This window comes from Pyrus communis, chromosome 17, assembly GCF_041283825.1.
Source record: "Pyrus communis isolate YQ-2024b chromosome 17, ASM4128382v1, whole genome shotgun sequence".
NCBI lineage: Eukaryota > Viridiplantae > Streptophyta > Magnoliopsida > Rosales > Rosaceae > Pyrus > Pyrus communis.
Window position 1 is genome coordinate 5426272 of NC_142581.1, and position 121945 is coordinate 5548216.

The 121945-nt window shown below is 36.8% G+C and overlaps 9 protein-coding genes and 2 long non-coding RNA genes across 13 annotated transcripts; 5 read left to right on the forward strand and 6 right to left on the reverse strand.

Moving 5' to 3' along the window:
• Window positions 1–8100: 8100 nt before the first annotated feature.
• On the reverse strand, window positions 8101–8989 carry LOC137707903 (photosystem II repair protein PSB27-H1, chloroplastic). Its single transcript, XM_068446846.2, has one exon. The coding sequence runs from the start codon at window positions 8900–8902 to the stop codon at window positions 8375–8377; it is 528 nt and encodes a 175-aa protein (XP_068302947.1). The 5' UTR covers window positions 8903–8989; the 3' UTR covers window positions 8101–8374.
• A 6948-nt stretch (window positions 8990–15937) lies between these two features.
• LOC137707581 (putative protein phosphatase 2C 52) lies at window positions 15938–20715 on the forward strand. Of its 3 annotated transcripts, none has more exons than XM_088688935.1 (6): window positions 15938–16243; window positions 17763–18268; window positions 18361–18696; window positions 18774–18891; window positions 18987–19210; window positions 20000–20715. In XM_088688935.1, exons 2-6 carry the CDS (start codon window positions 18008–18010, stop codon window positions 20459–20461), a joined length of 1401 nt encoding a protein of 466 aa, XP_088545061.1. In that variant the 5' UTR covers window positions 15938–16243; window positions 17763–18007; the 3' UTR covers window positions 20462–20715. The 3 variants fall into 3 exon arrangements, with proteins under 3 accessions (XP_088545061.1, XP_088545063.1, XP_068302581.2); XM_088688937.1 differs by having other exon boundaries at window positions 15944–16243; window positions 17929–18268; XM_068446480.2 differs by lacking the exon at window positions 15938–16243 and adding an exon at window positions 16883–17064.
• Window positions 20716–22578: 1863 nt separating this feature from the next.
• Window positions 22579–23306, forward strand: LOC137709206 (cell wall protein precursor). The gene has a single exon (XM_068448310.2). The coding sequence runs from the start codon at window positions 22668–22670 to the stop codon at window positions 23052–23054; it is 387 nt and encodes a 128-aa protein (XP_068304411.2). The 5' UTR covers window positions 22579–22667; the 3' UTR covers window positions 23055–23306.
• Window positions 23307–26434: 3128 nt separating this feature from the next.
• On the reverse strand, window positions 26435–29815 carry LOC137707834 (uncharacterized). Its single transcript, XM_068446758.2, has 7 exons — window positions 29050–29815; window positions 28392–28532; window positions 28187–28300; window positions 27927–28100; window positions 27258–27373; window positions 27026–27110; window positions 26435–26920 (listed from the first exon to the last, which is right to left on the reverse strand). Exons 1-7 carry the CDS (start codon window positions 29470–29472, stop codon window positions 26915–26917), a joined length of 1059 nt encoding a protein of 352 aa, XP_068302859.2. The 5' UTR covers window positions 29473–29815; the 3' UTR covers window positions 26435–26914.
• Window positions 29816–30835: 1020 nt separating this feature from the next.
• Window positions 30836–32250, reverse strand: LOC137749176 (uncharacterized). The gene is made up of 4 exons (XR_015958321.1): window positions 31902–32250; window positions 31699–31778; window positions 31466–31547; window positions 30836–31171 (listed from the first exon to the last, which is right to left on the reverse strand). It is a non-coding gene; the product is annotated as an uncharacterized LOC137749176 (long non-coding RNA).
• A 941-nt stretch (window positions 32251–33191) lies between these two features.
• LOC148689314 (uncharacterized) lies at window positions 33192–33708 on the reverse strand. The gene is made up of 2 exons (XR_015958336.1): window positions 33582–33708; window positions 33192–33422 (listed from the first exon to the last, which is right to left on the reverse strand). It is a non-coding gene; the product is annotated as an uncharacterized LOC148689314 (long non-coding RNA).
• A 4953-nt stretch (window positions 33709–38661) lies between these two features.
• Window positions 38662–49840, forward strand: LOC137709205 (uncharacterized). The gene is made up of 4 exons (XM_088689451.1): window positions 38662–39178; window positions 39382–39514; window positions 40120–40688; window positions 49761–49840. The coding sequence occupies exons 1-4, from the start codon at window positions 38662–38664 to the stop codon at window positions 49838–49840; spliced, it is 1299 nt and encodes a 432-aa protein (XP_088545577.1).
• Window positions 49841–60378: 10538 nt separating this feature from the next.
• LOC137749352 (S-linalool synthase-like) lies at window positions 60379–65828 on the reverse strand. Its single transcript, XM_088689870.1, has 12 exons — window positions 65523–65828; window positions 65199–65397; window positions 64639–64874; window positions 63588–63711; window positions 63383–63501; window positions 62928–63160; window positions 62691–62806; window positions 62508–62606; window positions 62169–62384; window positions 61889–62018; window positions 61544–61789; window positions 60379–61232 (listed from the first exon to the last, which is right to left on the reverse strand). Exons 1-12 carry the CDS (start codon window positions 65803–65805, stop codon window positions 60696–60698), a joined length of 2538 nt encoding a protein of 845 aa, XP_088545996.1. The 5' UTR covers window positions 65806–65828; the 3' UTR covers window positions 60379–60695.
• Window positions 65829–90462: 24634 nt separating this feature from the next.
• LOC137749349 (S-linalool synthase-like) lies at window positions 90463–96495 on the reverse strand. Its single transcript, XM_088689452.1, has 12 exons — window positions 96117–96495; window positions 95643–95841; window positions 94957–95192; window positions 93369–93492; window positions 93120–93238; window positions 92760–92965; window positions 92570–92685; window positions 92387–92485; window positions 92048–92263; window positions 91731–91860; window positions 91386–91631; window positions 90463–91091 (listed from the first exon to the last, which is right to left on the reverse strand). Exons 1-12 carry the CDS (start codon window positions 96433–96435, stop codon window positions 90567–90569), a joined length of 2535 nt encoding a protein of 844 aa, XP_088545578.1. The 5' UTR covers window positions 96436–96495; the 3' UTR covers window positions 90463–90566.
• A 12524-nt stretch (window positions 96496–109019) lies between these two features.
• LOC137708641 (uncharacterized) lies at window positions 109020–111192 on the forward strand. The gene has a single exon (XM_068447761.2). It carries the CDS (start codon window positions 109077–109079, stop codon window positions 111036–111038), a length of 1962 nt encoding a protein of 653 aa, XP_068303862.2. The 5' UTR covers window positions 109020–109076; the 3' UTR covers window positions 111039–111192.
• A 6430-nt stretch (window positions 111193–117622) lies between these two features.
• On the forward strand, window positions 117623–120869 carry LOC137749193 (indole-3-acetic acid-amido synthetase GH3.10-like). Its single transcript, XM_068489309.2, has 4 exons — window positions 117623–118055; window positions 118301–118402; window positions 118611–119431; window positions 120137–120869. The coding sequence occupies exons 1-4, from the start codon at window positions 117748–117750 to the stop codon at window positions 120673–120675; spliced, it is 1770 nt and encodes a 589-aa protein (XP_068345410.1). The 5' UTR covers window positions 117623–117747; the 3' UTR covers window positions 120676–120869.
• The last annotated feature ends 1076 nt before the right edge of the window (window positions 120870–121945 follow it).

Here is a 121945-nt window from a genome sequence, read left to right on the forward strand (position 1 = left end):
ATCATTCTTGCCTTAAAAGGTTTACCCTCTGAGTATAACACCTTCAGGACAGTGATTAGAGGGCGTGAAAATGTGATTTCTTAAAGATTTTATAGCCCAGTTACTTGCTAAAGAGGCTACAATTGAGAATAATCAGCTTTCTGGTTCCTTTATCACTGCCGTGCTTGCTAAAGGAAATAAGTCAAAGGGCAAAGGTCTTATGCTTGAAGAAGGCTCTTCTCAAAGTAATGGATCATCTCATAATTCCTACGATCCATTTCATGGTAATTCTTCTAATCAAGGGACTTCTTTGGGCTCGTATAATACTAATGGTCCTCATTACAGCTCTGGAGGTTTCAGGGGTTTCAACAACTATAGAGGACGAGCTCAGGGAAGAAACAATTATAGTCTTAATTTTTGATTCTCTGGAAATAATAATCCTGGAATTCTTGGACCTGCTAGACCTCATCTGTCTACTTGCTCAGAACATGGAAATAATGTACGTACCTATCAGAAATGTAACAAAATGGGTCATCATGCTTCTTATTGCTTCCAGAGGCATTCTTTTACAACTGTGACATCTTCCTCTCTACAATGTCAAATTTGTTGGAAATTTGGTCATTCGACATTACAATGCTATCACAGGGCAAACTTTTCCTATCAAGGAAGATCATCATTGTCTACCTTAATTGCTATGCATGCCAATTATCAGCCTTCTGCACATCAAGAACAATTTTGGGTGGTTGACATGGGGGCTACCTCTCATATGACCTTTGATTTAAGCAATCTCAACATGGCTACTCCATTCACTGGTGCTGATACTATAACTACTACCAGTGGTTCAGGTTTGCCAATATCTCATACTAGCAATTCAATCTTACGTGTTCCTAAATATGCATTCTAGTTAAAAGCCATATTGCATGTTCCTCAAATCTCTCAGCATTTGCTATCAGTTTATAAGTTATGCAAAGACAATAAATGTCGATTTATTTGTGATGAATTTTGTTTCTGGATTCAAGATAGGATCACAGGGACAATACTCATCCAGGGACTGTGTAGAGATGGCTTGTACCCGATTCCATTTCACATACCTCAGTATATACTTACTCAAGCATATAATACATCTCATTCACTTGAACAACACCAAAATTGCTTTCTTGGTCATCAAATAAACACAAGCTTATAGCACAACAGATTGGGGCATCCGTCCAATGCTCTGGTTTCAATAATGTTAAATCAGTCGTAAATACCATTCTCTATTGATCAATCTAAGCATGTTTGTATTTCTTGTTTAGAAGGCAAATGTACTAAGCTTTTCTTTACTTTACCTGCAAATAAGTCAATTAAGCCCTTTGAGGTTTTGCATAGTGATGTGTGGGGATCATCATCTATTGTATTAGTTGAGCGATACAAGTTTTATGTTACTTTCATTGATGAATGTACCAGGTTACCTGGATATTTCCTTTAAGAAATAAAAGTGAGGTATTTCAAGTATTTATGCACTTTCATGCTTTTCTGTCAAACCAGTTTTCTACAACTGTTAAAACTTTTCAAAGTCATGGTGGTGGTGAATATTGTAGTACTCAATTTCAACAGTTTTTACTAGACAAAGGCATTGTTCATCAAAATTCATGTCCTAATACACCTGAAAGAAAGCACAGACACATTGTTGAAATTGCATTAACACTATGCACAATTACCTCCTTAGTTCTGGTTTCATGCATGTGCAACTTCTGTCTATTTGATTAATAGAATGCCTTGTTCTACATTGTCTATGAAATCTCCACACACTTGTCTCTTTGATAAACCTCTTGTTTTGACACATTTAAAAGTCTTTGGATGTAGCTGTTATCCACTGTTAAAGCCTTATAATACCAATAAACTTCAAACCAAAATTTCTCGACATGTTGTTTTTGATGAGACTACATTTCCTTACAAACTCTTACTTGTTAAACCTTTGCAGTGTTCTATTTTTGTATTTTTCACACCACCATCTATTGCACCACTAGTCACAAGTCAAAATGTTGTTGTTTCTCATGTCACATCTTCATCTCATGCATCTTTACCATTAACTCAACCAACTAGAGCTTCAGAGTTTTTTCATGAACCAACTAGTGCCTCTGAGTCCTTGACCGCCCCAATTCGAGCTTTAGAGTTATCTTCATCAACCCTCCATATCCCATAACCTATATCTAGTGCTTCAGAGTCTTTGAGTTCACTACACCCTACTATATCTGATTCATTAACATCTACACAGTCTCTAGTCCCTGTGGATCCTGATTTTCAACCAGAAGATCTCACGATTGTTCTTCCCGTGCCTTCTGTGAGCTTACATCCAATGCAAACTCGGTCTAAAAGTGGCATTATCAAAAAGAAAGCTTTTATAGCTTCTGTGTCCAATGTTGAGAGTTCAGTTGCAGAACTTTCATCATTTAAAGCTGCTAGTAAGATTGCAGAATGGCAAATAGCTATTCAAGATGAAATTGGTGCCTTACATACTCAACGTACTTGGGATTTAGTTCCTCTTCCATCTGGAAAGAACTTGGTTGGTTGCAAATAGGTTTATAGAATCAAGAAACATCCAGATAGATCTATAGCTAGGTATAAGGCTCGGCTAGTTGCTAAAGGGTATAATCAAGAGGGGGCATTGACTATAGTGAAACATTCAGTCCTGTTGTGAAGCTACTATTAGACTTATTTTAGCACTTGCAGCTCAATTCAATTGGTCTTTAAGGCAACTGGATGTTAAGAATGCCTTCTTAAATGGTGATTTGGCTGAGGAGGTCTACATGTCACAACCACCTGGGTTTGCTAGTTCTCAACATCCTTCTGATTTTGTCTGTAAGTTAAATAAATCCTTGTATGGTCTTAAATAGGCTCCAAGAGCCTGGAAGGAAAAGTTCACTAGCTTTCTACCAAGACTGGGGTTTCAGGCATCACTTGTAGATCCTTTTTTGTTTGTTAAACACACCTCTCGTGGCATTGTAGTCTTGTTACTTTATGTTGATGACATAATTCTCACTGGGAGTAGTTCGTCAGATATTGTTACAATAATCATGGAGTTAACCAAGGCCTTTGATATGAAGGATTTAGGTCAGTTAAACTATTTTCTGGGGTTGCAGATTTCATATCATTCATATGGCTTATTTGTTTCTCAGCAGAAGTACATTTGAGATTTGCTAGCTAAAGTGGACATGAGTAACTCAAAACCCTGTGATACACATTGCCTTCTATATCACAGGCTCTTAAAGGATGATGGTGATCCATATCATAGTCCAGATCAATATCAAAGTATTGTTGGTGCCTTGCAGTATTTGACCTTTACCAGGCCTGATATTGCCTTTGCAACCAATCAATGTTGTCAGTTCATGCATCGGCCTATGCATTCACATGTTGTAACTGTCAAGAGGATTCTCAAGTATCTCAGTGGTACAATTCATTATGGTATTACTTTTCAACCTGGAAAACCATCTCTGCAAGCTTATAATGATGCAGATTGGGCAGACGATCCCAATGATCGAATGTCAACATCTGGATACATTGTGTACTATGGTTCTAGACTTCTAGTCCTATTTCTTGGGCTTCCAAGAAGCAACATACAGTCTCCAGATCCTTCATAGAAGCTGAATATCGAGCATTGGCTATAGCAACTACAGAATTATCATGGATCCGACAATTATTATATGAACTTCTTGTGCCTTTTTATGATCCTCCATTACTGTTGTGTGACAATATTAGTGCCATAGCTTTGTCCTCCAATCTGGTGTTCCACTCTTGAGTCAATCACATTGAGATAGACTATCATTTTGTAAGAGAATGGGTGATTAGAGGTGATTTAGCCGTGCAACATGTATCTTCCAAGGAGCAGTTTGCTAATGTTCTAACTAAAGGCTTGTTTATTTCACTATTCCAAGAACATTGTTCCAATCTCATGCTTGGTTCGAACAAGTATGAGATTGAAGGGGGATGTAAGGATGACAAAGATCAAGCCTTGAGCACGGGTTAAGATACTACCATGTGTCAATAGATTAGGCAGTATGGTTGTTAAAGTTAGTTAAGATTGTTGAGAAATAGATTGCTTAAGGAGTAAGTAATGTAACAAGTATAAAAGGAGATGATACGCTTGTATTAAAGCAAGGAAAAGAAATATATCAAAGAATTCTCTCTCTTTCTCTCTTTTTGTATCTCTTTCACTCTCAGCTTTCTTCTTCTCTCTTAATTACACAGTCGCCATTGATGACCTTGATGCTGTGTTCACTACACTTCTCACATTATCCACCTCAGGTGCCACAAATATAATTTTTAATAGATGTGGCTGTTCACTAAAGATGTCATTTAAGATGGTATAAAATTATGGTGAAAAATAAATGGTAATGTAGCATTATATATAATAACTGTTGGATTAGCATCCAAAAGTTTAGCACATGGTATAAGCAATTAAGAGATATATACTATGGAGAGATAGAAGATGGATATAATTAGCTATACCAAGGGAGCTTAGATATGTGTTTTTCATTTATTTTTTTTTCCGTACATCGATATTTTTATATTAGAGAGGGAGAGTTCAGCTAAGCCACACAATGGTCAGCCTAATTTGGTATCGAATTCAACATCCATGAAATTCGAATATAAGACCTCTCACTTATAAGCGAAAATGAATACCACCAAACCGTAGTACTGAGTAACTTCAATTTTGTTGTTATCTTGTTCTTTTTCAAGTTGTACTCTCACTCTTCAAGAATATGCTTTTCATTCAAGGTTGATGCCCGCATAATATTTTATAAGCATGCCTTTTCAATACCAGTAAAAAAATATCAAATTTGTCCCCGCAATCGAAGGCGATTTTGAAGTCTTCTGTATTCACGGGGAAGAAGATGGGAAATGAAATTGAATTGGTCATATTTGTGCCTTAATTGACTCCACCACCTCTAATTAATTCATATGTCTATCTTAAAATGGCCTTAATTAATTCACTTGTTTATCATTGACTTCTCCGAAACATGTATATGCCTTCAAACAACCCCTTCTTTTCAAATCTTGATTTACTAGCTGGCTAATAGCCTTAAATGGTCTAATTTCGCCCCTTATGCTCATTAACTAAGCCCAAATGTTTAGTACCTAAAGATCAAAAGAGGTTATATATGCGTTAAGCAACACCAAGTGATGTCGTGCTAATTTGGTGCCTACAGAATATTATACATGGTTCAACAGTGTCTAAGTGGCAATGAGCATTTTTTTTTTTTAACAAACGATATTATCTACACTAAATGAGTGGGGAATTGGGCTAACCCTCACAATGGACTAGTAATAATATGGTTCATACTTGCATTTGGTGATAAGCGAACCTAAGACCTCTCACCTGCAAGTAAAGAGTAATATCACTATACCGTAATATTAAGTGGCAACGAGCACAATTTTAAACTTGCAGGGTTTCTAGCAGTAGACTAGTATTGCCTATTTTTCTCTTCTTCTTATGCTTAACCTCTGAACTGCATATAAGAAATTAAATATCAGATACGCCAACTTTAATAGTCAAATGAGTGAGTGTAGAAAAAAAAAAAAAAAAAATTGGCGCCCGTAATCTTGAATCTTTACTAACGTGCGTAGCCAAATGATACCGTTAAGATATATATGCAATCTGTGTGAAGCTAAATGCAGGCGGCGTCAAGATTCCACAAAAAACTATAAACAAGTCTATATATGAAGAAGTCAATGAAGGTTATCTCATTTAAATTCTCTATCTTCACGTACAACATGGATCTGGTCCAGAATTAGGTCTTCCTAAACATCATCATGCTGCTCCTTTTAGTTACGTGAAGTTAAAGGAAGCTACAGTTCCAACCTAATTATTAGGAAAAAAAAAAAGGCCACGCAACTCTAAAGATTCATAGTTTCATACACATTACAGATAGTCAAGGGCTAAACTCATTCACTTGCATAAGATGAATGGGAATTCTCGCGAAAAAATGCCCACAGAATAATGTATTTTTCGGATTGTTTTCGAAAGCTTGTGGATAAGCTATTGAATTAAAATTGGACCCCGTCAATTGTGAAATGTTTAACGGTTGCCAACCATGCTGCTAATTAGTTGAGACTACATCTTCTGCATGGCCGTACGATTTGAGGGTAAGCAAATTGTTAACAAGGATAGACCCTATGTACAAAGACTAGAAGGTAAGCAAAATGTTAACAAGGAGAGACCACCGAGAAGGTAAGCAAAAGGTAAGCAAAATAAAATATATTTTTTATTTTTTATTTTTTTTATTTTTATGTACCCAAAGTTGTAAGACTTATGTGAGTTTAATGAATATTAACTGGTTACTTGGACGATAAGCAGCCTCTTTTAGAGATTCACTTTCGGTGAAATTGTGAGGTAATCTTGATATGATTATGATATGGAGTCTTAATACTATGCAACAAGAGGAGACCTAATTAAGGAAGACTTCTATTAGTTATCATGACAAGAAATCTAATTGACATCCTAGAGTTATGGAAAACCCTAACTACTCCCATAGGCGGATTAGTAGGAAACCCTAGCTATATATATTAGGTTTGTTTCTGCGTTCACTGCACCGCTTCCATATTGAAGCAAAAAACCCTATTCATTTGCGTGAACATTCTTGGTGGTGAGTGGAGAAGACATCCTTCTCAAACCCTAGCACCATGTCTTCGATTACAGGTTAATGTCAATTTTATATACATGCACATTGACATATTCATTTAGCTGTGATCTTAGAACATTTTGTGTTGTTTTAATTGCACATCCAACAAAATTTGCCTCTAGCTTTTTGTTTTTGCAAATTTCCGCCATCTTACGAAAATGCACCTGCAAAATAATCAACACCTTTGATCAAATACCTAAACCTCACGTGTCCACGATGAATCTTCGATGCCTAAGTTATCTGAAAAGAGTAAGTGTAAGAGGGCTTTTAGGGATAACAAAAGCTTACCGAAATTTGGTAGAGATGGAGGTATTCCTATAGGCCAAGGTTTATGGAAAAATATTCTCAAGATATTAAATAGGCAATAATATGTTGAGATAATGGAGTAAATATCTCTAATTGATTTAAATAGGAATTACTTACTTGAATGAAGTCAATCTTCAATTGAGAATGTATTAAATATAGGATTTCGATAATTAATGCTTATCTTTAATGCTTTGGCTCTTCCTTGCCAAGGGCATGTGAGCTGTGTGGGCAGTCTTATTCAGCTGCTTGGACCTTCACGGGTGATGAGCTAACACAAGTGCTAAGCTGAGTATCTGAGAAGTCTGCCCATTTAATGAGGGTAATCTTGTCTTTCTTGAGCAAAAATCCACATGTTGTTTTTAGGATTTTTAGGATGATTTTAGGCTCCACATTGGCCTCCTTGGAAAATTTAGCAAAGATCTTGGCACATAATGAAGCATGTTGTTCACTCTTTTTTTCGTTGAACCAAAGGAAAGAAACGACATGTTCTTACAGTCACTTGATTGTCGAACAAGAAGGAAATATATACCCAATTAAATTGCATTTTGGGCTTTTGTTCAGAAGGTGGTGAAGATTGTTTGATCGAAATATATTTAGCAATAAGGCCTATTATTGGGCCTTATAGGATCGGGCCTGGATTTTTCGGATTAGAACTATGGCAATCCAAGGGTTTCGGAATTAAAAATTTTCTTGTAATTTCGTTCTGACAAGCTTTTGGAAATTTACACGAAATTTCCAGACAAAGGAGAATCAAACTTGAGACCTAGAAATAAATGTTTTTAACCAATTGAACTATAAGTTCTTTGAAAAATGATTTAAAATTGTGTGTATCCTAACAATTTGAAAAGTCAAAAAGCCTACTCAAAATTGAAAACTCATACCGAAGGTCTGAAAAAAAAAGGATCATCATATACACCAGTTATCACATGATGGATCTATGCGTCTTTGATCAAAAATACATTCCAACTTTTATCCAAATTTTTGTATTGCAGTACACAATGTGGGAACATAAAACAGAACGATCGAAAATATATGCAACCTCTTCATTGAACCTTCCCCATGGGTATATGGTACAAACGTAGTAATGAATTTTAGCTACCAAGAAAGTTAAATAAACTTCTAACATATAATATATCACGTAGCAATGGTTCAATACCGCACAATAATTTCGTCATATTCAATTTCTAGTTAAAGTAATAAGCATGTTGTAGAGATGTTAATATATCATGGAGGGTTTTGATGATAGTAAAAACCCTGCCAGTAATCTCACTCTGTAACCTCAAGATTAACAAACAAAATGTAAACAATAAAACAGTTCAAGATACTAATTTTAGTAATAATACAAAAAGAAAAAGAAAATTAAAATTTTCTCACTCTCTCATCTCTCCATTGAATACTGATCAGTTACCAGTAATCTCCTTATAAATTTATCTGCCCCTCAACAATGCCTTCTCTGCAGTTTCCACCTCTTCCAAAATCCTCGCCTTTCTCTTTGCCGGAAGCGGAGCAGTCGGTCCAAAACTGACATAATGCCCTGAAACCGCATTGATTGCGGAGTAAATGTCTCTAAAAGAAACCCTACTGAGCAGAGTCTTCTCCCTCCTGTACTTGGCCACCCATGAGTTTGATGTTTCTCTGAGCTCCGCCACCGCAGAAGCCACATTGGGGTCGTTCCTGTCCATGTTAATGGTGGTTTTGACCTTGTTTATCACCTCCTCTGTTTCTTTTACGTACTCCTCGTCCGAAGCGGCAAATGCAGCTGGTGTTAGCGGGAAGAGCCATGCTGGCGAGGACAGAGTTGCTGCAGCTGCTGCCGCCACGAGCGATAAGAATTCGCGGCGTCGAGCTTGTGGGATTGTGGGGGTGGCGGTGGCGGTGGCGGTGGATTTGGTGGACTTGATTGGTGGAAGAGATTTGAGTTTAGAGGTGGGAGTTAGGAGTGTTGGTGAGGCCATGGTTGGGGGTGGAGGGAGAGAGAGAATGTGTTTGTAGGAGTAACCAGTAATTGGGTTTGTGCCACGTGTGCTTATCAGTTATCACCTTATCTTATTTATTTGGTATTTCGGATGAGAGGTGAACCAATGAGGCATTGGATAGAGATCTGCTGGGGGGTGTGTGTTGTTAATTAGGTTCACGCTACTTGAAGTTGCAAGGCCTTGACTGTTCTAAAACAACAAAATTAGAGGGTAGAAAGTTGTGTAAGTGAAACTAAAATTGGAGTTTGAAAGCAACTAGCAATAGGGTCTTATGATATTTCGGAAAGTCTTAAGTTCGACTTGTATGAATCATGAGTTTGATAACTAATTAGAATTGATTCATCGTTTATCCAAATATTGTGCCTCTTTGGAATAGATATCAATGTTTCAAAAGACAAACCTTGTAATTCGACAAAAAAAAAAAAAAAAAAAAAGCCTTGTAATATGATAGATAAAATGAAGTCTACTCTTGGAGATGATATAATGGAGAAAAACTTACATGTACCTAGGATTATATTGTCATGCTGATGGTATTTGAATCAAGCATGCACGGTCATCTTCACTCACTTTCTATATAATGCATGATCAACTTGAAATATCAAATCTCAAATACAGAGAATTTTCTCCAATGTGTGGAAACAATTCCCTAAATCCTTTGAGTCTATAAAAACATGGGCCTAAATGATTCGGGCTTTAAAAACATTGAGCTGTAGATTTTGGACTGAGACCAAATGCTCCAAATCTGAATGGTCTTGTTTGGGTTGGTGTTCTGCAAACTTTGTTCATACTCAACTCAAAATCATCCCCTAAATCCCTCAATCCCAGACTCCAAAGAAGCTTTTAGCACATGCATTATAATCTTTGCACATAAAACTTCATTGCCTTTGCTTTACATCCCTTGTTTTGTTCCCCAAATTCTTCACTTCACTCTTAGTGCTTGCCAAATTTTACTTTTCAACTTTGTTTACCAGGACCATATTTGCTCAACCTCGGTTTTGGCTCCGATTTTGTTCTCTGCTTTGCACATATGAACCCCACTCGGCTGCTATCTTTATATTATTTTACAGTATAATTTGGATCCAAAAAGGTAATGTGGTACAAACTTCTTACTCCATAAAGAAGCCAAGGTTAACATTTGTGTTCTCTTTTCATCATTTTACCTTGCACCCGTACATTTAAAAATGAAACTGTCCTCAGCTTTTTTGACTTATAATGATCAGTCAGCGGCACTTAGTCTTCACTTAATAGAAGATATTTCGGATTTGACTCACATATACAGATAATAAGACAAATTTACAATGAGTCCGATAGTAAATTATTGTCCACTGTAGTTTATTGTTGGTGAGTTAACAGCTTATTATAAATGTTGGGAAAAAGAAAAAAAAACAGCTTATTATAAATGTATCTTTGTAAGTAATATTCTATCATTTCTTAAAAAAGAAAACCCGTTTTTACTGAATATACAAAGTGAACTTCAAGGCTGTTGCATATAACATACATTTGGGCATCACTGCAAATAAATAATTGGGCAGCCTTTCCTGGAAAATAAGCTAAAATACAAAATAAAATTGAAAAGGAATCCGAGGGCCAGGTTATGAGTCTTATGAATGTATTGAACAATGGTAATTACCGATTAGAACACTAGATGAGAATAATCACACCTTGCATGATCGTCCCATATGGTTATGATCAGTAATCATGATCAAATAATCATTTGTAATTATTAAATTAATTATATGTGGACTAACATAACAAAGTTGAGATAATTAAGGGCCTACACTTTAAGAAAATTTGTTGTAAAGTAAAGCCACCACTTTAAAAGTTTGTGGAAAGGATACATTGGTTCTTCTGAATTTTGATAGACTGAGAAACAAGGAACAAGAACATAAGGTTTCAATTTCAATTTGGGTTAGCGCTTGGATTTTTCAAATAAACAAGTATATCAAAAAGCTAAAGGAGGCATAAAAAGTTGGAGCATACCCAAAACTGTTTGTCCACATTTTTCAAAATATGGAAAGAGCTAGAGGAAGAATAAGCATTTTTTATGCCATGACACGTACATCGGTACTGTACTCGTAAACTTAAAATATCTTATTTATAAGCAAGAGAAATTTTACTAGACTAAATTGATAAGTTACTGAAAGGATTTAAACCTAAAATAGCGCACAAAATGGCAGATTGTGTTCTTTAAACATCAAAATTATGATTCCAAATTCCTCATTCAAATTTTCACCTTATTTATTTTGGTGTCATACTTGATCAATAGTTCCATATCGATCATGTATTATGCAAACAATTATACAAGAAATGCACACTCCTGCGGTTGTTTTTTATCTTTTATTTTATAAAAATAAATGCAAAAGCATGTTGGTTGGTCAATGTCTTCGGGTTATATAATATCAGAAAAGAAAAAGCTTTCAGATTTGCAGACAGGATCTTTCATTTTTCAGAAGAAAAAGAGGTGGGGTTTGAATTAGTCCCATGTGAATGTAACGTGTTCGTTCTTAGTAGGGCCACATGTTTTAGTTTATCCCGAAGCAATGGAATGACTAATACTCACTACATCAAAAAAATAGAAGATGTAAATTCATTGGAAAATAAAAAAAATACGTACGGCGGATGAAATGATTGTTGCGCTAGGCTATTTACAACCCCGGTGTATTTTGAATGCTTGATAGCACTGGTGAACCGGCATGCATAGGTTCGAATTCTTTTATTCCGTAGTATGAACGCCGGATCGGATTTGTCGAGCTCACAAGTTTATCTACACAAATGATTATGATAAGGTTTTTTTTTTTGGGTCAATCTAGAGTGTACATGATATAGTGGTTTAAGTATAATCATCATTAGTGAATTTTAATAATGAATTAATTACAATAATTGCATTAGGGATTAATTATAGGAGAATTATATCCTTTTATAGTTGAGGAGAGTCGTACACTTTCGTCGGCAGTCGATGTGAGATTTTAGGAGTTTTATTATGACGTTGACAAATGTAGCATTGTGATTGGTTTCCTAGTTGGAGAGAAACTCTTGTGTTTCGACAGAAGTGCCTCAACGCGAATCCTTCAGTGGGTCTCTAAAGGTATGAAGTTGGCCAGTGCTCGATAGTTTCGAGATTGTTAAAGTATGGTACAAACAAAATAGGATTGTATATATTTTAGTATGATGCATTTGCAATTATTTTTGTAAAGAAATTGAAAAGGAATATGTAAAAGGCCTATTCCTTTTGAGCTGGGTTACCATTTAATATCGATCATTTCCGGTTCCACAAGATCTGGTTTTAGATTAGTTCCAGCCTTGCTATTCACAGCGAAGGGGAACACAATTTAATTGGGTCACAGACTCGTAAACCTAACCAATGCTGGCTTTGCAACTTGCAAGCATGTATACAACTAAAAGAGTTGTGGTTATAGATTCAAGTTTGAATTGTGGCTGGGGTTGCACTGGATCAAATGGATAACATGTGAAAAAGCGCAAGGAGAAGAGAAATTCTTAGATAGGATTGTACAAGGAAACTATCTCACACTGAGACTATTGGGTCTAATGAAGAAATACAAGAGCAATCATCATACTGAGAAAGTTGTTTTATGCGACGGAGTGAACTTGCTTGTCACGGAAGTATATTCATCTATTTTTTAGTCTCTTCTCGCTCTTATGAGACAAAAGAACACGTGATGAGAGACAAAAGGAACAAGGGGATATATTTGCGTTCCAAGACAATTTTTTATTTTATTTTATTTCGTATGCGACAGCCTTAACAAAGAATTTTTCTAAGTAATTTTGGAGCCAATGAATGATGAACATGTTTAATTGACAACCAAATTGCTCTAATTCATGTCCATCCAAACCTCACTATTAAATAATGACAATGATCAATGATATTTATGTAATGTACCATCATTTTAAAAAAAATTATGCTAATCGTGTCTTCAACATCATATTGAGACAACTACATAAGGAGTTTAAGTAATAGACAAGTTTGGCAAAAGCCTAATCTTATGCCATGATTTGGATTTTTACGAAGAAATCTTAAATCCCCACTTATATAAGTTTTAAGTAGGGTCGTTTCCATATTTGCCAAAATTGTTCATTGCCAACCTTACCTTGGTGGTTAGCTTAATTAGTCCCATCTCCTTTCCCTTTCTCTTTCCCTCTCTCCCATTAATCATCATATTTGCTACCTATCCATAGCGGAGCGAGTAGGGTTTGTGCCCTATGCGTCTAGAGCCGGACTCAACCACCTCATACAATACAACTAGTTACAAACATGCCGTATTAGGCTCGACATTTAAATCATAACAATTTAAACTTGATCTTTGTAACAAAATAAAGTGAGAGGAAGGAAAAAAGGAAAGGGAGGGTGGACCGGAAAAGCTTAGCACGGACGGAGGTGAGTGCGTGTGTGGGGTTTGTAGTAGATGGGGAGAACTGAAGGACAAAGTGAGGGAGGAAGAAGGGAGTAGGATACCCTCCCTTTTTTTTTTCCTTTTTTTTTCCTTCATTTCTATTTAAACGGTTACGATTAAATCACGTTAATATTTTATATTAATTTTTTTAATGAAAAAAAGAAAAATAAAACAAAAAATATAAGAAGAGAAGATAGAAATGGATAAAAAAAAGAAAAAGGAGGAGATGGAGAATCCTAGTTGGAAGAAGAGTTGGGCAAGTTGGCTACTTTTGTTTAAGTTATTACTTTCAAGGGTGAGACATTCGGCCACGTCTTGTGTCCCGAGTTTGTGTCAGTTTGGCGTGTGCTTTTACGTCTTTTCAACTTCGAACATCAAGAATCAGTTTCAGGTTTCAAGCCTTCACACTCTCTTCACTCCAGAATAATGGCGCATAAAAAATATATGTATTCAATTTCTTGTGATATTTTCGTGTTTTTTCTGCTGTTGGTAAACATGCTTATGAATTTGGTTGATAAAAATTAGCGTAATGCTAGAAAGAAATTTTAAAAATTAAATGACATAAAAATTAATGATTAAATTATTATTTAAACGTTGATAAACGTGCTTATTTCTATTGACGATACATCATTTAGTTTATTAATTTTATTAACAAATTTAGTCTCTTAACATTAAAGATTAACCAAGAACAGGTCATGAAAACAATGCAATACGACATAATTTTCAAGACAAATCCGAACACAAAGCGGATATGTATGATATAGAAAATCAAGGACAACCAACAAAAGATAAATTTTTGATTTAGCCACCAAAATAACACTTACTGCTGCTGCAGATCAACCACAAATTGACATAACATAACAAAAACACCCTTAAAACAACTTACATGTGGTGAATACAAAATTTAAATAGTTAGACTAAAATTTCCAATCGAAATCTAATTCAAGAGACACTAAGCTGAGAAAAATAAGCCGTACATAAGTACCCTGATATGTTACCAGCATGTAGTTTTTATCATTTACATTTTGATTAACCATGTAACTACTTTTGACTTATTAGAGTTTAATCTAAAAACAATGTTTCTTCTCCAATGGTTTAGCTTAAAATGTTAAAGATTATTTAAGTTTATGTTAGTTTTTCTTTTCAGTAATTTTTATAAAATAAAATTTATGTAGATTAACCTAATTTATTTTTATGAACATTTTAACTTAAAAATATTTAGATTCTAATAAGTAATGTAAAATCACCAAACCTACCCCCAAATAATTTTTTAACTGTTTTAGCCATTTAATTTATTTTTGGACCGTTACATTTGATTTTATTGATCTCAGCCATTGAATTTGATTAATTTATAAACTAAAATAAAAAAGTAAGTTTGAATATGGACTGTTGGGTGTGTTAGCGTACTGAGAAGCCCCGCTCCGGCCCATCTTTGACAAGGAAAGAAAGAAATAATCTCAATTTTACGACACGATGGCTGTTCTCCACTAACCACAAGGATACAAGGACTCTATATTTCATCTTCGGTGCTATTGCTGGAGTGATGGGCACATGCTTCTCAGTACTGATTTGTATGGAATTAGCACGACCCGGCGATCAAATTCTTGGTGGTGATCATCAACTTTATAATGTTTTAATAACGGCTCACGCTTTTTTAATGATCTTTTTTATGGTTATGCCAGCGATGATAGTCGGATATGGTAATAGGTCTTTTCCTCATTCTGATTTTGTTTTTCGTATCACGGATAGGTTTCAATTTGGCACGTCCACGCTCAGTGATAGGCCAAAAAATAGGTTTGGCCGGTTTATTGAGCTAAATCTGCCCAAACTTGCTTTAGGCCCTATAGTTAGAGATGATTTTGATGAGTTTATAACCTAAATTTTAGATTTTAACTCAATTATTAGAGTCGGTCTTACAAGCATAAAAATTCGACGATCATTATTTCAATGTATTTAGCCTTTTAGTTTGGATGAAGATCCTCTTTGGATCCTCTTTGTGGATATCTGGAAGATCAATCAATCGTGTTCGTTCATCGTATATAGTGCGGTTAATTTTCGTTAGATACTATGTTTAATTTTAAATAGCTTATGATCGTATGATATATGATGAATGTACATAATTTTGATTTTCCGAATTCCAGAAAAAGGATTTGGCTAGGATCCTAAGAGCATTTCCAAAGGAGATGTCAAAAGATAAATGTCAAATGTTAATTTGATAATTGATGTGGCAATGTCAGATTTTCTCTTTTTCCAACCGATATTTTATTTGTTATAAATGATATTTGTAGGATCCATTTTAAAAAGAAATCAATTAAAATACATTTTTCAAGATCTATAATTGGTGCATTAATAAGAGCCACATACTAAAATAATTTTAAAAAATTTGACATCACCTTTTCTCATATGTCAAATTTGGCATATAAAAACTCATATGTCATTCTACGTAGGATTGACATATCGATTGAAGCTCATTTCTACCTTCAAATTTGATTACATGAAATTCTACGTAGGATTAAACTATCTCCTAATCCTTTTTAGTGTTCGGTAGAATGAAGGAAAAAAAAAAAAAAAAAGAAAGAAAGGAAGAAAGAAATGAAAAGAAAAAGGGGATAAGGATGACTTGACGCGCCATGAGGAAAGTGTATTAAACAGTGGCAGTTGCATCATGAGAATCTGAGATTGATTTCAATCATCGTTTCAGCCGGGGGTGCACGGCTACTCCATAGTAACCTCTCTCTCTCTCTCTCTATCTCTTCCCTTTCGGTTCGGCGCTGCTTTTGCAATCAATGCACCACCCTCCAGACTCCACCATATAAATATTCAACTCTCTCCCCACCTCTTCTGTTCTGTTCTGGTTTTCTTCACTCTGATCCCAAAGCTCTAATCTAGGCTAGGAAATTTCAACAAAAAGGTAAAAAACTCACTACCCTTTTCTCAATTTTTCTCGAACAATCCAATTTTATTTCTAATTCTCAAATGTTTGTTTGTTTAAACCATTTGCTTTCCATTATCTGTGATCAATATTGCTCATCTCTGTTTGCTTTGAGTCGAAATTATGGGTGATTTAGAGCAATAATCGCTGACTAATCAAAGATCTGCATGTACAACTTCTCTGTCTATCTGCACTCTAATCCATATACTTATCTTTTTGGGGTTTTGATCTCTATTGGTATTGGGTAAGAGAGAGAGAGAGAGAGAGAGAGAGAGAGAGAGATAAGCATCTCAAATTTCATTTTTTTGGTGCTTTGCTTTGTAAAGACTGAAACTTTTACTGCATTCTCATAGAAAACTAAACATTCCATTTGATTTTGATGGTTGTTTGTGATATTGGGTTTTTCTGCTTTGTTTGCCCTTATGAACGATCATGTAATATTTGAGTGATCTCTTATGCTCAAAAGTTTACGGATTTTCTTTGATATTTTCTTAGGAACCAAACAAGGATTAACCCTGTGTATGCTTTGTTTGTTTGCTTTCATTCTTTGTATGATAAATAGTTATACCTAAATGATTATGTTATTTGACAAAAGAGCATTCCTCTCGTCGTTTTCCTGCTTTTTCAAAATTTGCTTTATCTCTCTCGGATTTCTCTCTGGTGGTAAAATAACAGTTCGTAACTTTGTACCAATTTCAATATTGCCTTTACCTCTCTCTCTCTCTCCCCCTCTCTCCTCCTCCGAAGTAGTCCGTTGACCGGACCCTGTGCTTTGTTGTTTGGTTGCTGTGAAAGTGGAGGTAGATTTAACATGTACTAAAAAATTCCAAGTTGTCAAGAATATTTCTTTCTGGTTTCCTTAATTGGTATCCACTTTAAGTCAGAAAATCTTGATTGTTTCTTAATGTTCGAGTAACCTAGTAACAGTTGGGTTTCTCTGAGTTTGTTTGTTGGTATACATAATTGGGCAAGATTTTCAATAGTCACACTGTTCTTCTGGTTTTTGCATCTCAATGTAGTTCTGTTTTATTAAGAATCTTTTAAGTGACATGTTTATTTTTCTTGTGTTATTGAATTTTGATGAGTCTGAATCTCATAGTTGGCAGAATACAGGGTAAATTTGGTGTTTTTATGGTGGCATTTCTCGGTTTTGTGTACCCGATTTTCTGTTTTTTGGTGTCTCGATTAGCTTCTATTTGTTTTAGCGACATTCTAATCTAAGTTATATAAAATCGACGGGTCTTTGGCTTCTATTTTATATAAATCAATTTGCTCAAAATCCTACCACTTGGTTATTATCAGTGCGATTCCTCATGAAGGGCAATAGGATCTGGACGGCCTTTTTAAGTATTTCTGTTCCTTGAAACATGGAACTGTGTTTTTTTAATACATCTTGTTTGTTTTGTTTAGTTCTTTACAAGCAGAAGCAGCCATTTTTGCATTATGTGTTGCCAGAGATTAAAAAAGTAATTAACTAATGTCTTCTTGTTCTCTTCAGCTAGTTTTATTATCGATTCACGTTACATCCACGGACTGCATTGACCAAGATAAAATGACCTCATTTTTCTATATGGGCTTGTAAAATGGCTGGTGGTTTGGATGTGTGGGAGTCTTTGGTATTTGGATATTCATTTGCTCGGTTGACCATTTTTGGCAAATTTCAGAATTTCATGTGCGATCTGGTTGGCTAAAGTAGGACTTATCCTTTATTAAGTCAGATGTCGTCTATGTTGAGCTGAGGAAATGGGGGGTTGTGTTTCGACTAGTAGTCAGAGTACTCGTAGCAGCAACAGCAACAGAGAGGCAGTGACACCCCCATGCTTGGGGATTCAATTTAGCGGTCGAAAGAGAACGAAGAAGACATTCTCTGACCATGCATATACTCTTCAGAATTTACACACCTTGCCCAACCGCATTTTTACCAACGGAAAGAGCCAGACTTCTTGCATATTCACACAGCAGGGCCGCAAAGGCATAAACCAAGATGCCATGCTTGTGTGGGAAGTAAGTTTCTCCTCTGCAGTGGGAATGCTAATTGAACACGTTGGTAAGATAATTTATGATTTCTGAACTCTTGATTTTATATTCTTTTGAAGGATTTCATGCCCGATGATGCGATATTCTGTGGTGTTTTTGACGGCCATGGTCCACACGGCCATCTTGTTGCTCGCAAAGTAAGGGATGCGTTGCCAATGAAACTGCTATCCTTCTTGTATTCATACCAAGGGTCCAGTAAAACGTGTTTCAAGCGGAACCTAAAGAAGTCAGATTGTGGAGATACTGAGAAGGATGGTTTGGATGAGGAAAAATTGAATTTATCATGGAGAGACGCTTTCCTTAAGTCATACAAAGCCATGGACAAGGAGCTGAGGTCTCATCCTAATTTGGACTGCTTCTGCAGTGGTAGCACTGCTGTCACTCTAGTCAAACAGGTACGGCAGCAAACACCATCTGCACTCTTAACTTTGCCTATTTCGTTTGCTTTGTTTTTGATCGCTTCACTTTTCAGGGGTCAAATCTTTTCATGGGTTATATCGGGGATTCCCGAGCAATCCTGGGATCAAAGGACAGTAATGATTCCATGGTGGCAATCCAGTTAACTGTTGACTTAAAGCCTGATCTGCCAAGTGTGAACAATATTCTAAATTTCTTGTCACTGATGCTTTGGTTGCCTTCTTGTTATTTGAACCTTACTTGGTTGATGCTTATGTAAATGTCATAGGGGAAGCTGAAAGAATTAAACGGTGTAAGGGTAGGGTGTTTGCTTTGCATGATGAGCCTGAAGTGTCTCGAGTATGGTTGCCTTTTGATGATGCCCCTGGTTTAGCTATGGCTCGAGCCTTCGGCGATTTCTGTTTAAAGGAGTATGGAGTGATCTCAATTCCTGAGTTCTCACACCGGATACTTACTGACAGAGACCAGTTCATTGTTCTTGCTTCTGACGGGGTAAAAATTTCCTCTTTGATAATATCCTATTTCGATATTCTCTATATTTTGTTTCAATATTCTCTATAGTTTATTTCGATATTCTCTATGGTTTCTTTCAATTTTTTTTTGTTCTTTTTGGTTGGATGTTTGTTGATTATTTCTACACGGCACTACTGGCTTTAATAATGCAAAGAAAGTTAAAAATTCACATAGTAAGTGTACAACGATGAGGAATATCCATTTGCGCTTGAAATGGCTTACAGGAACCGAATATGAAGTGATAGAATTACAGACAAGTCATATTTAAATCACCAAACATGATCAAGGAGTGTCGATAGTTCTTATGAGATGTAAAGATCTAGTAATAAAGTCCAAAGCATCTGGATTCGAAAAACACGAGTGACAAAAGAGTGCTTACATCTCAGCATGTTCTTGTACTGTGTTCATTATAGTTTAATGAGGAATGAAATATCTCCTGTACCTTCCACACGAGCAGGGGTTGCCGAATGTGAAATTGTTCAGACCTTTGAGGACTTATTAATGTCCTCTTTCCCTGTTTTCTCTATGGAAATTTTAATCCCTTAAAAGTTATATAAGGAACCTAAGGCAAGCCGGAGATAACATGATCGGTATTTATAAGTGATTGCTGCGCACCTGCAAGAATGCTCTGCTTATTAATGTCCTGCTTTACTTGTAATTTATAAGCTTGATTATTGATAGTGTAGCGTGGCATTAGATGTGAAATATAGTAAACCTAAAATTTCGTATTTAACTTCACTCGATGATCTTTAACTTGTATATTTATAGGTTTGGGATGTCTTAAGCAATGAAGAGGTTGTTGAGATAGTCTCCTCAGCCCCAACCCGGGCATCAGCAGCAAGGACTGTGGTTGACTCAGCTGCTCGCGAATGGAAACTCAAATACCCGACTTCAAAGATGGATGACTGTGCAGTCGTTTGCTTGTTTTTGGATGGGAAAATGGACTCGGAATCTGATTATGAGGAACAAGGCTTTTCATCCGCAACCCTTCAAAGCAATCACTCCGGCAATGCAGTTGAATCAGATGATGGCCAGAAGTCGGAGCCATCTTTGCAGAGGAATTTCACTGTCAGGTCATCTGATGAAAGTGATACTCATGGTAGACTACCGGTTGAGATTGAAGGGAATGAAGAAACAGTGGCAGCTGAAGAGAACTGGTTGGGTTTGGAAGGCGTGACACGCGTGAATTCCCTCGTTCAACTTCCTAGATTTTCCGAAGAAAGGCCTTAGAAATTGTGATTCAAATATAAACGAAACTGGCTAGCGTTTATTGTATTATGGCATCTTTTTGCCTCATTAAAATCCAAAAGATAAATCTTTCTGGGTTTCCATTTCCTCAGCATTTGTTGCAGAAGGCACAAAAAGTAAGGAAACTGTTCTCTTCAGGTAGCTGAGGCAAATATAATTCTGTGTGTCTCTAAGTTTTATGTACATTCTTTAGTCCATATCAGATGTAGATGCAGCCTATATTTTTACGTTCCACATTTCTACTGGAATTTTATGCAATACATTGCTCAGCCGAACGTCTACGTTTAAAAATGAAACCATCATATCTGACGGTTGAAACGATCCCGCAGCGTAATGTACGTACGCAAGACATTGATGCATCGTGAGATTCAGCTATTGAATTGTTCAAACCCATTGCCGCCTTGTCTGACTCCATCTACTTTTTGTTGCTCTATATCACCTAGTTTGACTCCACCTACTTTTTCGTCTAAAAAGTTGGCATGTGATTCTAAAAATTCTTTAAAAGATAGACATATTTGTTAATTTGTCCCATAAACTTGTATAGATGTGCTAATTTTTCTTTGAACTTTAATCTTAGCTGACTATCTCTGAACTTTTATAATTAGCCAATTTCCTTTTGAATTTTAATTTTAGCTAATTACCCTCCTGAACTTTTGTAAATAGCCAATTTCACCCATGCCGCTAGATTTTTTTTCGTCCAATTTTTTATCAGTTTTGGTCACACGGACAACACATGACAATTGCATAGAGGCAAAAAGAATAAAAAATTGGATGGATGAAAAATTTAAAATCTAACGCTAGGAGGGGGAAATTGGCTATTTATAAAAATTTAGGGGGTAATTGGCTAAAGTTAAAGTTCAAGGGGAAATTGGCTAATTATAAAAGTTCAGGGGTAAACGGCTAAAATTAAAGTTCCAAGGGAGAAATTGACATCTCTATATAAGTTCAGAGGATAAACCTACAAATACCTCAAAAGATATTTTGAAGTCTGAAATATCGATACACCTTATGTTTAAAGAATCATTTTAACATTGGCAACCTTTTGGACAAAAAAAGGGGTGAAGTTAGTCGTAGGTGGCAATTACAGCATCAAAATTGAGGTGACAAATTACTCAATTTTCCAATTAAGTGGCATAATTTTGCAGCAATACCTAACATATAGGTGCCGCTTGTAAAAATTCTCCCATGGCAGATAACTGATACAACAACAATAAAGGGGTAGATGGAAAATTGCAATGTGGAAAATGACCCCATTAAATACCTTGTCAGTGAAGAAAAGGAAAGACAAACCAGAAAAAAAGTATGTCTGCAAAAGATAAAGATGAAACCTTAAATGGCGGGAGTCTTTATAGTTCAAAGTCCCAGTGCTTTCAATGTTGGCAGCAGTAAAATAATTTGCAGTTTATGAACTCAAAAGCGACTGTGATATTGTAAATTAAAAAGATGAATACACAGAAAAAAGCAGCTGAAATTAATGGTAACTACTCTTTGATTCACATTCACAGAGGAATGTAGGCAGATCTGCACATCATTAATGGCCGCAGGAGTTGCTGGAACATATAGGCAGATTTTAATACGTTTAAAGTATAACTCAATCTCGGTAACTAAGAAAAAAACACCTGAAGTTTTCGAACTTTACATCAATATATATTACATTTTCAGCGGATCCGATTCACCCAATAAATTCTTTTGAATATCGGAGCGCACAGTAGCCGTTAAATTCTACAATGTATGTCATACATCGGTGTACTGTACATCAATGTAAAGTATACATTATCTTATAAGCAGGTTACATTCCCCAGTTATTCTTCCCTTGAATATCAAAGCGTACATCCAATCGTCAAATTTCACAATATATGTCATACATTGTTGTATTCTGGAATTTCGCAAGGCCGTGGTCATTTAATTTTAACCAACACTACCCAGTCCTTAAAAGTGCATAAAAATTATCGACCTAAGAAAAACCCAACTCAATGACTAATCATCACTTCTCTCTCCATGCACGTATACATTTGTATATCTCCTCTCTATCCATGGCTTCTTAACTCACCGACAAACTGTTCACCCTACTTGCCAGAAATCCTCAGCTATAAGAAGAGCCCTTCTTCTACATTCAAATCACCAAGCTAACTTCAGCAAGACCTACCCTTCTCTCTCATCTCTCCCTCCCTCTACCATTGCTCCGATAATGGCTTACAAAATCCGCCTTTCGTTCTTTGCTCTCATCTCTGTTTCCGTTATCCTCCTTGACCTAGTAGGAGGAGCAGTTGCCGGGCGAAATGTGCCAACAATCTCCAACAAAGATGACAAGAAACAACCTCAGTGGTTACTTGACCATGACGGAAGTCTTCTCATTCCTGGCATTGGGCGTGTGATGGTACCACCACTGGGACATTTTGCTCCATTCCCTGGCATGGGCAGCACCGGCAGCACTGGTGGAAGTGGAAGTGGTGGAAGCCCGAGTAGTAACAACTATGTTCCAGGCGGTGATGACACATTCGTCCCAAACCCCGGTAATGAGGTTCCAACCCCCGGGAATGGTGGCGGGAGCACTCCAGTTGCTCCATATCCCTGAATTCGTTTCCAAATGAGCTTCGAATAAGCGTGCTAGGTCACGATTCTGTATCAGTCGACTAGTTGTATGTGTGTTTTTCTTCTACCGTCATTTGTTGTTTAGTTTGAGAGAGCTAGATTCTTGAGAGAATAGCATGCTGCTTTTCTAGCTTCGAATAAAGTAGTTGAGTTAATAAATCTATGTTTTGCTATTTTTATGTTGCATTTCTGATGCGAATCAATGAATGCTGCTCAGCAGTTGTTATTCTCTTTACTCTTTAGCCATGTTTTTGTGTCTGCATGCGTGAGAGAAAGGGAAACTTAAGAGATATTTTGAATGCGATTCCTAATTCTTAACATTTTTTGATTAAAACCTTAATAATATTCAAAGTTAGATCAAGGTCCCTCGACTTTGTACCCCTCATTATATTACTATTAATATGGGAAGTGTTATTTACACTCCTATTTATATTTTTATAGTTTTGACATTAATTGTTTGATATTTTATGAAATTTATAATCCTATAAATTTAAAATCCCTCATTATAATACTATTAGAAACAGTTGCAATAAAAAAATTCAAACATTTTGATTGAATGAATGGATAAAAACTATGTAAAAATAAGAAATAATAAATGGCAAAAGAATGTATCCATAGTGTTAAAAAAAATTGGTACATTTTACAAAAAAAGTACATTTCGCATATAACAAAGTGGTACATTAATAAAGAAGAATGGGTACATTATAAACAAATTAGAGAACATATAAAAGATTAAAAATTATGAGTACAAATGAATTTTTAAAAATATAGGTGCTAAAACAAATTAATACATGGGTACAAAATAAAACTAAAAAGAAAATACTACAAATTAAAAAAAAAATGTTGCAAATTAAAAGTGGGTACTAACTAAAAATATAAATATATGATACAAAGTTTAGGCATAAAGCATAAATATACCATATGTAATTTTTCTATTATTGATTAAATATACAATGTCACGTAACGATATACATATGGGTACAAACACAAATAAAACTTTAAAAAATATGGGCACAAAAAGAAACTAATATATGGGTACAAATTAAAATTGAAAATTAAATTGGTACAAATTAAAAAATATTTGCAAATTAAAAATAGGTACAAACTAAAAATAAAAATATATGATAAAAAATTTAGCCATAAATATAAATATACTAATTGTAACATTTTTAACACTAAAGGAATATATTTAAAAATAAAAATATTTTATTATTCAAATAATTAATGATGTTATTAATACCCAAGGACCTTGATCAAAAATTCAAAATGAATAGGATTTTAATCAATGGAGTAACAAAAAGAAGGATGTGAACCTAATTTTTTCGAAATTTAATTTGCAGGCAATGATTTTCACACTCTTGTTTTCTCGTTCTAATTTATTCTCTATAACGGCCAAGAAAAAGAAGCGCAAAAGAAGATAACGTGAGTACGGATATCACTTCCCCACTATTATTCTTGTGGTGGACAAAATTTTTATGAGGTGGACCTCTAGAAGATGCAACTAGACCTACTAATTAGAAACAAATTACACCAGAAAAGAAAAAAGAATAATTCAAATCCGACATTAATTAAATTTGGTATGAAACCAATTGACAAACACCATCTAGTACTTAATACAAAGACATAATCCATCATCTTAATTCATATATGAATATTACACTTAAATACATGTGTCTGTTCCCAGAAATAGAGGCCACAAAAAGCAACTGTTTCTAAATTACATTCGATCAAAAGGGAACATGCTTTTTCTTTTTTTTTTCTCCGATTCACCCTAACACATCATGAATCCGACGATGCCAACTCCCGTGAAGTTCTTCAAGCTTAGACCTGAACCTGTCACATAATCCCCAGATATGTCACTAAACGAAACAGCTGCAAGGGCATAAACAACAGCTTAGGTACTAATCAACAATCCGAAAGTGAAACCTGCAATACTTCTAAGTTGAAATCACAGCAATGTTCATTTTATCGATTGAGTGCTACGAACTTCCAACAACATACCGAAAAATGTTCAGAAACAAAACACACACTGGTTAGATATAACCATAAACGATTTGACACGAAACGGCATTTAAATCTTCGAGTGAATTTTATCTGGAAGTTGATTAACTTTCCAAGCTGCTTGTATGTTAATCCCAGCCATGTAAATCTAAGGAACTGACAATTTCATGATTTACTTGGATTCATAACAACATGTGCACAAACTTACTATTTTTGGCATTAAACAGCCATATTTATGCCTAGAATAAATTCCACCACCAACCACATATTTTTCACATTGAACACGCCAATCATCAATCCAACAACTACCCAGATGAGAACAAATTGCAGCTCCACTGATACCAGATTTCATTTCGGTTTCCATGCATTCAAAGTCCTGTTGATTCCTCTACCAATCCATTCAATTACAATTACAACCACGGCCTTGCTTAACTAAGTTGGCTAGATCAGTGTGCTTCCCCATTTCCACCCAAGTTTGAATCCCCGTCCCCCTAGTTTATACTGGATTAGAACAATTGCTCAAGCGACATCCAATTGCATCATGGATACATATTAAAGGCTCAACATTTATAATTAAGCTATCTATTTAGCCGCTCCTTCAATTAATTATCAGAAATTTTTATCTTTTTCTTACTCAAATCAACCAAAACGGGTCGAACCCACAACAATCAAGAATTCGCAAAGCAAACCCATTACACGAATTGCATTCAAAATACCCAAAATTGACAAAGCCCATCAGGGAAATTGAGAAGAGGGATTAGAGGATGGACCTGATTCGAAAGAATGTGGGTGTCTAGAGATAGAAAGAATCCGATGTAATCTTAAAGATGATGAAGCAGAGGAACGCGAAGAATATGGAGAGGAAGAGGTAATCGACGAAGACGAAGAACTCGGTTGAGCCGTGCTTCCTCTTCTTCTTACTCTTCGCGACGCTGGGGTTCTTGGATTCTTGGTGCAATTCTTCGACCTTCGCCATCGTTGTTTTCTGACCCGGTTCACGCGGGCGAGGATCTAAAAGGGGGTTCTGGGATCTAGGTGCAAGAGATTTTTCAGATCCGGGGTTCGATCTGTAATTTTTCAAATGTTGGGTGTGCTGCTACATGCTACTTGTTTTGAGGGAGGTGGAGGAGGTTGGTTTCGGTTAACGCTGGTTGAATCCCGCGCGCTCTGTGAAGTCTTGGGAGGTCACGTGTGCTGCATGTGATGTAAAACAAGAAATGGGCCTTTCAAAGCCACATTGGGCTACAAGGATGGTCGGTAATAACCACCTGTTCGGTAATAAACGACCGAACTATAAAAATTATTGCGGCATATATGTGAAACTGCGATTCGTAAAGAAAATGAAGCTCATTCCAAGGAAACTTTCCGAAAAAGGCAGTCATTTCAACTTCAACCTCGAAGAAAATCTAGTTGCAAAATCTCAATCTTCTTACTCATCTTTGTGGCACTATAATTACAAGTACACAATTTCTCCAAGCTGCAACATGAGTTGCAGTACCTGTTGAAATTTACAGCTACTCCAATACATATACATAGCACGAGATCGCCAGGGAGATCTGACTGAATTTGAGAACGAATATAGAACACACCTGAGGGAAAAATAATTCTTCGTGTCGTATGTGTTTGGTTAGGATAACCAATAATTGCTGGTCTCCCAAGCTAGCTCATGCTGCTTCCTAGTATATGGGGGGTCTGCACATCCAATGGATGACAATCTCCCCTTTCAACGAGTATGTTTCTCGCACTTATAGTATCAGATTTTTGACTTCCACACCCTAATGGGGTGGAAACAGTGGCTGTGTTGGCTGTAGAAAGCCGTCTCATTACCATGCTTTTCAAAATTTAGTCCTGCCCACGGAATCACAAATTCATTATTTGACGAATTCATAATTGGACCTAAACCTGTATTGATATTCTGAAATAGGCCCTTCACTGACCGCTAACATGACGTACCTTTGAAGAATTGCTTGACGAGGAAGCAGAATCTGCTCCAGAAGATGCCTCAGATAAACTAGAATCTGCCTTCTCATTTGAATAACTACCCAAAGAAAATTTAATCAGTGAGAGAAGATATATGCTTATTGAAATTAACATGCATACAAAATAGGGCAGATTACACTTCTCAGAGTAGGGGTTTGCACACAGAAATTCTCGCCACATAAAAGAACTAAGATTGGAGGCTTACGTTGAGAGAATAGTAACCCAAATTAGCTCCACACAGTCCACCCAAAGAAGTCTTTGTTCAACAGGGATCAGGCCATAGGTAATGACATGAGCGAATGGCCAAAGCTTCCATCCCGCCTGTCATGCCAGTTGACTCACAGATATAAGTAGGTTACAACTTATAACATACCAAATAAGCCTGTATTCGCTAAAAACTCAAACCACCACAAGCATTTAGATCAAATACAGCGTTATAACAATTTCTACTTGATTTTACTTTCTAGTTCCCCTTGATCTTTGTATATACTTTTTTCAGGTATAACACTAAGCTCTGCTGGTACGATTGCATAAGTACATGTGAAAGAAGCAATTCTACTGTTGGTGACCCATTAGCTCAAATTTCATCTTTTAGCTATACTTTTGTACTTTATGACATATTTTGTTTATCTGTTATTGTGATATGAAATATTAATAAACTTTAGCAGCATATGAAGCAAAACAAGCTATGATAACTGAGTCAGAGAACTTGACTCAGATACAAGTGAACATATCCTCAAGTGTTTTTACAGAAATCCAACTCTATCTGGTAAGAAAATAATCTCGTAATCCATTCAAAACAAGCAAAAGACAATCACAAAAACAAAAACAAGACATGCAAAACTGATGAGGAAGATTTAGAAGAGTTTCTCACAGTCAGCATGGGCACAAATGTAGCCCTAAGTTCATCAAAAATCTTGGTTGGGGATTCGAAACGCAAGAACCCCAAAACCACAAAATAGATGCTGTTCCAAATCGCTGACCACACTGTTTGATCAAAGGCTATTTTGGCAGGGACAACCCACCAATCCTCCAAAGGAAAAAGAGCCTGAAAATCAGAGTCGATAATTTTAGCCATTCATAGAAACCCATCAAACAAGCTAGAAATAAGCAAATATAGACCAGAACCATCACCTCACAAAATTGGTAATAATAATGGGAAAGAGATCCATGGAAAGTAAAGCCAACAAGGCCTGATCTGAATATGCGTTTCCGGTCAAACTCCAAAAGCGGCTTCCCTTCAAAACACTTGACATACAATAGGAAACAACTTAGAAGCCACAAACACAAGTCATGATTGAGATGAACTTTATCTAATCTTATCTGAAGAGAGACTTACTTGAGCAATCCAATCTCCTAGAGTATAGACAACCCCACTTATCACCATTTTGGCAAAAACAGGATTTGCTTTGAGAGCCTGTTCATATGCAATCCAATTGTGTTCCGGTACATATCTTAGTATCTCATAAAGTGTCCATCCCTGAAAAATGTCTCGAAAATTAAGCTTTGAAATCCAAAATACAACAACTTACCGAGGCAACCACCTTATTCAATATAGAGAAGAAAAGAACTCGATTTCAATTCAGCCCATCATTCAACCATGTATAGGTTAACTTATGAAGTATTAAGGATCAACCCCGTTCCAAAAACAAAGCTGGAAACTTTAAGCAAATTACCAAATTAAGACAAATAAGAAAACCCTTTAAACATTCTGCAGCTTATTTGCATCAAAATCCATGAATTCACAGATAATAATTTCGATTCGGCTGATCATTCTACAAAAAGATGTTCCAAATCCGGCAGTGAAACTTAACTAAGTATAGATTAAAGTATTAAGGATCAACCAATTCCAGAATTAAAGCTGAAAACTTTAATCAATTAACCAACAAATTAAGGTAAACCCATCAGAAGAAACCCTTCAAAGATTCATATGAGCACATAATCCATGAACACACGTACCAATATGTACACCTATACACATGAATGAGATCACTTACATGCCAATAATCGTGGTCGATTGTGAGCAACTTAGAGACCGCAAGGGTCCCAAATCCCAGAACAATTAACGCATTAATAGCTCTGCTCGTCAGCTTATCCAAATCATCCCCCTCTCCTTTCTCCTCCGACGATGTCGAAAGAGCCTGAAATTCTCCCGACCCATTAAGCAGCAAGCCGCTATCTTGTTCCCCTGTATCCTTCTTCTTCAAGGGAACCACCTCTCTGTCCTCCGCGACCGATCCAACAGTCCAGCTTCGTTTTTTCCGGGTCGGGAAGGCCGAAAGCCGTGGTGGGTGGGGCTTGCTGGAGGTTTGGGTGCAGAAGAAGAGTGAAAGCGAGTTGGGTTTGTGAGATTGGGTGGCGAAGGAGGAGGTTGCGGGTGAAGGGAGGTTGTGAGCTGCGATCATGTTAAGGGTAGCCATTTTGTTGGGTTAATCGAGAGAGCTTTCAGAGAAATTGAGGAATTCCAATGCGATGTAAACGGCTATGTTTTTACGTGGGATTTTTTGTTGGGACTCAACTGTTTGCTTGATCGGAAAAGTAACACACGACTCTTGATTTTCGGTGGATTAGAGAAAACGATCGTGCTTGCTTTCTTTGCCATACATTGCAAATTTACACACGCTTGCTTCTACTGTTTTCCCTCTGACTCAAAATTTCTGTTGTTCTATGTTTCTGCGATAAATCTTTGAGAGTAAAATTTTATTGTTTATCGCGTCGATTGTGTTGTGTTTCATGGCATACATACATGGACATTTGAGTTTCACATGTTAAGCTCCATGCTAGTGGATATTTCTATCTAATTCAAAAGCAATTAATTTTTTTTCACCATTGTGATAAATGACCACTTACTTAAGTAAAATATTGATTACAATTTTTGTTTTTGTTTTTGTTTTTTTTAGGCATGAAATGAAGGTTCGAACTTGAAATGCAAAGTTGCATCAAAGGTAAAATAAAATGGAATGCATAAAAAGTTTCTTCTAACATTTACAAGATAAAATCTGATTACAATGTTATGCCAGGAATCCTAACAAATAATTCATTGGTATCCTAACAAGTAATTCAATGTTATGCCTTGAATCGTAATGATTTCCTCTACAGAAACTATATTTTCAATGCATTAGATGATTCGTTGTATGATGTCTATGTGATATGCAAAACAACCAATGAACTTTGGGAATCACTTGAGAAAAAATATAAAACAGGGGTTGTTGGTTCAAAGAAATTTGTCGTGGGCAAATTTTTGGACTACAAAATGGTAAATTCCAAGTCCGTTGTCTCTCAACCTGAAGATCTCCAGAAAATCATCCATAACATTCAAGTTGAAGGGATGGTGAGGAGGATGTCGATAGGATGATGAGGAGGATGTCGATGGGGAGGTCCATCAACTGCGTTGTGCCCTTGTACTGCCTCATCCTTTTGGTACTAGGCATCTCCGTAGTAGTGCGTTGACTGATCAGTCTCTTTGTTCTCTTCGGCGTCTTAGTACTAGAAGAAAAAAAGCTCATCTACCACGGTCAATGTCCATGATAGATTGCAATCTACCACGAACACTGTGCCCGTTAGTAATCTGAATGTGATAAAAAGTCTTATTTTCTACCACAGGTCTTGTTCGTTGTCAAATGCAATATAATCACAACTTGTGCCCGTCGTAGATCAAGATCTAATACCACGTGCTATGGCCATTGTGAATTACAAATTGATTACGGCCAATGCCCGTTACAAAAATTTTCTCAAAAATAAAAAATAAATAAATAAATTAGTCAATAAATAAATAAGTACATATATATAAAGATATTTATATAGAAAACTGCACATTTATTTCATAAAAGTTCACATATTCAAATATTACACTAAAGCTAATGACAAAATGAGTAGTTATAGTAAGAAATACCAAACCATTGAGTTATGCTAGAATGTACCAAAAACATGTATAGACCTTGTCTCACACTCAAACAAAACTTAAATCCTAGTTCCAAACTTGGTTGTCCAATGATATTCGTCTCCTATGCACTCATTTCTTCAAGAGGACAAACATCTCCAGCAAGCCAATGCACACTTCATAAATGTAATAGTTGATATTTGAATTGTAAACCTTCGTGAATTTGAACCACCAACCACCTATGAGATAAACAAGGGTAAATATAAAGCTTAGAAATCAAAAACTCATGTCTCAAGAACATCATATACAGAAAAGTTCAAATCCACAAAGTCATTTACACAAAAGGCAAGCAATCATGATCCAAGTGAGTACATGGTGCCTGTCGAAAATAATTGATTGCGAGAATTCAAGGTTCCTTTTTTTATTTCAAACCACTTGCCATAGATTGACTTTCTTACTAAAAGAATTTTGTGACATGAAAAATAGCAGTGAAAATGTAGAAGAGTTTTGTGACATGAAAAATAACCGTGAACCTTCAGCGTGTATTGCAAGAGCAAACCCCACTCTTCAACTGATTTAACATGGTTGTAACTGCTAACCAATCTCTAGCATCACCTGAATTATAAGGACCAATAAATCAAGGAATGTAAAATTCATGACCATTTCCACAAAACCCTCAAAAAGCACCAATAAAAAAAATCTAAAATTCATGACCATTTCCAGAATCAGACCTCAAACAATCAGTACAATAATCAAACGATCTTACCTCAAAATGCTTTTCAAGTCCTCCTTGGTTAAGATTCATCTCGAAAAGCTTCAGGCCTTACATCTAAACCAAACACGGGACTATCTCAAACAAAATCAGAACGCAAAGTACAATCAAAATCCTTAAAATCAGTTACCCAACCCTAAATCTAATAATTTTAAGAAATACTATAGCACCAATCGAGAGAGGAATTGCGATAATACCTAAAGATCGGAGAGAGATGAAAGTAAGAGCGTTTCCTCTGCTGGGGGTTCCGAAAGAGAATTACAGGGAAAACTGATGGATTTATGCATCAGCAACATGAATTAAAATGACAATCAAAAAGGGAAGGAAAAAAAAAACCTTTTTGAGGGCTTTGATTTTGACGACGGTTTCGATTTCCACCGGAAGGAGGCTGGCGGTCTATCTATTTGCAGCGAGGGAGAGGGAGAGGAGTGACAGTGGACGGAACCGCTTAATTTTAACTTTTTTACTAACTCCTCGCTCCTATTTTCCAGTAGCGTGAAATTTGAAAGATTTCAAATTTTGGGAAATTTTCGAAAATTGTCTAGTCCCTCCTTCTGATTTTATTTTTTTATTTTTTAAATAGTGTGAGTAATTGCACCACATTTAATGTCTATGGTAGATAAAAAAATGTTGTGTGATTACTAATAATATTGATCACGGTTAATACCCGTGGTGGTTTAATATTTTCATAACATGCTAATTAAGACTGTGGTAATAAATTATTTTATTATAACGGACCATTATTTGTATGTTGTAAAACACTGTTATCTACAACATTCAGACCAAGTTCGTGGTAAATGGTCACTTTTTATAACAAGCACATAATATCCGTGATAAAATTGATATGGTAAATGAACTATTTTCTTGTAGTTCGTTCTCTTGGTCTGCGGCATCTCCGTAGTCCAGTGCATCATTCTCTTGGTCCTTGATATCACAGTGGTCCTAGTACCAGCGTAATAAAACAATTAAAGATTAAATTCTTGAACTCACACGTATGGGAACTAAACTACACAATATAGAGAGAGAGAGAGAGAGAGAGAATCGTATGATCGTCAAATGCGCGGCGGGAAGAATGTGATGTGGGATTGAAAGGTTGCTTTTATATGGAGGAGGTTATGATGAGATTAACAAAGGATATCTTTTCCTACCAGGAATAAGAATTGTATTTTTTTTCTTTCCTAGACAATCAGGGTGCGTTTGTTGCATCGAATTATTTCGAATTGGACTAACTTCAAGGACTAAGCTGGACTAGTTTAGACTAGACTCAGTTGGACTGACTTAGTAAAGCGTTTGGAGTAATTCCAGATTAAGAAGAAAGATAATAAAAATAGTACTGTTCACACCACCAAGTCTGAGAAAACAAGTTTTTACTTGGGATATTGATAGATCCATAACATTTATGGGTTCCACGCCACCAAGTTTAAAACAAACAAAAATTCAGATTAATCAGCTAACCATAAAGATTGAATCTTTACTAAATTGTAAAATTGAGAAGTAAAAATCTGGGTCATATTATTTTGTTGACAATAAAATCATACAACCTTAGATATAATCATACAACAAACAAAGAGGGAAACAAATTAAAAACCTTAATCAAATAGAAAAACAGAATGAACTCGCATAAAACGCAACAACTCCAGAAGTGTAATCCGTAGGCAACTTAATGGAAGCATTGAAAATCCCATGCTGATAGAGGTCCTGAGAAACAAATCCAGACCCTGCAAATATACATAGCCACCAAAAACCAAACAAAGACAACAACTTTAAGATCAAAAGACCCATGATATGCCGCCAATTCAAAAACCCAGAAACCAAAAAATCATAACCCTTTCAAATGATTCTCAAGACAGAAACCCAAAAGGGAAACGATTACAAACCTGTTCATTCGTCTAGTGAGAGATGGACGGATTTCCCATCTCTAAGGATCATCAAATTGTCAAGAAAAATAGCAGAAAAATTGAAAACAAATGGGTAGCAATCAATTAAAAAACACACCCAATCGCACCCAATTTTTGTGATAAAAATTAAAAAATTTCAGAGACTTGGAATCCAAAAAAACAAAATCGATAAAAAAACCAATAATAATTTCAGATCTGCAAAACCAATTCGGAGAGGAACAGGATGATGATGAGTAGGGGTTCGGTGCGGTTTCGAGTGAAATCGCAACCGAAACCGAAATTTTTTGCGGTGCGATTTTGAAGCCAAAACCAAAATGAAACCAAACCGTTTGGTTCGGTTCGTTGCGATTTCAAACGGTTTCGGTTTGGTTTTTGAGAAAAAAAATGTCACAATTTGAAACCGAACCAATAAAACGAAAGAAACAAGATAAAAGACCAACCAAGAAGAATCATACAACAAAAATCCCCAAACGGGAATTCGAGATAAGTATCAGCTCTCCAACTTCAAAGAAGAAAGAAAAAAAAATCATACATCCACAGCAAATCAGACTGTTTAAAAAACTAAGTGCTCCATCCTCAGATGTTCTATAAGCAGCCAAATCAAGCAAGCTCGAGCAAATAAAAACATAACCAGAAACAATAAGATGTTCACAGAAGACAAAGAACACATCCATGTCAAACCAAATAAAAGGACTACATGGTTTCTCATTAATTTTCTTTGAGTTAAGAAAGAATTACCATTCCCCAGCAAACCAAATCATTATAACCTTAATGGAAATTGAAACAAAAACTCGAGGTATTACTATATTAAAGAACGACAAAGAAAAAAAGGCCTAAATCTGATCCAAATTATAACGTAGAAAAAAAAGCCTAAATCTGATCCAAATTGTAACGTCTAAATTCTCAGCACCCTTAGCCTTAAAACTCCTTGTTGCACTAGGATTCAACTAACTTACCCTTATTCAAACCAAACCTCTTCGTAATAGGATTCGGCCGTCCTTCACTGGACGACCCATAACAAAATTCAAGATAAATGCTACTAGGCCAAAATGACTTGATAAGCTCATATTTATATATATTTTACATCAAATTCACTTGTCTTTTCTTAGTTAGTTCCTTATATTTTTGAGTTATTTACTTTGTTTTTGTGTTTTGTAGGATTTGTCAAGCAAAGAAAAGAAAAATAGCACAAGTGGGATTTAAAGTAACAAGTTCGTCAAAACTGCTTGTGCAAATCAGCTGACTTTGGAAGCAAGTTGCGAACAACTCAGAATGAATTAGAGAATGAGCCTTATATTCTTGGAAAGCTACAGATGTCTATTTTCTGGAGCATTTTGCTAATTGTTAATATCATTTTTCTAGAAGAAGTTATGGTTGTTTAAACACTAAAAGGTTCACAAGAGATTGAGCAGTTTGTAACTGCAATGAAAGTAATAAACCCAATAAATCTAGCAGCCAAAGCTGATGTAGCCAAGAACAAGCCAGCTGACACCTATTCAAATATCAAAGGAAATGGAATTAAAGATGAGGATTAAGAGAGAGTAATTGGCATAAAGGCTACCTAAAGAGTTACAATTGTTTGACCATTTTCTCTCATTTATTATCATCACTAAATGGCTATTAGTGGGTGAGTTAAGGAGAAGAAAATGGGGCAGGAAGTTAAAAAGGGAAAAAGGTTGCAGGTTGCAGCGGCAAGAAGGAGGAATATGAGAATAATACGACAACAAAAAATATAAAAAAATTAAAAGATGCAAAGGGAACGAAATTTTTTAGAGAAAAGGAAGAAGGCAAGGTAGCAACACCATTGGGAAGGAAGGAAGGAGGAAGATACCTCATTCGATTCTTTTGGTTCTATCTTCTTAAACTCATGTCTATCTTTTGGTTTAATTTGAGAATTATGTGTAATTCAATTTTTAGTAGTTAGGGGCTGTTTTGAAGCCCAGATTATGATTCCAAGTTTGTTATGACATTTCGTTTGAATTACTTTTATGAATGGATGAAAATTGGTTCACTACTTGTTTCATTGATGAATTCCTTATGTGTTTTCTACGGATGCATACTTAGTAAGCATATCTAGGATTCTAATGTTATGAATATGTGTGTGCCTGCCCTTGTTGAATAAGGACCTACATATGTTCTAGAGTAGTACTTGTTAATTGCGATTAACATGTGAACCAATTTCTAGGATAAGTAAGACAATGCTAGTACTTATGATGCCTTGTGTTGACTCAAACTCATTTCGTTCTTAATGATTTTTACTTGTTAAATCTATGAACACGCCATTCTAGATTGCATGCTAGGAACTAAGTTAAGTTGAAAACGCCATTCTCTTAACATACTACGTAAGAAAGAGTAATAGGTTGAGTTCTAACATTGAGCCAACTTGAGCATCTTCATCCGGAAATAAAAGGAATTTGAATGGAACATAACATGTTTGCATGATTATTTGGTGGTGGATATCACGTGGGAATTCCGGTGCTCCTCAAGGGTAATTTTGTCATTTTCTGCCCAAAAATCCACGTGTTGTCTCTTGATTATTTTGGCTCCACAAATGCCCCCACACCTGTTGGGTTGCTCGCAGGAAAGACAGCAGGTGTAGAGATCTCCAACTTTGATGCAGATTCTCTCTTGGACTTGGAATTAGAATTAGATTCTTCTAGGAAAGGGAAATAAATCATCTTCAAAGCCTATTTAAGCCTACCTTAAGTAGGGGATTAAATCAACTTCGGAGGGTAATTATTTATCCCTACAAGAAAGAGAGAAAGCTAGAGGATATTTGTTCCTCCTCTTTAGCACTCTTCTTTGCTTGCCCATGCAAAAAACCGTCTTTCGTTGATTTCTTTGTCTTCTTCACGCAGCACCAATGTAAGAAAAACTTAATTCTCCTTGTCTTCTTCTTGGGAGGTGCTGCCATGGGGCAGACGTCAGGGTGGTGTGGTAGAGGCCATTGCTTGTGCTGCTCGGCTTGATTGAAGCCAAAGATTGGCTCGGTATGGGCAGAGGAAGTGGAGTGGCATGGGCAACAGTTTGGGCTGCCACGTTTGGGATGCTTGCCAAAAATGAAGAAACTGTTTAAGTTTGATTTCTCAGCTATCGTAGATGGAGCAATCAAGTATGGAGCTACCAAGATCAGAGCTACTGAAGATGAAGTGTCGGATGAGCGAATTGTTAAGTGCAAAAGTGGCTACTGCCCCCTGACCATTTACTGCCTAGTTGATATTCAGGCATTCGATCTTTTGAGCTATGTGGCATTCTCGTACTAGAGAGCTTACCCAGATGGGTGTCGAGGATTTAGTTTACCCTCTCGCACTAGAGAGCAATTAGTTTACCCTATTGCACTGGAGAGCATTTAGTTTACCCTCTCGCACTAGAGAGTAATTAATTAATCATCTCGCACTAGAGAGCGGACCCATATGGGTGTTGGGGAATTGGTTTACCCTCTCGCACTGGAGAGCAATTAGTTTATCCTCTCGCACTAGAGAGCAAACCCATATGGGTGTCGGGGAATTGGTTTACCCTATCGCATTGGAGAGCAAACCCATATGGGTGGAGAGCAAACCCATATGGGTGGAGAGCAGACCCATATGGGTGTCGGGGAATTGGTTTTACCCTCTCACACTGGAAAGCAATTAGTTTATCCTCTCGCACTAGATAGTAGACCCATATGGGTGTCGGGGAATTAGTTTACCCTCTCGCATCAGCGAGCAATTAGTTTATCCTCTCGCACTCTAGAGCAGACCCATATGGGTGTCAGGGAATTAGTTTAGCATGGAAGTTGTTGTCATGAGTGCAGCTGAGGAAAGCTGGACTGCTAGGATAATCGAAATAATCTTTAGCCTGCGAGGTCATGTTGGGCGATCTGTTTAAGACTTTGAACTGCTTGTGGACCCCGCATAAAGGTGTAAGCGCAGTGAGCTGCTCCCAGAATTATTATGCCATCATTAGGTGTTTCGTTATGTGCCTTTTTGAGGCTTGGTTGGCACAAGCCACATGGCAAGATCGGCATGGCTAGGAGCCATGGTACAAGATTGGCACAGTTATGAGCCATGGTGATAGATCAATGCAAATTTCTTCCTCCTTGTTCTTGGACAAAATTGCACCAATAAAACAAATAACACCTTAGGTCATGGCCAAGAACCTCACGCACCCACGATGAATGGGGGGGCTTTGGTTGAAGAACCTCTGATGCCAAAGTTAGAATTTAGAGAGAAAAAGTGTTTGGAAAATTTTGAGTATTTAGCAAAAGTGTAGACCTAGGCTTTTAGAGAAAATGGGGTAGTATATATAGGGCATGGGGGGAGAAGGTGGCCGACTCTTTGTGGTGTTTTTTAGTGTATTTTGTAGTTAATTGGTAGTTTAATTAGCCATTAATAGATTAATTAGGTAATAAATATATTAATTAGCTAATTAACATAATTTAAAAGGAATGTTTTGGGGGTTACCATGTGGAGAAGATGGATGAAATAGGTTTTGAATAAATACCTATTTTGGGCACTTTTGACTTGATTTGGTATGATTGTCCACTGCTTGCGCGCGGGAATTCCGGTGCTCTTCAGGGGTAATTTTGTCCTTTCCACCAAAAAATCCACGCGTTATCTCTTGATTATTTTTAGCTCCACAGGTGTATCTCTGTGTGTCTAGTGTCTTCATATAAAATTTCGTGGACTTTAGGTAAGTGTAAGTCGGTCTAATAATTATTTTTCGATGGCTGGTCAGTAGGGACAACAGCCCAATTTTTGTGACATTTTAAGTAGTTAGATAAAACAATCTTACGCGGGAAGGACCCATACTTTCATGTGCCACAATTGACAAAACTAAATGTTAATAAGGAAAATCAATAGGACATTTGTGTGCTACTTTGTGGTGTGCTTTTAATCTTATCAAACTATATGCATACTCGAAGGTCCAAGAGCATTGATCTAGTTTCCTATGATCCTGAGCTTGAACTAACACTTCGACAGCTTCAAAGAAAAATCAAGCAGAAGCATGCATCAGTTCTTTATCACCATCTTCTCTACCACATTTGAGTTCGGAAGAAAAGGAAGACCCACAAGAAGGCATGACTGATAACCACACTTTGAGGGAGTTGGCAACACCAAATATGGATCAACAACCATTGTGCATCACATATCCAAATGCAGAAGGAGGATTTGAGCTTAAGTCCGGCATGATTCACTACTTGCCTAAGTTATATGGCTTCTCAACAGAGGATGCCAACAAGCATTTCATGGAATTTCATGTGGTATGTTCGAGAATGAGACCAACAAATATGGATGAGGAGCAAGTCAAGTTGAGGGCATTTCCATTTACATTAGAAGCTAAGACAAATGAATGGCTTTACAATTTACCTCTGGGATCAATGAACACATGGAACCAGGTGAAGCAAGCATTCTTGGAGCAATATTTTCCAACCACAAAAGCTGCAAGCATAAGGAAAGACATATGTGCAATCCAACAACAACATGGAGAGCCTTTTGGAGATTACTATGAGCAGTTCACGCATTTGGTTACATCTTGTCCTAATCATCAAATTTCAAAGCATCTTCTAATACAGTACTTTTATGAAGGATTGCGTGGTACTGATTGTGTAATGTTTGATGCAGCAAGTGGATGAGCATTCATGGACAAGACAGCAACTAATGCTAAGGCATTGTTAAAGAACATTGCTAGCAACACACGACAATTTGGAGGGAGAAATGAGCTACCTTTTAAGAAAATTAATAAGGTAAGTGCTAATTCTAGTATTGAATTACAAAACTTGACTAATCTTGTGCAACAGGTTATGGTGTCTCCAAAATAGGTGTGCGGTGTATGTTCAATGATGGGACATGCCACAGACATGTGCCCTTTGTGATGAATCAAGGTGGTCTTGAGCAGGCTAATGAGTTAGGAGGGATTCAAGGGCAACAAAGGTAAAAGTATGATCCATACTCCAACGACTATAACGCGGGGTGGCGCAATCATCCACACTTAAGTGGAATAATCAAGACAATGGACAACAATCTGTTCCCAACAACTATAACCGTCCACTTGGCTTCTTTTAAGCAAGACATCATGCACAATTTCAGCCTCAATAACAACAAGCTTCTAGTAAGTCTCTTGAGGATTTAATTGCTTCCTTAGCTAACTCTACTCTATCTTATCAACAAAAAATAGACAAAGCAATTGAAAACCTTGAGCACCAAATGAGTCAGTTAGCAAGTTTAATGAGGCAACAACACCAATGAGGAAGGTTGCCTAGCCAAACTGTAGTGAATCCAAATACAGAGCAAATGAATGTTGTGACTTTAAGGAGTGGAAAAGAAGTTTTTGAGTAGCCGATGATACAAAAGAGGACAAGAAAAGATATAAATGAGCAAAGGGAGCTACAAACCAAAAATCTTGAGCAAGATGAGTCTTCAACAGAAACTGAAAAGTTTCCTAAAGGTACAGAATTGAACAAAAAAGATTCTGATAAGGTAAGTAAAGAAGTTCAAAATTCATTTTACTCATGTGTCCCTATTCCTTTTCCTCGTAGGTTTATGAAGTCTAAGAAAGAGCAAACTGATAAGGAAATCTTGGATACTTTCCAGAAAGTCCAAGTGAACTTACCTCTTTTAGATGCCATAAAACAAGTGCCTAAGTATGCAAAGTTCATTAAAGAGCTTTGTACGAACAAGAGGAGATCCAATGATCAAGAAACTATGGCATTAAGCGAGGAAGTATTAGCTGTTTTGCAAAGGAAGCTGCCACCGAAGTTGAAGGATGCTGGTAGCTTTACCATTCCATGTGTAATTGGAGAGAAAGAGTTTGGGAGATCATTGTGTGATTTGGGGGCATCCATCAATCAGATGCCATATTCAATGTATGAATCATTGAACCTTGGAGACTTGAAGGAAACAAAGGTAGTAATCCAGTTGGCAGATCGTTCAAATAGATATCCCAAAGGCCTATTGGAGGATGTGCTTGTGCAAGTGAATGAGCCCATTTTTCCTGCTGACTTTTTTGTTCTTGAGATGGAACATGACCCTATGCTTACTGCACTTCGTCTTATATTTGGAAGACCATTCCTTAGAACGGCGCGTATGAAGATTAATGTCTACGATGGTACCTTTGATAGGATTAAAAGCACACCACAAAGTAGCACACAAATGTCCTATTGATTTTCCTTATTAACACTAAGATTTGTCAATTGTAGCATATGAAAATAAGGGTTTTTCCCGCAGAAGATTGTTTTATCTAACTACTTAAAATGTCACAAAAACTTGGTTACTTTCCCTACTAACCAGTCACCGAAAAATAATTATTAGACCGACTTACACTCATCTAAAGTCTACAAAATTTTCTCTGAAGACACTAGACACAGAGAGTTACACTCACACAAATTTTTGAGATTTTTGGAGTTGATTTGCTATTTAAATTAAATCGAACAAAAACAGGACAAAAACATATTTTAAGTAATAAAAATAGTTTGTAGTTCACAAGTTAAGAAAAACGAGCTAGGGAAATTACTATCCACCACCAAATAATCATGCAAACATCTTATGTTTCTTTCAAATTCCTTTTATTTCCGGATGAAGATGCTCAAGTTGGCTCAATGTTAGAACAACCTATTACTCTTTCCTATGTAGTATGTTAAGAGAATGGCGTTTTCAACTTAAATTAGTCCCTAGCATGCAATCTAGAATGACGTGTTCATAGATTTAACAAGTAGAAATCATTAAGAACGAAAAGAGTTTAAGTCATCACAAGGCATCGTAAATACTAGCATTGTCTTACTTATCCCAGAAATTGGTTCACATGTTAAATCGCAATTAACAAGTACTACTCTAGAACACATGTAGGTCCTTATTCGACAAGGGCAGGCACACACATATTCATAGTGTTAGAATTCTAGATATGCTTACTAAGTAGGCATCCATAGAAAACATATAAAGACTTCATCAATGAGACAAGTAGTGAACCAATTTTCATCCATTCATAAAAGTAATTCAAACGAAATGTCATATCAAACTTGCAATCATATTTGGGGCTTCAAAACAACCCCTCACTTCTAAAAATTAGTTACACATAATTCTTAAATTAAACCAAAAGAAAGACATTAGTTTAAGAAGATAAAACCGAAAGAAGAGAATGCCAAGATTTCCTCCTTCCTTTCTTCCTTCCCCAACGTTGTTGCCTTGCCTTTTTTCCTTCCTTTCCGCTGCAACCTGTAGCCCTTTTTTTTTTTTTTTTTTTTTTTCGCTTGACAAATCCTACAAAACACAAAAACAAAACCGTGAGGGCGTGGTCGAGGCCTAAAGCGGACAATATCGTGTTACAGCGGAGTCGAGATTGGGATGTGACAGAATGGTATCAAAGCCACTTTGTTGTGTGGTGCGAGTGTGCCGACGAGGACGTCGGTCTCCTAAGTGGGGTGGATTGTAACATTCCACATCGACCAACGGAGAAGGGGTGATGTTCCTTATATGTACATGCCCACCTCCTATAACACGAAGCCTTTTGGGAACTCATTGGCTTCGGGTTCTATCAGAACTCCAAAGTTAAGCGAGTTTGGGTGAGAGCATTCCTAGGATGGGTGACCCACTGGGAAGTTCTCGTGTGAGTTCCCAAAAACAAAATCGTGAGGGCATGACTGGGGCCCAAAGCGGACAATCTCATGCTACGGCAGAGTCGAGACTGGGATGTGATAACTAAAGCTTGATAAAAGAACACGACAAGCCGAGGTTACGATGGGTGAAGTGAAGTGGCTGGAACTGAAAGCCACTCTTGAAACTTTCCTTCCTTCAACCCCCCAGGATTTTTATGCTGGCTTGTATGCCGATTGACTTTTGTAACTTTACTTGTACACCCTTTGAAAATCAATAAAATCTTTTATTCTTGCATTTCCCAAGTGATCAGATAATATTTCTTTAAGAATTTTCAATTGATTGGCAATTTATGAACCAAACCAATTCGATCCCTGAGGTGGTATGCCCCCTTTGCCAAGGATTTTGTGGACGACGAATGGTCCTTCCCAATTTCACGACCATTTCCCAAATCCAGGGTCTTTTATTCGCATTGGTAACACGGTTTGCCATACTAATTCCTCTTCACCAAACGTCTTTTGACTAACTCGTCGATTATAAGCTCCCTCAACAATCTTTTTTCTGCACCACTATTAAATTATAGGCATCGAGTCGAGTTTCCTCCAAGTCCTCAAACTCTTGCCTCATGGCCTGATTATATTTGGCATTGAACAAACTGCTTTGTTCGATAACTCGTAACAAGTTTATGCTTAGCTCGACTAGTAGCATGATGTCATGTCTATAAGTCAACGTATATGGGGTTGTCCCTGTTACTGATCAGAGTGAAGTTCGATATGCCCATAATGCCTCGTTTAACTTTAAATGCCACATACCAAGTTTTTCTTTTATCATTTTCTCAAGGATGCAGATTAAAACTTTATTACTTACTTCAGCATGTCTGTTTTCCTGTGGGTAATACAACGTGGACTGAACGAGCTGAATTTTTACACTCGCCGTGTATTCTCTGAACTTGTCCGTCGTGAAAATTGCGTCGTTTTCAGTTATAATCGTTTCTAGCATGCCGAATCTTGTCACAATGTTTTCATCCACAAAATTACAAACCTCTTTAAAGGTTAACTCGGAGTATAACTTTGCTTCGACCCATTTGGTAAAGTAGTGTGTCGCAACGAGTATCCATGCATGCTTTACTGACCCAGAAGATGGCGTAATTTTATCGATCACATTCATAGCCCATCTTCTAAATGGCCACAGTTTGGTGACTGAGTGAAGTAATTCGGTCGGGACTCTCTGTACGAGCCCATGGATTTGACATTGTACATAACCTCGCGCGTATTTGATATAATCTTTCAATATACTCAACCAGAAATAGCCGTGTCGACGGAGTAACCACCTTGTTTTGTGTCTGGATTGATGAGCCCCGCATATTCCTTCGTGTACCTCTGTAATAGCTTGGACGACTTCTTTTGAGCTGAGGCACAATAAGAATAAGCCGTCTTCACCTTTTCGGCGTAGCTCATTTTGATACATTACTTAATTCGTGGTATGTACCCTTGTCTTGCGGTCGTGTTCACCACTGGGATTATAAATATACTGCATAATTAAACTTCTCCAGTCGTCTGGTAATGTCTCGACCGCGCACATATCTGCAGGTTCCTCTCATTCCAACAATAAAGGTAAGGACATTACTCGTGTACGGATCACGTGGTCTTTTTGGAAAGCTTGCTGATTAACCAAGGTTGGGTGCGGACCACGCACTACTGGTATGACCCAGCCTAGTTCACCTCCCAAGAGTTGTACCCAGAGGTTATTTGAGCCAGTTCATCTACATCAGTATTTCGAGCTCATGAGATATGCTTGAATGTAATGGTTGTAAACGATTCGACTAAATAGCTGACAACCATGTGATAGGGTGCCAGAGTGCAACTCATGCAACGAAAAGTCTCATTGAGTTGGTTAATCACAAGTTCTGAATCGCCAAGGACGAATACAACGGCTACCCTCAAGTCGTAAAGGACATTAAGGCCGATAATAAGGGCCATCATATTCAGCCTAATTATTTGTATAGTCAAAATCCAATCTGAAAGAAAAATACCATCGGTAGTGATCAAGGGACTGGATGACGATTCCAACGCCAGCTGAGGTCGAGGTACTAAAGCCATCAAAATACATCATCCAATAATTATCACGTGTTTCCACAATGCCAATTTCGACGTCGTTACCCCCAAAACAGTATGAAGAGGGGTGTTGAGCTAAGAAATAGGCCAGTGCTTGTCCTTTGAAGAATTTCTGGGGTACGTATTGCAGACTGAATTTGGACAGCGCCATTGTCTATATCCCAATTCGGCCTTTTACTATCGGCTGAGTGAGCATGTAGCGAATAACATATGTCTAGGCTATAACTTACGTAACAGAAGGGAGCATGTAATGCCTAAGCTTAGACACAGCAAAGAACAAAGCTAAATAGAGTTTCTCAACTGGTGGATAATTTATCTTAATGGGGTTAAGATTTTGGCTAAGGTAAAAAATGGCTTACTCCCACCCTGTTTCGTTGTCTTGTGCAAGAAGACAGCCAATGGATTCTTCGGCCGTCGAGATATACAGCTTGGGGGGTTTGCTGCGCTGAGGTGGCACGAGGACATGTGAGGTAATGAGGGAGACCTTGATTTGCGTAAAAACATCTTGGTGTTCCTTACGTCATTTGAATTTGTCAAAATCCTTAAGTTTCAAGAGCATGGAGAAAGCTTTCATCTTCCCTGCCAAATTAGAAATGAAACGGCGGAGGAAATTGATTTTACCGAGTAATGATTGTAATTGCTTCTTGGTTGTTCGGGGTGGAGCATCAATGATTGTTCGAGCTTTATTTGCATCCACCTCGATGCCGCAGTGATGTATGAGGAAACCCAAGAAGTTGCCTGTCGATACACCAAAGACGCACTTGACAAGGTTCATTTTAAGGTTATGTCGGTGCATACGAAGGAAAGCTTGTCGAAGATCATCCAAATATGTTTGGTGGCGCTTCTATTTGACCACAACATCATCGATATATACCTCAACGATGGTGCCAATTAAGTCATGGAAAATAGTATTCATAGCACGTTGGTATGTGGCACCGGCGTTTTTAAGGTTGAACGGTGTGATGACCTATTCGTAAGTCCCGAGTGCCCCCGGGCAACGAAAAGCAATTTTGTGAACATTGGCCTCAGTAATGGAAATATAGTTATAACCAGCATAGCCATCCATGAAGGATAACATCTCGTGCTTTGCCGCTGCGTCGATTAACAAATCTGAAATTTGCATTGTATATTCGTCTTTAGGGGTTGCCAAATTTAAATTATGAAAATAGATGCAAATATGTAGAGCACCACTATTTTTTAAAACTGGGACGATATTTTCCAACCATTTGACATATCGAGTCGTCCGAATAAACCCAACCTTTAAAAGTCGAACGAGTTCATCTTTTATGTCGAGTTGTACTTCGGTTGAGAATCCTCGGAGGGGTTGGCGGAAAGGTTTACAACCAGCCTTGATGCGTAATTCGTGCTCGATGAGTGTTCGATCTAAACTAGGCATCTCATGGTAACTCCAAGCAAAACAATCTTTAAATTCTTTGAGTAATTTACAAAGCTCAGTTTTCATAGGTTAGGGTAACAATGCACTAATAAATAAAGGTTGAGGGTCATTGGCCGTTCCAACATTAATTTCTTCTAACAGATCTTTGACTGAGGGCTAACTGTCTTCGAGCTCGGTTGGGGCAGCTTGAACTTTATCAAAGGACAACATTGGATTGTTGTTCATTCGGCAAGGAACTCTATTAAGTTCACGCCAAAATTTAGTTGCTTGGAAATAGCATACCAATGGGCTAGTAGGTGCTCCATGGTAGATGAAACCATGGCTTGGCGTTTATCCTGTCTAGTATTAGACATCAGGACCATCAATTAAGTTAGCCAACCTGTGTCTCACCGAATCTTGTTGAACAGTCTCGGCACCAACTTCGATGGCTTTCTGAACTGAAATCGGAGTCGGCTGTCCTTCTTCGTTGAAACCTTACAGGGTAATGTAGCTAACATAATCATCATAATAGCGAACTTGAATCATATTCGCCTCAAACGGTTGATTGTCAACTATTTAAACCACAGTCGATTTGCCATCCCAGAAGATAAGAACGTGATGCAGTGACGAGGAGATACAGCCAATTTGATGGATCTAATCCTGACCAAGCAATGCATTATACTCGATTTTTTAATCCACTATAAAGAATTCGATCATGTGATTTCAACATGCGATTATCACCTCTAAAAGAAGCACTCCCTTAGTTTGAGATTTGTCACCATCAAAACTATTCATGGTTACCCTTGATGGAATGAGTTCATCATTGGAGCAACGTAATGCCTTCATGATAGAAATGGGCATGATGTTGACCGTTGCTCCACAACCAACAAAAATTTTAGAAATCAGGTATCATTCAATATGAGTCATAACATACAACGACTTTAAATGATGAAGATTAACTGGTGAGGAACAAGGAAACAATTCAGCAAGAGCTGCTTTAAGTTTACTTTCCCTGCTTATTTGCCCAATCTCTTCGGTGGCTATAAAATTGACTTACGTAACCTCCTCGATAACCACGTCGTCGTCCAGGAAATTTGGCTGGGATATGGTTGGCTGGAACTCGGCAGGTAAGACGTGGACCATGCTGATTTCCATGTTGTCGAGAACCGAAGGGCCCATTAGGTCGTGATCTTTATCTTCTCGATTTTCGGGTGAAGTATCTTGCTCATGGGCATTATCCGCCTGATCTTTTTCGGTCGTTGCGAGAATACGTTTTTGCGGTGCATCCACCGGATCCGTTTCGTTTTGACTATCGACCTCGGGCTCGCTCAGCGTGAGGACTTAGTGTTGCTCTTGTGAAGCTTTGGGAGTCCGATCCTAATATGCGATGCGGGCGTTTCTTATGTCCAGGTAAGCATCTAATCGCGCCACGCGTTCTTTCTCATCGACAATAAGATAGAAGAGGGCAACGGTTAAGAAAACTTCAAAATGATACCGCAAATATTGGAGGTCTTTAGAATGCTCTGTTCGGCATCGGGTCAAGTTAGCGCCAGATTAAGATCCTCTTAGCATGCTTTTGGCAGGCCATACAAGTTATTTGCCGAATGCTTCTTGTCGGTCATCTTTATTATCAATCGTTTCTTTCAGCTGCCATTTGGTAGTCGAGGTACCCGGAGCTGCTCGTCTGTGAGTTATACTGTCTATTCGTTGGTGCCGACGTTTATGTGATTTGGACAATGCAGTATACATACTGGTCAGGGAGTTATAGCTGTACCGACACTGGTTACGTGGCTCAGGTGGCTTGAAGGTGTGCTGGGTCGCTAGTGAACCTAAACTGCCAGAGTTGCACGCATAATACTCCTCATTGTAAAATAGCGCATCGAAATCAAGGCATTGTCTGGCTATAGACAGCTTGTTATCATGTACTTGAGGGCCGAGCCTATAAAAAACTTTCTGGCGTTGGCCTGCACCAAGCACTTTTTTGGATGTTACCGTAATTGTGGGCACCTGTTACGATATTTCAGCCCGCAGTGGCTTTTCCTTCTGCCTAGTTAAGATGACGTTTGATTTGCACCAACTACATATAATAATCAGCCCGTCAGTTTCTTCTACGCTTGAGTCCGACCTTGACTCGACATAAGCCGGGTTCGAAAAGTATTTGGGTGGCTCATTTGAAGATAAATCAATCTTCAATAGTGGCCGAGAGTTCCGCTTAAGGATGAATTGCATTGGGATGAACTCGGCCTTCCCTTTTCCTTTATCCCTAGGTAGATGAGCATCTACCATATTTACCGTCGTCATAGGGAAAGGATCGACATTAACATTCATTTGTTTCTCGAGAAACTTAAGTTTACCATTATCAATCCAACTTTGGGTGACGTCCCAAAATACAACACGGTTGTTTGTCGTATGCTTGTTCGAATTGTGGTATTTGCAATACATATTTCCTTTCAAATCTTTCGTCTTGGGAATATTGTACCCTGGTCGAAGCTTGACGATTTTTGCAAGTAACAACTAGTCGAAGATGGCATCGGCCTTAGTGATGTCGAAAGTGTAGACTTTTGATGTTTTGACAGCAGCTTCCTCAGGGGCCGAGCGGGTTTTGACATCTTTGGAGTTAACATGAGCCAATGCTTTGCATATGTAGGCTTTGTCAATTACTAACTTAACTGCATCTATGTTAGCATACTGGGACTCTTCCATTTAGGTCGATGCATAACTGACTGTAAGGTTTTTGTAGATTGTTTCTCGGGATGGGGACTTCGAAATCTTCTTTTCTTGGAGCAAATAATCATATTGCTTGACATGTTGAGCCAGTTCATACATATCTCAGAAGTTTGCCCCCAAGAATTTCTTTTATACTCCACATCCAAGTCGTTTAAGGCAAGCCTAACGAACTCGACTTAAGGGAGAGGTACTCGGCACTAGTTTTTGGCCGACTTAAACCTTGTAAGATATTCCATTGGCGACTCGTCAGAGGCTTGAGCCATCTTGGCTAAAGAAGATACTGACACATCCATCCCTGGTTGATAAAATTGCCCATGAAATTTCTCAATTAGCTCTTCCCAGCTTTGGATGGAGTTGGGTGAGAGGTTGATATACCATGCGAATGCTGAGACAGTTAATGAGAAATTGAATAGTCGTAGCTTATGGAAATCACTGTTGATGTCCTCACATTGAGCAGTGAATTAAGCCACGTGTTCTAATGACGACAAGGATGACTCTCCAGCTAAAAAGCTGAAGTCTGAATTTTTGAATCCCTTGGGATACCTGAATCTTTCTACAATGGCTGGATATGGGTGAATAAATTTTGGAAACTTCAGCTCATTTTTCAAGGCCGAATCAATCGTTCTCTGGACCTCGACTATATCAACAGACGTCATTTTTGCTTCTTGGTCAAATTCGTCCGATCTACTGCTTGATCCACCTCTTTTTTTCCAAGTATATCATTGTGAGCCAAGCAGACCTTTTCTCGGCCTGTATCGTTGGCAGAGGATTAATCCTTAGAAGGCTTTGCATGGATTAATCAGCGGATCCAATGTCATGAACTTTACTAACCAGAACTTCGAGCAATATATTGTGTACATCGTTATTATCGCACATGTCTTCAAGTATGTTTTTTACTTATCGGCTGAACATCTGCTCACATTGCCAAGATTGCTCTTTGAGTCGTCGTCAAATAAACGATCTAGTTGGTGGATCAGATGCCTCACCATCGTCCTTGTCACAAGCCTCCACTACTCTTTCAACAAAAATGCCTTTTGTTGTTTTGGTGGGGATTTCTACATCATTAGCTTGACCGTCGAGATTAGTTTCCTTTTCTCGGCGTGTCACACTTGTGGCTTCAAGTGTCACGGCAGCAAAAGGATTTTGTGCATGTGACAAGCCATCTTGTCCTAGGTTTTGGATTGGAAAATTAATCGTCGACTTTCCTATGACTGTTTTCTTTTTTACTAACCGTTTCTAAATGGTTATGAACTTCGTAGCTTTAGCACTAGGTCCCATTGGGCATGCCAAAATATTGACCCTAAAAACTACCAAGCCTACATAGCGCATAGGCCAAGTAACTAATAAGTTAACTACGTCATTCGATTATGTACAGGGCGTGCCAACGCGTCGGCCAAACTCGACTGGGGAGTAGAATGTGTTGATGTCTCGTTGGGTGCACTACTGACTTCTTGATCTTGCGACTACGGCTGAGGAAGGAACACGTCTCAACCTTTGGATTCTAGAGCTTGAACACAAGGCTGCTGATTTGGCGAAGTTCATAAGTCGTCGACACCAGGTTCAGTCACAGTGATTATATTCGTGAGAATATAAGCACGCCGAACTGGTATCAAACTATATGGACACAAGTACTTAGAAGAGATGTACGTCTTGATTGTAAATGTGGTTCGACTGTCAGAATGCTGAACTCTAAAAGGTACTTGTGAATATCCAATCATAAACAAAACTCGGCTTTCAATGTGTCGAGCCTAATAACTTGTAACACCTCACTTCGCCAAGAAGCCTAATGAGATGACCTCTACCAACAAGGATTGGGAAAACACTTAGATAAATAACCAGTCGGCCTCGAAGCAATGATGTCTATCCAAACTGAATGTGCTCCTCGATCGGCTGATTCTACGGCTCCAGTGCTATTTATCCAAATTGAAAATGTTGCTAGTTGCCTTCACAATGTTGTTTATCCAAACTGAAGATGCTGTTGAGAAGCTTTGTGCATAGCCATTTGTGTGTTGAATTGGAGGGGGCTTGAATGATGCACTTCCTTCTCTATTTATAGCAACGAATCCCCTCATGGCCAAGCTAGAAATGGACTAGGATTAGAACCCCTAAACCCAATCCAATCAGGTTTCAACCAATCCTAATTCCTATAGGACTTTGAACCAAGCTCTTTAACAAACCAGATTCATCCCCAAATTCTTAGCACCTTTAGACTTAAAACTCTTTGTTACACTAGGATTCAACTAACTCACCTTTATTCAAACCAAACCTCTTCGTAATAAGATTTGGCCATCCTTGATTAGACGGCCCATAACAAAATTCTAGATAAATGCTACTGGGCCGAAACGACTCTAAGCTCAGCCCAAAATAACATTTCGGGCCCAAACAGTGCTATATTAGAAATCTGTTTAATATGGATAGAACATACATGTGTTGGTGGGTCAAGATGTGGGACAAATATAAGTGTAGCATTACTCTTACGTATAATCTTTTCAATTTCATTTCAAATGCAATAGGGAGTGTATTCAATTGAAATTTTGAGAGATTTAAAAGAATTTATAAATTCATGGATTTTGATGGAGTTTAATTGATTTGTAAAAATTTTGCGTAAAATTTTGATTCAATTCTTTCGAAATCTTAGGGGGAGAGGTGAGATTGTGCATTCTTCAAATACATTATGAATCCTTTTTTATTTATTTTAATAAACGATATTATCTATAATAAGGAGAAAAATGGTGGGTTTAACCTCATAATGAGTTAGCAATAATATAATTCAAATTCTTTTTTTTAACTACAAGTGAAGAGAAATATCATTGAACCTAAATTAAGTGCGTGTGAATCTAATATTTGGAGGCGGCCGGCAAATGCGAGGTGTGAGAGTAGTGCAAAGGAGAGTCTTAATCATGTTGAAGGATAAGTCACAAAATGTGACCAGCTATTCATTATGTCTTTTGCTTGCTTCCAAAGTCTCCTATATATTTTTCGGCGTGTGTCGTGATCCATGATTCCACGTGGGCAACAAAACAACTCCACAGGATCCCATCAACAAAACAACTCCAGCCCATCCAAATCAGCAGGGCTATTCGATGGGCGGTGGGCGATGGGCGATGGGCGCCTGTACACCTAAAGCGATATGAAGGGTGACTTCAGCATGACGTTAGTCACGGAAGATGTCGTCTACACAACCACTTTCCCCTTTCTGCAAAATCCCAAAAAACCAATACTTTATAAATAAATAAAAAACCCAAATAATTACAATCACAAAACCCAATTCATTTTCATAATTTCTGCAAAAAAAATAACAAAATCGAGAAATAAAAAATCCAAGAAACAACGGAAATATCATATATCGTGTGAATGGTGGGCAAGGGATTGGCCTCCTGTGTAACTTTCCCAGAACCAGCTTGAACATTGCTTCTTCTATCGGCTCCCAGAATAAGAAAAACAACAACTTAAAAAACCCTGCAACCAAATCGAATTTTTTCTTCGATCCGTTTCCAGATCACAGGTTCTGTGATGAAGGTTGGACTGGTAAAGAGCAAGGACGGAGTAAAAGAGGGAGGACAGGGAGAGGTTTCGCAAGATGGATGAGAAAAAAGATAACGCCAAAAAATTTGTGTATGGGTCCGGGTTCTTTAACCTTTATTAATTTTCTAAGCTACATATTAATAAAATTCTGGTTATCAACCAAAATTCTAAAAAATTAATATTCTAATTCACGCATCAAAGCTCAACAAAATTAAAAGACATTAATTTAGTAATTACATACCACTCAATTTTTTTAGTTTTTTACACGAACCTCACAGCCGGATAAAAGGGAACTTTATATATTTTTTATTTTTTTACACGAACCTCACAGCCAGATAAAAGGGAACTTTATATATAGAGACAAAAACTTTTATTATATTTCAAAGAACTCCAAACATGCCAAGGAGAGACAAAAACATAAAAACAACTAAAGTACAGCCCAATAACATAAAAACAATGTTTTAAAATACTAATCATACCCCTAAGGCTTTAGAGTTGTTAATAGAACTCAACCATCACAATTCTAACAAAATCAGTATGTGTCATAATCTCAACTCATCCTCGATTATTTATGCATAATCAGTTTGTATCATTTATTACTAAAATCAATTCAACCCATCCTCAAACATTTTTGCAGAATCAGTTTAATCCATCATCAATCATTTTTTGCAGAATCAGTTCAACCTGTCTTGGACCTTTTTTGCAAAATCAGTTCAACTTGTATTCTACAATTTTTGCAAAACCAGTTCAATAAGTCATCGACCATATTTGCAGAATCAGTTTAACCTGTCTTTTACCATTTTGCAAAATTAGTTCAACTCATCCTTAACCATTTTTACAGAATCAATTCAACCCGTCATTGACCATTTTTTGCAGAATCAGTTCAACCCATTTTCGACAATTTTTGCAGAATCAGTTCAACTCATCTTCGACCATTTTTGCATAATTATTCAACCCGTCCTCGACCATAGCAAAATCTATTTATGTAGTCTCTTCCACTTTTTTTACTAGTTAAAAAAAAATGTCTCATATACTCATTTTGGTTACTCTTTCTAAGGGTATCAACTATCAAGAAACAAAGCTGGAGAGATACAGTTCAACTCGGCCTTGACCATTTTTGTAGAATCAGTTCAACCCGTCATCGATCATTTTTTTGCATAATCAGTTCAACTTGTCCTTAATCATTATTGAAAAATCATTCAACCCGTTATCGACCATTTTTGCAAAATCAGTTCAATCAATCATTGACTATTTTTGCAAAATTAGTTTCAAATAACTTGACCTTAGTAAAATCTATTTATGTGGTCTCTTCTACATATCTCATATACTCATTTTGGTTACTCTTTCTAAGGTATCAACTATCAAGAAACAAAGCTGGAGAGATATCAAAGGCCAAAAGAACTTCCAAAAGAAAAAACAGAAAAAAAAAAAAAAAAGAAAGAAAAGAAAAAAGTGATGAGAGAGAGATGGGTGGAAGAGGTGACAATTTTATTTGATAATCAATGCCCTTTACAAATAATTTAATTATATCTAATTTAAGTCTCTTTGAAATTGTTTTCTCATACATACATAGTTATATCAACTCTATGTTGCTCTCACTACTCATCGCACTCTCTTCTTTACCCAGGTGTGTATTTTTCACTCATTTGTTATTTTGAATTTGGATAACCCAATTGTTTATTTTTGCTTAATTGAAAAAATCAACTTCTTGTGTTTTGGAATTAGGGGAAGCAAAAGCTTTAACAAGTAGAAGCTTTTTGGCAAAGCTTCAAAACCGTCAAATATTTAAGAGTTTTAACGAAACATTTCTGGTAATGTTCATTTTTAAAGAAAAACCACATTTTTAAAGAAAAACCACATTTTTACTTTTTTTTTCTGGCATTATTTGCTACATCTTTATTTATCATTGTTCATTAAAACTACAGTTTTTTTTAAACTTTTGGTTAATTTTTATAATAAAAAATGGGGCATACCCACTAGGAGGCCTATCACCAACTATCTTCGTAACATTGTTTTTTTTTTTTTTTTGGGAATTAAATTCCGACACAACAAAAATGCAAAACAAATTAAGCAAAGCAACCCTAGTTGCTTTGAAGTCGTGTGGAGTATTGTGACTGAACTTTGTGGAGCTTCCCTTCACGATAAATCTTGTTCAATTATTGTAATACATTTTTTTGGGGATTAAATACCCAAACAAATGATACGTATACATGATTTTCTTTCCCTTAATTTAATTTTCTCAACTTTTATGGCTCTCCCTGCAATAAATTCGGAACCCAATTCATTGTTTGCTGTTTATTTACGATATGAAATTGAAGGGAGAGAGAAAGGGAGAAGGGAGCGAGAGAAAAGTGTGAAAAGACACCAAAGATGAAGGGTATTTTAGTAATTTAGAGTTACGGAAAAAATATATATATCAAATGATGACATCTTCTATATGTATTAATTTTTGTCTGTTTCTGAAATATTTAAAAAGTGTGGTCTCAATATAAAATTAAGTATTAAAAATATACTTATGTGTAATTTTTTATTTAACAAATAAAAAAAAAATGGAGGAGGTTTTTATCTTTAAACCCACGTCTCCCACTTTAAAATCACCCTCTTAACCGCTTCTTCAAAGTTCCATGCCCAAATTTTTTTTACAAGTTTTTTTTTATAATTATTTTTAAGAAATGATATAAATATTTTATAAAAAAAATTGAATTACACACGTATAATGTGTGCCCACATGACTAGTTACTTATTAATAGAACTCTGTTTGCCAATCAAAACTTCAAAATATTATTATTCTAATCCTCACATCAAAACTAAACAGAAATAAAAATATAGGCAACATCATAATTACATGCAACACAAATTTTGTTATTTTTTTTTATACAAACTTCACAACCAGACACCCTATTTAAAAATTAAAAAATAAAAATTAAAAATTGGGAAGTTCGTTTTTTAACCCCACATCTCCCACTTCAAATCCTCCTCTTCCTTCAAGTTCCACTGCCCAATTTTATTTTGTTTTTTAATATTTTTTTCTTAAAAAAGTGATATAAATATTTTTAGGGTTAGTGGATGCCCACATGATGATTTAAAGATACGGCGCATTGCTATTCGTCTAGGGTGTCCCAAATGATCATGCCAAAATGTAATTTCGTGCGTGGTCCCAGTGGTAGGACCGGCCACATAGTGGCTTTTAATAGGGCGCATGGTCATAGTATACAGACTACTCGGGATATGCTCAATCTTTTTTAGAATACGCTTCTTACCATATTCGTAGGAAGTTATGCATAGCAAGTCAACTCCGTTTTCTACATAGGTTTTAGTGTGGTAATTATTATCTTTAATGTCTTTGAAACTCAACAACGTTATTCCGAAACGCGGAGAATAAAGTGCCTCATCAATGATCAAAATTGTACCATTGGACAACAATATATGTGCCTTAACGTATCCTTCAATCAGGTTGGATGGGTCAGAGAGGGTTGTCAGGGTTGTCAGCTGGTTGCACTATCTGTCGGACAACTAACTTCCCACTAGTCATACCTAGAATGATAAATTAATTTGAATCGGTCACATGCATAAAAGTTCTAAAAAACAAATATCCATTCAAAATAATTTTAAGTATTCAAGGATGGAAATTAATTAAAAACTTAATATCCAAAAAACAAATCACCAACAAATAATCCAAACATAAAGGAAAATTGTTCAAAATTAACCAAAAACACAAGGGGGTTCAGCCACTAGTGGAATTTGGCCCCAATGTCTAAATTTCAACTAGAAAAATAGTTTATGTCCAAGATTCTAATCTTCGATAGGGGTGGTATCCTCCTGAAAACCAGAAACCTTCATTTTGGTACTCTTCAATTTGTCCATTTGCACAAAGTTTGATTTAAACTTCTTACGACGAGAATGATATTCAACTACAACCTTTCGGGGAGCTTGGTAAACACGGGACTAATAGTCATTTGAACCACAATGATAGCACATATTTGCATCCATGAGTTCAAGTGTTTAGCCCCTTATTCTTGAAGTTTGGGGGCTTGGGAGCGAGGTTAGAGCGCTTATGGGCTTTGTTTCCTCCCTTAGATTGGCTTTGGCTCTATTGACCTTGATGGGGTGGCTTATGGACGCTCCTACCACACCCTTTTTGACATTTTGGGTGTTTGTTTGTGCTATAATGTGCTTCAGCTAGCCGTTGGATTTGAATTTTTTTTTGCTATAAATAGGGTGGATATTGGGTTATAATTTACACAACTTTGAATTCAATCTTTTTCAATTCAAGTATGCAATAAATTCCAACTTTGGATCCTCTTCAAATTCCAACTAGAGGTCCTCATCCAATTCCAAATTGGAAGCAAAATGGGCGCAAATGAGACGAAAAGATGAGGAGTCTGATGAAGAAGTTTAAGTAAGGTGCAACAAACAAAATAGAGCAGCAGCCATGGTTGCGGCCATGGTATGTCAACCAACTAAGGAATAACCTCAATGGGATGGCTCTGTTGCTGGTCGCTCTTACAAACCACGAAACAGAGCGATGACGCATGCCAATCTGATGAACAATTACTTCAACCCTAACTCGGTGTACACAGAAGAGGATTACAAACGTCGCTTTCGGATGAGGCGTTATGTCTTCGAGCGTTTACTTTATGATGTCCAGCAGATCAATCCATACTTTCGACAGAAGCGGGACAGAGCAGGCCGCCCTGGTTTCTCACCTCATCAGAAGGTTACTGTTGCACTCCAAATGGTGGCTTATGGCTCCCCAACTGATTCAATTAATGAAACCCATTGTTTGTTTGAGTCTACATGCCTTTATACTCTTGAACAATTATGTGACACAATTGTTCAGGTTTACAAAGACGAGTACCTCTACAAGCCAAATCAAGAAGATCTGAATCGGCTCATTCGCAAAGCTGAAGACCGTGGGTATTACTTGGCAGATAACATCTACCCAAAGTGGGAGACACTTGTCCAAGCAATTCCAAACCCTAGGAATGACGCAGAAAAGTTGTTTACCTTACACCAAGAGGCATACCGGAAAGATGTTGAGAGAGCTTTCGGTATTCTACAAGCACAATAGAAGATCATCAGTGAACCGACAAGAGGGTGGAGTCGAGAAAATTTGGACTCCATCATGACATCTTGCATCATATTACACAATATGATAGTGGAGGATAAGCAAGATTGGTATATTGATGGAGAGTCCGATGACTAGCAAGAAGATTAATAGGTTAAGAAGGGCTCGTGCAAAGATATACGATGGGCCTAATTTGTCTTTCAATCCAAGAACTGGTAGTATCTTTATAAATGAGTACATGAGGCACTATAAAATGATACGTTCTCGTGCCACAAATAAGTACTTACAACAGGATCTTGTTGCACATCTTTGGGCCAAAAGAAGCATGGAGTAGGCGTTTAAGTTTTATGTTGTTAAATGTTTTTAAAAATGTTGTTTAAGTTTCATGTTGTTAAATATTTTTTTTATGTTGTATAATTTGTATGTTGGTTAATGTTATTTAATGTTGTTTCATGTTATTTAATTTAATTTCATGTTGTATAATGGCTTAGGAAGTTATAGTAAAAAATTATACTTTAAAAAAAATATATGAAACAAATTTTGTGAAATAGAAGTTATAGGAAAAAAAATATAATTAAAAAAAATATGAAACAAATTTTGTGAAATAGAAGTTGTAGGAAAAAAATATAATTTAAAAAAAATATGAAACAATTTTTGTGAAATAGAAGTTATGGGAAAAAAAATAGAATTTAAAAAAATTATGAAACAAATTTTGTAAAATAAAAGTTATAGGAAAAAAAAAGAATTTAAAAAAAATATGAAAAATAGAAGTTATAGGAAAAATTTTGTAAAGAAAAAATAATAATAAAACTGTAAAAAAAAAAAAAATTCAAATGCAACAGCTAGCTGACGTCAGCTAGCCGTTGCATTTGAATTTCCTATCGGTTATAACCGACATAGTTAATGTTTTTTCTGGCCAGCCCTTTGGCCCTTTCAGATTCCGTGGGGCCCTCTCAGATTCCACAAACCCTCCAGGCTAGCCCTTGGTTGGAGATGGTTTTCGGGCTATTTTCGGCCCTCTGGCCTTCTGGAACCTTCGGTTGGAGATGCCCTAACGGGTCCAGGGGAAAAGGTCTAGTTTTTGCGTGCCATTCACCTTTTTCCTTTCCTTCCCTCATCTTTCCTCTGATTGGGTAGCTCCCTCCCTCATTTTTTTCTCCTTTCCTTTTCATCACAGCCACAAACGTGGCATCATATCAACTCTCCAATAAATATGGAGCCTTCCAGATTAATAATTAAATTACCACTTTGCCCTTAACTTCGTTCGTTAATAACTCATTTGTTATAACTTTAAATTACAAACCGTTTGCGGCCACGCGTTCGTATCGACACGTACTATCCAAATATGTAAAAAAAAACTGGAAAATTATGGAAGGATCAAACGTCCGCGAAAATTCCGTTTAGTTCATTAAGGGTGTTTTCATCATTTTACTAAAAAAATATTAAGCGCCACAAATATAAACTCGTTGTAATTAATAATACGAAAATACGTAATTTTAAATAGTGAAATCTGGGAACGGGATTTCACATGGCCAGTGGCCCGACGTTGCCTTTTTAAGTTAAATTCGATGTCATGATTTCATATTTGATATCTATTTGATGTGGTTCGATAGTTTGAACCTAGTATTGAATATTACGCCACTTGATCGTTTTATGATTCAACTATCCGACCGTTGGATCGTCACCAAACTTTAATACATTATAGTACATAATATTTGAGGACCATAGCAACTTACAGATTGGGCATCTGACGTACGGATATTCCCGAATTGAATTTCTAAGTTTGTAAAACCAATTGTTGATAGTCACTTGAAATTGTGAATGTCGAAGATCTGACCGTCAGATTGCGATGCAATTTTAGTATGTCCTTCTATGAGCATAATGAGGACCTTAGGAAGTTACGAATCAAAAATCCGATGGGCGGTGATCGAATTACGTAGGGTTGTTGACCCCACCTTTGACCAAGAGTTGACTTTTGGTCAACATGTCTCGAATCATTTGAAATACTAAAATTAGTATTACTAACAATACTGAATGAACAACTGGTTATCGACCATAATTCATCACAAAGAAGAACATTCAACTAACAATACTGCATGAACAACTGGCTATCAACCTTAATTCATCACAGAAATCATGTAAATTGGCATCAGCCTTCAAGAATGCTTCAATAGCATACAATCTGAAATGATCTAATCAATCAAGCTGTCTAGGCATCGGCCTTGAATTCAGACAAGCTACTACTATAATCTTGAAGAAAGAAACAAGATCCGAAAAAAAATTCCCAAAATTTACAATTTACCTGAAGACTGAAGACGAGGAGAGACACCACCAAACCTCGAAGAACACCACAGCGGAAAAAAAATTCACCAGAACCCATCACGCAAGCAGAGTGGCTCTAAGATACCATATTAACAATAAGATCAATCTTGCAGAAAGAAGAAATGCAGATGATCAAAAAGAAGACAACTTGTATTTCTCAGAAAATGCAACAGTACATTACAATAAGAGAGGGAAAATCCCTTTTATACATTCTGTTTACATCCGCTTAGCTTATCCTGTAAGCTTCTAATCACGTGGCACATATTGATGTGGCACAAGTGTACATGTCATCTATATCCAATAGTAAGATATAGGTGATGACTTCTTGAATGTGTCAATGCTTAGTTTGGCAATGTATGTAGTTTCCATTTGATGACCAACTATTTGACGCACAGCATTGGAAGAATAATTGTGCTTGGCGGCTTGCAAACCCTGGCGGAAGTAGTTGGCGCGCGCTTTGGTTAATTAGGAGAATGAGTTTTCGAGTTCTTTCTGATCGAGTGAGGTTGGGTTGGTAGAAGGGTGATTCCGGGGAATCGTGGTGGATTAGCTTAATGCTCAACCCTTGTTTTTCCATGGTCACTCTAGGTAGTGATAGAGTTGATGATGGGATGTACAGAAAGAGACATGTGATTGTGTTAGCCATATGGAAATTCGAAGAAATTATATGTTGAGCAATCTTTTGCTTGTGAAACTTAGACCCTGATTAGATTACTTGTTAAATATATTGAGTGGGCGAAGGCACTTTAAGGTGCTTTATTAATAACAAAATCAGGCTTTAAGTTGCTTTATTATATATCTACCTAGAGAGCCTTCATTTAAGATGAAATCTGGTTGGTATGTAAAACAAGATTTAAAAATATGTTACAAGTTATCTTCCTAATTGATTTACTTTTAGGGAATTGTTATAGGTACTCCAATAATCTAATTGTGCACTCTAAATTAACTTTCTACATTTAAAATGAAAGATAATCTTAAGAAGAGTGCACCACTAAAATTTTAGAATACCAATAATAGTTTGCTAGGAAAAAGGGGAAGCAAGCAAAATAATATGTACAATACTCTATGGAACTCCACTCTAAAGACATTTTTTTAAATTTTTTTATATAAGAGGTACAATTCCACTCATAAACATCATTATACATCAACAAAACCATGTATATGCAGCATTTGCCAAATATAATAAGCTCCACCATAAAACTAATTGGCAACATGGAGATTGGAAGTAATCCAACTTATTTATAAGCTCATTCAAAGTCTATCCTCTCATCAATATAAGATTCACTCAATTAAGGTGACTAACTAGACTTTTTCACTCTTATCTTTTTATTCATCTGCTTTACAAAGTAAATAATTTATAATTTATTTCTGCACTAACATGACGAGTGCATGAAGCTAAAGGAAGAGTGTTACCCCAGTAGCCGGAATAGATGCAAACCTTGGAATTCCGAAATCTCGTAAAGTAGTTGGTTTTCTCAGCTTAAGTGACAAGACCTCATATCCAAAGTAAGGTTTGGCCACAAATTCTTTCCTTAAGTTCCCTTGGACTTTCACAACACAAGTAGTCAGGGATTTTCCATAGCTAGCCAAGCTTTTAGGTTTATCCTTCTTTAATATTCCTTGTGCATCCATTCTCAAAGGATCATAAATCGCTTTGTTGATGTCCGCAAGCAATTCTGTTGGGGAGTCATATGCATTTGTAGAATTGAAAAACATATGAAAGGCTTTGAGGCAGGAGAGATGGAGTTTTTTGCATGCCCTTGGCATATCATCCGCATTGATGCCATTATTCACCAGAGCCTGTTCTAGAAACTCTTTCTTCTTTTCATCCAATACCTTCTGTATAATCCCAATTGATTCTTCAGCCCCCGAATTGGGATTTCCCTTCATGTGTAGCAGAACAAGGTTTGGCTTCCCCTCCTCTTGCTCCTTCTGCAATGAAATTATTAAATTCAGTTTTCCCCATTAGTTAAGATTATACTAATTAACATGGTGACAACTAATCAAGAACGTGGTCATTATGAATTTCTCGTCCGAGGGATATTTCAGTCTAATTATCCCACCACTATGTGAAGTTTTCATTAATCTATTTACGCGTATTTTTTTTTTCAAAGCATGTTTTATTAAAGATATACTCTGGCTCCTAATATAACAATCTAGTCTTTTACTACTATTATAATAAGTACATTAATAATATTGTATGGCAGTGTGATAGTTGCAATAAAAAATATCTCTTCCTATACCTGATAGCTTTGAATTTCGTTCAAAAACCGCGTCAAAAGCATAAGTGAATTTGTAAGTGGATGACTTTGAGGGGACTTTAGGATCTCTAATTCTGGAGGTGTGTCAAGCAGAAGAGCAGCTGTAAGAACAATAGTCTGTGAAGCAATGGAGCTTGTGGCTACTTGGAGGTACTCAACAATTGACAAGGGATGCCCATTTCTGCTCCATTCTGCTTCCTTTAACCAGCTTACAAATGTTTGATGCCACTAAATTCATTTGGCAAAGAGTAAAAAGAAGAATAAGTAACACTTTTTTTTTTTTTTTTTACAATTATTTCAACTAAATTATTTTACCAAAAATCTTACTAGATCCTGAAGATAACTCTTTATGTCATATCCATTTTGTTGGAAGAATTGCCAAGAAATGTCATCAATAAAATGTTTTAGAGCCTTGAATATAGCTTTTCCATGTCCTTCTAGTCCTTTTTCCTGCCATCTGTACGATGTACACATTTAATTAGTTAAAATAATAACAAGAGTTACTTTAAATTTCTACACGTGGATTATATATTTCGGTCTTAGAACATGCATGTAAGATTCAACACATAACCCATGCACACAATAATCATACGTTAATATATTATACCTCTCTACGGCATTGGCAAGAGCTTCCAATTCATTCATCGAACCTTCCTTGTCAAAAAAATCATCAGCAACTGTAACAAGGACTGCGGCTTTCACAACTACGAGCCGTACATATGACAGTGAAGAATGTGATGCTGTTGAAGCAACTGCAAAATAACAGTACTCGGTTTTCTGTCGAGCAAACCCCATGTCAACAAGACCAGTGTCCTTTGACCACCTGCATGATTAATTTTTCACCCACAACAGAAAAAGAAAAAGGTTTTCATGGTTAAGTAATTCCAGTATTACAATTTTAAAAAATGGAAATTCTTTAGTGAAAGTGTAGAGAGTGAGTACGAACCTTTCTAACTCCTTTAATTCATTTCTGAATATGGACTGCCGTAGTGTATAGTTCTCCATAGCAAGTTGTAGCAGCATGGCATTGCTTTGACATGATAATCTGCAAGGTATTAATAAATTAAACTGCTTAATCCCAGATTTGACTGCCTTAATCTATTCAATTAATTAGAATTAATTTAATTACCTGCAGGATAAGCCTTTTCCTATCCATGGACCAACAGGCTCTTTCGTCTCAATGAACTTCCTGTGCTCCAGATGATCCAACCGAGCAAGCCATGGAATACTGATTTCATGCGTAATCTACTCAAGGGAGATACGCAACAAAATTAATTAGGAGATGATCATTAAATAACTAATTATAATGATTGAATATATTTTCTTATTGCAATTTTTATTATATTTATTCTGAATATATGTATACCTGGTCTTGCAAGCCATTCATACTAGAAGGCCCGACCAGATTCTTAGAATCTTTTATTGTTTCCTTTTCTAGTATTCTTTTAGAGAATTCCTTAACATCCTCAAGCTCACTTTCTCCTGTAAAGGTCACATCAGCCGCCCTGTATACATTATACATGGCACTCAGAAAAGTTTCATGGTGCTCTTCTATGTACACCATCATATCTTCATCATGAAGGAACCAGCAGAACTTCCCTGCAAATATTAACAAATTTTGGTATGTAAATTAATAAATAAACTGATTTTTTTATTGATAAACAATATGATATATATAAAATTATACAACGTATGCCTAGAGTGTCACAACAGAGTTACAACATCATAACGAGACTAGAAACAACCAGGTTTCAAGTCATCACAAATATTATAATCTGAAAGCATGTACATATCAGCAATTAAGCATTAATTGATCCTTACGAGGAGATACTATATAACCGTGAAGTCTGAGAAGACGAAACGCGAGTGAATCTTTATATAGTTGTAGCGGCATGGCATGCTTTTCCTTGCTCTTTGGCTCTTCGCAACTGATGTAACTTCTGTTTTTTTTTTTAAAAAAAAATTAATTAATTAACCAGATTAATCGTGTGCGTATATTGCTTAATGATGAATATTAGGTCGTCACCTGTAAACTTGTCCCAGCATACTTGTTATCTCTGCCATGAAATGCTCTGCCAGTCCCAGCCTCTCAGTCCGATTAACAAGACAAACCCTTAGAAGGTTTTCATCCATGGGGTAGATCGCAGGAACTGTACACGTATAACAGAGTTGTCTCACTCTTTGATTTCATGTGGTTAATTAGTCATTTTTTTATAGATGCTAAAATAATCTACTTTATTTGTAAATACGGAGAGGGGTATTCGAAGACTAGACTTTGGGTGCAAGGACAAATGTCTCTTAACCAACTAAGTTACAATCCACTTGCTTGGTTATCTTGTCATTTAATGATTTTTTTTTTTTTTTGGTACAATGTATATGAAAAATTCTACAATGCTACCAAGTGTACGATAATTTTAATTTTTAAATGTTAGATCTTTATTTTTATATTTTCCGTAACAGTTTAACAGTTGAAAGAATAATATAGTATACTCAGACATATCTCGTGTGTGTGTATATATAGTTAAGGGCTGGTTTAGTATTGCTCTGCTTTGAAAAAAAACTGCTTCTGCTGTGCTGTGAGAATAAGCAGCTGTGAAATAAAGCAGCAAAATGTTTGGTAAACTTTTTTGTAAAAGTGCTTTTGAAAAAAAAAACAGTATTAGAGTGTTTGGTAAACTTTTATGTAAAACAGATGTGAAAAAAAGCCGGTTTTTCAAAGCTGGGTTTTGCAGCTTATTGTTTTTGGCTTTTTTTTCATCCAAAACTGTGAAAAAAAGCTGAAGCTGAGTGTTTACCAAACACAAAAACAGCTCCCAGCTTTTTTTGATAGCAGCTTTTTTCAGAATCACCTCAGTACCAAACCAGGTCTAAGACCTTAAGACTTTAAGACCTGGTTTTCAAAGCACATCAATACCAAACCAGGTCTTAAAGTCTTATGAAATTTGTACAGGTGACGGCAGACTACGCATCGTAGACCAGCAATCACATCATAGGAAGAAAAAAACAAAACATAAACATTATTGGGAAATTTTGGGCAATGGATGGAGTTGAAATGCATGCATGTATGTCCTACGTACCCGAGAACCCGCATTTTTGGACAATAGAATTCAATTTGGACAAAAACTCCTTGCGTCCTGTCCTCATAAAAGCATATGCAATAGCTGATGGGGATTGGATTAACAGCCCATCTTCCTCACCTTGGCATAATAGTAGAGTCTCATTGAGGTTAATATCATATGATTCAGGCAAAGCTTCCAAGTATTGCATGAGTTCTAGTGAATAGTACTGTTGCTGATCACCACTTTGCACCAACCTGCCCCAACAAAATCTAGATTAAATATTTAACTACGGTCGATTTGATAAGTATTTCGACAAAAACTAGATTCAATAAGCTTGAGTACTGTGGGAGGAGGGAGAAATGCACATGTAATGCAATAGAAAGTGAAAACAAAAATTAAAAAGAAAATCTACGATAAAATTGTTTTCAGTTTTTAGTTTGTATGTTGTGTATCATTTAATGTGTATTTCTTCCATGTTCTACCGGCCATCAATCCTCTATCCTTATTCATCCCTAATTTCTTTCTTATATTTTCTCATTATTTCTAAATAAATTATAAAAACTAAAAATTATATATACCTATGCATTTGGAATATTTGTTGTCTCTTTTGGAAGACTTGTTCTACCAGCGCTGTTGAACCATGAGAAAAATGAACATGCAGTCCTTTGCTCTCTGCAAGTTCCACCATTGCTGGGAAAACAATGACAAACCACTCAAGAAAAGAATTATTTTGCTCTTCCAGTAGCTTCTCTGTGGTTGCATGGATGAATGCTAGCCCTAAACAATAAACATAAGAAAAAATTGCAACAACCAATTATTTCAAATGCATAAACGGGTATTTCCGACGGTAAATTTTTCCAGGGTTTGCGAAATTTGATCATTTACTTTTTTTTTTTACGTACCTTTCTGAATGGCATCATGGCCAACATCCCATATGGCAAGTGCAACAATGCAAGCAAGAGTTGAAGTGAGTGACTCTATGGTTGGAACATGGTCATCATCTCCCCAAAAGCCTCGTGTGGTTTGGTGTTGAAGCACCCAGTCCAAGCATCCTTTGAACAAGGGTTCATCCGATCCTCGGTGAGGATTCGGAATCATCGACAGCCACGCAATGTCGTAAGGAGAAGGAGGACCAAGAGAAACAAGATCAACATCCGGCGAAAACAATTCTTGTTTAACTTTCATTACCAGATTCTTAACCAAAATTTCTTGAGAATCCATGCGATATTGTGTTTTTAGATACTCACACACTAACAGTACTTAGGTGCACACACTTGTTTTTTGCTTTTGTTATGTCTTGCAGATCAAGCATATAATTTGTATGGTATTTATAGAGAGCTACAAGCATACGGAAACTAATTTCCCCTCCGCCTGTTCTCGGACGATGGTTCGATACAATTGCCGCAGTCATTATAGTCAATGTCAACTCATTTGGAACATAGTTCACGAATCTCAATGGGCCATCTCTTAATAGCACCACTCAATGGATACATAATCACTCTCTTAGATTTATCAATTAAAATGAACTTGATGCAATCCTTTGTTTGTTGCTTCAAAACGTGAGAGAACAGAATTGGGCATGATGAGTTATAAATTTCCAATAAAATGAGTTATCTAACATATTTTTATATATGAATTACAAGTCCTATTTTACATCTCTCTGCCAATCCAGTTCTATAACTATAGCCTAATCTCATCTAACCCAGCAAACAGGCTATTATATATTATTGACTTCTAATCCATCATTGTTAAAACCCAATTAAAAAACGGTAAGTGTCCTAAACTTTCGATAACACAATTTGAATTAGTATAACTAATTAATCCACGAACTAGCGACGACGTTGAATTTTGATGAACCTAAGATAGAGTATTACTAAATTATTAGACATATTATAACATGAGTTAATTTAAAACACGAAAAATTTTCTCAATTAAAACAAATTCTGTTCTAAATTCGTTCTCTCCTTTTTTTTTTAATTTTCTTTCAAGTTCTCAGACAAAATTTGGATAAAATTGCCGCAGTCATTAGAGTCACAGTCAACCCATTTGGAACATAGTTCACGAATCACAATAGGCATAATAGCACCACTCAATTAAAGCAAGTTCAGTTCAAAATTCTGGTTCTCTCTTTTATTTTTTTATTTTTTCTCTTTTCCCTTTCATTTCTAGTTCTTAAATTCATGACGGTTACATGTAGAAATGATATTTTTTTTTTTTTGAACAAATGATATTATGTACACTAAGGAAAAAAAAAGGGTTTAGCCTCACAATAGACTAACAATAATATAGTTCAGATTTGTCTTTCGCAAACAAGTAAAGAGGAATACCACTAAATCGTAATACTAAGTGTCGAAATGGTATCAATTTGTTCCACATTAGATTTAGAGATTCGACCAATCATGTCATTATCTTCTCCTGGCTGTCATATGTCAATTTGTGCGTGCGTGTGGTGTTTATTCAACTGACAATAATTTAGTCAGGTTACATATACAATATCCATACAGTATTAGTACCCGAGGGAGGGCCTGATACACATGTATCATGATTATTAATAAAAAGAGTTTTTATCACAAGAGGAGGAGTTGAATTGATTCCACAAAAATAGTTAAGGATGGATTGAACTGATTCTAGTAATAAATGGTACAAACTGATTCTGCATATAATTTCAAAATTGATTATGCAGAAATAATCGAGGATGGGTTGAGATTATGGCACATATTGATTTTGTTGGAATTGTGAGGGTTGAGTTGTATTCACAACCCTAAAACCTTATGGGTATGACTAGTATTTTAAAACATTGTTTCCATGTTATTGAGTTGAGCTTTAGTTGTTTTTATATTTTTGTCTCTCCTTGGCATGTTTAAAAACTAGTGAAGTTCATTGAAATATAATAAATGTTTTTGTCTCTATATATAAAACTCCATTTTTTAAATAGGATATGTTACTTTTACCTAACTATGAGGTTCGTGTAAAAAACTAAAAATTTGAGTGATATGTAATTACTAAATTGCCATGTCTTTTAATTTTGTTGAGTTTTGATGAGAGAGTTAGAATAGTAATTTCATGAATTTTTGATTGATCAATAGAGTTTTATTCATAGATAGCTTAGATTTACATTAGAAAATTAATAAAGAAAGAACCCAGACCCAGCCACAAATTTTTTGGCGTTATCTTTTTTCTCAGTCCATCTTACGAAACCTCTCCCGGACGGGGCTTGAAATTTATTCTAGTGGGGGCAATAAAAAATAACTAAGAAAACCTTATTATAGTATAGTTATACGTAATATGATATTAAACATGGTTTCAAATGATGATGTATCACAATTCCAATGTTACAAAATTTTCAAAGTAGTGAAAAGTGGCAAAGTGATGAGAAAAATATAAGTACATGATAGGCGATATAGAGTTTTTTCGATTTGAGTGACAAAACAAGAGCACTATTGCTCATATAATGTTTGATATGGAGTATAAGTAGAATGAATGTACGTTGAATTTTAAATACATATATTTTCTTTAAAGATAATCCGTGTATATTATATAATTGTAGTCTGCTACTGAACAAATGAATTACTTAAGTGTGGCATCTGCCCCCAGTGAACCTTCATTGGCTCCATCCATGCCTCTCCTCCCTCTTTCTCCGTCCTTGCTCTTTACCAGTCCAACCTTCAGCACAGAGATCACCTGTGATCTGGAATCTGATCAAAGAAAAAAATCAATTTGGTTGCAGGGTTTTTAAAGTCGGTTGTTTTTCTTATTCTGGGAGCCGATAGAAGAAGCAATGTTCAGCTGGTTTTGGGAAAGCTACGGAGGAGGCAAATCCCCTGCCCACGATTCACACGATGTATGATATTTCCGTTGTTTCTTGCATTTTTTATCTCTCGATTTTGTTTTTTTTTTTTTTTTTTTTTTGTTGCAGAAATTATGAAAATGAATTGGGTTTTGTGATTGTAATTATTTGGTTTTTTATTTATAAAGTATTGGTTTTTTGGGATTTTGCAGAAAGGGGAAAGTGGTTGTGAAGACGACATCTTACGTGACTAACGTCATGTTGAAGTCACCCATACGCGTCAGTCTGACGTCATATCGATTTGGGTGTACTGTGTACTGGCGGGTGAGAATGGCCCGATTAGGGGGTTGGACCCACCGAATAGCCCTGCTGATTTGGATGGGCTGGAGTTGTTTTGTTGGACTTCCTCCTTCAAGTAGCCCACATGGAATCATGTATCACGACACACGCCGAAAAATATATAGGAGACTTTGGAAGCAAGCAAAAGATAAAATGAATCAGACCTGTCGCTAGTCACATTTTGTGACTTTTCCTTCAACATGATTAAGACTCTCCTTTGCACTACTCTCAAACCTCGCATTTGCCGGCCGCATCCAAATATCAGATTCACACACACTTAATTTAGATTTAATAATATTTTTCTCCATCTGTAAGTGAAAAGTCTTAAGTTTATTCTCGCTATTGATCCCTTATTATGAGACTTTAACCATCTCCCTCCTCTTTAGTCTAGATAACATCATTTGCTTTAAAAAAAACATAAAATCTAGTGATATATATAACTACCGCAAGATGGTCCAATAGTTGGTGATGAGTCTTAATGCTGGTGAATTGCATGATAGTGGTCAAGGAAGACTGAAATGCTTCTGTGAGTTGAAAATCGATTGAAATTCAAAATCGAGATGGTCATTGAAATTCAAAATCGATCAATAGTCCCTGAAAATGGGTATCGTAAATCAATATGGGTCATTCTGTCATAATTTTGTGAAAATTTTTGTTATGCGCTCATGTGGCACATAACTTGGTCCTACAAATCTAATTTTATCACAAACAAATCGTCATTGAAATTGACCCACCTTATCAAGATGGTAGTTGAAATTGAAAATTGACCAATGTAGTTTCTGAAAATATGTGTCATAAATCAATATGGTCATTCCGTCACAATTTTGTAAAAAATTATGTTATGTGATGTGACACATTATTTGGGTCGCACAAGTTTAATAAAATATTGCCACGTCGATAGATGATTCAAAATAAAGAAATAATTTGAAATAATTAAAACTTAAAATAAAAGGTAATAAACAAAAACATCAAATTTTCAATCCACATAGCAATATTTAATTAGATTTGTGGGACTTAGTTATGTACTACATTAGCACATAATAGAGTTTTTGACAAATTGTGACGGAATGACCATATTGATTTGTGACACCCATTTTTGAAGACTACATTGATCAATTTTCAAAGTCAGGGACAACCTTGATGAAGTGGGTCAATTTCAAGGACTATTTGTGATAAAAACATGGCAATAGTTTATTATACTTGTGAGACCCAAATATGTGTCATGACTCATATCAGCATATAATAAAATTGTTAACAAAATTGTGATAGAATGACCACATTGATTTGTGACACCTATTTTCAGGGATTACATTAATGAATTTATAATTTCAAAGATCATCTTGATATGATGGATCAATTTCAAGAACTATTTATAATGCAATATTGTCTGTAATGAAAATCCTAATAAAAATCTACGCTGGTTTTTCGTGCTTGTTGGTCAAGCATACTGTTACAGTGTAAGTACCTCCTGATTAATTAACCTAACTTAATATGAAATTAGAGCCGTTTTGTATTTTTTTTCACAAAAATAAAATAAAAACTGATGCCCGAGGGCTAAGGGTACCTGGGCCGACATATATCGACTTTTCAACTTGGTAACGCGTTATCCACTGCGAACAAGATATAACCTGGCATGGTAGCTGGCTGGTATAGTGACCCCATATTCACAACATACGATTTTGCATGAAGGCTAACATTTGATATTATTCTTTTATCACATTTTTTATATCAGATTGGTACTATTTTTTTAATAAAAATGAGACCCACGTATATAGGTGAGTCCTATTTTTGTTACAGAGGTAATACAAATGTAGTATAAAAAATATGATAAATGTAACATTAATCTTACGTATAATCTTTTCAAACTAATTGTATTTAAACTTTATTTGATAACTATTTCGTTTTTAATTTTTATTATCCTTTTATGTCCTAGAGATGTGATAGCTAATTATAGGATAGCCAATTAAAGTAGATGTAAATATGTAGGTACGTACTTGGTGGCCATAATAGTCGAAATCGACCCAATGCACAGAAGTTTCCTCAAAACAAACACAGCTAATCTGTTTAGTACTTATCTGATATGGAAATGGTGCATGATTTATGACCACAGTTTTTATAAATATATATTGAACTAGACTGTGTGTGTGAATCTGACTACTTGGAGGCCGCCTGCAAATGCGAGGACTGAGACTAGTATAAGGGAAGAAAGCAACATTACTATGTCTAATCTTGATGTCATGCATGTCATTGGTTAATTGCAAACCTACTAATGGTACGTACGAACCGACCAAATAAGCAAGTCCTCATATTCTTAATCATGTTGAAGGAAAAGCCCCAATTATTGCCTACAAGTCTGATTCAATTTGTCTTTTGTTTGCTTCCAAAGTCTCCCAATATGTTTTTCGGTGTCTCGTGAGCATGATATCATGTGGACTAATTGAAGGAGAATTCCCAACATATACTTTTCTGTGTTTACAATATACGCACTATTTTACACGTCATTAGAACCCCCCATTTCCCTATACTTGTCATTTATTTTCATTGCAATTATATTTTGTGCTACTTTATTCTAAGAAAATGAGATAGAGTCTGAAGTGAAATGCAATAGTTTGGCTGATTACCTATCTTATAGGATAAGGGTTTTGCTGTCCATGGACCAACAGTCTATTTCCTCTCAGTAAACCTCCTGTGCTCCAGCCTACAGATGATCCCACCGAGCAAGCTCATGTAATACTAATTTCATGCTTAATCTACTCAAGGGAGATATGCAACAAATTTAGGAGCTGATTAAGTAACCAATAAAAATAACTGAGCATATATTCTTATTTACACAAGAAGTTCCCTTTTTTTTTTTTTTTTAATTGTCTCAAGATTTGTAAAATATCTGGTCTGGCGGTCATACTATAGTAGATCCAACCAAAATCTTCGAATCTTTTGTTGTTTCCTTTTGGCAATGTTTTTCCTACCGCATCTGGTTTGGGTTAATGGTGGATATGTCTTTTATTGTCTGGTTTCTTGCATGACTAAGCTTATCAAGAATATAAGTCAAACAGATTATTAAGCTTATGAACCACAGATCATACACATATCAAAACTACAATTCGATACACACAAGAATCAAACTGAATTGTAGAAGCAATCTAGAAGAAGTTATAGAAGACATCAAAATAGTGCATTTTACCTTGCACGGACTGAAGATGATGAACCACCAATCATCTATAGCAAACTTTCTCCTCTCTTACAAAATTTAATGCTTGCACTAATAATAGGTCTTAGTCCAAAATCAAGCGTGCATTTCAATCCTATAAGGTCTTCAACAATTCAAAACCTTTTTCTATTAGACTTCTATGCACCAGTTTGAATCCAAATAATCGACTATAACATACATTCTCGTACTCATATTCTAACATGCCTTGCTTTGATTAATGCGAGGTTGTTGTGGATTTCTTTAGGGAGTGGTGAAGTTGTCAGAGGTGTTGGCTAGTCTGGCATTGTAGAGGTGGGGTAGACTGGTGGACGTTCTGGGTAAGATTGTGTTTGTAACAATTAGAAAACTCAATATGAGTTGTCTGTGTTTTGCAGTCTCACTTTGGTAGAGTTTTTATCATCTTGCAATATGCTATATGTGAGTTCGGTGGTCTCAGAGTCTCACTATATGTTACTTTGATCGTTGTGAGGTCAATATGGTAAGTTCAACATCAGAGTATTGAATATGAGTTTGTTGTGTTTGTTGCAGCCATTGTTAATTGTGCTTTGGAATCATGAAGGAATACACTACTACGGAAGAGTATTTTCCCAAGGAAAATCAATTTGTCGCGCAAAGCGTTTGTCGCACAAATTTTTGGGTAAAGGTCGAGAAGCAAACAATTGTGCGGTGAAGATAAAAGATGTCTTGCGACAAAGGCATTCGTTGCATCAAACTTTAAGGGACGAATGTCACTTTAAGGTTACGACACAACATCGCACTAAGAGCAACTCCAGCGTTGGAGCCCTTCCCACAGGCAATGCACTATTCAATCCACCTAATGAACAGTAATTGCCCTTAATAAACAGTAAATAGCCCTGGCAATAGAATTTGCATCTCCACCGTTACACTCCAATAGCCCTGGCAATAGGCAATAAAATATTAGTATTTTTTTTATTTATAAAATAATACAAAATAATTTTAATTATAAAATTGGATAAGATTTTTAATCGTTCTCGTTGCGCTACGTGTTATTATCCGAAGTATTATTAAATAATACAAAATAATTTTATTTGTAATTTCAGATAAGATTTTTAATCGTTCTTGTTGCCCTACTTGTCATAAAATCCGAAAAGACAATTATTGATGATGGAAAAAAAAAATTAGATTGAAACTTTGAAAGAAAGATAGGAATGTGGTTGAAACTAGTTGAGAAAATATGAAATTGTGGTGTAAGGTAGAAGATAATGTGAAGGTATTTATAGAAAAGTGAAATCAATTTTTTTTAATTTTCTCATTTTTTTTTTCTGATTTATAATAATTTTTTACATTTTTTTTTAATTTTTATTCACCTAATTAATCTCTGCCGTTGGATTAAAAAATTTGAATTTCCAACACTCCAGATTGTGCCACGTGGCACAACTGTAACATTTCAAAATTTTAAATTGTTTTTTCTTTTTTTTTTAAATTTCCATAGCCTAATAACGTGGACCGTTGATCTCAGATCCAACGACTGAAATTAAATGAGGTTTTTAATTTTTTTTGTACCTTTGAAAATCCAACGGTCCATAAAATTTAGCCGTTGAAATCCAACGGACATGGGGAAGCCACGTGACCTCCCCAACTGTAAGAAATCTAAGTGGGCCGCGAGCCCCATTTCTGAATTTATGTCGCCTAACGCACGCCCACGCGCGCTTGAAGGCCACGCGCCTGACAGAAAAAAAATAAAAAAAGCAGCTGACGTCGCCATGACGTCACACCCACTTCGGGCTCTCGGGCTGGCAACTCGTGCCAGGCCTCTCCCCCGGGCTGGGCCTGTCCCTCGGGCTACCACACGCTGGACCAAATCAATCGGGCTCTCTAGCCCTGTTCACGGGCCTGTGCCCAGAGCAAAAGCTCCCGTTGGAGCTGCTCTAAGTTGAGGCAAAGAGGCTTCGTTATGAAACACTTTGTGCAACAAATGGTGTCCTTGGGTAAACCAGTACGCAACGAAATTTGTCCTATCATATTTTGTTTTCGAGGAAACTACATATAAAGATTGTTTATAGGGTACAAATATAAATATGTCCTCTTATATTGGTAAATAGAATCACATTTTTTCTTCAGTCTCTTTGTATATATAAGAGACACAACTGTGTTGTCATAGAAGTTTAACCCAATATTTAAGAAAATATTCAACATCTGGACTATTATCTGTGTCAAAACTAGTTTTCTATTTACCATTTTCATCTTCATTTTTGTGGGATTTTTATCATTACTACTATTTAGAAAACACACAATAAATTTAATTTCAAAGATCGACCAGTTTCTTTATATCGCCTCTGAATGTCAATTAAATCTGCTGACAAAAAAAAAACTGAGATCACTCGTGTTGATAAGTTTATTCTTTAGGTTTAGATATTTGTATCATTTTTTCAACTCATCCCTTGTAAGGCTCACATTATTCGTCATGTGCTTTGGTCTCCACCTTGGTATTCTTGGCTTAAGCTTAACAATAATGACTTGGCTAAGAGGAATCTTGGTCTTATTGCTTGTCGGGGAGTTTTTAGGGATAGACATGGTCGTTTTTGAGTAGTTTTCTCGAGGTATAAGTCATCGCAATTATTTTATTTTATTTTTTTGCAAAATTAATAGAAGTTATTCTTGGTGTAGATTTTTCTAATCAGTAGGGTTGGCATGTGTTTGGTTGAAAAGTGATTCTTCAAGTGTTCTTGCTTGTATTCGCTTGCCAGATTTTGTCCCTCCTTGGCCTCTTTCTACACAATGGTTTACTTGTTTGACTCACATCCAGAATATGACTTTTTTATTACTCTCACATGTAGCAGGTAGGGAATGTCATTGTGGATAGCTTAACATGGGCTTGTCTTCATCAACCTTAATGTGGCCTGACTCACCTCCGCCGACGATTCTTTCTTCTTTGCATTTAGATTTTCTTGCCTTGAATGGTTTCTAATTTCAAATCAATGTGAATCTTGGCTTACAAGTTAGTCTCACTTTTATGAGATGTGATTTTATCGTTTTCCTAAGTTTTTGTTTTTTGGTGTTCCAATGTTTGCAAGTTTATATATTGTAGGCTTTGTTTTAGAGGAGTTAGGTTCTATTCCCCCTCTCGTTTTCTTGTATATTTTCCCTTTTATTTTTCAACTTCCCCATAGGGGCTTCTTTAAAAAAACAAATCTGTTGATCTTACAACATTTTATACATTAATAATTTATATGGATCTTCCTCCTCTTACAGACTCTTGCAACATTATTATTATTTTGTATTTCACATATCTCTTCTTCCCAAAACCCGACTTTCCTTCTTTCTTGGACAAAATACGGTTTCAAAAAGATTAATAAATTAGTACAAGGAAATCCGTTTACTACCGTTAATTTCTTTGAAGAAATTGTCACGGTGCACTCGAGGGTTTATATAAGAAATCAACAGAAGGTAATGAATTCATGGTAAGTACAAGTCTAAAGACAAAATCTGAGTTGAACATATATATATATATATATATATATATATATATATATGTATGTATGTATGTATGTATGTATGTATGTATAGATATAGATCTGGCGATGGATCTGTTAACTAGATGTCTAATGAGATAAGATTGACTAAAATATATGGACAACATGAATGTACAGAAATTTGGCTCTTTGTCTATTTTGTAAATACCTCAATTCTGGAACTGAGATTGCTTAGTAAAACAGTATCATATATTATGATGAAAATAATGAATTTAAATTAATAATGCGATATAATTACTGAAAATAGATTTCAAATAGAATTTTGAAATTACTTCTTTTGTAATCAAAAGACTTACAAATGTTGAATGTGGTACAATTTACTGAATGGATTGAAAATTGTGCACACAGGCATCCTTCTTCTAACAATTTAAAAGTTTTTATAGTGTTTGATTTCTTTAGTACAATGAGAACTCAAAGAAAATTTGAACTGAGGAAAAGATGTGGAAATTAACTTGCTTTCTTTTTCTTCGTAGTCCTCTTGTTATAGACTTTGGAAAAGGAGACTTGAATGATTGAATTCTTTACTGTTGAGACACGGGATGGCAAATGACTTACTTTTACTGTTGAAGAATAGTTAACTTTGTTGGAATAATTGTTGCTTCTACTGTAGAACGTGCTGAGTGATTCCTACTTACTGATTGATTCCTTGTTTACTATGCAAATGATGTATGAATGCTTCACATGGTGTCTTGATTGGTGTGAAATGATGACTGAATTCTTCATATGATGACTGACTGTGTTAGCATGACTTGACTTATTGTTTCACATAACTTTATACAAATGAGTCTCGTGCATCTTGGTAGTCAACCCACCTAGTGCTTTGATTGGTTGTTGTGATGAAGCATCTGATGACTCGGAGGAAGTTTCATCTTCTTCGCCTTCAAATTTTAACTATAATTGTAACTGAACTACCTATAACTGTAACTGTGTCACTTAAGCGAGAAGTTTTTGTCCAAGGTCTTCAATTTCTGCAGCTTTGTGCCTTGATTTTGATGGCTTGGAAGACTTTAACTTAAACCAGCCAGTGCATGTTTCTATACGTAGACACGCCTACACAACTCGCACTTAAACAAAGGGGAGGAGGTGAGCATATTGATATTTGTCTCTATGACGATGAGCCCAATACATAGATTTGGGTCACCAGGCTGTTTAACTTTGGTCCAGATACACGTACAATCTTGTGGGAGCAAGAACCGGCATCATATCCATACCATACTAGTTGTACGTGCAGTTTGAAGCTTCATCAAATTTACTTGATGGGAGCTTTAGAACTTCTCCTCTTCGAGGATTTACTAGTAAGGCTTGACCACTTCCTTCTAATGATGTTGGCTCAAACTGCGTCGAATTTACTTGATGGGAGCATTAGAACTCCTCCTTGAGGATTTCCTAGGAAGGCATGACCACCTCCTTCTAATGATGTTGGGTCGTTCTTCAAGCAAAGCAAGTCGTAAGCAGAAACTTGAGATTGTGTTGGCCAGATCCAATGAAGGCCGGAATGCCAAATGTTTTGTGCTGAAACATACCACTGGTTCCCACACACATGAGTGAGTATTGCAAATATTTCGGCCACTTTATAGCCACTTGGGAGAAACGGGTATGGGGGGAAAAGCGTCTACAATTTGTGTGTGTGGTACCATTCCTATAAACCACTAGATGGCTCTTTCTCTAGGCGATGTGGGACTCCAAATTGGCTCTAATCGCAGCCACCAAATGCCAACAATCTCCACCTTGGCGAGATTCGAGCCATCATCAAATTTACATCTCACGATCCAAATGCAAATAGAGCTCCACCTTGACCACATGCACCAAATTCCAAATTAGCTCTTCAACTTCAAATATCATAAGCATCACCAATCCCAAGCGTTACCTAGGCTCTTCTATTAATTGCTGTGCAAAAGCACACCAACGGGTCACCCACACAAGAGTCAGCATTGCCAACATTCCTCCACTTCAGCCACCCGTGAGAAACGGGTAGGGAGTTTTCCTAAAAGACCTCGGCAATGCGTGTGTAAGACCATTCCTTATAAACCACTGGCTCTTCCTCAGCCGATGTGGGACTCCAAATTGGCTCTAATCACAGCCACCAAACACCAACAAAACGCACGTTCATTCCTGGCTCTAATACCAAATTTCCCCGGTAAGGTGATTAACTTAGACCTAGTAAGAATCATGACCCGAGGATGATGCGCTCTAGTTTTTCATCAGTAGTAGCAATATATTGTGAATACATGTCAGCAAGAAAACGGCAGACGAATAGGCTACATAAGGTCTTACAAACACGACGGCAGGAAAATGAGTAACTTTGTGGGCAGTCTCGAGAGAATGATGAGGAGGATGTCGATGGGGAGGTCCATCAACTGCGTTGTGCCCTTTTACTGCCTCATCCTCTTGGTAATACCGTACTAGGCATCTCCGTAGTAGTGCGTTGACTGATCATTCTCTTCGTTCTTCTCGGCATCTTGGTAGTGTATTGCTTCATTCTCTTGGTCTGCGGCATCTCTATAGACCAGTGCATCATTCTCTTGGTCCTTGACATCTCAGTAGTCCTAGTACCTGCGTAATAAAACAATTAAAGATTAAATTCTCGACCTCACACGTATGATGAACTATGTAGGGAACTAAACACACAATAGAGAGAGAGAGAGAGAGAGAGAGAGAGAGAGAGATAGAGATAGAGAGAATCGTATGATTGTCTAATGCGCGGCAGGAAGAATGTGATGTGGTATTGAAAGGTTGCTTTTACATGGAGATGGAGGAGGATATGATGAGATTAACAAAGGATATCTTTTCCTACCAGGAATAGGACTTGTATTTTTTCTTTCCTAGAGAATCATAGAATTAAAGTGTATCAAACCAACAGTTGCTTTCAATATCTTGGCAACGTAATCTTCGGCATGTCTACACAGAAAACTCTTAACAAACTATAGTTTTGAATTGAATTTAGACAATTTTTACTTTATAATCCCCTGTCTTGTTCAGTTAGTTATGTTCGTGAGAATCAACTTGGAATATCTCGGTCTAGATTTATTATTAATTAGTTTTATTTGGACTTATATGACCACGCTTTGGGAAACCAAATTTAATTCGTACAAACAAGAAGAAACAAAACCAAACAATGTTGCCAATTCATACACATTAATATGGTAATTGGGATTCAAATAAAAGGACAAGCAAAAAGACCAAAAAATAAAAAGAAAAAGACAAAATCTTCATAAGCCATTTCACCGTTTAAGGCTTTCAGCTTCACCAACTGAGCACACAGTCGAACAGAACACCCAAAAACCTGAGAAGAACCCTGCTGAGAGCTCCCCTTTCCCTCTCAGCAGCCCATATTCTGCCTCCAACATGGAGGTCTTCGTCAAAAGCTTCAAATTCTCAGTGTACGTCAAGTTCCAGCTCAAATTCCAGGTGGGTTTTCACCAACTCTCCCTCCTCCCGAAAATCCTTGCTCAAGTATTTGGCGTGAGCTCCGAATAGGAGAATGAGTTTTTGAGTTCTTTCTTCTTGTGTACGGTTGTGTACGGTTGGATTGGATAGGATAGGATAATTATTGCATGGATGACATCCAGCAGCTGGTATATCCATCGGACCATCGATCCTTCCCAAATTAGGAAGCAACTAACATTCATACACAAAAGTGTGCATTAATAAGGAGAATTTGGGGTCTTGAAATGCACTACATAACACAATCTAATGTTTTCTAGTTTATCTATCAAATTCAGCCTCGTTAACAAATCCAAATCCTTTCATCCAAAGGGAGCCTTATTGTAGTGCAAACTTGTTTGAAACTTATTTAGACCATGAGATGGTTTATATTTATATTAAGAGATATTTGATGCAGATTATAACCTAATTAATGGCCAATATGGTTTGAATATTTCACAGCAGAAAATTTTAGCTAATTAAGATGGATTTAACTATCCACTTGTAAACCCAGAGTATTTTTGTTTCCTTCTCACGATACAAAATAAATTAGTTTTTCTGTGTTTCTAAATTATTAAGTTTGAAATGTTTTTTTAAGTATAATTTTATCGATGTCTTACATGTGAAAATAAATATGTTTCTTATATAAAGTGAGGACACATTTTTAAGCATCGTCCCGGGCCTCAAAAATCTCTAGACCGGCCTTGATGCAGTTGCAGCTGTACATCATCAGTTCGAGCCACAACATCTCAATGGTTTTCAAATAACAAATCGACTTGAAAAAGTTCAGGCAAACAGACACATGCATGTTCAAATCAAGGGAGGTTGAAATTTTCTTTGGAAATTTTATTCATTTCTAATATTAATTGCTAATGATTAGCACAGTTCATGGACTTTTAACACAATCTTGGGGGCCAAAACGCAATGTCTTTCTGTTAAGATCATATATGAAACGGTAATTTTGTTGCTGGTATGAGCAAAAAGACGTTAGTTCCAAACGGTAATTTTGTTGCTGGTCTTTCTGTCCCAATTTTGTTTGGACTTCTGAAAAGAGGATTTAGTTTCAATTGAGTTTTCGAAAAAAAATAGCATTTGTTCCAAATGGACTTTCAAAAAGAAGCTTTAGTTCCAACATATCAAGAGATTTATTTATCGGGCTTTCAAAAAAAAAAAACGTTAGTTCCAATTGGGCTTTTAAAATATTAGTGTTAGTTCCAGTTGGGCTTTCAAAAAGAGACGTTAATTCTGATGATTATGATTTGTTAGTCGAGCTTTCGAAAAGCGGTGTTTGTTCTAGTTGGGCTCCTAAAACGATTGGTGCTAGTTCCAGCTAGGTATTCGAAAAGAGGTGTTAGTTCTGATGGATTGTGATTTGTTGAGTTTTCGAGAAGATTGGCGTTAGTTACAACATATCAATGAAGATTTCCATAATTGGGTCTCACATGTAACCTACTAATTGGGTCCACGTGAGGGGGCATGTTGAATCCCTCATTGGCTGTAGAAAAAGAAAGGTAATAGTTTAAATATTATAACCCCACTCTAACTAACATTGATGTCTTTTGTGATAAAACCTCACACCTAACGGATTGTGCATGTGGTAATTACCAAGTTGGGGACAATATCGGTGTTGTTGGTAGTGGTCTTTGGCCCATCTCTCTAATAATTCTACATGATCCATGCCTGTCTGTAAGGTACCGTTTGGTACATGGGATGGGACGGAACGCAGTGGAGCGCTCTGTTCTATGGGACGCTTTTTGCCAGATTTTTCGTTCCACCTCCCCCCTGGAATGACTTGTTCCACCTCCGTGGAACACAAATTTATAACATTTTAAGAAAAAAATATCCCTTATCATTTTCGATATTTACACAATCCAAATCTTAAAACAAACCCTACATTCATTATGCTGCTGCCTTTCTCTTCCCATGGGCTTCCTCCTCATCCTCTCCCGTAGCCGTTGATGTTAGGACCTAATTCAACCTTGACCTATTGCAGCAACATATAACAATTGAGTATGGGAGTGATGGAGACAAAGGGAGTTGGGCTCCTATTTTTTAGAATAATATTTCTTTAATTCAAATAACCGTTCTCTTTCCATAACCATTCGGCCATATAAAGCCATACAACTAAGGCAACTGGCCATCTCAGCACAAAACAACAAAACATAACCAAATGTAACTAATCCCATGCTTAATACTAATTCACTTATTAAAAATGTGATTAAGAAAATCACATTGTTTACTGTTCATAACATTTCCCTCCCCTTCAAAAGAAACCTTGTCCACAAGGTTGGCATCAAAATTGGAACTCCGGATAGCTAGCAGTGAATGCATTGAAATCTTCCTAGGTTGCATCTTCACGGGTACCTCCTTCCCACTGCATAAGAAGTTGAACTCCAGCTGCATTTCCTTTTTTGTACATCCTTATTTGCAAGACTGCCATAGGCAGTTGTTATTTCAGACCATCATCATGGACATAAGGCAATGTAGTGGTAAGCATAATGTTAGGACCCAAATGTTGCTTAAGACAGCTAACATGGAAAACTGGATGTAACTTGCAGAGCTCTGGAAGTTTTAACTTGTAAGCTATTGAGCCTATATTCTCTAAAACTTCAAAAGGACCGTAGAATCGAGGCTGGAGTTTGTGATAAGAGTGAGAAGCTAAGGAATGCAACTGATAAGGTATAAGCTTGAGATAAACTAATTGTCGCTCAACAAACTCTCTTTCAATTATGTGCCTGTCGAATTGCACCTACATTCTGTTCCTAGCTTTTTCCAAGTTTGTTTTAAGTAGAGATAGAAGTCTATCATGTGCTATGAAACTTTGCTCCACCGTTTCCACTTTTGCTGTGTCACTCTCATAAGCTGCCATGTGAGGAGGGGGTATCCATAAACCAGTTCAAATGGAGTAAATTGTGCAAAAGTATAATAGGAAGTGTTGTAGCTCCACTCAACCCACAGTAGCCAATATAACCACTTCTTAGGTTGTGCACTGGTAAAACATCTCAAATAAGTACCTATTGAGAACCTTCATTTGGCCATTGGTTTAGAGGTGGTAACCTGAGCTTAGGCAAAGGGTTGGACCTTGGAGTTTAAAGAACTCCTTCCAAAAAGAGCTCAAAAAATTTGGGTCTTTATCATTAACTATGGATGCAGGCAGGCCATGTAGTTTGAAAACATGGTTCACAAATGCATGAACCACAATGGAAGCAGTGCAGGGGTGTGCTAGGGCCACAAAGTGAGCATACTTCGATAACCTGTCTACAATCACCATGATCACATATTTACCAGAGCACAGAGGGAGACCCCCAATGAAATCCATGCTAATGTCTCCCCAAATACCTTGAGGAATAGGTAGCGGTTGCAACAACTCTAGAGGATCAGTGGTTTCATATTTATGTTGTTGGCAAACTGTGCACTCAAAAACAAATTTCTTCACATCATTTTTCATGCATGGCCAGTAAAACCAACATTTAACCCTCTGATATGTCTTAAGAACCCCCTCGTGCCCTGAAGTAGGTGTGGAATGGTGCTTAGTGAAAACCTTATCTCTCCAATTTGAAGTGGGATTGAGCACTATTCTAGATTTATACTTAAGCAGCCCATTATCAACATGGTAGTGAGAGGTAGTTGTTGTGTCCTTAGCTAAATCTTGCACTTTTTGGATGATCCATTCATCATTCTCATTGAACCATCTTAAATCATCAAGCCACCCTATATAAGGATATGAAATAGCCTGACAAGTAAAAACCTCCCCAGATTGGGCATTGGTATCTTCTTGAGTGTGAGAGGAAACAACTGCCCTGCAACCACATTTTCAGAACCACTGTTATATTGGATCTCATAATCGAATCCAAGCAACTTAGATACCCACTTTTGTTGGAAATGAGTATGTGCTCTATTACTGAGGAAATATCTCAAACTATGGTGGTCTGTTTTACAGACAACATGACTCCCTTGCAAATAATGTTGCCATTGCTTGACAACATGCACTATTGCTATCAGTTCTCTCTCATAAGTTGAGAGTGCTTGGTTCTTAGGACCTAGTGCTTGACTAGAAAAAGCAATAGGTTTTCCCGTTTGTTGTAGCACTGCCCCTATGCCATTCCCAGATGCATCACAAAGGGTACTGAAAAATCAGGCAATGCAAGTACTTGAAGAGAGACCATAACTTGTCTGAGTGTGAGAAAAGCCCCATGAGCACTAGAATTCCAATGAAACCCATCTTTTTTTGTCAACTCATAAAGGGGTTGGCAGTTTTTGCCATAGCCTGGAATGAATTTTCTATAGTAGCCAGTTAAGCCTATGAACCCTCTCAATCTTTTTACATTTACAGGTATAGGTCAATCAAATATTGCTTGAAGTTTACAGGGATCAACGGCTACCCCCTCTCTAGAAACCAAATGCCCCAAATATTCAACTTTGGACTGGCCAAAAGAGCATTTTTGCTTATTCACAAAAGCTTATGATCTGTGGGTACCTGAAATGTTGTTCTTAAATGTGAAATGTGATCCTTCCATGACTTGCTACAAATGAGAATATCGTCAAATAACACAAGCACAAATTTTCTTCAGTAGGGCCTGAATACATCTTTCATTAAATTTTGAAATGTTGCAGGTGCATTTGTGAGCCCAAACAACATCACTAGGAACTCATAGTGTCCCTCATGAGTACGGAAGGTAGTCTTCTTGATATCTTCTTCACATATTCGAATCTGGTGGTAACCCGATCGCAAATCAAGCTTAGTAAAGAACTAAGCCCCATACAATTCATCAAGCAAGTCATCTATCAATAGGATAGGGTATTTGTTTTTTATGATAACAGAGTTTAATTCTCTATAGTCAGTCAATGCAAAGCCTCCAAGCTCCTTCCTTCTTCAACACCAGTAATATTGGGCAAGCAAAAAGGCTTCGACTTGGACGGATAAAACCTCCTTGTAGCAACTCAATCACTGCCTTTTCTATTTCAGACTTCTGGAGAGGACCATAATGGTAAGCTCTAATGTTGGGTGGCTTAGTGCCTAGTAGGAGAGGAATAATGTGGTAATGCATTCAGGAAAGTGGTAAAGAAGTGGGAATTCAAAATAAAGGGTCAAAATCTTGTAACAATTGTTGCAAGTCTTGCAGATGAGATGTAGTTAACTCAGAAGCCTTCATTTTATAATCCTCCATTAAATAGAGCACCAACCCCAAAGTCGAATTCAAAAACTCTTTTTCCACATTGCTTAGAGATATTGCTTATAAAGCAGGTAATGGTTAAGAGTTACTAAAGAGGAGTTTATAGTGTTGGTCATTCACTGTAAATTCCATAGTTAAAAGCAGGCAGTCCCAAAGTATAAGGTTAATGGTAGATAACCAATCCACACCTAAAACAACATCACAGCCACCAAGTGGGAGAGAAAAATGGGTATGAGTACATGTATAACCCCCTATAGATATGGGAGCCTCCTTATAACAGCCCCAACTCTTCACTTTTCCTCTATTAGCCACCACAACTTCAAAAGGTTTTATGCTCTTCAATTTCCAACCCATTTGTTTCATCATTCTTGAATCCACAAAACTATGAGAACTACCAGAATCGAGTAAGATTTTCATTGTGTGACGGCCAATGCATTCTACCACTTTCATAGTTTGAGGCGTTTGTTTGGATAGAGTTCCAAAATAAGAACATTCACTAAGTTCTATATGTTGGATCGCAGCCAATACATCATCAAGTGGTTTAAATACTTCCTTATCTTCTCTTAGGAAATTAATCATCAACAATTGATTCTGGCTACACTTGTGCCCACAAACACACTTTTCATCACAGAACCAATAGTCACCCATCTCTCTCTCTTTCTTTGAATTTCTTCAGGGGAAAGTTTCTTAAGTGGTAAGTTGGGGAGCCTAGGATTGGCAACAATGGGGGGGATTAATGGGCTGTGGTATGGGTTTGTACTGAGGGAGAGGTTTTTGGTAACCAGATTTAAGTTCAGCATACTTAGTATCCAATTGAATAGCTATAGAAATAGCCTCATGAACAGTAGCCGAACGTAACAATTTCACATCAAACCTCAATTCTTTCTTTAAACCCCCTAGGGACCCTAGGAATCAACTCTTAAAGAGAATCGGACCAACATCAGAAGTTCTATTAGCAAGCCTATGAAACTCAGCAATATAATCCTTGAGAGTACCTGTTTGACAAAGCTTGAAGAGAGATTCAGTGTAATTTTCGAATTCAGAAGGTCCGAATTCACGGCAAAATGCAATGGTGAAATCATCCCAGAGAGGTGTAGTGACCAAACAATCCATCCACCGGAACCATTGCAACGCCTCGCCCTTCAAATGAAAAGAGACTGTAACCACTTTTTGATGCTCTGCAATGCTATAATAAGCGAAAAATTGCTCGGCATTGTAAATCTAGGCAATCGGATCATCGCCATTGGTGAATTGGGGAAATTCGATAGGATGTTGCAGGTTGAGGCGTTGTTGGTGTGCACCATCATAGATCTCGCGTTGTGGAGTTCAAATGAGCTCCCCTTCGCGAGGATCTGGGATGTTCTCCATGATCGGAGGTGGGCAACGTTCAGTATTAGAAGGTTCACCGCCATTCCTTCCACCATAAGAGAGTTCACGGCGAAACTGCTCAAAGCAGACCTCAAGCTTGGTGTCTAAAATATTTGAGAATGAAGACTGCAAGGAAGCAAAAGAAGCTTCAAGAGCAGCCATTCGCTCATCCATGGCCGTAAAACAAGTGGTGGTGGTGTGTCTGGGCATGCACGGAAGGGAAAACAGGATCGGCAATGACGGATACCAATGTTAGGACCTAATTCAACCTTGACTTGTTGCAGCAAGGTATAACAATGAAGTATGTGAGTGATAGAGAAGAAGGGAGATGCGCTCCTATTTTTTAGAATAATATTTCTTTTATTCAAATAATTGTTCTCTTTCCACTACAACCATTTGGCCATATAAAGCCATACAACTAAGGCATATGGCCATCTCAGCACAAAACAACAAAACATAACCAAATGTAACTTATCACATGCTTAATGCTAATTCACTTATTAAAAATGTGATTAAGAAAATCACATTGTTTACAGTTCATAACAGTCGACTGCACCCAGCCAACACGCAGCAGCACGAAGCCACTACTGTCATGCTGCATATATGACCCAAGTATGCGATTGATAGCTTGATGAATCCTAGTTTTTGTTTCATTGTTTTGCGTTTTGATTGAAAGTTTTCTGGGTTTTAATTAATTAGGGTTTTCTTTTTTATCTTTTGTTGCTGATTTGTTAATTATTGGGTTATGTTAATTACTGGGTTTTGTTAATTATTAGATTGGATTTGTTAATTACTGGGTTTTGTTAAGATTTGTGCAACTGAGAGTGGGAGTGCATAGATTTAACATGCCAATTTGAGATTTATGAATTAGAAGTGAAGAATGGAGTAAACAAATGTTAGACCCCACTGATGATATTCGGATGCTACTGTAATTCTAATTTGAGATTTCTTAATTTCTTACTGATATTTGATGGTGCTTAGATGATATGAATTTACTATCCTACACATGGGCTCTAGTTTAATTTTGTTCAATTAGTTTGTGAGTTTAAAACATTGGAGAGATGAGGCGGCGAGCATGGCGGAATATCAGGGAGTGCCCAATGTGAGGGAAGAGAGAGTGGCAGCCATGGTTATGGATTTTTTGGGTCTGTTAGGAGGGGTAGAGAAAATGAAAAATTGAAGAAAATAAGGAGAAAGAAGGAAGAAAAATGTAAGAAAAATGAGTGGTATAAACTGGTCTTTCTGTGGTTGAAAACCTGTGGCTTATCAAAGATACTGTTTATTTACTTTGTATGATATATACATGGAATTGGAATTGGAATTGGAGAATTTGGCCAAAGAAGGGCTGGAGTAAAAATGACGACATGGAATTGGAATTCACTTTGTATTATATATATGCCAATGAGGGATTGCTTGGTGTACATATAATTTGGATAACAGTGAAGCTTGTGATATATGTTAATATATCTGTTATCTATATATTTGTGCAGATAACTGAATTTGATAACTTTCATGCCTACAAGTTAGCATGCTGATTCTTGTATAGGAATTCCCCCTTATAATTTTACAGGGAGCATGATGATTACAAGGTGGTGAATTGCATTGCTTTTACCTTCTGTACGTACTTGTATACGGCTGCCTTGTTGGTATTGTTGTTCAGTGAGTGAGGTTTTGGGAGGATTGTAATCAGAATTGGAGTGCATGAAAGATTTGGTCTTGTGGGTTCTATGTTGGGTGAAGTTAGGATTGAGAATAAGGTGGGATTGTGGGCTTGTGATAATGACCAAGGGAAGGGGGCGAAAATGTGGCTGAGTCCTTGTGGGATTTGAGAACCTGGGTTCTTTTTATTTTTGCTTGATCTCAGCTGGGTAAAAGCTTTTTGGCTCACTTTTTCGAGTTTTCGAGATTTTGAGTTTAGAGTTTGACATAGAAATGCAGCAGGATCATACCAAAAAGGATCACACCATGGAGTTTAATTTCAAATGTTTGCTGATTAAGTGGGACATTTGTTAGCTAAAATTGCAACATAATTATTGGTTTAGATCTTACTGATGTATAATTAACAGTTGTTGGATTTAGTTTTTGTTTTATAACAGTCATAATGGATAATGGCATAAGTTAATGCAAATAACCTTTGATAGATATGTTTCCATTCTTATTCTGGTACTTTACCAATTCATTGTTTAATGACAGTTTGATGACATTTTGCTAAAATGATTGTTGTAATTGTTTTTTATTGTTTGAAGACTACTAAGATGTAGACATGTATAGAAAGCGTACTTCCGGAAAATAGAGACTCATAATTTTACACTTATACTATCATATTGTTTGAATGTTGCCTCTTCACATCATTGATCCCATAAGCTTCAACCATATTAAAGCTAAGCATTGTATTGTTATAAAAGATAGAATTCATGGCATAACATATCTTCAGCCATGTGCTAGTGTAAAAAATATATCAAAATATATCATAGATAAGCATATATCTGTTCAAAATATGAACAAGTTCAGAAAAGAAGAAAAAAAAAAAAAAAAAAAAACCCTTGTCCCGTCCCTTCCCACGCATAAACATTGTACCAAACAACAAACTGTTCATGGGTAAGTTAGTCATTTAATCTTTTGGTTCTGTTCCGTCCAGCATGTACAAAACGCAGAATGGAACAATCGTCCCGTTCTGTCCTACGCTTACCAAACATAACACGGAACCTCTGTTCCGTCCCGTTCCATCCTGTCTCGTCCTATCTCGTTCTGTTCCGTCCTGTCTGCATACCACACCCGAAAACAATGTTTGGAATCTTCTCTTTTTGGAACCTTGAGTTTGAATCAAAAGTGAAAGGTTTCTAATGGAAGCTCAGCTTCAGAACTACCACCACTACCATACTCTTCATGGTATGAGCAAAAGTTTCCCTAGCATATTTCGCAACGGCAAAGTGGGTGGCTACCACAACTCCACAAGCAATTCTCTGATAAGAAGAGGATTGTGAATTATTAAACAAAGCAACGGTGTCCTGGATCATTGCATCCTTGGCATTGGATCCATGTAAGGTCGCTTGCCGTGTCCATGAGAAGAAAGTAAGATATGGGTGATGACTTCTTGAATGTGCCTACGCTTAGTTTGGCAATGTATGTACTTTCCATTTGATGATCAACTATTTGACGCACAAACATTGGAAGAATAATTGTGCGTGGCGGCTTGCAAACCTTGGCGGAAGTAGTTGCGCGCGCTTTGGTTAGGAGAACGATACTACGAGAATTATTGCTATACGACACTAATGTTTGCACACTACTTGCAATTGGTGACTACAGTCATAACGCAAGCACTCTTAGCATTTTTTGTGTCTTTTTAGTTGGATGCCACTGATATTAGTGACCCTCAAATTTGAGACACCAACTTAAATAACTTTATTTCTTAAAATATTATTCTTGTGCATTTTAATTTGGCTTTTAAGCCAAAATGGTCCTTGAGATTTGCATAACACATCACTTTGGTCCATGAGATTGAAAATCAATAGAAATGGTTCCTGAGATTGTCCACCATCCATTATTTTGATCTTTTCGTTAAAAATTCTGTTAAGTGTCCCCGAGCTCTTGGCCAGAAGTTTGGGCAATTTTCAAAGCTTCGTAACTCAATTGTTTCTTAACCAAATTCGACCCATAATATATCAAATGAAGATAGGAAAGTGTAGAACAAGATTATACCTATTTTGAAGCCCAATGGTTGCCGAAGATGGCCAGAAAATAGCCTGAAAACTACTGGTCGGCGGGAAAACTCACCAAAAATTGGGTAAATTTTAAACGTTCATAACTTCTTCAATACTCAACAAAATTGAGTGATTCAAAAACAAAAACCATACTTCTCATCGAGAATAAGAAAATGGTAACTTTTTTGAAGGCTAACTCGTCGTGGTTTATCCTAGAAACGGCTCGAAACTGGCTAACTGGACTATCAAGACAGCCATTTTCAAACCATTGTCCGGCCAAACCACAACGAGTTAGCCTTCTATAAAGTACCATTCTCTTCTTCTTGTCGAGAAGTATGCTTTTCATTTTTGAATCACTCGATTTTGTTGAGTATTGAATAAGTTATGAACGTTTGAACTTTACCCGGTTTCAGCGAGTTTTTCAGTTTTCCGACGGACCAGTCACCTTTCAGGCTATTTTACGACCATCTCCGGTAACCATTGGACTTCCAAATGTATATAATCTTGTTCTACACTTTCCTATCTTCATTTTGATATATTATAGGTCGAATTTGGTTAAGAAACGATTGAATTACAAAGCTTTGAAAATTGCCCAAACTTCTGGCCAAAAGTTTCAGGATACTTAACAAAGTTTTTAGCAGAATAACCAAAATAATAGATGATGGACAATCTCAAGGCCCATTTCTATTGATTTTCAATCTCAGTGATCAAAGTGATGTGTTATGCAAATCTCAGAGACTATTTTGAATAAAAAAACCTTTTAATTTTATTGTTTAATTTTTTGGCATTGAAGTGGTACTGGTCATTTGATATTTTTGGATACCCACCAAATGAGTGAGAAAAGTCAGCGTGGAGTCCATGTTGAAAGAATTTCATTTGCTTTTAAAGGTGGACAAAGCAATGCAATTCTAACATGTCCGCTTTTAGTTGGGTTTCGTACTAACTAACTGGGGCTGCAAGAGGTACAATTCCACTCACAAAGAAATTATTTTTATATATAAGAGGTACAATTCAACTCATAAAAATTAGGAAATTTTAACGAAAAAATTCCAGTAATATTTATTTTAACAAAAAATCATATTTTTATACTAAAAAAATCAATCTTGATACTATTCATATTACCTTTTATTTTGTCCTTATCGTTAAAACTCGAAGTTTTTAAGTCATTTTCATTAGTTTTCCTTAAAAAGTATTATACATCAACACAAACACAAACATGTATATTGCCAGATATAATAAGCTCTACATTAAAATTAATTGGTAATATAAAGGTTGGGAAGCAATCCAATTTATTTATAAGCACATTAAGGTGAAGAATATGAGATTTATTCTGAACAAGTGATGACTAACTAGCCACTTTCGCAGTCATCTTTTTATTCATCACTTTACAAACAGAATAATTTATAATTTATTTCTGCACTTATACGACGAGTGCATGAAGCTAAAGGAGTGTTAACCCCAGTAGCCGGAATAGATGCAAACCTTGGAATTCCGGAATGTCGAAAAAATAGTTGGTTTTCTCAGCTGAAATGCCAAGACCTCGTATCCAAAGTAAGGTTTGGCCACAAATTCTTTCCTTGAGTTCCCCTGGACTTTCACTACACAAGTAGTCTGGGATTTTCCATAGTTAGCCAAACTTTTAGTTTTATCCTTCTTTAATATTCCTTGTGCATCCATTTTCAAGGGATCATAAATTGCTTTGTTGATGTCAGCAAGCAATTCTGTTGGGGAGTCATATACATTTGTAGAATTGAAAAACATCTGAAAGGCTTTGAGGCAGGAGAGGTGGAGTTCTTTGCATGCCTCTGGCATATCATCACCGTTGATGCCCTTAATCCCCAGAGCCTGTTTTAGAAACTCCTTCTTCTTTTCATCCAATATCTTCTGTATAATCCCAATTGATTCTTCAGCCCCCAATTTGGGATTTCCCTTCATGTGTAGCAGAACAAGGTTTGGCTTCCCCTCCTCTTGCTCCTTCTGCAATGAAATCATTAATTTCAATTTTCCCCATTGATTAAGATTATATTAAATTAACATGGTGCTAATCAAGAATGTGGTCATTATGAATTTCTCGTCCGAGAGATTATCCCACCGCCATGTGAAGTTATCTTTAGTCTATTTATGTGCATTTATTCATTTTTGTCAAACCATGTTTTATTAGTGATATAACCTAGGTCCCTAATATAATAATTCTAGTGTTCACCATAAAAGATGTATTAATAATATCATATGACAGTATAACGGTTACATTAAAAATTTCTCCTCATATACCTGATAGCTTTGAATTTCGTTCAATAGCCGTGTCAAAAGCATAAGTGAATCTGTAAGTGGATGACTTTGAGGGGATTTGAGGGTCTCTGATTTTGGAGGCGTATTAAGCAGAAGAGCAGCTGTAAGAAGAATAGTCTGTGAAGCAATAGAGCTTTTGGCTACTTGGAGGTACTCAACAATTGACAAGGGAGGCCCATTTCTACTCCATTCTGCTTCCTTTAACCAGCTTACAAATGTTTGATGCCACTAAATTCATTCGGCAAAGAGTACAAAAGAAGAATAAGTAACACATTTTATTATTTTTTTACATTTATGTCAACTAAATTATTTTACCAAAAATCTTACTAGATCCTGAAGATTACTCTTTATATCATATCCATTTTGTTTGAAGAATTGCCAAGAAATGTCTTCAACAAAATCTTTTAGAGCCTTGAATATAGCTTTTCCATGTCCATCCAGTTCTTTTTCTTGCCATCTGTATGATGTACACATTTAACTAGCTAAAAACAATAACATGCGTTACTTTAAATTTCTATGCGCGGATTATATATAACTTCCATCTTAGGACATGTACGTGAGATCCAACACATAACAATTTATATAATGCATGACAAATTTTATATAACCGGCGCACACAAAAATCATGTGTTAATATATTGTACCTCGCGACTGCATTGGCAAGAGCTTCCAATTCATTCATCGAACCTTCCTTGTCAAAAAAATCATCAGCAACTGTAACAAGGACTGCAGCTTTCACAACTGCGAGCCGTACATATGACAGGGAAGAATGTGATGTTGTTGAAGCAACGGCAAAATAACAGTATGCGGTTTTCTGTCGAGCAAACCCCATGTCAACAAGACCGATGTCCTTTGACCACCTGCATGATTAATTTTTCACCCAAAACAGAAAAAGAAAAAGAAAAAGGTTTTCATGGTTAATTAATTCCGGTTAAAATTTAAAAAAATGGAAGTAAGTGAAAGTGTAGAGAGCGAGTACGAACCTTTCTAATTCCCTTAATTCATTTCTGAACATGGACTGCCGTAGTGTGTAATTCTCCATGGCGAGTTGTAGTAGCATGGTATTGGTTTGACATGATAATCTGCGAGGTATTAATAAATTAAACTGCTTAATCAGAGATTTAACTGCCTTGATCTGTTCGATTAATTAGTACTAATTTAATTACCTGCAGGATAAGCCTTTTCCTATCCATGGACCAACAGGCTCTTTCATCTCAATGAACTTCCTGTGCTCCAGATGATCCAACCGAGCAAGCCATGGAATACTAATTTCATGCTTAATCTACTCAAGGGAGATATGCAACAAAATTAATCAGGGGACGATTAAATAATTAATTATAATGGTTGAACATATACCTGGTCGTGCAAATTCTTAGAATCTTTTAATGTATCCTTTTCTAGTATTCTTTTACAGAATTTTTTAACATCCTCAAGCTGACTTTCTCCTGTAAAGGTCACATCAGTTGCCCGGTATACATTATACATGGCACTCAGAAAAATTTCATGGTGCTTTTCTATGTACACCATTACATCTTCATCATGAAGGAACCAGCAGAACTTCCCTACAAATATTAACAAATTTTGGTATCTAAATCAATAAATAAACTGACTACAACATCGTAACAAGGCTATCAACAACCAGATATCAAAGTCATCACAAAAAGATACATTTGAAAGCATGTACATATCAGAATTTAAGTATTAATTGATCCTTACAAGGAGATACTGTATAACCATGTAGTCTGAGCAGTCGAAACGCGATTGAATCTTTATATAGTTGCAGTGGCATGGTATGCTTTTCCTTGTTCTTTGGCTCCTTGCAGCTGATGTAACTTCTTTTTTTTTTTTTTTTTTTTTTTTTATAATAAAAATTTAACCAACCAGATCAATTTTTCAAACAAAAAATTTAACCAACAAGATCAATAGTGTGCATATATTGCTTAATGATGAATATTAGGTCATCACCTGTAAAGTTGTCCCAGCATACTTGTTATCTCCGCCATGAAATGCTCTGCCAGTCCCAGCCTTTCAATCCGATTAACAAGACAAACCCTTAGAATGTCTTCATCCATGGGGTAGATCGCAGGAACTGTACACATATACCAGAATTGTCTTACTCTGAGTTGATGTGGTTAATTTGTCATTTTGTTTTACCAGGGATAATTTACATTACATATAAAATACACCCCCCCCCCCCCCGGTGTTTGGGCGCCTGGAGAGAGAGAGAGAGAGAGGGGGGGAATCAAACAGGATAATATGAAACAATAACGAATGCTCTTAATCAACTAAAATATAAAGTTCTTTTGTAATTTAGTAACAATTTTTTTGGTCAACTGTATACCAAAAACACCCTTTCAAGCTTAATTATCATGTTTTCACAAAAATTCCGCACATCTGAAACATTATACTAACACTATCTGAAACTTTCACATAACTCGTTGAAGGCTGACATCACCTAAAAATATTTTCTTAAAGATAAATTTGTCCTCATTAATAATTACTTAAAAACAAAAAAGTCTTTTAAAATAAATATATTAATAAAATTAATAAAAATTTATTGAATCAAGAAAAAACATTAACAAAACCTCTCTCTTGCCTCCACCTCGATCTTCCCCTTCCTTCACCAACCACCTCAGTGCAGACTCTGATTTTCTCCGGACTACGTGTTCGGATTCTACAAACCAATTTATATTGACCGTTGAAATAGATCGTGTGGTTATATAGGTATTTGCATTTTAACAGTTGCCCATCCTTTTTCACAATTGTCGACGCGACCACGGCGTCTATGTTTCTCTCCTCCCTCAAAATCCAGAATCATATCTCTTTCCAGAAATTTCTTTTGTCCTTGACCGTCCATGTGGCCATGTGGCCAGTACGGAACAGAGGGCAGAATACAGAAAAGCGGAGAAGAGGCACCGCACCACCACGAACCAAACTAATAATAATAACCACCAAAAACGTAGGTCTCATGTACAAGTTAAATTACTATTTTACCCTTTTTAATGTTACATTGTTTTTTTAAAATCTTTATTGGAGAAGATAAATTTTAAGTGTTTCAAAAGGTTTATCTAAATTACCTATTAATATAATTTCTTTTGTCAATCAAAGATGATGATGACCATTTAATCTTCTATCCAAAAAAAAAAAAAAAAAAAAAAAAAAAAAAAAAAAAAAAGAAGGAACAATAATGTAAGTTCACAAAATTAAATTTTGTTGTTTTCTAGTGAAGCCACACTTACATATGATTTTAACATTAGAATTAAAAAATAAAAAACAAAAAACACAAACCTCTCCTCCCACTCTCACATCCCCTTCTCTCATTTCATTTTAAAAACAAACAAAAGAGATATTCATATCCACAAAGTGTATAAGGATAGGATAGTATAGATAATTATCACGTATGATATTTGTACAGGTGGCAGCAGATTACGCAGCATAGACGTCATAGGAAGGAAAAAAACAAAACAAAAACAGACGTTATTGGGATTGTTGGCCACGTGAATTCAATTTTGGCAATGGATAGAGTTGAATTGCGCATACATGTCAAACGTACCTGAGAACCCACATCTTCGGACAATAGAATTCAATTTGGACAAAAATTCCTTACGCCCTGTCTTCATAAAAGCATATGCAATAGCTGATGGGGATTGGATTAACAGCCCATCTTCCTCGCTTTGGCATAGCAGTAGAGTCTCATTGAGGTTAATATCATATGCTTCAGGCAAAGCTTCCAGGTATTGCATGAGTTCTAGTGAACAATACTGTCGCTGATCACTACTTTGCACCAACCTGCCCCAACAAAAACTAGATTAAATATTTTAGGATTTGGTTTGATAAATATTTCATCTTCAGTTTTTAAGTTTTTTCTTACTAGAGATGGATAGAAAGTGCAATAGAGTGGGAGGAGGGAGGAGGAGAAATGCACATGTAATGCAATAGAAAGGGAAAACCAAACTAAAAATGAAAATCCATGATAAAATTGTTTTTTGTTTTCAGTTTTCATGTTGTGTATTATTTAATGTGTATTTCTTCCATATTTTACCCGTCATCAATCCTCTATCCTTGTTCATCACTAACTTCTTTTCGTGAGAATGTGAAGGTAAAAGAGTCTCATGTTGGTGAAATGAGAAATCTTGTAAGGGCTTATAAAAGGTTTTATGGTGGAACCTCAACTTTCTTCATTTCTTGTATTTTCTCTTTATTTCTAAATAAAATATAAAAACCAAAAACTATATATACCTATGCATTTGGAATATTTTTGATCTCTTTTGGAAGACTTGTTCTACCGGCGCTGTTGAACCATGAGAAAAATGAACATGCAGTCCTTTGTTCTCTGCAAGTTCCACCATTGCTGGGAAAACAATCACAAACCACTCAGGAAAATAATTGTTTTGCTCTTGCAGTAGCTTCTCTGTACTTGCATGGATGAATGCCAGCCCTAAGCAATAAACATAAGAAAAATTTGCAACAACCAATTATTCCAACTGCATAAACAGGTATTTTCGATATGAGTAATGCTAGGAAAACCAAATCATGTGGTTGTTAATGATTGGATTATTAATTAAGTGTTAATTATCATGTTTATTTCCTATTGGTGACACATCATTTGTTTTGCAAATTCGGTTTAAAATTTTGGTTTCTCTACATTATCCTTTTGATATTAAATTTTTCCGGGGTTTGCAAAATTTGATCAACTATTATCTTTTTACGTACCTTTCCGAATGGCATCATGGCCAACATCCCATGTGGCAAGTGCAACAATGCAAGCAAGAGTTGAAGTGAGGGATTCTAGGGTTGGAACATGGTCATCATCTCCCCAAAAGCCACTTGTGGTTTGGTGTTGGAGAACCCAATCCAAGCATCCCTTGAACAAGGGTTCATCTGATCCTCGATGAGGATTCGGAATCATCGACAGCCACGCAATGTCATAAGGAGATGGAGGAACAAGAGAAACAAGATCAACATCCGGTGAAAACAATTCTTGTTTGGCTTTGATTACAAGATTCTTAACCAAAATTTCTTGAGAATCCATGCAATATTGTGTTTTCAGATGCTCACACACTCTCAGGTACTTAGGTACTCACACACTTGTTTTTTTGCTTTTGTTATGTCTTGCAGATCAAGCATATAATTTCTATGGTATTTATAGAGAGCTACAAGCATGTGCATACTAATTGATCCATGTCCACATTTGTTCCCGGACGAAGCTTCGATACAATTGCCAGAGACATTAGTGTCAGTTGAAGTCAACCCATTGGTGCATGGTTTTCACGATGGCCATTCCCGTATTGGCTTCTGTCCACAATAGCCCCACTCAACGGAGGCATTATAACTCTGTTAGATTTAATTTTTCCTCTCGTCGTGACTATTGTATTATTAATTTTTAATCCATCCTTACAAGGTAAGTATCCTAAACTTTCTATCACACCATTTGAATGAGTATAACTAATTAATCCACGATCTAGCGCGGGGTTAAATTTTAAGAATATAAGATAGAGTATTACTAAATTATTAGACATATTGTAACAAGAGTCGGTTTAAAACACGGAAATTTTGCTCAATTAAAACAAGTTTAGCGTCACTTAGTACTACAATCTGCTAGTATTCATCTTCACTTATAAGTGAAAAATCTTAGATTCAATTCTCACCAAAGACGAATTTGAACCACATTATTGCTAGCTCATTGTGAGGCTAAGTCCGACCTCCCTCCTCTTAATGTAGATAATATCAATTGTTAGAGAAGAAAAAAAAAATGTTTAGTTCTAAATTCTAGTTCTCTTTTTTTTTCTTTTTTTTCTTTTTTTTTTTTTTTTTTTTTTTTTTTTTCCTTCCTTCCAAGTTTTTAAGTTCATGACTGTTACATGTAGGAAGCGTTGTCCCACATTAATTTAGAGATTCGACCGATCATGTCATTATCTTCTTTCGCTGGCATAAGTCAGTTTTGTGTATGTGTGTGTGGTGTTTATTCAACTGAGAATAAGTTAGTCAGTATACTCTAATCATGAATTATTAATGAAAATCTGCACTGGTTCTTCGTGCTTACTGGTCAAGCACACTACTACAGTTCTAAATACTTCCTAATTAGTTAACCTACTTAACGTAATACGCATGTAACAGAAATTTATTGATGCCGAGGGCCAAAGGGTATCTGGCAGACATATGGACTTTTCAACGTGGTAACAGATTATTCTGCGCGAGCACAAGGTGTAACGTAATGAAGCAGAGTAGACACAAAGAAACTGTGAGGATATGAAGGTAAAAAAGTCTCATATTGGTGAAATGAAAAATTTTGTAAGGACTTTCAAAAGGTTGGGTTACTTTTCATTTTGTCAATTAATTTTATGGTGGACCTTCAACTTTCTTCATGATATATATCAAATTCAGATTTCATGTGTGAAGATCAACGGTCACATGTGCTCCGTGTCACCCAATTTATATTGTCCACGTATTTGGCTTGAAAATCTCACCCCGTAACAATTCAAATACAATATATAAATTTAAACTTTGTTTGATAACTATTTCGTTATTAATCTTTATTATCTTTTTTATGTATGAATATGATAGCTAATTGTTATTTAGTACTACGATCTAGTGATATTCATCTTCATTTGTAAGTGAGAGATCTTAGGTTTAATTCTCGCTAAAGACGAATTTGAACCACATTGTTGCTAACCTATTGTGAGGCTAAGCCCATACCCGTCCCTTTTGTGTAGAAATATTGTTTGTTATACAAAAAATATGATAGCTTATTAAGTATACCTAAAGATAGGTACGTACTTGGTGGCCATAACAAACACAATTAATCCTATTAGTACTTATCTGAATATGGAAATGGTCCATGATTTATGACCACAGTTTATATAACTATATACTAGCAAAGAGCACACATTTTGTGTGTGTGAACAACCGTACACCTCCTCCCACGTTCTTCTCAAGCGCAACCGCTTCAGTTCATTCAAACTATCCAAGAAATATCATGATTTCACTTACATGTATGAAAAAATGATGGTGGGATAATTTCTCTTAATAAGTGCATATTTTTTATCTTCTTTAAATATTTCGATATTAATGTACTATTTTACCCTCCTTATGTAAATATTGTGTATCAAAAGTGAGGGCAAAATAGGCAAAAAAGGGGAAAAAGTTCAAAAGATACAAAATTACTATATATTTTACCCTCCTCATGTCAACATTGTGTATTCAAAAGTGAAGGCAAACTTGGAAGAAAAGGGAGCAAAAAGTTGACAAGCCCTCTCTTCTCTTAATAGAATAAAAGAATAGATATCACAAGACTGACTGAGTGTGAATCCGAATATTTGGAGGCCGCCTGCAAATACGAAGGTTGAGACTAGTATAAGGGACACAGTCTTAATCATGTTGAAGGAATACAAGCCTGCCGATATATAATTCGGCGTGTGTCGTGTTATCCATGATTGATGATTCCATGGACTAATTGAAGGAGGAAGTCCCTATAACTTTTCCACGTTTTCTCAGTCTCATGGATTTGTAAACATCTGGTCTGGCAACCAGAATCTTTGAATCTTCTGTTGTTACATTTTGGCAATGTTCTATTTTATCTACCTCATCTGGTTTGGGTTCATGTTGGATATGTCTTTTCTTTTGGTTGCCTTTTATGACTAAACAGTCTAAACTTACAAAAAAAATAGGGTTTTTATCATAAATAGTCTTTGAAATTAACTTTCACCGTCAAGATGGTTTCTAAAATTGAAAATCAATCAATATAGTCCTTGAAAATAAGTGCCGCAAAATTTTTATATAAGTGAACGCATATATATATATATATATGTGTGTGTGTGTGTGTTCATCATTCAAATGACTTATTTGTAATAATTTTCCTTTACTCATTTTGTCTTCGTTATCTTTTTTTATGAACTTAGTCAATCTATGGATAAAATACGATAAAGGCCAGTATTAGTAGGACACTAAATCCATTGTTACATTTTCACATCAGTTAATTGCATATGTGGCACATAAATGGGCCCATGAGTCATTTTGTTTTTTAATCACAAATGATCATTGAAATTGACTCGCGACATCAAAATGGTTCTTAAAATTGACCCACACCATCAAAATGGTTCCTGAAATTGAAAATTGACCAATATAGTCCCGCAAGTAAGTGTCTCAAATCAATATAGTTTTTCCATCATAATTTTGTCAAAAAATTTATTATATGCTGATGTGACATATAAATAGGTCACACAAGTCTTCCTCTACCCTCCATCTATGGTAGCCGTCGTTGTCTACTCTCTAGAAGAAAAAAAAAATCTCAATACATTTATCTTTACACACTTCGACACGCTTCACCGAATTGGACTTGGATCGTGATCATCTTTAGTGACGGCTTGGATTGGGGATGAGTTCAGTGACATCGTCGTTAACATTTAGGCGATCAACATTCTCACAACCTTAATTTTGGAGAGCTTTTTGGGCGCTCCCCTGGTGATTTGATGACGCAGAGAACAGCAAGGTTCGCTTGAGATAATAACGTTCTAACTGAGGCTATTCTATTATTGGTTGAAAATTATTTCCAAAACCCCTCTTCGGCCTTGGTTAAGCTTTGTGCCATTAAGAATTTATGGAAGAAATCTTTCTTCAGAGTAGGCCCTACTATAAATAAAAAATATAAAATAAAAATAAAAATCTAAGGAAAATTAACAAAAAGTTCTAAAATCTTTTAGTTTTAATTAAAAGGACAAAATATTGTTGTAAGTGAATAGTATCAGGAGTGATTTTTCATAGTAAAAATGTCTTTAACGTTAAAGTGAATAGTACTATGAGTGTTTCATTAAGACTCCCAAAATTCTATTGTGCTAAAAAGTAGTTAGACAATTTTTTTAATTAATTATTAAATTATTAAACCCACATCAACACATAATAAAAAAAATTACAAAATTGTGGCGGATTGACTATATTGATTTGTGACACTTATTTTCAGATACTACATTGATAGATTTTCAATTTCAGGGACCATCTTGAAGGTATGAGTCAATTTCAAGGATGACCATTTGTAATAAAAACTCGTAAATCTTGTGGGGTCCATTTATGTGCCACATCATCATTTAACAGAATTTTTAACAAATTGTGATGGAAGAAACACATTGATTTGCGACATATATTTTCAGAAACTACATTGATCGATGTTCAATTTCAAGGACCATTTTGATGGTGTAGGTCAATTTCAATAACTATTTGTGATATAAAATAAAAATAAAAAATAAAAAAACCCTAAAAAAATATAATTCAACAGCTTAAGCTTATGAATCACGTATCATACAAGTATGAAAATTACAACTCGATACACAAAGAACCAAACTAACATGTAGAAGCAATCAAGAAAAAGTTATAGAAGGCATCAAATAGTGCATTTTTCCTTGCAGAGACGTTAGTAGATGATGAAGCCACCAATCTTCTATACCAAAATTTCTCATTCTCTTACAAAACCTTAATGCTTGCACTAATAATAGATCTTAGTCCAAAATCAAGCATGCAGTTTGTGTGAGCAGAGGCCTACTACACACACACACACACACATGTTCAATCCACTCTTTTATTAGAATACAAGTGGAATATTGACAAGAAATTCTTGTCCAACAATTTCCCTCAATGATAAAATGGGTCAGATTCTACAGGATCGAACCTATGATTGCAAAAACTAGGATGGAAACCATGTTTCAATCCTATGTGTTGAACAATTCAAAACCTTTTTCTAATAAACTTCTTTGCACCAATTTGAATCCAAATAGTTGGCTATAACATACATTCTCATACTCATACTCATATTCTTACATGCATACCTTGCTTTGATTAACTCGAGGTTGTTGTGGATTTCTTTAGGGAGTGGTGAAGTTGTCGGAGGTGTTGGATAGTCCAGCATTGTAGAGGTGGAGTAGCCTGGTGGACATTTTCAATAAATTTGTGTTTGTAACAATTACAAAATTCAATATGAATTATCTGTGTTTTACAGTCTCGCTTTAGTTGAGTTTTTACTTTTTGTCATCTCGCAATATGCTATATGTGAGTTCGGTGGTCTCAGTATATGTTAATTTGATCGTTCTGATGTCAATATGGTAGGTTCTGCATCGAAGTATTGAACATGAGTTGTTTGAGTTGTTGCTTCCACTGTTAAATTGTGCTTTGGAATCATGAAGGAATTGGAGCCTTGGTCGCCACTAGAAAAAGTACTGCTTATAAATACTGTTCATTGGATACAAACATAAAAATGCCCTATTACGTTGTTAAATAGAATCACATTTTTCTTCAATCTCTTTTGTAAATATAAGAGACACGTGTGTTGTCATAGAAATTTAACCCAGTAGTTAAGAAAATATTCAACATATGTGGATTGTTATTTGTCTCAGAACTAGTTTTTTCTATTTTCCATTTTCATCTTCATTTTTGTGGGATTTTTTATCGTTAATACTATTTTGAAAGGACTCAATAAGTTTAGTTTCGAGGATCGCCCAGTTTCTCTACATCATCTCTGAATGTCAATTAAATCTTCTGATAAATAAAAAAATAAAAAATAAAAAAAAGGGTTTGGAAGATTGTATTATTTATTCTTTAGGTATTCAACTCATCCCTCGTAAGGTTCACATTATTCGTCATGTGCTTTGATCTCCACTCTGATATCCTTAATTGGCTTAAGCTTAATACTAATGCCTTAGCTAAAAGGAATCTTGGTATTATTGCTTGTGGGGAGTTTTTAGGGATGGACATGGTCTTTTTTGGTAGTTTTCTTGAGGTACTAGTCATCACAATTTTTCTTGGCAGAATTAATAGTAGTTATTTTTTATACTGATTTTTCTTATCAGCGTGGTTGGTATGTATTTGGTTGAAAAGTGATTCTGCTAATGTTATTACTTGTATCCGCTTGGAACACATTTTCTCTCCTTGCCTCTTCGTATAAAATGGTTTACTTGTCTGGTTCGCATCAAGAATATGACTTTTCATTACTCTCATATGAAGCGGGTAGAGAATGTTGTTGTGGACAGCTTTGGTAGCATGTCTTCCTCAACCTTAGTGTAGCATGACTTACCTCTGTCGGCGATTCTTGCTTCTTTGCATTTAGATTTTCTTGGCTTACATGATTTTCAATTTTTAAAATAACATGCATCTCAACTTATAGGTTAATATCACTTTCATGATGTGTGTTTCCATACGCAGGAACGCAATTCGCACCTTTCAAAAAAGGAGGGGCTGTGCATAATGATATTTGTCTCCTCTCGCACTTCAAAAAAAGAGGAGGAGCTGAGCGTATTGATATTTATCGCCATGACGATTGACGATGAGCCCAAAACATAAATTTGTGTCTAGATACCCGTACAATCTTGTGGGAGCAAGAACTGGCATCCCATACCATACCAGTCGTACGTGCAGTTTGGAGCTTCGTCGAATTTACTTGGTGGGAGCCTTAGAACTTCTCTTAAAGGATTTACTAGGAAGGCTTGACCACCTCCTTCTAATGATGTTGGCTCGTTCTTCAGGCAAAGCAAGCCGTCAGAAGAAAACTTGAGATTGTATTGGCGAGCTCCAATAAAGTCGGAATGTCAACGCTGTTGGTATTTTACAGTTTACTAACTCAATACCAAAATATGTGGGTGATAAGTTTACAAACTCTATCACACCTCTTTCACTTTGCACTCTCAAATGAAATTGGACAAGAAAGAAATAGAGAAAGGAGGGAAGCAACAAGCTTTGGCAAAACACTTGGACTTTGATATATGAAAAGGTTTACAAACTATTGGAATAAGAAAGCTTACAAGCTTCTTCACAATTGGAAGTGGGATTTGGATGGGATGATTTACAATGCTTGAGAGCTTGGGTATTTATAGCAAACCAAATGATTAAACTAAGATTATTTATTACCACACAAAACACATTAATTGCACCTAATAATTTTTATTCAACCATACCTAACATTGCCTAATTTTCCATGCCTAACTTTGACATTGATTTTCAACAATAGCAACCTTGTTTTGATTTGAATTTCCAACGCACCTCCTCAAATCAAAACGCCTTCATTCCTAGCATTTCACGCAGTAGCCGGAATGTTTCAATTGGCAATGGCTTTGTGAAGATGTCTGCCACTTGTTCCTTGGTGTGACAGTAGACAAGTTCAATTGTCTTTTGCTTCACATGGTCCCTTAGAAAATGGAGCCTGGTATCAATGTGCTTGCTCCTTCCATGTTGAACAGGATTCTTTGCAAGTTTGATTGCAGACACGTTATCTACGTGAATCACAGTCGATTCCACTTGTGGATGACACACTGACTTCAACAGATTTCTTAACCAAATTGCCTCACACACGGTTGAGGCTACAACAACATACTCGGCTTCACATGATGACAAAGCAACAATTGATTGCTTCTTTGAAGTCCATGAGAAAGCTGTTGATCCTAGAAAAAACACATAGCCAGTTGTGTTTTTCCTTTCATCTTGGTCACCTCCCCAATCACTATCTGAATAACCAAATAATTTTGCATCTTCACCAAAATTATAAAATAGACCATAGTTTAGAGTACCTCTTATGTACCTCAAAATTCTCTTGGCGGCCAGCCAATGAGACTCCCTTGGTGTTTCCATGTATCGACTCACGAGTCCAACACCATAAACTATATCAGGTCTTGTGATTGTAAGGTACCTTAGGCTTCCAACGAGGCTTTTGTACACTGTTGAGTTTACAAACTCACCCTCTCCTCCTTTGGACAGCTTCAATCCAGTTGCGACTGGGGTATTGACAGTGTTGCACTTGTCCATATTGAACTTCTTCAATATGTCTCTCATGTACCTTTGTTGAGAGATGTAGATACCATCACTTTCTTGCTTCACTTCTATGCCAAGAAAGTATGACATTAATCCATTGTCAGTCATCTCAAATTCACTGAACATGGATTGCTTGAACTCATGGAACATTGCCTCATTGTTTCCTGTAAACAATAAATCATCTACATAGAGACAAATAATTAAGAACTCCCCTTTTTCACCATTCTTCATGTAAACTGAATGCTCGTATGGACATTTCTGAAATCCATTTTGGTGAAGGTAGTTGTCGATCCTTGAGTTCCAAGCTCGTGGTGCTTGCTTGAGGCCGTACAAAGCCTTCTTCAAACGATACACCTTATCTTCTTCTCCTTGTACTTGGAAGCCTTCCGGTTGTTCCACGTACACTTCTTCCTCAAGTACTCCATTAAGGAAGGCTGACTTGACATCTAGTTGATAAATTTTCCATTTATGATGTGCGGCAAGAGAGATTAGCAATCTTACCGTGTCAAGTCTCGCAACTGGAGCATAGACTTCATCATAGTCCACTCCATACTTCTGTTTGTAGCCCTTTGCTACAAGCCTTGATTTGTATCGATCCACACTCCCATCTGCAGTGCGTTTGATCTTGTAAACCCACTTGACACCAATAGCCTTCTGATTTGGTGGGAGCTTTGTCAGCTCCCAAGTGTCATTCTTTTCGATGGCATGGATCTCTTCTTCCATGGCTTTCTTCCAACAATCTTTTTCCACAGCTTCATTGAATGAGAAAGGCTCGTGGTCTGCATACAAGCAGAAAAGGTTGGTTTCTTCTTCTTCTTCTTGTCCATAAATCTCTGTGAGACTCCTTAACCTCACTGGAGTTGAGGAGCTGCTTTCCTCACTAGATGTAGGACCACTCCTTGCAATTCTGTGCACTGGAGTTATTGTGATTGTTTGAGCAGGCTGTTGCTCAATCGGTGGTACAACTTCTGGTTCTTCAAAATCAGTGGAGACGATCTTCTCTTTACTGACTTCTTTGTTGTTCCACGTCCATGTCTCTTCCTCACTGAAGATGACATCTCTACTAACCACTAGTTTGCCAGTTAGTGGGTTGTAGAGCTTGTATGCCTTGGACTCTTCACTATAGCCCACAAACACACACTTCTCACCTCTATCATCAAGTTTCCTCCTCTTGGCTTCTGGAACTTGAGCATATGCAACACACCCAAAAATTCTTAGGTGTGTAACATTCGGCTTGTATCCACTCCAAGCCTCTTGTGGTGTCATCCTCTTGACACTCTTTGTTGGACATCGATTCAACAAATAAATCGAACAAGCTACAGCTTCTGCCCATAACTCTTTTGGCAAATTCTTCTCCTTAAGCATGGACCTTGTCATGTCAAGGATGGTTCGATTCTTTCTTTCGGCTATCCCATTTTGCTGTGGGGTATAGGCAGCAGTAAGTTGATGCCTAATTCCTTGCTCCTTGCAGTATGCTTGGAAAGCATTGGAGGTGTACTCTCCACCTCTATCTGATCTCACAGCCACAAGCTTGTGGTTACTTTCTGCCTCTGTGAGTTCCTTGAACTCCTTGAAAATTTTTAGGGCAGCTGACTTCTCCTTGAGAAAATAGACCCAAGTCTTTCTACTGAAATCATCAATGAAGGTAATAAAATACCTATTACCTCCATAAGACATGGGATCCAATGGACCACATATATCTGTGTGCACCAACTGCAGTGGTGCCTTTGCTCTCCATGTATCACCAACAGGGAACGATAGTCGTGCTTGCTTGCCAAGCACACAACCTTCACATACTTGGCGTGTGGCTTCAATCTGGGGTAGACCACGAACCATTCCTCCACTTGACAGCAACTTTAGGCCATTGAAATTAAGATGGCCAAATCGAAGATGCCATTTCCATGACTCATCTTCCATTACACCGATGTTGCAGCTTCCAATCTTTGTGTTCAAATTCAACGGAAACATCCGGTTCTTTGACATTCGAACACGTGCAATAAGCTTTCTCCTTGCATTCCTGAGAGTGAGAAGCATGTTCTCCATATGTATAATGTACCCTTTCTGGAGCAGTTGACCAATGCTCAGAATGTTGCTCTTCATACCTGGTATGTAGTAGGTATCGGAGATGTATTCTTCTCTTCCATCCTTCTGGATGATCTTGATCTTCCCTTTGCCTTCAACTGGCAACTTTGAGGAGTCACCAAGACTTACAGATCCATAGGCCCCTTTTTTGAGTTCGGCAAAAAACTCCTTCTTTCCACACATGTGATTGCTTGCACCAGAGTCCAAATACCAAACATCTTGTTGGCTACTGGAATCATGGTGTGCTAGTAAGACTGTAAGTTCTTCATCAGTATTTCCACTTGATTCTGCCATGTTGACATGCTCACCATTTTTATGTGAACATTCATTGGCATAATGTCCATATTGCTTACAGTTGTGGCACTGGATATGCGCCTTTCCTCGAGTAGATCTCCACTCCTGAGACTGACCTTGATTTTGTGCATAGCCTCGACCTCTTCCTCGGGCTCGTCCTCGGCTACGGTTGGATGAGCTCCCACGACGTGAGTTCCACTGCCCACGACCTTTATTTGGTTTGTCAATATTCAACTTTGACTCCAAAGCTTGCTCTAGCGTTGTGGGGCTTGCATTCTTCTGAATGCGTTGCTCGTGAACTAGGAGGGATCCTAGTAGCTCTTCTGCGCTCATCACCTCCAAATCCTTGGATTCCTCAATGGTAGTCACCACATGCTCAAACTTAGATGTGAGTGACCGGAGTATCTTCTCCACAACTCGTACTTCATCGAGTCTCTCGCCATTTCTCCTCATCTGATTTACTATCACAATGAGCCTTGAGTGATAGTCGGAGATGCTCTCCCCTTCATTCATATGAGCAGTTTCAAAATCTGCTCGAAGTGATTGTAACCTCACTTTCTTAACTCGATCTACTCCTTTGTAGATTGTACTGAGTGTATCCCATACTTGCTTGCTCGTTGTTGCTTCTGCAACCTTCTCGAACGTTGAATCTTCCAAACCCTGGTATAGAAGATACATCGCCTTTTGGTCCTTCTTTCGTAAGTCCTTGAGAGTGTTCCTTTGATCCGCAGTATATACGGCTTCTTGCTCGGCAGTGGGTACAACATACCCACTACTGACAACTTCCCATAGCTCCTGTGATCCAAACAATGCTTTGAATTGGATGCACCATCTTTCATAATTTTCTTTCTTCAATGTGGGAACTTGGAGTTGCACTAAGTTGGACGCCATAACTGCTGCACCTGCCAGAATGGTATTCTGGCTCTGATACCAATTGTTGGTATTTTACAGTTTACTAACTCAATACCAAAATATGTGGGTGATAAGTTTACAAACTCTATCACACCTCTTTCACTTTGCACTCTCAAATGAAATTGGACAAGAAAGAAATAGAGAAAGGAGGGAAGCAACAAGCTTTGGCAAAACACTTGGACTTTGATATATGAAAAGGTTTACAAACTATTGGAATAAGAAAGCTTACAAGCTTCTTCACAATTGGAAGTGGGATTTGGATGGGATGATTTACAATGCTTGAGAGCTTGGGTATTTATAGCAAACCAAATGATTAAACTAAGATTATTTATTACCACACAAAACACATTAATTGCACCTAATAATTTTTATTCAACCATACCTAACATTGCCTAATTTTCCATGCCTAACTTTGACATTGATTTTCAACAATAGCAACCTTGTTTTGATTTGAATTTCCAACAAACGCAAGTTCATTCTTGGCTCTACTACCAAATTTCACCGGCAAGGTGATTAGCTAGACCTGGTAAGAACCATGATCCGAGGATGCGGCTCAAGTTTTTCATCGGTAGTAACAATATATTGTGAATACATGTTAGCAAGACACGGGCAGACGACTAGGCTACACAAGGTCTTACAACACGACGGCAAGAAACGAGTAATTTTGTGGGGCGTCTCGAGAGGAGGACGTCGCAGGGGAGGTCCATCAACTGCGTTGTGCTCTTGTACTGCCTCATCCTCTTGGTACTAGGCATCTCCGTAGCAGTGCATTGACTGATCATTCTCTTTGTTCTCCTCGGCATCTTGGCAGTGGATTACATCATTCTCTTGGCCTGCAGCTTCTCCGTAGTCCAGTGCATTATTCTCTTGTTCCTCGACATCTCTCAGTAGTCCTAGTACCTGCGTAATCAAACAATTAAAGATTAAATTCTCGACCTCATACGCAACGGTATGATGAACTATAAAGGGAACTAAACTACACAATAGAGATAGAGAGAGAATAGTATCGATAGATCGTCTAATGAGCGGCAGGAAGAATGTGATGTGGGATTGAAAGTTGGCATTTATATAGAGGAGGATATGATGAGATTAACAAAGGATATCTTTTCCTACCAGAATTAGGACTTGTTGTGTATATTCTTTCCTAGACAATCATAGAATTATAAATTTCACTCCCAAAACCAATGAGGATTTAATTCCACCCCAAATATATCAAACCAACCGTTACTTTAAAGATCTTGGCAATGCGATCTTCAGCATGTTTATAGAGACAAAAGTTTTGTGGCAAATAGTTTAGCAAATTATAGTCTTGATTGAGATGTAGACAACTTTTACTTGATAATCTTTTTTTTTTTTTTTTTTTTTTTTTTGTTGAATTAGTTTTGTTCTTGAGGATCCATTTGGAATGTTAGAAGCAAAACCCAGCAATGTTGCCAATTGGGCTTTATGAATAGTAGAAGTTTGAAAATAAAAAATTAACCAAAAAGCCCAATTAAAAATACGACCCAAAACAAAAACAAAATCTTCATAAACCATTTCACCGTTTCAGGCTTTCAGCTTGACTGACTGAGCACACAGGCGAACAGAACACCCAAAACCCTGATGAGAAGAAACCTACTGAGAGCTCCCCTATCACTCTCATCAGCCCGTATTCTTCCTCCAAGACCTCCCCGTCCGTACATCCATGGAGGGTCTTCGTCGAAAGCTTCAAATTCTCACTGTACGTCAAGTTTCGGCTCAAATTCCAGGTGGGTTTTCACCGACTCTCTCCCTCCTCCCGAATGGGTAGAACCTTTCAATGACGTCTCTGATGTAGTATCGAACACACAAAATTTTGACCCATCTCCGTGGGTCGCTCAAATTGTGAATCTTTTAGATGGGTCTCCTACAATGGAGGCCAATTTAGACTCCTACTGTCGCACATTCTTGATCAAATTGTCTCCTAATTTTGTTTCGTATGTGTTAAAATCTTCTGAGCTTCGTGGGAAGCCCAAAACCGCCTTGCGGTTCTTTGCTTGGGCTGGTAGCCAGAAGAAGTATCATCATAAGCTTGACTGCTATGTATCTTTGATTGAACTTTTATCTGTGTGTCGTGATTTGGACCGTATTCGATGTGTACTTGTTAAGCTTAAAGAAATGAACATTTTGATGACTTCATCGGCGGCAAATTCTTTGATTAAAAGCTTTGGATGTCTTGGAATGGTTGATGAGCTGTTGTGGGTTTGGCGTCGAATGAAGGAGAATGGGATTGAGCCTAGTTTGTACACTTATAACTTTTTACTGAATGGTTTGGTGAATTCGATGTTTATTGAATCCGCTGAGCGGGTTTTTGAGGTTATGGAAGGCGGGAAAATTGCACCGGACATTGTGACTTATAATACAATGATTAAAGGGTATTGTAAGGGAGGGAAAACCCAGAAAGCAATGGAGAAGTTCAGAGCTATGGAGGGGAGGAATGTGGAACCTGATAAAATTACTTACATGACTTTAATACAGGGGTGTTATTCAGAAGGAGATGTTGATTCGTGTTTGGGTCTTTACCAAGAAATGGAAGAGAAAGGACTTGAAATTCCACCTCATGCGTATAGTTTAGTGATCAACGGGCTTTGCAAAGGTGGGAAATGTATGGAAGGATATGCTGTATTTGAAGATATGATTCGGAAGGGATGTAAAGCCAATGTGGCAAACTATACAGCATTGATCGATTCATATGTGAAATGTGGGAGCATTGAGGAGGCAATGAAGCTTTTCGAGAGGATGAAAAATGACGGGCTTGAACCAGATGAGGTCACTTACGGGGTTATCGTCAATGGATTATGTAAGAGTGGGAGAGTGGAGGAGGCAATGGAGTACTTTGCTTTTTGTGAAGGCAGGGGGATGGCAGTTAGCGCTATGTTTTATTCTAGTCTAATCGATGGTCTTGGAAAAGCAGGGAGGCTTGATGAGGCTGAAAGGCTCTTTGAAAAGATGGTAGTGAAGGGATGTCCACAGGATTCATACTGCTATAATGCCCTTATCGATGCCCTGGCTAAATGTGGAAAAGCTGATGAAGCATTAGCACTCTTTAAGAAAATGGAAGAGGAAGGTTGTGATCAGACGGTTTATACATACACAATACTTATCAGCGGACTTTTTAAGGAGCACAGAAATGAAGAGGCATTGAAGCTCTGGGACATGATGATCGATAAGGGCATCACACCGAATGTTGCTTCCTTCAGGGCCCTCTCTATTGGGCTTTGTCTCTCAGGCAAGGTAGCCCGAGCCTGCAAGATTTTGGATGAGCTAGCGCCAATGGGTGTGATTCCTGAGACAGCTTTTGAAGATATGATCAATGTGCTGTGCAAAGCTTGCCGTTACAAGGAAGCCTGCAAATTGGCCGACGGAATTGTGGACAGAGGTAGGGAAATACCAGGACGAATCCGAACGGTTCTAATCAATGCCTTGAGGAAAGCAGGCAATGCAGATTTAGCTATGAAGTTGATGCATAGTAAGATCGGTATTGGGTATGACCGAAAGGGTAGCGTCAAAAGGCGAGTGAAGTTCCGAACTCTCTTTGACAGTTAAGTCTTAGCAAATCTATAGTTTTAAGAAACTTTGTTTAGCTAATTCAAAGATGCCATCATATATCGCTTACCATCAAAAGATGTAGAATTGGTGTTCATTCTGCAATCCTTGTATAATGCATCATCCAATTTATTGAAGAAACTTTGACATAAAATGTTTCAGACCCTTGAAAGAGTTTTTTCCTAACGTCTTTTGGCCCAAGTGGATGACACAGCAGAAGAATCTGATCGGTTCCCTTGGGCTACATGGCATATATTGGATGCATTGGTGATCTCTGTGTCAGTTACCCAGGTGTGTGGCTTTTTATCCTATGTTTCATTTCAAGAGCAATTTTTTCCTATGTTTCATTTCAAGAGCAATTTTTTCCTATGTTTCATTTCAAGAGCAACTGAGCAAGTAATCGTACATGAACTCTCACTTGAAAAAAAAGCAAGGTGGACATAAAATATCGTATTTCTAAAAAACGCATTTTATTCGTATTTCTAAAATATCGTATTTCTAAAAAACGTTTTTCAAGTAGAATATTGTGGAATTGATAGAAAGAACGGATTTTGGTCAAGAGGGAGGCAGGAATTGGACTTGGGACCGCCTTCAACATTTGGAAGAGAAGTACCACCAGTACAAGGGCAAGTTGGTAAAAATCGTCAATCCTTAGGTAGCTTTAGTCTGGAGGAAAGCAAACGTTTAAAATCATACCCTTAGGTTGGTGTTAGTATACCTTTGGTTGTAGGGCAAATTCTCTTCGACTAAAGATTGTGTACATGTTTCCTCTGCTTCGGAAATACATGTATACTCGCTGCAAATACAACACACAAAGAATAAGTTTCTCCTTTCTCCTAAGAGGGGGAAGAAACGCAGAGTTAAGGGCAAGAGAAGAATGCAAGTTTGTTAATCGTCGAACCTGAATAACCCAGATACTGAGAAGCGTTTCGCATGCGTACAACCCAAATCCAATGAAGTTAAGTATCTGAAATGAAGAAACCAAGTCTGAGTCTTCATCGGGTCACCAACTCAAAGGAAGAGACTTCCAGATCAAACCACAGAGCAGTCTAACATGTCAAGTTTTTACGATTGTATTGAAATTCTTATCCGCTAAGGCAATGCTAGGCTGACAAGTATGATTTTGAACGATGCATATCTTATTCATTTTGTATTTCTGCCTCCTCTCTCACTAAACGAAATAACGAATGTAACTGCAGCCATTAGTGAGCCTTGTAAACTGCACATCATTAGTAGGAGCAATTGCAGTATAAATGCAAAACACAAAGTGGACCTGCAAAAAGAAAATCAGGGCACAAAAGTAGCTAATTTTGACATCTTGAACATCAAATGTTACTCACATCCATTGGATGGATAAAGGGTAGGATCGGGAGACATGTTTTTGTATTTATTTTATAGAGTTCACTTTGTAATTTATATTAACGATATAATCGTCTATTTTTAGGTTTTTCTTCAAAATCATGTTGACAAAAAATCTCCCAATTCCGAAAACCCTGTAACTGTTGGATCAAATGATAGTCATTTTAGTATTTCTTCGCATAACCGTATTCGTCCATTTTTTTCACTGCAAATAAACGTCTTTTTTTTTTTTCTTTTTTTTTTATTTTTAATTTTTTTTTTACAATGATGATCTATAAATGATTAATTGAAATATAAACAATCTGGATTCTTAAAACCACTTTCCCAGTTGGAAGAGAAGTACCATTAAACCAAAAAGTTAGTTGATAAAAACTGTCGATCCTCAGGTAGCTTTATTATGGAGGAATGAGAGGTCAAAATCATACCCTCTGATTAACCTGCATATGTTTTGAAAGAGCGAATAACGAAACAAGCTGTGCTCATCTTCCTCACGGGGTCTACCACCCACCCCAGAAAGGAAAAACGGAACTGTAGGTGATCCCCATCAAGACATGTTAGAAACTCTGGCTCTTCAAGATTTCTAAATAATAAAATTGCAGAGCGAAGGTTCAACCAGACGGGGATAGTATATACTCTAGAAACAAGCAACTCAACTGAGTAATATTCAATACATTGGTTCCTAAGTTTTACCTATTCTAAGAATTATATTTCCAGATTAATTTCTTGTCGTGGTGCTCATTCCGCCTCCATGTCATTTCATTTTCAGGGTGTTTTATGGTTAATCGCTTTTACTGCTAGTGCTAATAATCTTCAAGCTTACATAAATGCACAAATATGAAGGTTCCCATTCGAGTTAGTGTAGTAGTCTTAAGGGTAGTAATCATTTTTACTTGTTGTATAAAGTATAAACGAACAATGGATAACGGAAAACTCAAAGAATGTATGAACAATGGTTAAGAACAAAGTCACCATCGATTTTGAAATAGTGAAAGAGAAGGCTAGTTTGTACTGCAAGTTGCAGCTGTACTGAAGTTATGAGACTTATTGGTCCTGCGGGTGTGACCACTGTGAGGTGAAGGCCCCTACCCCGAGGAATAGGGTTATCAATCTGTGTTCCCCTTTGAATGGCTATCATATGAAGGATCTAGACTGATGCTTCGGTACTGGGATAGGCCAAAATCTGGTATGCCCTACTCGTGTCAGCCATTACTTTCATCATTAATTTGCAAAGATGCTTCTCTTTCTAAACCTCTACTTTGTGCACGTACCCTTTGCTGTTTGAATGTCGCATTTTGTCTTGATTTTCTTATAATTTTGGTCATCTGGCTTGAATCCTTTTTCAGCTTTGGTATTTCTGCTCTTTTCTTGCATCGAATGTGAAGTATAAACCGCTCGCTGAACTTTGCAGTGTTAGAACTTTGGGGTTTTATAATGCAGAGGGATTCGCATACAACGTACAATGGAGCTGAACTTGCAGTCCATTTTCTGTTGATTAATGTCATCTGTAATAAGGTGAACTTATATGCTTCAGCTTTTCGTTCTGATTCTTCATATTTTCGTTCTGATCAAAGGTTGTTCATACCGCGGATAAGAAAATATCAGCCATACAACAATCACATTTATTTTGTGTATCTAATTGTTGATCCACACACATATACTATGAGTATGAGAGGACAGATAACAGGCAAATACAATAATTTTTCCCGATCAAAGGTTGTTCATTCCTCGGATAAGAAAATATCAGGCATACAACAATCACATTTATTTTGTGTATCTAATTGTTGATCCACATGCATACAATGAGTATGAGAGGACATATAACATGCACATACAATAATCTGTTCCGATCAAGGTTGTTCCAACCTCGGATAAGGACATATATTTTTCTTTTGGATATTTCGGGAAGGTTTTTGTTTTTGGTGGGTTGGTGGGGACTTGTCGTATCATTTGTTATCCGTTATGATCGATAGGGTGGTCCTGTGGGCGTGTAGGACTAGACTCAACCTCGCTTCATATAGAACAAATCACTTTAATTCTTTACTTAATTACAAGCTCATAATTCTAGGCTCTACATCACTGTCACTTAGGATTTGTAATTATGGAGGTGGATTGTTTGCCCTCTCATTTCTATACTTTTCCCATATCTTCATGTTTGTGTGGTAACGGTTAAGTCACGTCAATATTTTATATTAATTTTATAGAAATAATAAAACAAAAAGTAATAAAAATATAAAATATTAACGTGACTTAACCATGACCACACATCACAAGAGGATATAAAAAAAGTATGAAAATAAAAGAGCAGACCCACATCATGTAATTATAACATGGTAAGAACCGTAATAAGGTGGGGGGAAGCAGATTATAGCATTGTACTTTGAGCCTAATCATGAACGAAGAGATAAAGTGAAAGGCAAAAAGGTAAACATAACATGTTAAATCACAAAGAAACTTTTTTTTTTTTTTTTTGAAGAACATCACAAAGAAACTTTAGGCTGAGTATTACACCAAGCGATTTTATCAAATGCTCAAAGTTCGTTAGCATCTTTTTAATTAATCATTGATTCCATATCAAGTGGAATCGGGTGCAGAGTTGGGTGAGAGCAATAGACAGAGAAATTTATAATTTGTGAGAATTATCTTGAAGATGACCTGATTCGAATCTCATGAAATCAGAGCACAAAATTGAAAATCCTCACATGATCAGAAAAAGGATCGTGGTTTCTGATTGTGTGGCTTCTAAACTGACACTCAGATGCTTGACTAAATTCATCACAACTAAAATTTTCAATAATAATTGTAGTTTCCTATATCTTCTAGACATTATCATTTGGACCAACTTTTAATTGTGCACGTAACCAAAACTAATGATGTGACATGGAGAAAATGAAGCTACAAAAATTGGGCATGTTGACGAACATATAAACCGCCCTAAGCATAAACACATTTAGGAGGCAGTTAGTGTTCTAAAAATCGGTTTAGACAGCATCTAGGCGCTTAGACAATGAAGGTTTGTTGGGATTTAGGACAAATCGTTTTGAAAAATCGGTCTAGAGCAAGGCGGTCCTAGGCGGTTTTATTTTTTCTTTTTGTTTTTTTATTAATTGTGTGTTTTTTTCTTTTTTAGTTTCATGGTGGTATAATTATGGAAATGGTGTACCTAATTTGCAAATGATGGATTGACTACAAGTTCATCCAATTGTGAAATGAATTGGAGCACTTTTGAGGGGATATATACAAAGAAAAGAAATAAACTAGATACAATAAGGTTAAATAATTTAGTCTATGTCCAATCTAATGCAATGATCAAGAACAATAGGAATTCAGTCTATTATCTAAGAATATTCCTCATTATGATTATATGCTCACTGTTTTTTAAATATTGAACTTGTTGGATAGATGTACTTTGTGTATTCTTCTACTTCTATTTTTGCTTTTTTTTATTTTTTTAATTATCCACACAAGTGTTGTCACATCCCGGCCCTGGCTGCACCATTTCCTGGGCCCGCTCCACCACCGTAACACGATATTGTCCGCTTTGGGCCCCGACCACGCCCTCACGGTTTTGTTTTTGGGAACTCACGAGCAACTTCCCAGTGGGTCACCCATCATGGGATTGCTCTAGCCCCCTACTCGCTTAACTTCGGAGTTCCTACGGAACCCGAAGCCAATGAGCTCCCAAAAAGCCTCGTGCTAGGTAGAGATGGGAATATACATATAAGGATCACTCCCCTGGACGATGTGGGATGTCACAAGTGTAGTTTTTTTTAAGTGTAATTAGACATTTATTTATAAGATATATAATAAATTTACAAAAATCCATCTAGACCACCTAGACGTCTGTCTAGCTACCAAAGCGCTAAGCTCCTATTCGCCGCTCGATTAGTGCCTAACGTTTTTTTAGAATCTTGAAGGCAGGGGACCATTTATGGATTATCTACCAAGGAATGTGGGACACTTCACCATAATCTGCACCACTGCAGGAAGTGATTTTCGTATTTCCAATTTGTTATTTCCCCTCTATCATTTTTTTTTTATTTTATTTTCTAGTTTTTGGATGAACAAATGAAAGGACAATCGCGGAATATAAAGACAAACAAAACTTGGATGCCATTTTTTTAATTTTATTTTCTAGTTTTTGGATGGACAAAGCCTTTTGCTCTATGGAAAGTGGTTCGAATTGTGATATCAAACAATACTTACTCCAACCAAATGCCTTTTCTTTTTCTCTTTTTGTTGGAAAGTGATTTTTACACCTTAGTTTTAGGATCGAATTGAATAAATCAACGAAAAATTAAGAGAAGAAATAACTGGAAAAAAATGCATGATTATCTTTCCGTTCATGATGTTAAATTGTTTTGTCTTAGTCTTCTAGCCTAGTAGATGTGGGTTGGCTACTAGCTTGTCTAGAAGGGAACTCTAACCTTAGATTTGATAATATATACTTGTTGAGTGACATTAAACTACTTGATTAGGATTTGGATCCTCTCCTGAACCTAAGAAGAGGATCCATCTCACCAAGACACGTAGGCAGTCGGATTTTTATCCAACATCTATAATTATTATAACTTTAAAGGGACCTCCTTGTTTGTAGCCGTTGGATAAAAATCCAACGGTCCACGTGTCTTGATCAAGAGGATCCTCTCCTTGGGCTCAGGAGAGGATCCAAATCCACTTGATTATAGTAGATTTGAGGAACTTATTGGAAAATGATCCTCGTCGGATTCTTTTCCTGGGGATCCTAGGGACCCCGTGATCGTGACCGTTCATCGTAGAGTCAGAAATTATTTCAAAATTTAAAATTTAAAATTAAATATAAATAGTACCTAACAAAAACTGATTGCATGATGTACGATGAACGGTCACGATCACAAGACCCTTAGGATCCTCAGGAAAAAGATCCAGCGACGATCCTTTTCCCTTATAGATTTGATCAATGTTGTCATGGTAGGTAGGTCGGGTGTTCATCTTTTAGCCTCATGCCATATCTGAGAAAATCTTCGATATCACCTATACATTCACCGATAAGTATCATTATGTTAGATTTACTCATTATGAGTGAGACACTCACAAGAATATGTCCTCGGTGCGAGATAATTGATTCAGTGTCCTCCCATCTCTTTGCCCCAGTGTAATAAAATCCTTCTATTAATTGGAGGGAAAACAGCTAGAGCATGGTGCCGTGGCCCAAGCTGTCAATATTGCTGATTGCCCTTGGTCCCCTGGCTACTAATTAAGTGCACCCCCCCCCCCCCCCCCCAAAAATCGAAGTTGTAACGACATCGTTCTTTTTTTTTACCTGCAATATTATTTCCTCCTCTGAATACCCTGCAGCCACAAAACCTCTCCAATGGAACCATCTGTGTGTGGAGAAGATGATATGGTTAGGTGGTTTGAGGACGTGACGGAGAACGCCGGCTTGGTTCAAACGCAGACGCTCCGGCAGATACTTGAGATGAACTTCGAAGTGGAATATCTCAAGAAATGGTTGGGGGACATCGAAATCAAAGAGGTAGATGCATGTGTGTTGGAATCACTCTACAGTTCCTTGGTGCCTCTTGCTTCACATGCAGATTTAGAACCTTACATTCAGAGAATTGCAAATGGGGACTCAAGCCCCATTCTCACAAAACAACCTATGACTACTCTCTCCTTAAGGTTAGCTTCTTATATTCATAAAACTTGAGATATGCTTCAAATTATTCCCAGTTTCCTACTATATTAAAATAAATATATATACTTCAAATATTTATCCACGTAGTTTGTATCAAGTTAGAATATCGCTCGAATAAAATGGAACATTTTTTTTTTGTATTAGATTTGACGAATAAAACCATTACCTGTATATGTTCTCACTTTGTTGAAGGGTCTAATGGTCTTCTTTGGTTACATTTATTTTCTAGTTCTGGAACCACTGAAGGAAGACAGAAGTACGTACCATTTACGCGCCACAGTTCACAGACCACTCTTCAAATTTTTAGGCTGGCTGCAGCTTATAGATCAAGGTTTAAACTCTCTCTTAAATTTCAGTCCAGTACTATCTCAATTCATTAGACTATTATATATTTAGCTACCTACTTTTACAGATTTTCATGTTTATATGAAGTTATAAACCTTTATATTTACAACTATATTTCAACAGTACTAGTTAGTTATCATTAAAACTTATATAACCGTGGCTCTTTAATTTTACTTTATTCATCTTGATCGTAGGGTTTATCCAACGAGGGAAGGAGGAAGGATCCTTGAATTCATATACAGCAGTAGACAATTCAAAACCAAGGGAGGATTAACAGCAGGAACAGCCACAACTCACTACTATGCCAGCCCGGAATTCAAAATCAAACAAGAAAAAACCAAGTCATTCACTTGCAGCCCCGAAGAGGTCATTTCGAGTGGTGACAGCAAGCAATCGACTTATTGTCACCTCCTCCTCGGCCTCTTCTTCTCTGAGCAAGTAGAGTTCATTACCTCTGCCTTTGCCTACAGCATAGTGCAGTCCTTTATAGCTTTCGAAGAGCTCTGGAAGGAGTTGTACATTGACATTAGAGATGGCACTCTCAGTAAACGAATCAATCTCCCGAAAGTGAGAAAAGCTGTCTTGGGTATCATCTCGCCAAACCCAATTCTAGCTTCGAAAATAGAAGCTTGTTGCAGGGAGTTGGAGGTTTTGGATTGGTTTGGTCTAATTCCAAAGCTTTGGCCTAATGCCAAGTATGTGTACTCTATAATGACAGGATCAATGCAGCCGTATGTGAAAAAACTCCTGCGATATGCAGCGGAAGTGCCGCTAGTAAGTGCAGAATATGGATCAACTGAGAGTTGGATTGGGGTGAATGTGGATCCTTGTTTGCCTCCAGAGGATGTGACATTTGCAGTGGTGCCAACTTTTTCCTACTTTGAGTTCATACCACTTCATAGACAGAAGCAAGATTACAATTTGGTCATGGATGATTTCATAGAAGATAAACCAGTCCCATTGTCACAAGTCAAGGTTGGACAAGAGTATGAGATTGTCCTCACTACTATCACTGGTAAGTAGTCACTATTGCACACACCCTTTTTATTTCTTACTCACACCTATTTATTTTTTGCATGGGTGTGTGAAAATTATTCCCCATAGTCAAATTTTGCATGCTAAAACTTAAGTCGAAGTGAGTGCTTTTTAGGTTTGTTGATGAATCTTTTTTACCATCCTTAATAGTTTAGAACTTTGAACTGGACATGTTTAAGCATCGATCATTGCTATATGCTATCCCACAACATTCCAAACGTTGATGGAGGAACACACAGATGTGAACTGTCGATTATTTGCAGATCAGCAGCAATCTTGGAAATATCTGATCCCTTTCCCTTGACACTTGCCCGCAAGTTGCAATTTGGAAAAATTGGGTACTTTCTTTCTTTTTCTTTTTTTTGGGAAACTAATTGGGTACTTTCTAAACTTAGAGGATACGTGGACAAAATTGAGACCATAATATCATGGTCAAAAACTTTCTAGAACCCTAGTAGGTCTGCATGATGTATTGATCGTAATTGAGTTAGTACCGAAGTTAAAAAAAGTAGATGGACATAAAAGCAAATCTTGTTCTTGGTTATATAGTCTATACCTATAAAAAGTACTAGAATTTACAAATGTGCGTTAGTTCAGTTAGTTGTTCTCGTTTCTATGTACTTGAATCTGAATCTGAATTCAGTTAGTTGTTTTTGTTTATATTTTTTCTCTCTCTATATTTCAGGACTTTATAGGTACAGGCTAGGAGATGTGGTGGAAGTGGCAGGTTTCCACAATGGGACTCCAAAATTGAACTTTATATGCAGAAGAAAGCTTATTTTGACAGTAAACATAGACAAAAACACTGAAAAGGACCTTCAAATAGTGGTGGAGAGAGGGTCTCAACTGTTGAGCAGCTCCAAAGCAGAACTGATTGACTTCACAAGCCATGCTGATGTGCTGACCCAACCAGGCCACTACATAATATACTGGGAGATCAAAGGGGAAGTTGAAGAGAGGCTCCTTGGTGAATGTTGCAGAGAAATGGATGCATCTTTTGTGGATCATGGTTACGTTGTCTCGAGGCGAAACAATTCGATCGGACCTCTAGAGCTTCGAATTGTGGAGAAGGGAACGTTCAAGAAAATTTTGGAACATTTCTTAGGAAATGGATCGACATTGAGCCAATTCAAGACCCCTAGGTGCACTAGCAACAAGGTGCTCTTAAGTATTCTCAACTTATGCACCATTAAAAGGGTTTACAGTACTGCATATGCTGATTAGCAACATTATTGTATTTGGCAAACGTGCATATGGCGGGTTAAATTCTTCTGAAATTACATGTCGAAATCATTAGTTTGGCTCAGAAATAAAGTTTAATTCTATCTAATGTCGGCAATTTCTTTGTAGAGTTCTTGTGCTTATGCAATGTATATAAATTCCTACGTGTGAAGGATAAAAACGATAATTTCTTCAAATTGTCTTTACTACTAGAATGTGAGAAGCCAACTTTGGTGTCCCAACCTTCACTAAAAATAATTGGACAACAATGCCCCTAAAACAAAAAAAAAATACAACACACTAAAAATAATAGAAACAAAATAGCAGGTACACTTTTGTGACAAAAACTAAAATAAAAACAGAATTAAAAATCCAAATTATTGGAACCCTAAAAAAAATAAAAGAAGAATTTTAGTTAAAGAGGAAAACCACTACAATAAAAACACCATGTTCGGTAAAAAAAAACACCATGTTCAAAAAAAGAAGAATTGAAAGTGGCCCTCTACCATAGTGATGGAGATGTGTGTTGCCCTTACACCACGACGTGAGTTCAAACTCCATCGGCTCCCTAATCTAACAAATTTATCGTTTGATAAAAAATAAAAAATAAAAAAAGGAAGAGAAAAGAAATAATTACATTGAAGAAAGAATCACGGCGTTCGGCGCGTTTAGTTTTTGGATGCATAGCAGTTCCCGTTCAGTTTTCAAACTCCATAAATTTTTATCACCGCCGCTGCATTGTTCAGTTACAAAATCCCAATTTACATGGGACGATGCAACACTTATATGATACTTTTCTTATTGGCTATTTATGAATCATCATTATCTTATGGATTACTATGCTTACCGTTTCATATACATATGTTTGATTCCTGTTAAACTTTGTTGTATTATTTTTGTGTTTGTCATTGGCAGGTAGCTTTGAAAACGTTCATAGTTATCCATAGAACCTTCAGGGAGGGTGATGCAACTTTCAGAGACGAACTTCTTAATTTCTTCAGAGAGGACAAATTCTCCAGCTTTCTAATTTCAAAGACAATTCCAGCTCCATCGGTGAATTTCAAATGTCTTAATCTCTTGAATTCTTTCACCTCTTTGACATGTCAATTGTCATTATTAGCTATTAGATGAAGTACTTGAAATTATTACATGTATATTATGCAACAAATACATGCAAATATATTCTAACCCTTCAGTCAAAGTATATTCATTGTGCACCGTGTTGTTGCACATAAAAAACAAGAAGGAAAAGAAAAAGACTTAATTATGTGCT

Bases quoted from the DNA above. Each gene is read 5' to 3' on its own strand.
- LOC137707903 (XM_068446846.2), bottom strand. From the start codon at position 8,902: ATGGCCTCACCAACACTCCTAACTCCCACCTCTAAACTCAAATCTCTT.
- LOC137707581 (XM_088688935.1), top strand. From the start codon at position 18,008: ATGGGGGGTTGTGTTTCGACTAGTAGTCAGAGTACTCGTAGCAGCAAC. The intron at 18,269-18,360 runs GTAAGTTTCTCC...ATTCTTTTGAAG, and splicing joins ATGCCATGCTTGTGTGGGAA to GATTTCATGCCCGATGATGC. The intron at 19,211-19,999 runs GTAAAAATTTCC...GTATATTTATAG, and splicing joins TTGTTCTTGCTTCTGACGGG to GTTTGGGATGTCTTAAGCAA.
- LOC137709206 (XM_068448310.2), top strand. From the start codon at position 22,668: ATGGCTTACAAAATCCGCCTTTCGTTCTTTGCTCTCATCTCTGTTTCC.
- LOC137707834 (XM_068446758.2), bottom strand. From the start codon at position 29,472: ATGGCTACCCTTAACATGATCGCAGCTCACAACCTCCCTTCACCCGCA. The intron at 28,101-28,186 runs GTGATGGTTCTG...TCTGATTTTCAG, and splicing joins ATTATTACCAATTTTGTGAG to GCTCTTTTTCCTTTGGAGGA. The intron at 27,111-27,257 runs GTAAGCCTCCAA...TTCTTTGGGTAG, and splicing joins TGGGTTACTATTCTCTCAAC to TTATTCAAATGAGAAGGCAG.
- LOC137709205 (XM_088689451.1), top strand. From the start codon at position 38,662: ATGACTGATAACCACACTTTGAGGGAGTTGGCAACACCAAATATGGAT. The intron at 39,179-39,381 runs GTACTGATTGTG...CTTGTGCAACAG, and splicing joins CTTTTATGAAGGATTGCGTG to GTTATGGTGTCTCCAAAATA. The intron at 40,689-49,760 runs GTACCTTTGATA...GATTATGTACAG, and splicing joins GAAGATTAATGTCTACGATG to GGCGTGCCAACGCGTCGGCC.
- LOC137749352 (XM_088689870.1), bottom strand. From the start codon at position 65,805: ATGAAAGTTAAACAAGAATTGTTTTCGCCGGATGTTGATCTTGTTTCT. The intron at 62,385-62,507 runs GTTCGTACTCAC...TTAATCATGCAG, and splicing joins GAATTAAAGGAGTTAGAAAG to GTGGTCAAAGGACACTGGTC. The intron at 61,233-61,543 runs GTATAGGAAGAG...ATTTCATTGCAG, and splicing joins ACGAAATTCAAAGCTATCAG to AAGGAGCAAGAGGAGGGGAA.
- LOC137749349 (XM_088689452.1), bottom strand. From the start codon at position 96,435: ATGGATTCTCAAGAAATTTTGGTTAAGAATCTTGTAATCAAAGCCAAA. The intron at 95,193-95,642 runs GTATATATAGTT...TTGTTGGGGCAG, and splicing joins AAAATATTCCAAATGCATAG to GTTGGTGCAAAGTAGTGATC. The intron at 91,092-91,385 runs GTATATGAGGAG...ATTTCATTGCAG, and splicing joins ACGAAATTCAAAGCTATCAG to AAGGAGCAAGAGGAGGGGAA.
- LOC137708641 (XM_068447761.2), top strand. From the start codon at position 109,077: ATGAGAAGAAACCTACTGAGAGCTCCCCTATCACTCTCATCAGCCCGT.
- LOC137749193 (XM_068489309.2), top strand. From the start codon at position 117,748: ATGGAACCATCTGTGTGTGGAGAAGATGATATGGTTAGGTGGTTTGAG. The intron at 118,056-118,300 runs GTTAGCTTCTTA...TTTATTTTCTAG, and splicing joins ATGACTACTCTCTCCTTAAG to TTCTGGAACCACTGAAGGAA. The intron at 118,403-118,610 runs GTTTAAACTCTC...TCTTGATCGTAG, and splicing joins GCTGCAGCTTATAGATCAAG to GGTTTATCCAACGAGGGAAG.